Here is a 144179-nt window from a genome sequence, read left to right as displayed (position 1 = left end):
TTCCATTTGTAGTATCTTGATTAATTGAGGTTTTACAGTTATGGGTGGAAGTGTTCCCATCTTAATCATGATGTCTTTAGGATGTCTATGTATTTCAGACCAGGTTCCTTGAATTGAACAGAGGTAAAATGGTTCTTGTAGATGCACCTGCAAGTGAGGGTCATTTTCTATGACTATCACATAAGCTATGTTTGCTTTCCCATCATACCCTCAAAAGAACTCTATGTGGTATAGACTTGCACACTCCATTTGCAGGAAAGTAATAAAAACTCAAATTAAATATCTTGCTTGAAGTTACTCATCTGGTAAATGGTTTTATTAATCAGGAAGCTTTAGAAGCAAATGGAAGGGAAATATCCTCAATCTGGACTGAGAAAATAAAAGAAATTTGTTAGTTTGTGAAACTGAAAAGCTCAGAAATAGACCCAAAAACCATGTTACTATATATCTTTCTATATTTCTTGGTTCTTCTGGATTAGCCTGACTCAGCACACACATTTTATCAGAAGCTCCAATATCCCTCCCAGCCTCTCTGCATGCCTGGAATAAAGAAAGACTATTTTACAATAGCCCCATGAAAAGTCTTAGGATTCAGTCTTGTTGGAGTGGAATTCCAATGCCTGAACCAATGTCAGAGAGATGGGATATGCCAATGTGGAAGTTGGGATTTTCCAAAAATAACTACAACAATAATCGTCTGGTATGCTCTTCCAGAACCTAGTCACTCTCAATTGAAAGGAAGGGTGTGTTCCTTTTCTCTTAGAAAAGGTGGGTTTTTGTGATTGCCTTAATGAAGAAAAGGTTATGGAAGGGATGCTGCAGGACTTCCAAGGCCAGGTCATAAAGAGTGAGAATGCTTTCACCTGTGTCTCTGTCTCAAGACACTCACCTTTGAAACCCCACCATATTGCAAGGAAGCCCAGGCCACGTGGAGAGCTACATATGGGTATTCTGGGCAACAAAGTTAAGATCTCAGCTGACAGCAAGCATCAACTACCAGACACATGAGCGAGAAAGACTTCCGATGATCAGGTCTCTGCCTTCAAGCTGCCCCAGCTGACACTGAGTGGAGCGGAGAAGAGCTATCCTTGTTGAACTCTCCCCAAATTGCATGTTTGTGGACAAACAGGGATGCTGCTGTCATCTTAAGCCACTAAATTTTCGGGGGATTTGTTATGCAACCATGGTAACAGAAACATTGATCATATCTGAGTTGTGTGACCGTTTGTGGAATTGGAGTTGGGAAAGTGTAAGGGGAGAATGGACCTGACCCATCTGCAGGGACAGAGAGTGAAGGAGAGGTTGTCAATAACATAAAATTTGGGGTGATGTAGCCAGAAGAAGGATGACGAAGATTAGCAGACACAACAGATGCCCTTTACAGTAGTAAAGAAAGGCTTTAAATGTTGTCCTCAAAATTCATGCTCTTTTTACTTAGGATTTTCTTTTCTTATCATGGGCTGCTCATAATCTAGTTGGGACAAAATGTAGGTATAAGTGACAATATAACACGAAAGGTGATTATCCTTTCCACTAGAGCAGATAATTGAAGATTGGATGCGTTAGATAGCATGCGTTCTGTTTTCCATATCACAGCCCAGGATGGTACAGTCCAGTAGGACTGGGGTGGCCTTTGAGATATATTTCCTTGCCCTAGTGTCTATATGGGGACTGATAGCACCAAGTCATGTTTTATACTTTCATTACTTACTTATGTAAGTTTTCATATTGAAAAAAGCGATCTGGGTGCAGAAGGCAAATGGGAAATGTTAATTACATTATTTTGAACTTATTTTCTAAATTGTTTTACATTTTCGTGTTGTATTTTTTTCCCCCGGTATTGGTCTCTAAGCATCAAGGGTAGAGAAAGCACATGTTGCTCACATGAATTTCGCTGGAGCTTGGGGAAGAAGTGGCTACCACAGCATGCTGACACATTAATAATTTGTTATGAGCCCCTAAATGGGAATATGCTTCAGAAATGCCTTCTGATGGCTGCACAATGGCAGAATAATTTATAAATATAATCAATCATTCAATACTCCATTTACTGATGGCAAGGCGAATTAACACATTTTAGGGAAATTAAAATTCTTCCCAAGTTCTAAGTGGTTATCAGTTGTCTTGCCAGTGTTCAAGTGAGAAAATATATCTGGGGAATATTTTTACATATTAAATGGAATAATTGGTTTCCTGCTTCAAACCATTCCATGCAAATTTGCTGGTTCGTCTTCCCCATTCCCAACCAAGTTATCTTTGTACAGAACCAACTGTATTATGTCACCTGCTTTATAAAACCAAAACAAACAAACAAAACTAAACAAAACAAAACATGGGTTCTCTGTTGCATAAATCTTCTCTGAGGACCTATACAACCTTTTTGTTTCTTAACCCCGTCCTACTTACTAACCTTGCCTCGTTTTATGATTGTTCAAACTCCCCAATGCTGCACGAACACAGGCTGTCTCAATTACCTGTCATCTAGCCCATGCGAATTCTTCTTTCAGAGCTACCTTCTTTTCATTATCCACAGACTATATGGCTATTCAGTCTCCTAGACATAATTTAATATACTTCTCTTACTTCCTCTGTATTACAACAACACAATGTATAATGTATCTATACAAATGCATTTTAATTATTTTGTTCATGTTTAAAGCACCAATTAAACTGAGAACTTTTTGACAATTAGATCACGTTTAATTACTCTTTGTATATCCAATACCCCATTCAGTGCATAAATTATAATATATGATGGATAGATGGATAGATGGGTGGATGGATAGATGAATGGATAGATGACACATTGACCAAGTGAATCACAACCAAGTGAAGGTTTCTCTATCCTTTTGCCAGGACAGCACTGTCCAGAATATTCTAACTTATAGTAAGCCTTGAAGTCAGGTAATATATGTTCCTTTGTTATTTTTCAAGATTCTTTGGATAGTCTAAGATTTTTGAATTTCCATATAAATTGTAGAATCACCTTCTCAATTTCCACACACACACAAAGCTTAATAGGAATTTGATTGGGATTGTTGTAATACTATTGAGTCATTTAACCCATGATAGTGGTGTATCTACCCATTATCGAGATCTTCTTTGATTTCTCTCAGTCATCTTTTGTGGTTTTTAATGTAGAAGGCTTACATTACATTAACCCCTGCCTCTTCCGTTTTAGCTCCTTTTGATGTTAGGATTCATTTAGCTGTCCTCTCCTTTCCTTTCTCTCTTTCTCCCTATACATCTCTTTCTCTCCACCTTCCACCCAGCAAATATATTTAAGGTGTGAAGCTCAGCATGCACATGATGTCAAAGAACCTAAACAGGGGCCCCCAAATAAATTTACATCTTTGTAATTTTTAAAAACTGTTACATTGAATTGACAGAGTTAAGAGGTCTGCTTAATACTAATGAATGAAGATGGGATTTTTGAGAAAACACTGGCAGCAAGCAGGGCTTGTAAAGTTATTCTTTGGTTAAAAAAACTATTTCAATATTGCTTCATCAGGATTTCTCACCTTGAGCTCCATTCATAATGATTTTAGGTTCGATTGTATTTCAAACTTCGGTCATTCTAAATGTTAGGTTTAAACAAATGAAATTACTGTTTGTGACAGTCAAAAGTTGTCAAATATTGGCAAGTTCATACGTTCAACTAACAGAAAACATTTTGCTATATGTACCTTTTAGTGACTGTACTACATATTTACTTATAGTAGACATATTTTATATAACAAAAAAGGAAGCTTTATCATTCAATCTTTCTGGGTGTTGCACATGACAGATGGAACCCTCTTCAGATGGGCAGCTAGCTAGGTGACTCCTTTTCTCAGGAAGGACTTGAGAATCTGGAATAATTTCTCCTCAAATGTCTTCTTTCTTCCTCACCAGAAAATATACATGCACTCTCGAAGAAGTCTCTTACCAGAATACATTTTCTCTTGTTCTTACACTAAGAGATAAAGGTTATATTTCTAACAAATTACATTTTGATTTTTAAAATTTCCACTGACTACACAGCAAATCCTGAGCAGGCATTTTCCCTATAACTTTTTACCTCTTGAGGATATAGAACTTTAGTGAACCAGATGTACGATTCAAAAACTTTGCAACTTTTAATAAATAATATCAGTCCCTTCATAGAAGGAAAGGCCTGGATTTCCGTTTTGAAGGAGGGACTTCTGCTTCTCAGACTATGAATGCAACCCAGGAGTGACTTCAGACTCTGGCTGGTCTCTTAATCTCCTACTCCATCAGAGGTCTGAGATCACAATGGGGCTGGGTGCTGGGTGAATAGCATATCCATCTTCTAGCAATGTCTGTTACGTATGAAGAATTACAGAGTGCAGGGCTGGTGTCATCTAAGTTCAATTTCCACACCTGCCTTTACAAAATCAGATTTAAAATGAGTAGAAATAATAAAATCACTTGAAAAGAGATTCTAAAACATTTTGGCACTAAAAGAAGGTGATCAGTTATTTAAACATAATATATGATTATCTGCTCACGCGGGGAAAAAAAATCTGAAAAAGCCAGTGTGTCTGGGGAGGTAGATTTCTGATAAGTTCATAGACATGAGCAGAGGATGGAAGCAGGAGAAGATAACCAAGCCCAAATACAAAGAAAAAGGTGTCACAGATCTATAGACGTATGTTCAGTAAGGCTAAAGGGCGTGATGCATTAAAGCTTGTGGAAATATTATCTAAAGGGAAAACTGCTTTATAGTGATATGTCAGGTAAGAAGATAAACTGGAAAGAAACAGCACCTTTGCTTGGGGCATAGTAAGCAGTTAAATGATGGCACAGCCATTCAATCCTCATTTTCTCTCCATCTTCTTATCAAGAAATCTGACCTTCAAACTGAAAGTGTCAAGCAAGCATCATTAAGGGGAGAATTAAAGACATACTACAACATTAAAATAAGTCAGGGGTTGGCCAACTTTTTCTGTAAAGGCCTAGAACATAAATATTTGGTCTTGGGAAACTTCTGGTCTCTGTGGCAACTACTCAACTCTGCCATTGTAGCCCCAAAGCAGCCACATATGAATATAAGTGAGTGTGTGGCTGTGTTCTCATAGAACTTAATCTGTGGGCACTGAAATTCGAATTTCATGTAATTTTCACATATCATGCAATGTTATTTTACTTTTGATTTTTTTTAACCATTTAAAAATATTGTTTTCAAAAGTTGGTTTTTGAGCCCTATAAAAATATGTGTCCGCCAGAGTTGGCCTCTGGGTCATAGTTTGCTGACCCTGACATAAGAGATCACTTAGTCACTTTAAATGTGAGATGGCTCTCTACTATTGAATAAAGTATACTAACATCCTGAACAACTTGGAGATATGACTAAGGAATCACTGTCATCCACCCATACAGATGTTATCAGCTGAGTGAAGGATCAGATTTGGAGTCAGACACATGTACTAATTTTCTGAAAGGTGGTAAACTGTCACTTCTGGGAACCATAGAGCAGAAGGGTTGAGCTCAATCACTGGGATATATTGGAACACGTTATTAAACAAGCAGGTACACTAAGAATTGATTACTCCCTAGTGTGAGTTAACAAAAATAAATATCAGACTTAAATTGGTAGATCAAATTATTAAAATAGATGAATGGCATGGACAGAGGATATATTGAGAGTGCAGAAAAATATTTGGCAACACTCCACATATACTACTAGACAAAAGGAAGAAATAGGCTAAATGATAGCAGAATTATATAGGGTTGTGATTTTTTTTTCACAAAGGCTAATGTGTATTAATTGATTAGTTCATATTGGGTTGACTGTATAAGACTATTATCTAAATGCTAAATTGGACACCTAAACACCAGCTCAGAATTCCAAATTGCCTTTTGCCTGAACGTCAACTTATTATTAAAGACATGCTGCTCACGTTTTCAAATGACCCAAGATTAGCAAAATCTTCCAATGGGATCGTACTGAAAAATACCTCAGTTCATGAAATGACAAATTGAAGCCAAAAACACAACATGGAACAGGCATAAAAGCAAAAGTTCAGTTAGGTTGAAATAAACCCCTTATTAACAGGTATAGATGGCAAAGTGCTTAGCATAACTGTTTATGTTCCCTTTTTGCGGTGTGTATGTGTGCCTGTGTGTTTTATTTTTCAAAAAAAAGAATGAAGAGGATTTGGTTAATCATAAACTCACAGTTAATCAACGGTTTAACATTTCTGCAGAAAGATGTGTGGTGTGTCTCTTTTTTCTTTCCAACTCCTTGGGATGCAATTTAGGAAATCATAAAGTCAAGGGAGCATTGGGTTCATTTGTGGTTTGGGAATTTTCCTCACCAAAATGATAACTTGGAAACATTCCTGGTAACTGTTTGGTCCAGTGAGATGGTATTTTGGACTGTTTGGTTGGGTAAGGTTTTTACAACTTACCGGTTGCTCATAATAGCCATCTGCTTTCTTCAGTGTTTGCTTGATTTCACTTTTGATCCAACTGTATATTAAATGTACCAGACCATCAATGTAGGAGGCAACATGACTTGGCAACAAATGATATACAGATGATGGTAAGAATATCAAGAAACTTAGAACCTTGTAGTGGAATTTCTAGTAATTCACTTCATAGCATTGTGCAACTTACTTAACCTCTCTGAAGATAAGGGCTTCAGTTTCTTTAACAGAAATATGTGTATAATTGGGAATGAGGTGGAGGTGTCACCTTCCCTATATTCATGACCATATTCTTTCCTCCTAAGCCTCTGTACCCCCAGTTCCTGACACAGGGCTCCTAAATCCCCCTTGTAATTTCCTGAGTGATGGGGATGAAAGGAGTGTCTTACACAAAACTAAAACACTTGGAATTTTCTGGGTGACAGGAGCATCTTTTGTTTTTAAATTTATTTATTTATTTATTTTTGGCTGTGTTGGGTCTTCGTTTCTGTGCGAGGGCTTTCTCTAGTTGTGGCAAGCGGGGGCCACTCTTCATCGCGGTGCGCGGGCCTCTCACTACCGCGGCCTCTCTTGTTGCAGAGCACAGGCTCCAGACGCGCAGGCTCAGTAGTTGTGGCTCACGGGCCTAGTTGCTCCGCGGCATGTGGGATCTTCCCAGACCAGGGCTCAAACCCGTGTCCCCTGCATTGGCAGGCAGATTCTCAACCACTGCGCCACCAGGGAAGCCCACATCTTTTGTTTTAATGAGGTGACTCCTGGATAGTTTTAGGATGGGGCTGCTCACCAGAAAGACTGAATATGGTTAGAAGCTTGGAGGTTTCAGCCCCACCCGAATCCTCTGGGGGTGATGAAGCCTCCATAAAAATTCCTAAAATGCAGGGTTCAGAGAGCTTCCAGGTTGGTGAACACATCCACATGGCAGGAGGGTAGTGCACCCCAACTCCACAGGGAGAGAAATTCCTGTGTTCAGGATCCTTCTGGACCTTGCCCTATGTACCTCTTCATATGGCTGTTCATCTGGATACTTTATAAATATTCTTTATTATATAATAAACTGGTAAACGTAAATAAGGGTTTCCTTAAGTTTTGTGAGCTGTTATAGCAAATTACTGAACCAGAGGAGGGGGTCACAGGAACTCCTGGTTTATAGCTGGTCTGTCAGATGTATTTAACATCTGAAGTGGGGGCAGTCTTTTGGGATTAAACCCTTAAATTGTGGGGTCTGATGCTAACTCCAGGTAGATAACATCAGAATTTAACTGAATTGTAGGACACCCAGCTGGTGTTGGAGAGCTGGTCAATGTGGGGAAAACCAGAAGTGATGTGAGTAGAAATAGAAATAGAAATGTGAAGAGAAAACAGCTGTTTTCCTCTTAGCCTCAGAAGCTTTCTCAACACAGGTAATGACTTGGAATCAGATAGATATGACATGGAATTTGAAAAATATTTGTCATGGCTGGATGAGATGGTTTGTAGAGTTTCTGCCCACTTGGGTCTGTAAATGATTTCCAAGTTTTGGGCCTTGAATATTTTATCATTGCTCTTTGTTTTTTGACATCTCGCCACATGTCACACGTCTTAAGAAATCAAATATTATATAGTAAATCCTTATAGTATGTTAACATTTTAACATTATTATTTTAAAAAAATACTTCTGAAATTGCTAGGATAAACTTTGGGAGTTTTGCAAAAATTAGTCCCCCTGAATCTTATTTTGTAACAACCATTCTAAAATGGTTGAAGCCTCCATAAAAACAGCCTGAAGGCTGTTATCTAGAAAGTCGTTGTAATCGATGTTTTATGAAAATCTTAATTGCAGAATTCCTCATCCCCAAAGATGTTAAGGTCAATCAGTATATCTAGGGGATGAGGATAATTCTGTTATTTTATTTTATTTTTTGGCCACGCCATGCAGCATGCGGGGTCTTAGTTCCCCGACCAGGGATGGAACCCGTGCCCCCTGCATTGGAACCGTGGAGTCTTAACCACTGGACTGCCAGGGAAGTCCCAATTCTGTTATTTTAGAATGATAAATTGGAACATTAATTTCTCACTCTAAATTCATGCTAACCTTCTGTGCAACAGTCAGTATCTCTGCAATTCAATATGGCAGCCACTCATTAATCTCAACTCAGTAGAATGTGGGTTTCTAATTTGGAGACCTGTGAATAACACTTAATAATAAACCTACTGATAATCTTGCCATTTTCCATCCGTATCCTTTCCCAGCTCTTCCCTCTCCGTGTGTTTCCTTGTCACCTTGTTCCTTTATGTTCCTCTTTTTCCTGCCCCAACACTTCTTGTGTTCCTTTTGCTTCACATTCACCTAAGCTGCTTAGAAGCATGTATCACTGAGGTGCGCTCACAGAATTAAAGACTTATTCTGTGGCTGTCTGCCCAGAGGTATGCAGATGTCTGTGAGTAAAATATACAAGAGATATTTAGCAATATTCTGAAATTATACAGTAGCTTTGGTTTTGGTTCTTGGTCCTATTCCAAAGAGGATTTCCCTTTTCCGTGTATCGGGTTATGAGAGGCCCCTCTTTCCCCTCCAGCAGACCTCTTGCTCTTGCAGCACACTGTGGTGTAGGATGCATGCCTTGTCTCCATGTTATGCCTATGAAATGGTGCTGGAGGGCAGGCCCAGTGCCATTTTTAATTTTAATCTATTCAAGGCTTTACCAAATAAAATGCCATTAATATCATTTACAGATAACGAAACCAACACTCTAGGTCCAAGGAGGTGCCCAAATGAAGTGGAGAGGTGGGGTAATCATACACGAAGTCCAGTCTGTGGGAAGTATCACAAGTGTGTCCTATGCTTAAAGAAGATGAAGTGTTCAGTTAGGATACTCACGTGAATCAAGTTATTTTGCTGAATTATCTACCCATCCACTTTGGTAGGGATTCCAGCACCTCCCTGGTCACTCCCCTAAAATCCAGTTAGGTCTCAACTTGGGGGAATAAACTGTACCACACACAAATGCCCCTCAGATAATCAGACTACCCATGTATTATATTTACTGAGTGCTTAGAATTTCTTCCTTGGGAAGAAGTTATTCACTGGAAGAAGTCTGCTTGACTCCCAAAGTCATCTTTTACAATTTAGGCGAGCAGTGGAAAGATTTACAATGTATTTTCTTTTTTAACTCCTTCCAGCTGCCTGGAGCAAACATTCATCTTCTGCTTCCTTTAATAGGATCTGACTTGTGACATCATGTTCTGAAAGGCTGCAGTTTAATTGGTGTGTTTTCTCTCTAACATACATACATTATGCAGAGACTCTAGGGTTTCATCTTCATTTTATTTTTTAAGGCTATAGAAGCCAACTGCTTTGGGGGTCTCCTTCTGCTAGAGACTCTAGCAATGCCAAGGTAGCATTCTGACAGGGCTGAAGTGCATCGTAGATAAACATCCTCTCATAATAAATACTTAGGACCCAACTTGTACTGGAATGGCTTGTTCTGCCAGCTGAGTGCAACGTTGAGAAGCCAGTGACATTTATCTCCACTAAGTTTCCAAAGAAACAGAGTAGAAATGTGCGTACAATATTGCCCATTCATTTTTAAGGGAGGTAACCTTGATTCTGAGGTTTCTGGAATGGTGGCGTCAATTGAAGCCCCTTGCCCAAAATGTTACCTTGGATGAGAGAATAACATGATGAGTTCTAGAACTCTTCAAGGAGAATGAAGAAACACTGACCATTTGAGGGGGGACAAAAATGATCCTCAGAATGTCTTAATATCATGAAGCATGGATGTCTTAAATGCTTGGTGAGTGGGATGCTTGCTACTTACTAGAAAGATGGGGATCTTGACCTCACATGGCTTCAAATAAATCAAGATGATTTTTACAATGAACTTTTAACAGCACTTCTAATGCCTGAACTTGTTCTATGACATGTTATCAATTCTTTTCCTCCTGTTTCTAAGGAAGGATATGTCAGTCCAACAGCTGAGGAAGTTTCAACATCTCCATTAAGTAGGGCACCTATTAGATTGATCAGGGTATTTCCAACTTCAAGAGAAAGAAACCAACCCAAATTTACTTTAGAAGAACATAGCTGAAGAGTCTGAAGGTCATGCTGGTTTCAGGCATGTGGCTAGATTTGGGATTTACATGATGTCAATCAAACTTTCTTTCTTTCCAACTCTTGTTGCTTCGTTCAGTGGGATTGATGCTATGTTAGGGTCCATGTGGTGTACATGCCTCCCACCACTCCATTCCAGGGTCTCTCCGAATGATGGTAAATCGGCTGCAGCACAACCTCTTGGATTCAAGTCTAGCCAGAAGCAGAAAGCCCCATTCCACTAATTCTTACAGAATTCCTGAGATCCATTCTGATTTGGTTAGTTCCTGAACCTCCTACTAGGCTTGCAGAATGTGGTGTGCTGCACCTGGTATTGGACCTCTCCTCAATCCAGGTAGACCCAGAGTGGGAGAAAGCAGACTCCAAACAAAATCAGTTCATCTGCTGAAGAACAAAAGAGGCCAACAATACATGGTTAGTGCCTATATTGTAACTATCTGATATGGGCTGAATTGTGTCCCTCCAAAATTCATATGTTGAAGTTCTAACCCCCAGTACCTCAGAATGTGACTGTATCTGAGATAGGGATTAAGTTAAAATAGGATTATTAGGGTAAACCTTAATCCAGTGTGACTGGTGTCCTTAGAAGAAGAGGAAATTTAGACAAAGAGAGAAATAACCAAGTGTTTAAGCCAGTGCTATTTTCCAGGAACTTAAATAAATATCCCAAACAGTGCAGCGATCATCTCCTCTTTAAGCATCTTGCCTTTTATCTTAAGATTTTGTCATCCTTTTTAATTTCTTCCTCAAAGACATTCTTAGCTTGAATTCTTCAAGCTAATAACACAGAAAAGGGCTGAATCTCAAAGTCATGAAAACAAATGGTTGAAAGGCAGTTTTTCACATTCTTTGTATTTGGTTTCTGTTCACTTGAACTTAGATCATGCAAATATTGTACAAAGTGCAATCTTTGGGTGAGAATTTGAAAGCTAGACACTCTAATCAGAATTTTCTGTGCCTTATATCTTTGATTCAATGAAGGATCATTTTTGTTGTGGTGCTTGTTGTTTTATCAGCAGTATGAAGAAAATGTTTTTAGCTGACACAATAAAAAATATACCATTAAAAAATAAATAATGCATAGTGTTTTCAATACTTCCTTCAAGGCACATAAAAATATCCTGTTTCAATTATTTTAGCAGCTCTTTTAGCTGCTGAATACTTGCTTCTACGACTTGTCTCTTCTCCCTCCTCTCAGACAATTGTCTGGTTCATGAAATTCATTCCTGGTGTATGTTTACACTGCTATTGTGTTCTATTAAATGTAGGATATCAATATAGCATGATTCAGTCATAAGAAAAAAAATAAAGTCCAAGGCTCTATGTATGTGTACGCCAGCTCAATAAACTTTAGACAACAGATGTAGCTGCCAATTCCTCCTTCTGCCATTTTCCCCAGTTCAATAGGAGGTACAGATGGTTCCATTTGCCCTGGTGTCTTGCATCTTGGTATGAAGGTGCTGACTTTGCTGATCTTTCTCTGGAAGCTTCCTTTGACCCAAAGGACCATGGCAAGCTAAGTGTCAAATGAGACTGCCTTGCACGTGTCTGGCCATTTGGAATCCTGGAGCCCTTAACAGTTGAAAAGCATCTCAAAGTACCTCTCAGCATTCTGTGTAGAGAGGCTGTCGAATTACATTTTCTCCTCTGCTTTTGATTGTTTACATGCTCAGTCTGAAGAAGCCCAGGGCTAGGAGAAAGGTTGTCTGGGTCTTAGCTTTGCCTTAGGAAGAGCCAGAGCTAATCTACTAGAAAGAGAAGAGAATCCAGCCATAACTTACAGTTTCCCAGCTCATCCAAGAGAAACCGGGGCAACCAACTTTGGTGTTAACAAAAAAGTTTAAGGTATTAAAAAAATAAAATTAAAGGTCCTAAATTATATGTCCTATGGGATAAATGCAGCTTTGTTTCTTCTCTATGGAAAATGCTTGCTCCTTCAGGATTGGCATTAGTGGTTTGCACTACTCACAGGTGTCACAGAGAGGAGCCCGTGACACGTAGAGGGTCTGTCATACCCACGTGGTCCTTATCCATAAAACAGCTGGCAGATCTCCCAGGTCATAGTCAGCCAGACTTTGAGCCACAGGGGCCATGACACCCAGCCATCTCAATTTGTATTGGAGGTTACTGTCTGATCCAAAAGTAAGTGTCTGTAAGATGGGCATAGGTAGCAGGCCCAAATAACTTATGGTCAAAACTAGGGCAGTACAGAGAGGGAAAGGGCTCTATTAATACTCAGCTGGGGCATCAGTATAAACTGGTATGAGCTTGGGCACCATGGGCCCAGGCATAGAACAGTGGGGTTCACCACCTGGTCACCCTTCTGAATACCTCCCCATGTATCATTCCATTTAATAAACTATACTCTGGTAACCCTTCTTTTGCATATAGGGAAACTGAGGCACTTAGAGGTTAATTAAGTTCCTAAGTTCACATAAATCTGGAAATGGCCAAGTCTGGAGAGAGGCCAGTAGCCTTAGGGAGGGCCTGGCTAGAGACCTCCAGCCGAGAAGGCTGTTGTGTGTTGGGGACTTAATGACCAGGTTGTTTCTCTCAGAAGGTTTGGCATGACAGGGACATAGGATAAATTGCAGTAGAATAAAAGTTGAGGCACATGGCAAGAAGGCACAGGAAATGAGATTGGGAGAAGAGTAGAGAGTGTTGGCAATTGATTGTTGTTGGAAGATGACCCAGTTACCCAGGAGGACTGAGTAAGATGGCAGAGAGCTCTGTGGCAACCCAAACATCTCAGGGATCCTGCATCACAATGCTCCTGGTGTTCATGAACTCTGCTCACCTGCTAAGAGAGTGGCTGCCTTCCTTCCTTCCCTCAGGGCATCTGCTCCCGGTTTGGAAGCTCAGGAGTTTCCCGGGTGAAATGTGAAGCTGGCCTCTTTACACTGAAGGCGAGGAGAGACCAAGAAAGAGGCAGTCCCTCCAGATGGGTAGGTGGCACTTTTAACAAGTGAGGGAACTAACATATGAGGCTTGTCTTGGGCTCTGCAAGATGAGTAGATCTCCGCACCCACCTGCCAGAATCTTAAACGTTTATACAGAGGGCCTTAATGGGGTTCAGTCATGTGTCCCATCCAGATGGTCTCAAAACCACCTTGCTCTCTCAATGCTGCATCTTTCCCACTGCGAGTATAGTGGGCAGAATGTTTGGTGCAAGGACAGGGGAGGGAGTGAGGAGCCTCTGACTGCCCAGGTCCAGCTCGTGGGGCAACCCACGTCCTCTCCATGACCTCCTCCAACATCTGAGCTTACTGCTCTCTCCTGAGACTTGAAAGAGTCTAATGGTTGCAGCAAGCTATGCCAAAGACCTTGGTGGGCAGCTGCTGGCTGCTTTGAAGTTTGAGGATCATGAGCCTGGGGTGCAGAAGGCAGTGAGCAAACCCAGCTGCCTGGTGAGCATCTGAGTGTTGACCGGGGCTTGCTGGTCTCCATTTATCAGCCCACATAAAGCAGCCCAAGCACTCCACAGCTTTTTCTTTCTGAAAAATGTCCAACCAGCGTTTCAATTGAGGGCTCACTCCTATGCTCCCATTGTTTTTGTCTCATGGGGGAGTGCTATATGCTAATTGATATTCTTGAAAATGCGATTCATGAAGGTCTCCGAAATTACACCTCCCAGATATCAGAGATTCCTGCTATGAGTTGTGACATTTTTCTGTGGACCCCTAGAGTTCTTTAGAGTTGCTTAAGGGGCACTGTGAAAACTTGCTATATTTCATTTTAAAACTTACATATCAGATAGTTTGAGCACACCAATGAAAGCAAGCATACCTTAGTGTGTTTTAGACAAAATTGTCCCCATTGGAGAATACTAGGAGCGTAGCTTCTCCTGCCAAATTAACTTTAATTGAGAACAGGCTTGGCAGCCAGAGGGTCCGGTTCAAATGCTGCCTTTGGCACTTCCCAGCTGTGTAATGTGGCAAGTTGCTTGTGTTCTTTGTGATGCATGTCTTCATCTATGAAATGGGTACAATAATAACACCTAACTCGTTTAGCTATGTAAGCAGCGAATGAACATAAATAGGTAAAGCACTTAGACCAATATGTATGGCACATAGAAATCACAAAATAAGCGTCAGTTCTTATTTGTTCATGTTGCTGCTGCTGTGCAGAGCTCAAAATTAACCTTCTGTCATCTCATTAATCTATATGAACTTTTCATGAATGCATCATTAATTTGGAAGCTTCGAAGCTATGCCCTATTCATATATGTATGATCATATATATATATGTGTACAAATATATGCATATATATTATTAGCTAATTATGTTATATATATATATTATTAGCTAACTATGCAAAGACAGGCAGTAACACAGAAATGTATAACATCATATAGGGGTTCTATCATATCATTTTGGGGTGTTTCCTATTGTTTCTTATCCGATTACAATGTGTATATGTAATATACTCTGCAATTTTCTCTCATTTTGAATTGTGTATATATATATATATATATATATATATATATATATATATATTTATAGAATAGCCATTATATATTTTATATATTTTTATATGGAAAATATATTTCATAAGTAATGCTACCTAGTTTATATATACATATATCTTGTATATATTTATAAATGAACATCTATAATACATTAATGGTTTTATAATATAAGCATTTATAAATATCTTTAGAGATACATATATTTTACATATGTGTATATTATATAAAACATTTTTATATCACTTGAGATATAAAGTATCTCAAAAATAGAGATAGGTGAAGATAATAGCATAATCAACACCTATGTATCTATTAACCACATGTAATGGATATCAACTTTTAAAATTTTATTTAACATTTTAAAGAAGTAAATAAAACACTACAGCTATGACTACTCCTTCTCCATTCCATTTCTTTCCTGCCTGCCTCCTCTCCCCACCTCCACTCAGTGCTATTCTGAAGCTGCTATGTATCTCAGACATCCATAATTTTTTTAAAAATTTATTTATTATTTATTTTTGGCTGTGTTGGGTCTTCGTTTCTGTGCGAGGGCTTTCTCCAGTTGTGGCGAGCGGGGGCCACTCTTCATCGCGGTGCGCGGGCCTCTCACTGTCGCGGCCTCTCTTGTTGCGGAGCACAGGCTCCAGACGCGCAGGCTCAGTAGTTGTGGCTCACGGGCCTAGTTGCTCCATGGCATGTGGGATCTTCCCAGACCAGGGCTCAAACCCATGTCCCCTGCATTGGCAGGCAGACTCTCAACCACTGCGCCACCAGGGAAGCCCCATAATTTTAATATTTTAACACAAATGCACGATCCACAGGCTAATATTTAAAATACAATATAGTATTTTTGTTAGTAAAAATCAATGTAAATAATATTTTACTGTATGCAATTTTCTGCACCTTCCTCTATTCATTCAACTTCTTTTTTTGAAATTCATGCTGATAAATCATCCCTATTTCATTTATTTTGATTGCTGTGCAGTAATACTAATGTAAGAATATATCACAGTGAATTTATCCATCTCTCAGCTGATGTATGTAAAAGCTGTTTACAATCTTTCATTCTTATAAAGAATGGTGTAGTGTTTATGGTTGTGCAAACCATATCCTTATGCAAATCTGTGAGAGCTTCTCCAGGGCATATAGGTAAGAATGGAATTTCCCAGCTATAATTTCTTGTCTCACTTTTATTTATTTTAAAACATCAAGCATTCTTTAGATATTCTTAATTTTCAACTTTGAAACAAATATACAGTTGACCCTTGAACAACAGGGCTTGAAGTGCGCAAAGTCCACTTATACATGGATTTTTTTCAATAAGTACGTACAACAGTACTACATGATCCATGGTTGGTTGAATCCTTGGATGTGGAACCCCAGATAAGGACGGCTGACTATAAAGTTATATGCTGATTTCTGATGGTGCAGGGAGGTCGGTGCCCTCAACCTCCGTGTTGTTCAAAGGTCAACTGTGGGGCTTCCCTGGTGGCGCAGTGGTTGAGAGTCTGCCTGCCAATGCAGGGGACACGGGTTCGAGCCCCGGTCTGGGAAGATCCCACATGCCGCAGAGCGGCTGGGCCCGTGAGCCAAAATTACTGAGCCTGCGTGTCTGGAGCCTGTGCTCCGCAACAAGAGAGGCCGCGATAGTGAGAGGCCTGCGCACCGCGATGAAGAGTGGCCCCCGCTTGCCACAACTGGAGAGAGCCCTCGCGCAGAAACAGAGACCCAACACAGCCATAAATAAATAAATAAATTAAAAAAAAAAAAAAAAAAAAAAAAAAAAGGTCAACTGTACTTACTACCTCACTCTCACTTTTCAAATGAGTTGATTGAAAACTAGTGTTTGCAGGGAAAGGTGAAAAACACTTAGCATTTGGATCTGCTACGTGTATGCCCCAGGGTTAACCTGATATTCTATGGCACACAAAGCAAAAAACAGAAATAAACTGGATGATGAGGATCGTAGGAGACTGAGCTACGGTTTCTAATCATCAATGTGAATGTGGTGTGCTCTTCAAAGCCACTGCACTGCATACAAAATACTTACTCTTTTTACTTTAAATGTGTCTATATTAGCTTTTTATTTTAATAATACATAATTATATTTGAAAAGTGTATAAAAGAAGAGACTCTTGAATCTCCCCCACTCATTTTTAATCTCATATAACATTTTTGTATACATAATCTTCCAGATTATTCTTAAGTATTTACAAATGTGTGTGTGAGTGTGAATGTGTACTTTTAACAAATATTTTAGTACAGATTCAATTCTGTAATTTAATAATTTGAACTTGTTTCACTTTGCATTTATATGTAAAATAATATAACTAATTAGAGTGTAGTAATTATATTTATACTATTAAATACTATGTCATCATTTTGCATACTAAGGCATTGATCAAATTGCTAAGAGCATGGAAACTAAGCTCTTATCCAGTATCAAGCTGGGTAGTTAATTCAAGGATACAGGTGATCACCAGGTGAAGGTGAAGCAGAGAGAAGCTGAAGACTGCCAATACAGCTCCCCAGGCCTGCCCTTTCTTGCTCTATTTGAGCATGCTCTAGTGAAATTTAACATGCAAGGTGCCTAAGAAATGTATGCAGTACACGACTTATACAAACATCTCCATTTCATACTCTGGTATTTTCACAGAGTATGTAGCATTTTCCAGGGACCCATATCCCACAGATCCACTGAGTCCAGACTTGTTTACCTCTGACAACCCCAGGCAGACGAGGTACATCCTACCAAAAGCATTTTGTAGATAAGGATTCTCCTTCTAGTGAATGCCCTCCGTGAGTTTGCCAGTTAGTCTGTCGTTAGCATGTTTTCAAGGAGATTTGACTGGGTCACTTTCTTTTCTGAGATATCCACAATAAAGGGGGGGAAAGATTGCAGGCATGATGTGCTGCAAACACTTTTCTTCCCATGCACCACGGAAGGATTCACTGTGACCACAAATAGCAATGAAATAACGAGTCCATGGCTAAAGCCGTTTAAAAAACCTTGGCTTATACATTCAGTAGCAGCAACAATAAAACTAATGGTGATCTTCTTTGGTACACATTTTCATTTTCTTCATGTTTGAGAGAAAATTTCTATTTCTCTTTAACATTTCCAGGCAGAATTTAGTCCTGATTCCAGCTCCAGTTCTTCACGGAGCTTCTCACCAACTCTAAATTCTGACTTCCACTGAATTTTCTAAGTAGCACCTTGGACTCACTCTGTTTAATCATATGAGACACCAAACCTACTAATATGCTTGAAGGAAATATCTCAGCAAGGGTTACAGGATTGTCTATTCTGGTTCCTGGATGTAACTCTTCCATTTGTTTATGTTTCTGCATAAGCACAAAGTGCTTTTGAATGGAAGTAGAATTTAGCTGTTTCCTCTTTGTGTCCCAATGGAAACGGAAGTGAGGGATGAGATAAGTTAAGACTTGTGTCATTTGTTTTTCGGAAATGGAATGATTCCACTGGAGCTTACCCTTCTTGGTCCATTTGTTCCCCTGTATAATTTCCCACCTTTCAGAAGGCACCTATGATTAAGCAGTTGTGGGCAGATGAATGCTGAATGATGGGGACTAAAAGGAGATGGTGTGAATATGTATGCAGCTTATAAGCAGTGGAGCTTTCACACTGAGAATGCATATTTGACTGTGTCAAACCCAAGAGATGAATTTTGTCTTGAAACAATATGGGAAGAAAAAGCAAAGAGTTAATTCAAAAGAGATAAAGCAAATGCACTTTAGAATAGATCTCTTAAATGATTATCACTGGTTTGGTTTATACAATGTCCACTCGTATACCAAACATTGCATATTAATTAGGGAATATGCTGAAGATGAAAGCAGCAGAATGTCATCATATATCTGTCACATGACCTCATACCTTGTTTTCAGAATAACAATTGAAACTACACAACTATTAACCACAGGACACGAGTGAGTCACACAGGGAAATGCAGGCGAGCTATTTTGTAACGTAAAACTTGAACATGGTCAACAACATCTGGAGGTTACAACCAAGTGTCAGTGTTGGTCTTTTATACAGATAAGGGGCTTTAGGCTTCCTGCTTTCAGGTCTCGAACCTTACACCTCATAATGTCAGTATGTTTACTAATCAGACAACATTTGCTTAGGAGATGAACTGTGGCCCATCAGCTCACTTAATGGCATGAGTCATTCTCAAAAGGAGATACAAGAAGAAAGCCTGTTTAGTTCCACATCAGTCCTCTAGGATTTATTAATCTTTAGAGACCCAAATTGCTAGGAATCTAGGATTTGAGGGGGTAGGAAGTAGGATCTGTAGGAAAAAGGAATTGAAAAAAAAAGAGCCTTTGGTCTTAAATGTTTAGATTGAGAAAAACCATGATTATAACTATTGAATAAATCATAGACAATGTAGATAAGTGGATACAATTGGATTAACAGCAGGAGGGGGATACTTTTTATGACCTTGGTCTAACAAGCTACAATGGAAAGTGGTAGGGACTTCCTAAGAGGGCAGACGGTGATGGTGGCTCACATTTATGAATGCTTACTCTGTGAATGGGGCCTCTCCGGGAATTTCTGAAGTATCATCTCATTTAATCTTTACAACACATTTATGAAAGAGGTGCTATCACTGTGTTTATTTTACAGCCGTGAGGCTGAGGCTCAGAGTAGTGGAGCAACTTGCCGAGGTTCATGCAGTCACTAAGGGGTGACATCACTGGCATCTCATCTGTCTGACTCCAGAGAACTACATTCTTAACCACAAAACAATCATGGTTACCTACATTTTATTAACACATTTTCTGGTATGGAAGTAATACTCTGGCAAGGGTCTAAACCCCTTAATGACAAAAAGAGCAACACAAGGCTCCTAAGAGAAGTTTACATTTTTACCTACGGAAACCGCATCTCTCTCAAGATGTCCCTTGGTGACCTGTGAGTAACACCTTAGGAACCAGACACATATAGTCTCATAGCGTTTTGGGCCATAGGACTCTTGCAGCTAACTGGATCCCTGATTTCAGATTTCTGACTTAGTGGATCTTGGCCCTATGAATTTTATGACTCTTCAATGGTCTGCTAGACCCAGTGTCATCTAGTCCTAATCTGGGACTCTGCCCCAGTGGACCAGATCAGGCAAAACATAAGCATTTGTCTATTTTATGAAATAGGAATCAATAGGATGTCTGGCCAATTTAGGTACCAAAGTAAATTACAGGGTGTCTGATTTTTTTTAATATGTTATCTTTGTTGACTGAATTGGTAATACAGGAATGTTAGTATTTTATGTGGGATGAGTAGACTCAGCTGAGATATTAGCTTTGTTGATATATTTGTAATAATAATTTTGATTCTTGTTTTCAGTAATTTTTGGTTCCAAATGACAGAAACCTAGTGCAACTTGACTAAATTTTAGAAAAGTACGTGTGTGTAACTATGTTGGGAGGCTCAGGGTGTAATAAGAACTCAGGGGCAGGAAGCATACACAGGTTTGAGGGGCTGGAAACTCTAAAGTTAAAAAAAGCAAAGTTATTGTCTTTATTTCTCAAGGGTCAAATGGGATTTCATTTCTGCCAGTCTCCATAGATGTAATTTGCTCTTCTCCATCTCTTTAGCTAGGCCACTTCAACCTACCAGTACATCCCTTTTCAAGTTCAGAGCCCAAGGGAGTCTCAAACCCAATTCCAAAACCTCTGGGGTAGAGAATCTGATGGGCCTAACTCTGATCCTGGGTGAACCTGGGGCAGTGAGACCAGATGGACTTCTGCCCACTCGTCAGGGCCCTTTGGAAGTGAACCCATGAGAGGGTGGGAAAGGTCCTCTACATGGAGGAAGCAAGGAAGGGGGGCCAGTGATTAGGGCAGGAGATTATGGCAGCCTCTGGTCCTCCTGTCTAGACATTATCTTGCGTGAACTTGGTTTTTAGGTCACCTAATGTACTACCAGTGTCCACCTTCCACATGATTCCTTATTGTTTGATGAATAATGCTGTTTATAAATTAAATTGGGGAATTTAATATGTGGAATGTAAGTATGATAATTAAAAGTGTGGATTTTGCATTAAAAAGGCTTATGTTTGCATCCCAACACCAAAGCTTACTAGATGTGAGACCGTAACCTTTCTGTCCTATTCCATAAAACAAGAATAATATTAGTAACTACCCATGGGAGTTTTGTAAGAAGTAATTGTTTGAATACGGGGGTGCTCTTAAGACAGTTCCTGCCGTGTAGGGTTCTGAATAGAGTTGTTATTTGGCAAGAGATTTTGTAAATTATGAGGTTTTGTAATTATAAGATTAAATATACTTAGGCATTTTTACATATTAACTGATTGAAATAAAAATCAGGGTATTAAAGAGAAGATGTATGACAAACACTGAGAGAAAAACTAGCAAAATGAAAAAGAGGAGACTGAAGAATAATTACAGTCTTGTGATGACAAGAGAGTGGCTCAACCAAGTGGAACAAAAAGTCCAGCTGAGCTTAGACTGTGCAGCCCTTTCCCCACTTGCCTCCGTTAGGGGATGCCTTTCCCCGATCCTCTCAAGAGAAAAGTCACACGCAAATTAAGTAAATTGTAATTAGGTAGAGCAATGGGTATTCTGGCTAACACTGCCTTGGAAGAGGGTTGGGAGAAGTTTAAGAGTTTGGGTGGAGGACGCAGGATGAGATCAAAAGGGAAGAGGTTTAGTTGCAAATACAAGGGTTTGTTCCGATGTGCTGCTTCCTCTGTTGCAGCTGGGTTGGGGATAATCCTGGCGTGCAACATGATGCGAGTCTGTATCTTAGTGGCTTTTTAAGTTGGCCTGAGCCTTTTGCACTGTGGCCACTTCTATCTTAACTAATTCTCCTCATTGCTCCTGGCTGCTCCTAAGGAGGGTCAAGACTTGCTAAGGAATATAGAAAATCCAACTATAGTAACAGTAAAAACAATGGATTGTTTTAAATAAAATTGAAGGCTAAATTTGTTGGGCATTTTACATATAAAGAGGTGGCCACCATTTTTGATCTGTCAGGCAGTGTCCTTGACAAGGTGAGATAACATCTGTTGAGTCTGCTACAGGGCAGGTGTCCCTGAACTGCTGGTCCTCCCATCCTCCCTCTCAAGAACACTCAGCCCAGTTCTATCACATGCAGCATTGGGAGCAAAGTGAAGTGTATAAAACATGAGCATCTCTGTTCTGAATCTGAGCAGACCATACCATGTTTCTCCCTATTTTGACTTCAATTTGTTAAAAGAATTACTGAGGCAGAACTGATTTCATATCCTAACTAGAATCAAGTGATGTATTTAATCATATGCTTTGTGTCATCAGTTATTTTTATTCTTTTAACATTGTGGGTTGGCCCCATGATATTGAAACCCTCAGTCAGTTCAAATGACTCACTGAAAAATAACTATGTAGGTTTTGTTTTTAAATTAGTACTTGAACTTTTAACTAATGGCAGAAACAAATTTCGCATTATTTCTGTGAAATCAAATAATGGGCAAAATTACCTACAGATGTCCCCTTTTTTAGTAGAATTTAATCCAAATGTCAAGTTTTATTTTTCTTTAAATCTAATAAAAACAAATGAACACCTTAAAAATGTTTTTGTTCAACTGGCTTTAATGAATTTGAGAAGATAAGCTTTGGTAATAGAACATGTTTAGTTTTGGGGTTGGTAAAGCTTTGCTGAAAATGTAGCTAAGCAGTTGTTTACTTTTTGAATTAATCAATGTTATTATACTGTTGTTATACGGCTAAAATTATAGTGGTGTTTACTAAAAGTCTTCCTGAAAGAGAGGAAACTGTGGGCAGAGCATATAACATCACCCATTATACCAGAAGTTTGTAAAGATTACAACATTAAGGATAATCTTTAAGAAAACAGGCATTGTGTCCTCTTCATGTTTGCATCCCTAATAGTTAGCATATTGCCCTGCACATAGTAAGTGCTCAACAAATATGTATGGTGTTGAACTGAATGGAACCGGAGCTTAGATCTTCCAGTACACTGAAAGTGAAACATTAAATTTAGACATGCAAATACAATGACAAATTAGAAGATCTATATTTTAATCAGAAAAGACTGTATTATTTGAAATGTTTCTTTTTCTGTAGAGTTGGAGACTTACTCTATAGGGTTATTGATGAAAAGCTTAGAACACTTTCTTAGTGTTTTCACTGGGTGTGATTGGCAAGAGAGAATGATCTCACTCTGGGCACGTAGAAGAGAAATGATGTTGGCCCATGTTAAGAGGGACCCAAAAATCTGATCAAGCATTTCCTCCTTTTGCTATTTTAATGAAGCTAAAATTTTATGATAGCATTAGAAAATACTCAATTGATGCCGTAATACTTCAGATTAATCAGAATTGAAGGAAAAGGTTAATAATGATAATGGTAAATATAACGGTAATAAGAACAGTAGCAAATACACATTGGATCTTTCTATATACTGGCTGCTAAGCTTATAAACTTTACCTGGATTCCCTCATTTTGTCCTTATTATTGTACAAGGCACTGCTAGTGTCTCCTTTACAGATGAGACAGACATCTGAGACCCCCTGAGCTTAAGCACTTTGCCTAAGATCCCACTTGTGGTGTGTGTCAGAATTGGAATTTCAATCCAGACAAGTTGGGTCTTAGAAAAGACCTTTCTTTAGCCTTCTTCACTGCTATTTTTTTTCATTTCCATCATATATTGGCCTCTACTAAAGGTCCAGTTAAAATTTATTAACTAAGATCTGACAGATTCTAGAGTAGTGGCTTTTGAAGACCACAGAAACATAAGACTAGTTGGAAATAGGAGCCAGATCCCTAATGGATTTTCGAGCACAAGATTATGTTCTTCTTTCATTTGTAATTCCTTTTTTAGTCTCCCCAAACCTCACCAAAGAAGTACGTGTTTCCTGACTTACATGTCCATGTTTTTTGGTTAAGCTATGAACTAGTTTCTCTATGGGCAGCCTCTCCCTCAGGTCCTGAGGGAAAAGAAATATTTAGTGGTGGGGTGGGGAGTGGATATATAGGAGATACATGTGTATATATATATATATGCCTTTGGATGGATTTGGGAATGTGGGCTTTGAATTATTGATCTTGCTTTGGTTTTGTGATATTAAAATGTACTTTCAGACAGTTAGGATCCGTGTTTTTTCTTCAGGAAATTTGGTTGGATGTGAATCCCAAGTTCATTCTACATTTAGGTAAAAATGACACAAAATACAAAATAAAATACCAACAGTGACTTTTTAAAGTATGGTGGTGAGCTAGGGAAAAAGTTACTAATGTAGGGACTTCCCTGGTGGCACAGTGGTTAAGAATCCACCTGCCAGTGCGGGGGACAGGGGTTCGATCCCTGGTCCGGGAAGATCCCACATACCGCAGAGCAACTAAGCCCATGCGCCACAGCTACTGAGCATGCACTCTAGAGCCTGCAAGCCACAACTACTGAAGCCCGTGTGCTCTTGGGCCTGGGTGCTGCAACTACTGAAGCCCGCGTGCCTAGAGCCCGTGCTCCACAACAAGAGAAGTCACCGCAATGAGAAGCTCACGCACCTCAACGAAGAGTAGCCCCTGCTCGCCACAACTAGAGAAAAGCCCATGCGCAGCAACAAAGACCCAACACAGCCAAAAAAATAAATGAATGAATGAATGAATGAAAACAAAAAGTACCCACCAAAAGAAATTATTTAAAAAAAAAAAGAAAAAGAAAAAGTTACTAATGTAGAATTAGAAACTAATAAGGGATTATCACACATGTATATTGTATATAAAACACTAGTTACATGAAATAACATTTACCTTACTATATACAGTACATTCTGATACTTTCAGTTATATTTTATTTCACAAGATGATATTGTAACAACTTACAGTTGAACATTAATAGGTTAGCAGAAAGTTGAAATTACAGTGTATATAAATATCCATGATTTATACATATATAACCAGTATCTCATTACCATTAAAAACAAATGCTAAAGAGTTACTGGAATCTATAGGTTGAAAATATGAAAACATCTAAAATATTTGTTAGTTCTAAGGGCAAGTTATTTCATTCCTCTAGACATTCGCATTTATTTTACTAATTCTTTGAAGAAATTTGTTGAATACCTACTCTATGTCAGTACCATTACTTTGTCATAACACAAACACAGCCCCTGATCTTATAGCTTAGAGACTAGTGGGAAAACAAGTATTTAAAGAAATGCAAACTATATAATTAAAGATTATAAGAAATGTTGTAAAGAATATATAAAGTGTTAAATTAATTTTAAATGAAAGGTCTTGATTCTTTTAGTAATACCAAAGAAAATTTCTAAACAAATTAAATGTAAGCAGAGATTGTGGGAGGAGTTGGAATTACCTGGGTGAAAAGTGATTAAAGACATTAAAGACAAATGAAGCAAAGTAAACAGGTCTAAGTCTGGAAGGGACTTGGTGTGTTAGAAAATGAGAAAAGCCAGAGAGTAAGGAAGGAAGGAAAGTCTAGACAGATGAAGAGAACAGGAGATGAAGAGAACATGAATCAGAACATGTGTGATCAGGCCAGGTTAAGGATTTTTTATTTTATTCTAAGTAGATTGGGAAAAAGTTGGTGGTGTTTCAATAGGAGAAGTTCATGATTTTATTTTATTTTATTTATGTTATTATATTATTTTATTTTGTAAGATATCTCTGCTGGTGAATGAGAATTGAGTGTAGGGAGCAAAAGTAGAATGAAGCCATTGAGCTAGATGGTTCCTGAGGTCATTGAGGCTTCCATAGTCTATGGCTCGGTAACCATCCCATGACCAAACATCTATGTAATCGCCTCAGAGAGCTGATTTCTTCTTTTTGTCTTGCTGATAATTTGGCTTTCAAATGTTGGCTTGGTTGACCAGAGGAAATCAATTACAGACCCTTTTCTAAGACCTCAGGTGACTGGCTGGTGCTTTATCTTCTTCCAATTTTCTTTTCACCAAACTAGATATGACACTAGCCACTCTGGCTTTCAGGAAGCTGAGGCATGGAAGGAAGCACTTTCCTCAGAGGACAAATCAGGCTAAATGGAAAATAGCCAGACAGAAGATAGGCTTTCAAGACCTATTAACAAAATTACCTCTGTCCCTATCAATCAGAAAAGTCATTTATCAATTATATATATGTGTATAATCATTTTTATAGATTCCCTTTGATTTTTATAAGGAATGGAAAATGACTAGAAATAAATGGATGTCAGCTATTTATTTCAAAATCCCTTACTTCCAGGGTGGCTTCAGAGCCAAAAATTATTAGAGCCAATCTCCTCCTCCTACTCCTCCATCTATAACATTGAGAATTGATATTTTGCATAAGACCACAACATGGCAAGGAAAGCTTATGATGCCTATATTCATTAAAGCAGGAAAGTAGAACTCTTCATTTTAGAAATATTTTTTAAAAGGATAAAAGCTAAACTTATTCTTGGAGAAGAATTAGAACTCTTCTGCTTGCAACTGAACCAAATCCTTCCTTAACCCTGACCAAGAAGAAGAAAAGAAAAACAAAAGGAAAATTCATTCTCTCTTACAATGTAAGAGATGTAGGGGTACACAGAACTTCAGCTGAATCTATGGACTCAAATAGCATCACAGGAATTTTTCTACTTCTCTTTGCCGCGTGTGTGTGTGTGTGTGTGTGTGTGTGCGTGTGTGTGTGTGTGTGTGTGGAATGTGTGTGTGTGTGGTGTGTGTTGGATTCCTCTTTCTTTCTCAGGCAGTCTTTTTCCATGTGGTGGCAAGATGGCTACTAGTTGCTCCAGGATTACTTTCTATCTTCCGGTCAAGCAGCCACTCTTCCAAAATTCCATGGACAGTCCTACAAATTGATTCTCATTTGCCTCACTTGAGTCATATGTTTGTCTTGGAACCCATCAGTATGACTAATGGAATGGACAATGCTGATTGGCCAGGGCTGGGTCATGTGTTTCCACCTTCATTATCTCCTTGGCAACCACGGTTGGAACAGGTCTACCCAAACCACATGGACTCAGAGAGGCAGAACAGTGTTTCCTCAAAGGATAATCAGTTTTCAGTAACCAGAAGAAGCAGTAAAGAGGACTGGATATACACAAGAAGAGATGCACTCTGCAACGTAATCTCCGAGTGAGCAGAAAATCTCTCGCTCTGGTTTATTGTTATATAGCACCTGGCACATATCTCAGTCCTCTTTTAAAAATGAATTTAATACATGAGGTTCATTTTACATAAAATACAACTTCCTGCTTTCCCAGTGAATTTTATTTAATTCAAACTTGATTAGAGCAGACAGTGGATGGAGAGTGGTGTTGAGTCTTTGAGTCTTCAGCCTAACATAAGAGATTTTGTCTAATGAACCACAATATTAAACAAATAGGAGTGATTAGTGAAAGAGCAAAAAGCAGTGAGCCAAATGCAATCTCTATTCCAGTGTGATCAGAGCCTTTGACTCACTTCCATTGACCTTCTCAGGCTTTAGTCAGTCAATCCAGTTGGAAATTCTGATAAAAATCAGTATGCCACCACCAAGAAGACACTGAGGTTGAAATGACCTTTTTTGACTAAATAAATTAGAAAAGACAACAAAATTCAGCAGCATCCTTGACACAGCCAACACAGAAATCCACATGGAGGGTTATATGACCTTCAGCCTCCTGGCCTTTACTTCCTTGTCCTCCAGCCACCAGATAATTTCCAGCTTCTGTTTCTCTGCTTGTGAGGACTCCAAGCTTCGATCACATTTGAGGGTGAGAGCTTCTGAGTTTAGCTGCTGCTGAGCTTAGTGAATGTTTCTGGCTTGTGATAGTTTAGTGTTATGGTGTCCATGGATCTGGCAGTGGGAGAAGAGGTGGGAGAGTAAAGTGACTAAGACATCACTTGGATGTTGGGTCAGGCATTCCAGGGTTCAAGTCATGCTTCTGCCACTTTCCCACAATGTCTTTGGGCAAAGGGACTTAACATTTTCAAGTCTGTTTCCTCATTTGTAAAGTGAAGATATCTACAGTTCCCACCTTACCGTATTGTTGTAAGTGTTATGTAACAGTTCATTTTACCAATGCTTAGCAAAGTGACTGGCACATAGTAAATACTCAGACAATAATCAGAAAATGAAAGTTGCTAAAATGAGAGCACTATGCACTCTTCTAATTAAGGGTATCATCAACTCATCTTCAATTAGACTCAGGAGATGGACAAGCCAACTACTGATTAACCTGTGAGGCATAAACTCGTATTATCACAGTAGGATGCATTCTCTTTTGCTTTTATTTCCCCTGGGAAAGAGGTGATGGAGACTAGAAGTCAAGAATGGTATGACGTCCCTAATTAGATGACAAAGAAAGACAAGAATGGCAAATCAGGTTTATCAACATCACAGACAGAGACACTGCCTCTGGATATACAAAAACTTTCTTAACTATCTTTTCTACATGAGTACTTAGGGTGGGAGGGGCAGATGTGAGAATTAAGTGCTTTATTCATCCATTTTCATATAGACTCAAGTATAAAATGAAGATAAAATGTAGTTTTCATTTATCCATGCCAATAAACAGCAGCCCAGAGGCTTATATCATCTACTATAATCGATACTTGGTCTTGGAATGCATTATTTAGTTTGACTGTTTTGTTTCAGCAGACTCACCTAATTATGGTTTGTTGAGGCTCATGCTGAAGCAACTGTGAATTTCCCAAGTATATTCCAATCAGCAGTGGGGAAAATTGGCCTAGAAAACTCTGTTTGGCAGAAGGATAATGGCAGACTGGGATAACGAACACAACAAAAATTATTTGCATATGGATAATTGAGTCTTTACTAAGCAGCAGTCATTTATATTCTTTTGCCGGAATACTCAGATACTTAGTCATTTTACCAAACAAAAAAGAGATCAGTAAAATCTCTTGGGGAGCACCCTCCCCCCAAAAAGGACACACCTATTGCTTGATGGTGTACAGGTGGCAACTGGTTATTTGGATTGTTCTCTTTTCACCTGAAAAGTCTTAGAACATTACTTAAGATTTTTTATAAAAACTATATGGCCTATTTCAAAATCTTATGAAATTAAAATAAATTTATATATATCTGCATATATAACCATGCATATTGATTAGCACTTAAATTTGAATCTTTGTAAGATTGGAACTCAGTTGACATTTTGCCTTCATTTTAGCACTAACCAAGATCATTTTTATTGTTTTTCTTATGTTTCTGACACTATATTAGGGTTCTGATGTACCTTTATCATCTCAGAAATATGTACTTTTAGTCATACCTGGCCTAAAGAGCCATAATTTGGTCCCAAACTTTTACCCAACTTCATTTTTATGATTGCAATACTATATTGCATGCCTAGTATATACCAATCTCTTTCTGTGTTTTTTTCCCCCTCTCTCTCTCTCTTAAGATAAATAGACAGCTGTACATTTAGATGTCTCTTTGTCTTTCTATCTCTCTATATGTCTCTTTTTATATACATTTATCTATATATCTATATATGAGACATAGAATGATAGACATAGACATAAAAGTACATTTAGCTGTCTCTGTCATTCTCTCTTTATATATGTATATATGTTTGTCCCTGTATACATAAATATTTATATATTCATATATATGATATATATGTTATATATACATATATATGTAATATATACATACATATGATAGATTTTTTATACTGTTGACCCTTGCGAGGGTAGGGGCACTGACTCTCCACGCAGTTGAAAATCTGAATATAACTTATAGTCACCCCTTTGTTTACATGGTTCCTCCATATATGCAGTTCCTCTGTATTCAAAGTTCCTTTGTATCCATGGTTCCACATCCAGGGATACACCCTGGATTGTACAGTACTGTAGTATTTACTATTGAAAAAAATACATGTATAAGTGGGCCCCTGTGGTTCAAATCTGTTGTTCAAGTGTCAACTGTATACACACACACACACACACACACACACACACATGCACACGTATACACATGTATACACACACACACATATATATCTTACATCTATCTATCTATCTATCTATCTATCTATCTATCTATCTATCTGTAAGAGAGAGAAATCTTTTCAGGAAAGTTTAACACACAGAGTTGTTAGTTATTTGGGGACTTCCCCAGTGGTCCAGTGGTAAAGAATCCGCCTTCCAATGCAGGGGACACGGGTTCAATCCCTGGTCAGGGAACTAGGATCCCACGTGCCGCAGGGCAAGTAAGCCCGCGCGCCACAACTACTGAGCTCACGCACCTCAACTAGAGAGCCCACATGCTGCAAGTTCCAGAGCCCACGGGCTCTGGAGCCCATACCACAACTAGGGAAGAGAAAACCCTCACGCCACAACTAGAGAGAAGCTCATGCGCCACAATGAAAGATCCCACGTGTCTCAATGAAGATCCCGCCTGCCACAACTAATACCCAACGCACCCAAAAATAAAAAACAACTAAAATAAAAAAGAATTGTTAGTTATTTTATTGTAGAGCTGTAATTTAAATCCAAGCCTTCCTACCTCTGTAGGTTGATATTCCCAGTGTACCTCTTACGTCTTTGGTAAATATGAGCTGCATTTTTGTGGAACTCAGACATAACATTGAACAGCATTCAATGATGAGACATTGGTTTTCTTTTCTCTGGTTCCTTTTCCTACACTGTGTCAAGGAGAAATTCTTGGTTTGGTTCCAGTAGGTATCAATGCCTCCTTCCCTCTCATTAATCTCCATTTTTAACATTGATAGGAGACTTCAAGCAACCAAAAAGGTCTGAGGAGAATTTAACCACATTGCTTTCTTTTCAGTTAAATTTTATGTCTACTTTCTATCTGTGTCAAATGATACTGATTTTTTTGCTTGTTTGTGAGTTTTTAAAGTAAAATGTAAACAGCTGTTAAGAAAAAAATGAATCAATTTTAACAAAAATTATCAAGTCAATGAAAGTGAGTTGATATGTAAACTTTATAACAGCAGTCCAGGTATGACTGGATAATGAGAAAGACAACATAGCACATGATTGCACTTTCTGACTTTTGATGAATGCTGCTTTCCAGATGTATGCTTACCTTTCTCCACAGGGACAACACAGTTTCCAATTACAATTCCTTAGCTTACTGTTTCCTCTCTGTTGCCCCTATGTCATCATAGCTAAATCCTAAACAGTCATAAGAGTCAAACTCACACACTGTGTTCATGAAGTCTTCCTTTATCTCATAGCTGAAAATGTTCCCATACTGTTTTCCCCAGATAAATTTCTATCGTTGAAGTCATCACCTACTTTTTACAATTCCTTGTAAACATATGTTTATTTTCCCCTTCTATTATATTTTGCACATCCTGAGGGCAGAATCTGTGTCTAGTACACTTGTCTGTATAGATCAGCAGCTGGAATAGTGCTTTGGGTATAGGAGATACAAGATAGACATTTGTGAAATCAATAAATTCATGTGTGATTGAATAAAGGCAATTGAATGGCTGCTTGATTCATCAGAAACGTCATCATTTTGCAATGACTCAGTCTCATCTTAGGATCATTTAAATTTTGCTTTTTGAAGCATCAAATAAGCCAGATGTTCCAAGTTAATCCCCAAGGTAGTGGAAATAATCTAGGACCTGAGACGTGAATTAGAAACAAACAGAAACTCCAACAAATCATTTTTTGGTTATCATTTGGTAGAGTGATACATATATAGTTTATAAAAAAGGAAGAGAAATTAACTCACTGTCTTGAGTTTTCTGGTACCAACTTTTCTCTACCATTCACTTGAAGCATTTTCTTAAAATGAATATGCATCAAACCTTCCTGGGTAGACCACAGCATGGTCTCACTGTGCACAAGGGGATGGAGCTGACGGAAGAGAACAAAGGAGGATACGGCTCAACTTTGTGGCATTGTAACTGCTTCCTTAGTTGATTAGTATTGCAGATGTTAACGACTCTACAGCAGAAATTAAGTGAATCCTGTTCTTCAGTAAGCCCTGAATGGATGTGGCTGCTGATTTGGGATGGAATTCTATTCCTTACCAGTCAACTGCTCTTTCTTATAGCCTCTCCTTTGCTTCACCACTGCTAATATTTCTTCTCTGCTACTTTATCTCTTTCTGTCAAGATGATTCCCAAAGTACCTTAGGGTGTAGTCGCACTTCTGGATGTTCATTATCTTTGGATGCCCTCAGCTGCAGATATTTATTTTCTGCAGACCTCAGTCTGCAAACAAAACAATGAATTCTGCTGCTTGTTATGGCAGCAGAGCAATCTAAACTGTTTTTCTCCTTCTGAGGCAGTTCAGAGACCTTAGCGTCTATATTTTCTTCTCTCTAAGTTTTCTGTTTCTCAAAAGTGAAATCATATGCCAGTGACCATTTTTCATGCTGCCTCTCCCCCCAAATAATCTGGACCATCAGATTTTTCGATCTTCTTTCCTTGATCATTCCTGCAAAACCACTTACAAACGAAGATTGCACTTCTGGAAGTGGCTGGTTTTGAGCCAAAGATGCTTGGAAAGTAATGAGTGTGTTTTCAGAAAACTGAGAATATACTTGAATTTAAGTACCAGTTCAAGTTCTTTGAATTCAGATCATAACATATCTGAAATTTAGACTGCACAATTTGCATTTATTCCGTAGATATTTCAGAATACTAATTTCTACCACCTCCATGTTTATTTCTAGGGTCACCATTGTTTCAAATAACTGACCAATAGTAAAAGTGCCAAAATTCAAAATGCAACTTTTATTTCTCTAGCAGCCATTTGATAAAATGTAATGAGTAGGAAAATAAGAAGAAGAAGGAAGAGTGCTAGAAACAGTTGGAAAAGCAATTTCTGAGTAATCTTTTTTTTGCATGTTATGGCTTAAAATATGTACTTCATACTTTATTCAATAAAGTTTTGTCAGTGATAATATTTACTACAAGTACTTAATAGTTATAGTGAGATGTTCACCAAATATGAGAAAATAACATCAATAACTTCCCTTTGAAAGTCTGCTTATTATATGATTGTTTTCAGGTGCATGAGATACAAATCCTACTATAGTGCATTAACCAAATGAGCATTTATTTTTCTCACATAGCAAGTGGGATGAAAAAGAAATCCATGGAAAAGTAGTTCTGTGATTCTGGTGTGGATCCAGGTTGCATCTACAGTTCTGCTTTGCTTTTCCTCAGTCATGTGGCTTCCACCCATGGTCTCAGAATGGATGCAGAAGCTATTGCCATAATATGTACATTCCAAGCAGGAGGAAGGGGAAAGGCAAAGGGTACAATTCAGGTGCCAGCCAGGTTTATCACCTTTTTCAGGGAAATAATAACTTTCCATGTGGTAGATTCCCATCTACATTTCATAGATGAGATCTCAGCCACAGGTCCACCTATTGCTGTAAGGAAGTTTGGGGAGGTGAACCTTTTAACTGAGTATATTGCTACTTAGAACAAATTCAGTGAAAAGACACCTGTACGCAACTAACAGTGTTTGCTTAACATATAAAACTAACATATTGTTGGTCAGGGCAGGAAAAAATGCCAACTCATTTCAGATTAGGTCCCTAATTTATTTTATTTAATAAAGAACATGTCAACAAGCAAAGGAAGCATAGTAAAAGCACGTTCATGAGAAATGTTGGCAGTTCCCATCCCAAGTACTGTCCAGATAGGAAATCTGAGTTAAAGGGCTTTGTGCTTTTTTGAAAATGATACTCTGTGTGTGTATGTGCTGGGTGAAAGAGAACCAAGATAGTATTCGGTTCTATTCTTAAGGCAGCATAGATAGTGATTTCCTGGCTCGACTATCTACCTGCTGTATGATGTCTGTAACTAGATTGTTACTTAACCACGCTTTACCTTGGTTTCCTCACCTGTAAAATGGGGATTACAGTAATCCTACTGACAAAGATTATCTTCTTGACCAAACTTTAGTCAGGCTCCTCTGAGTCCTATGCTCAACGAGGTCCAAACTAGAGCTTCAGTTTCTATCCTTGTGGGGTCCAGTTTAGGAAAGATTTCTGCTAAGTCAGTTTAGCCAGAATCTCCCACCCGCAGTACATGATCTCCCTCGATATCTGACCAAATGCCTCAGCCCTCAAGTAATACTTAATATCTAATCTCCCTGGTCTGCCTTCACCTGTTAGGTTACTCAGCAAGAATTACCCTAACCCCTCAGTAATTTTGCATCCACTAGTTCCCCACCCACTTCTGTCCTTGGCTATAAATGCCCACTTTCCTTTGTTGTATTCAAAATCAAGCCCAATTTCTCTCCCTTACTGCAAAATCCCACTGTAGTAGTCTCCCTGGATAAAGTCTGTCTTACTGTTTTAACAAATATTGTGAATAATTTTTTTTTAACATTACCTTATGGGATGGTTGTGATAAACAAGTTAATATTTGCAAAGCAGTTAGTACACTGTCTTTTATATAAGTGATTATTAAATAAGTAAAAACATCTGTATTGTGGAAGGAACTCATTGTTACGTTTTTGTCAGACACCAGGTTATATCTGTATCAGATTAGTATGTCCTGTTCACCACTGTAGCCCCAGGCTCTGGCATACTGTTGGAGTTCAAGCAATGAATATTGAATTAAGAAATGAATCTTAGCTGACGTTAATGCATTTTGGGTTCAGCTTGCTCTACCTATTTGTTGCATCAATAATATTATGATTTCTAAGTAAACTGTTGAAAGACTCAACAAATGGCTTTCCAGTGTATATGAGAGTAGTTTTGCATGGCATATTTTTCAAATGTCTTCTGATTATGACTTGATTTTGCCTGAAGCTTGACATTTACATGACAACAAAGGGAACATATTCTTGTCTTCCCAACCCAAGTATTCACCATTCATTTGACAGCTGGATTTTTCTCTGAAGTTAATAAATTGTCATTCTGCTATCTACCTTGGTCTTTTGGAAATTTTAACAGTGTTAAGTCTGTCTCAAGTTCTGATCATCTTGGGACACCGGAAAAGCAGATCTCTGGGGAATTCTAGTGGGGATATCTAGACAGTCCTCCTAAGTGATTCCACTAAACTCATTTTAATTTTCTGTCTTTAATTCTTCCCAACTGATTTACAAATTAAGTAAATAATTCACTCAGATCATTCTTTTTAGAATATAATCCCAGCTCCACAATTTATTAGCTATATAGTTTGGGAAATTTATTTAAGCTCTCTATCTCAGTTTCCATGCCTATAAAATAGGGTTTATAATAGTGCATGCTCTATAATAGGGTTAAATAAAATTTATTAAATAAATTAACAAATTAAATTGAATACAATTAAATTAACTGTAGGTTCAATAATCATCTTTAATATTAGAATCATTTCTGGCATATAATAATTGCTTAGGAAAAAAATAAATGGTATCCACATTTTCCAGTCAATTTATCATTGGAGACAACTGTTTCTATTGTGCAGTTTACCACGAGGGTAAACAAATGGTCAGTTCAGTGAGAAAAATGATCACTCACTCTAAGTATTTTTTGTTTGTTTGTTTGAAATCAAAGATGGAGTTTTGACTGAATTTTTTGATGCAGTATTGTGAAACTATAAACAGAAAGGACTGTATTTTAGGTTAGGTCAAAGGGACTTTTACTGAGATTTGTTCAAGATATCATTTTAGCTGCACTGTTATATTCTATAGCTATATATGATACATACTGCACTATGTATGCTACCGCTACACTATCTACACTATATACTATGTGTGGTATACTAGAGCTATACTCTGGTTTATTCAGTGTTTATCAGTCACTTACTGTTAGGCAGATCACAGACACTGATTTCCACATTAATTTGGAATTCATTCTTTTGAAAATTACATTCTCTCAGGCCTTCTGTGGTAAAATATATTTCTGCACAATTTTAAAAAAAGGGTTTGGAAAAGAAATTAGTAATGAAATGAGGTAAATAAGTAACTAAAAGCAAATTTTAATCAACTTTACAATGCAATAGTTTTTTATTCCTGGAATGTACTAAAGCTTTTACAAGTTTCATGTAAAATGTTTAGCTTTTTTCTTTACCTCATTTCCTTAGTAGTATTAGTAGAGACAGTTGAAAGTTTAAAATAAAAATCTTTCTAAGTTCTAAAGAACATATAAATTTAAATTAATTCATATTTGTCTCTACGTCCCCCCTAATATAAATAGTTCAGTGAGATTTTAGTATATATCCATTTAAAATGCTATTTGCCTTTTTCCCTGTATATTTTCTAAATAAAATTTATCATTGGCTTTCTGCTAGGCTGTGGACATTAGGAAATCAGAAACTTTTTATTGTATCCCAAGCACACTGTTCATTCAGTCATGCGTTCATTGAGCAACAAGTAACATAGAATCGGTGTTTACACAATGTTTATGGAGTAAACATGAAAATGTGTATAGAAAACTGAAAAAAAAGTATATAAAGGGTAAAATGAGAAATCATTGTTAATAACACCCTGCTAACAATTTAGTTTACTTTCTGCCATTTTTTTTTTTACTGTGAATATACTTTTAGATTTAGATGAGATTAATTCTTTATATATAAAAGTATAAGTAACTTTCTTTACTTCTAAGCAGTTTTTTAAAAATAAGTTTTGAAGACTTTACTTAAAAAAAGATCATTTGATAATGAGATTTTTTTTTTGCACTGAATTCATGTTACTGCAGAGACTTCAAATCTCAGATTCTGAGTTTGTATAGTAGTAACCTCCCTAGAGAGCTTGTGGTTTTCAGGCAGTCAATTCCAACAGTCAGAAGGGATCAGATAATGTGTCCTGGGCTTCCAGATGAACTCCATGCAACTAAATTGGCACTAGCTCTGACTTGAAAAACAAACCCACAAATCCCTTATTTGTAATTCTCAAGCACAAAATGTTCTGAATTTCAATCTTTTTGTTTTTGGTAAAATTGTAGTCAAAACTAATACGATAGTAAAACATAACCTAAACAGAGCTGAAGCAAGCAGTAACCGTCATTCATACACTTGGCTGCAGAAATAGTAAGATGATTGATTACTGCGTCAACTATATTATCTTTATAGCATAGAAAAGTTCTCAATGCAGAATCAAATTCTGCGCCTTGGGTTTCAGATAAAGGATTGCAGACTTGTATTCACTTGGAAAACACTTAAATTTTTAATAAAGAGACAATAAGGCATGGTTGTTAAAAGTTGGGCTCCAAAGACAAAAGCTGACATAACCATTTACTAGATGTGACTCCTTTAGAAAGCTTCGGATTCTCTTCACGCTTCAAAATCCTCTTCACCTAATTCTTATTCACACGGGGCTACTGTGTGAATATATACATACATGATACTTTAGTAAGCCCTCCACAAATACCAGCAAGGTGGACACCACCAGGCACATAGGGTTTTACAGATTTGTTGAATACATGAATGAGAAGGGGGCAATCTAGACTAATATGGCTTAATATGGAATTTGCTCATCAAATACTCAATAATGTTGGGCAGATAAAAGGCTTCCTCTCGAAATATGGATGTTTAAAAGACATACCCTAAGACATATCACTTTGCCTCTCTGAACAAATATTTAATCTCCAGGTCAGCAAATATCCAAGGATTATCCCATAATAACTACTCTGATAATTGTGACTTTATAAACTGGTGATCAGTTTAACTGAGTATAATAACTAATTAATAACTATTAGAAGAGGAAAAAGCAAGGCAATGTAGGATTTCACCTTGTAGCATATCCAAATATGCTTATTCCTTATTAAACATGCAACACCAAATGTTCTTTGTTAAAATATTTCATTTAACATCTAAGTGTGTAAATTAGTGATGGAAACATTTTAACAGTTTCCTAGTGGAATTCTAGTCTGATTTTCATTTTTAGGGCACAAGGTTCTTCTTCTAGATAAAACTATCTCTAGGTAGTCAATTTCTCCTCTAACCACTGGCTTTTTGTGTTTCTTACCTATAACTAACATTGGCTTAGTTCTACATTCCCCAAGACCATGAAAAGATGGCCTGCAATATTGCTTCTTCATTGATGATTCAAGATGATTCTTCTGAGGAAAAACAATTTTAAAGGCTAATTTTCTAAATGTGTTTTTTAAACACGACTTCCCTTTTATTTCAATGTTCGAATTCTTAAATATACATTCTCTTCTGAAAATAAGTATATGAAACATCAGTTTGTTACTCCTTCAAAAAACTAAATAGCATTGTCTCTCTAGAGACTTATAAATTGGACTTGAAATATAATGTTTTTTTATTGGTCAGGTATTCATTAGTGATAGGTGTTTTTCCATTTTAGGGTAAATTTTCAAATAATCTAGAGCAGCAATAACTAAAAACCTTGGATGAATTAATTTAAAAATCTTGATGGGAGAAATGTGTTTGTTTTTTCACTTTGTACAAAGCTTTTTCAAAAGATGACCTAAGGAATACTAAAAAGATTCCTGGTGTGATAAAGTTCAGGGTTTAAGAAGAAAGTCTCTGTGGACTTCACCTGTCTTCACGACATCGGCTTAGTGGTCTCCCAGACAGTCATCATTAATGCTACTCCTTATGATCAGCTTAAGAAGATTAACATTTTAACTGGGTTAAACCTCGTGTTAACTGGTAGGACAATGACATTAAATCAGACTTAGGGATTTGTGCATATAAATAGTAATGCCAACGTTTTGTAATGAGGCATAGAATGGATACTTTGATATGGATGTTCTTTATGGCTGCTTTTGTAACTACATGTCGTGTTCACTCCCTTCATCTCTGTGACCCTAAGCCCAGTATGTGACAAATACATATTTTTATTCAAATTCATCTTTTCCAAATAGTTTATTTCTCAATTATATATTTTTTATATTAAAAATACCTGTGAATTTTATAAAAATTCAAGATGTTTGCCTTTCAAAAGACAAAAATCAAGAAAGTAAAATAAAACAACCCACAGACTGGAAGAAAATATTTGCAAAGCAAATATGTAAGGGGCTTGTATCCAGAATATATAAAGAACACTTACAACTCAATAATAGTAAGACAGGAAACTTACTTTAAAAATGGGCACAAGATTTGAATAGATAAATCTCCAAAGAAGATACCTGAATGACCAGTAGGCACATGAAAATATGCTCAACGTCACGGATCATAAGGAAAATGCAAATTAAAATCACAGGATGATGGCACTTCACATGTACTAGAATAACTAAATCAAAAAGACAGGCAATATAAAGATTTGGTGAGGATTTGGAGAAGCTACCAAACTGTTTTCCAAAGTGACATTACTAGTTTACAATTCCACCAGCAGTGTTTAGCCCCAAATTTAAATGCTATTCTGTCATGACCTCTGTAATGATAGGTTAGTTTTGCCTGCTATTGAACTTCATATAAATAGATTCACACAGTATACGTCTTATGTATGGCTTCATTTACTCAGTATCATGTTTGTGAGATTCATCAATGTTTTGTGTTATAATAGTATTTCATTTGTCTTCATTGCTGACTAGCATTTCATTGATAAATTTACCATAATTTATTAACCCATTCTACTATGGAAGGACATTTGTTGGTCCCTGTTCTCCAGTTTTGGCTATTATGAATATAGCTGTTATAAACGTTCTTGAGCATTTCCTTTGGTGGGCATAAATACCCAAGAAAGGAATTCCTGGGTTGAAGTGTATGCGTATGTTTACCATAGTAGTTGCTCCAAACAGTTTTCCTAAGTGCACAATTTATTGTTGATTCAACCAATTTCTGCTGCACTTTTTGGTTGTTTACATTTGTAACATAAATATCTATGAAAAAGAAAAATCCACATTGAGCTATATAAAGGGAAATTTGTTTGGACAAAGGGTAATTATATTTACAAAGTCTGTGATAGATTTTTGCGCTGTATTTTGATTAGTGTTAGCATCCTCTTACTTTTAACATGAATCTTTATATTTAAAATGGGTTTCTTCTGGATACCACCTAGTTGGATATTTTTTTTAATTCACTCTGAAATCTGTCTTTTAATTAGGTATTCCATTCAAGTGGATTACTGATATAGTTGGATTAATATCTACCATGTTTGTAACTGTTTTGTTGCATTTGTTCTTTGTTTCATTTTTTCCCCTTTTCCTGTCTTCTTTGGTTTTTTAATTTTTATTTATTTTTTAAATTAATTTATTTATGGCTGTGTTGGGTCTTCGTTTCTGTGCGAGGGCTTTCTCTAGTTGTGGCAAGCGGGGGCCACTCTTCATCGCGGTGCGCGGGCCTCTCACTATCGCGGCCTCTCTTGTTGCGGAGCACAGGCTCCGGACGCGCAGGCTCAGTAGTTGTGGCTCACGGGCCTAGTTGCTCCGCGGCATGTGGGATCTTCCCAGACCAGGGCTCGAACCCGTGTCCCCTGCATTGGCAGGCAGACTCTCAACCACTGTGCCACCAGGGAATCCCTCTTCGTTGGTTTTATTGCGCATTTTATATGATTCCATTTTATTTCCTCAGTTAGCATATCAATTATTTTTATTTGAATTTTTAGTGGTTGCCCTCAAGTTTAAAATAAACATTTTAATCTAATCTGAGTGTACCTTCAAATAACACTACACCACTTCATGTGTACTGCAGGTACCTTATAATAAAATATTCCCTAAGTTATTTTAAAATTCTGAATAAGAAAATAAAATACTGTATTTTACCTTCATTTATTTCTTTCCTGATGCTCTCCATTTCTTTGTGTAGATCTGAGTTTCTGATCTATATAATTTTATTTTTTTCCTGAAGAACTTCTTTTAACATTTCTTTCAGGGCAGTTCTGCTGCTGATAAAATCCCTTTAGTTTTTGTTTATCTAAGAACATCATTATTACTTCTTCACTTTTGTAGAAGAATTTCATTAGCTCTAGAATTCTAGGTTGGTGGAGTTTTTTTCTTTCAACACTTTAAATATTTCACTGTCTTCTCTTCTTACTTGTATGGCTTCTGATAAATGTGCTGTAATTCATCTCTTTTATTCTTCTATAATGTAGGTGTTTATTTTTTCCTTCAGCTTGTTTCAAGAATTTATCTCTGGTTTTCTACAATTTGAATGTGATATGACTAGACGTAGATTTTTTTTTTTTTTTTGGTATTTATCCTGTTGGTGTTTTCTGAATTTCTTCAATCTGTGGTTTAGTGTAATTAATTCTGGAATGTTCTCAGCCATTATTACTTTAAATATTTCTTCTTCATTCTCACTTTCTTCTCCTTGTGATAATCCAGTTATACATAGAACACACATTATGAAATTGTCCCAGGATTCTTGGACATTCTGTTCTGCTTTTTTTTTTTTCTATTCACATTTTAATTTGGGAGGATTTTTATCAACCTATTTTTAAGTTCATTGATTCTTTCATTGTCTGTATCCAGTCTACTAATGATTCCATCAAAAGCATTCTTCATTTCTGTTACAGTGTTTTTTTAATTTCTAGTACTTCTTTTCCTTCTTTTCTTAGATTTTCCGTTTCTCTGTTTACATCACCCATCTGTTCTTGCATGTTGAATACTTTTTTCATTAGAGCACTTAGCATATTAATCATAGTTATTTAAAATTCTCTGTCTGATAATTCCAACATCTGTACCATATCTGAGTCTGGTACAAATGTTTGTTTTGTCTACTCAGATAGTGTTTTTTCTTGCCTTCAGGCCTTACTTCTAATTTTTTTGTGGAAAGCCAAATATGTTGTATTTGGTAATAGGAACTGTGGTAAATATGTCCTTAGCATGAAGTTTTATGTTATCCTTCCTGCTGTTGAGCTATTCAATGTTTGCTGTAGCTGTTAAGGAGATGAAAAGACAAGTGGGAGGGAATATTTGCAAGCCATATATTCCACAAAGGACTAGTATTAAAAATATATAAAAGCACTCAAAACTCAACAGTAAAAAAGAAACTATCCAATTAAAACATGGGCAAAAGACATGAAGAGACATTTCAGTGAAGAAGATATAAAATGGCAGATACACATATGAAAAGATGTTCAACATTAGCCCCTTACAGGGAAAGACAAGTTAAAACTACAGTGAGATACTACAATGCACCCTTTAGAATGGCTAAAGTAAAAAGAGTGATGGCAATACCAAATGCTGGCAAGGATGGGGGGAATCTAGATCACCCACACATTGCTGAGAGGGATATAAAATGGCACAGCCCCTCTGGAAACCAGTTCGGCAGTGTCTTAAAAAACTAAACATGCAACTAATATATGACACAGCCATGTATTCCTGGGCATTTAGCTCAGATACATGAAGGCCTATGTTTAATTAAAAACCTGTACGTTTATGTTTACAGCAGCTTTATTCCTAAATTAGAAATGACCAAATGCTTTTCAACGGTTAACCAAACTGGTACATCCATACCATGGAATATTACTCAGCAACAGAAAGGTACAAGCTTTTTTTTTTTTTTTTTTTTTAAAGTCAGCACTCAGTTTTTTGTTTTTGTTTTTGTTTTAAATTTTTATTTATTTATTTATATATTTTTGGCTGTGTTGGGTCTTCGTTTCTGTGCGTGGGCTTTCTCTAGTTGTGGTGAGCGGGGGCCACTCTTCATCGCGGTGCGCGGGCCTCTCACCGTCGCGGCCTCTCTTGTTGCGGAGCACAGGCTCCAGACGCGCAGGCTCAGTAATTGTGGCTCACGAGCTTAGTTGCTCCGCGGCATGTGGGATCTTCCCAGACCAGGGCTCGAACCCATGTCCCCTGCATTGGCAGGCAGACTCTCAACCACTGCGCCACCAGGGAAGCCCCCGGTACAAGCTTTTAATATCGACCACAACCCAGAGGAATCTCCAGAGAATTATGCTGAGTGGAAAAAGCCAAAAAAAAAAAAGCAGACAAACTGTATGACTCCATTTATATAAGATTCTTGAAATGAGTACATTACAGATATGGAGAACAGATTAGTGGTGGATGGGAGTTAGAGAGGCACTGTGAGTAGGAAAGGGTGTAGCTATAAAAGGTCAATGAACGAGCCTTGTGGTAATGGAAAAGTTCTGCACCTTGACAGTGTCCATGTCAATGTCCCAGTTGTTATACTGTATGATGATTTTGCAAGATATTACCATTGGGGGAAACTGGGTAAGGTGCACAAGAACATCTCTGTATTATTTCTTACAACTGCATCTGAGTCTACAATTAACTCAAGATAAAAAGTTTAATTAAAAAAGCTGCAAAAATAGAACAAAGAATTTCCATATACCCTTCACCTAGATTCTCCACATGTTAACATTTTATCTCCCTTCTTGCTTTATAATCCAGCCCCACCCCTGGTGTGTGTGTGTGTGTGTGTGTGTGTTTACACATAGATATACTTATTTATATTTATACTTTTATCTTCTCAAATGTTTGAAGAGTAAGCTACAGAGATGATGCCACTACATTTATGAATATTTCAGTGTATTTTCTAAAAATAAAAAAGGATACTCTCTTACATAATCAGAGCTCAAGTTAGAAAACCAGGAAATTAACAATAGCAATACTGTTACCTAATCAACAGATCTTTCAGATTCTTCCAATTGTCCCCCTAATGTCCTTTCTTAGTCCAGGATTCAATCTAGAATTCTGCATTGCATTTATCTGTCATGTCTCCTTACTCTCCTTTGGTCTGGAAGAGGTCTTCAGTGTTCGTCCTTCATGACCTGCAGTTTTTGAAGAGCACTGGCTGTACATAGAATAGCCGTCAGTTTGGGTTTGGGGGTGTTTCCCCATGATTAGCTTCAGGCTATACAGTGGTGGCAGGAATGCCACAGAAGCAATGCTGTGTCCTTTTTAGTGCTTACTATCAGGATGATTTGCCCACTTGGTTAAGGAGTCGTTTGCCAGTTTCTGTAGTGTAGAGTTACTATTTTTCCTTTTTTAATAAGTATGTGTTTTTGTGGCGAGATACTTCCAGTCGGTGTAAATATCCAAGAAGTACCATTTGAAAGATGAGAAGTGAGTGGTTAGTTAGGAGAATTCTGTTGGGAGGTGTTTCAAAAGGAAGGAAACCACATGTGGGAAGTTTCTGAAGCTAAGAATCTTGAGTTCTCTGAGAAGGAGAGAAAAGTCCCAGTTCCAAATGCAACTGGGACAGAGAGAGAGGACAAGACGAAGTGGAGTGGTGCGCAGGTTCTGTACCTTGCAGGACCTCCAGGCTGTGCTCAGTACTTTTAACATTTTAAACTTTAATAGCAATGCACTGGGAAAGCCTTAAAAGTTTTAAAATAGAAGAGTGATAAGATCAAAAGTGTGCTGTAGAAGGATCACTCTGGCTGTATCAGGAAAAGATTGGAGGTAAGACCAGAGACACATATTTTATATACAATCCTTGTATCTATTTACAATTTATTTTTGGTTATGGTATGATGTAGATATCCAACTTTTTTGCTTTACAGATGATTTTCTCAGCATCACTTAATTTAAAAAAATAGTCTATCTTGTTTTGAACTATTTTACAAAAGAATACCCTTTTATTCCCTCAAAAATATATATTAAGAGCCTACTATATTTCAGGGACCTCTGTAGAGACTAGGATACAGACAGTGAATGAAATGGACAAAAATTTCTGCTCTGTGGGGTTACAACCTATAATATTTATTTTAGAATAATCAGATAATATAGAAAAGTATTCTGAAGTTTCTTCCAGGGTTTACTCTATGTATGTAATTGTATGTATTTATGTATATATTTTTATATGTTTTAAGAAACCCTATAATCCCACAATGCAGAAAATAATACTATTAAAAATTGTGATGTACATCATTACAAACAGAAATACAACTTAAATGTTTCCTTTGAAATGGTGTAACATATTTTATCCTTTTTGTAACCTGAATATATTTATTCACTCAATATATTTAAAATGTCTTGCCAGATTCACAACTTTGTGTGCAATATAATTTTGATTTGCTCTAAGTATTATATAGTATTACCGTACCGTAAATTACTTAACCAGTCCCAGAGTCTAATCTAAAATGGAGTGACTGAGTTAAAGGAAGTCAATTGTTCTACATAATGAAGGAACTGAATATGGTTTTTCTTGACGGCCCCAGAGTAGAAAGTATGGGCTAGTTCACTGAAAGTCAATTCATCCAATGGTCTATTTACCAAAAGAGGGGAGGGAAGTCTATAGTGGTGAATATGAGAAGCAATGAGAGGAGTGACTTGGTATGGAAGACACTCATTCTAGAAATATGATGGCATGGTGACCCAAAGAGAGAGATGGCCAGTAGGGGTCTGGAATGTGGAACACCAATAGATTTCAATAGCTATGGCAGCTGATGTTTAATTTTAAGCTCTTTTGTTGCTTCAAATTCTCCAAACTATTGAGTGGGAAATGACATTTTTGCAGAGAAATGTGAACCAAAGGCTCAAGTTATATAATTTTAGCAAAACAAGAAGGGGAAAAAGCAAAAATGCTAAACAAATAAAACTTAACACTTTGACTAAGTTTTGAAGCACAGCACACAATTATTTCTTTCAGTATAATGAGCAGAAATGGTACTGCACGATAAAAACAACAACAACAAGAACAACTTAAAAAACATAATATTGTCTGTTAAGAGAACATTTACCATAGTAGTCAAGAGCTTGAGTCTGGAATCAGAAATGGCTGTTAGAATTTTGGTTCTGCCACTTGCTTGCTGGGGAATTTGGCACATGGCTCTCTCCAAGAATGCTTCCTTGTACAGAAGCCTGGAGTTAGTATGATTATCTAGCGCATAATGCTGTGAAGAGGAATAAATGGAAGCATGCATGGCAAGTATCGGGTTGGCCAAAAGGCTCACTCGGGTTTTCCTGTAACATCTTACGGAAAAACCCGAACGAGCTTTTTGGCCAACCCAATACTTGACACAGTGCCTGGAATATCAGCTAAAAGGTATCGAGCTTATAATGATGATGATTATGGGAATGAAGGATGAAGGTTTCGCTCAAAGCTTTTGGTACATATTGCCAGATTGTCCTCTGTGAAGTTCATATCAAATTGTATTTTCACCATGGCATACGAAAGGTCATTTCCGCCCCCCCCCATTCACTTTGGAAATTATAGTCTATAAATCATCATCAATTTGGATTAAAAATCAGGAGTCTATTCAATGACTATTTATTAAACACCTACTTTGGCCAGTCGTCTGGTTTGGCACAGAGGATATACCGTAAATTAGACAGACTCAGGACCTGTTCTCATGGAGCTTAACATTCTGGGGATGTTCCTTTTTGCTCCCTGACTTATAAGGATGCCAAGCCCTTCCCTGAAAACACATAACCCTATCTTGGGGTAAACCTTTTATTTTTCTTATGGAGTTTAAGCTATACAGAATTCTTAGATTTCATGTAGCTTTCAGGCTGTTGCAATACTTAGCCCCTAGAAGAAGTCTTGCAGTTTTGCCTTTCCACTCACTGAGGCTGCCTTCTTTGGAGGAAAGCTGACATCTACATGAGTGTGTTTTCTCACCAAGTGATTCAATGATGGCGTCTCAGCCGATAAAATTTGCACTCACAGGGAGAGAAGAAATACAGTTGTGCTCTTCGTGTTAAGCTCAGTGCCATGCTAAACATTGGGGATCCCATCATGATTATATTTTCTATTAGTCCAAGAACACCCAAAAGCTTCCTAAACCACCTGGCCCCAGAGAGCATTGTATTAAAACCTGTTACAGAATTTGGTATCCTTTTAACTAACCTCCTCTTCAGAGACATCATTAATTGCTTCCTTCTCCTCTGTGCTGCAATAATATACTACATTTGGTTTTACAGTATTACATGTGTCACAAGTGTACAGCTTTGAGTTCTTCAAGGACAGGATTTATGTGAAAACTCACCTTTGTATCACGAGCATTTAATATAGCTCTTGTGTGAGAATCAGAATATATTTACTGAAATAAATCATTACATTGCTTTTGTATTATTTTGGTTTTGTCTCTCCCACTAGACTGGGAACAACTTCATGACAGAGGTTGATATTTTATCAGTTTTGGTATCTCTACCCTCTTTCAGAGTATCTGCTACACAAGTAGATGTTAATAGATGTTTTTGGTATAAAATCATTAATGAAGGGCTATGCCTATCGAGACCCTTAACTAGAAACATTTCTTTTGAGATCATAATCCAAGTAGACCCTTTAAAAAGGCGACCATGTAAGGAGAATTATTTGTTTATCCTGGTAATTTTCCTCTGTCACATAATAGCTGCTCAGTGAACCTATTTCAGGCCCCTCAGACTCTACTGTTCTCAACTTGTTCTTTTGTGTTAGGGCATATTCTTCATTTTTAAACAGATGGAGATATATATATATATATATATATATATATAAAATTAAGTGCAGTAAGTGCATTAATTATAGCCAACTTTTTTCAAATGCATGTGAATCAGTTTACAAGTGCCTTTTAATGTTTAAGTTGTTTGGGACAGGATGGGGAGAAGCAGGGAAGCAATTCCAATGTGCTCCTTTTGGATGTAAATTTAGGATGGGGGACCATGGGCAGCAAAATGGCAGTGGGTACCAAGCAGAGCAGACGTGATACTCAAGAGGGAATAATTGATAAATTTTTAAAACTTTAAAAGTTGACATCCATGGTTGATAGGTATTCATGTCAATGTATATAGAACATTTATTATAACTATGACAACTCTGAGGTGAATGAGATTTTAAGACCGACATTTTATTCATTTATGTTAAGAGCATGCCAGACATTGTTCTGTGGCTTCTCGTAAATTACCCCAGTATAGCCTTACAATGCCCCTAGGAGGGCTATGTTGTTATTATAGGTGGGGAGACCGGAACACAGGGAGCTGAGGGGGCTTGCGGGTTTCATACAGCTGGTGGGTAAGTGAAGCAGGTTTTGAACCTAGCCAGTCTGGCTGCATAGACTGAGCACTTAGTTCAGGCTCTCTGTGGTCGTATATAACAGATGGATGAAGCAGAACTTAGGGTAGGGAGACTACGACAGGAAATGCTTCCAGCCATGCCTACCAGATGTGTAATGGGGCCTCCCCTTGTATGTTTTAATCAAAATGAACACGGTAATTATCCCTATTTATTTAACAACTATCAGGAACTGTATCTTTTACTTTTCCTTTGGTGGTGCGTCAAAATATCTATTCTTCTTTGTCCTGGGCAGAAGAAAATAGTACTGGCTCACATAACTGAATAGAACATGGCAGATCGGGCTAGAAGCAGAGACTGAAACTGTCAAAAAAAGTTACTTGCTTCTGTTTCTCCATCACTCAATTCTGTATCTTCTCTGTTGATTCCATTCCCACACAACCTTTCCTTTTGTATTGCAACATGGCTGCCAGGACAATCTGAGGCTAAATGCTTCCAAGGTCAAATCCAGTGGAGAAGAGTGAGGCTATTTTCCCCAGTATTTCTAGCAAAAGCCCCACTGTTCATTTTGATTGGTCCAGCTTAGGTAATATGCCCATCCCTGAACATGCTCAGGGCAAGTTGTTCGGCTGATTGGTTCAGTCCTAGGATTGAGAACAGAGCTATTCTCTGATCATGTATGTTGAGAATGGAAAATGGGAAGATGCCCTTAAACATCCATGGATGGCTGGGAAAAGGGGAAATGGATGGTGAGGAGGCAAGCTGCAAATATTCCTTGCGAATTCTGAATTTAATTTCTGTGGGAAAAGAATCCAGCTCCCTTATAAACTATTCCATTCTGTATGATCAGTGGGATTTAATACCTGAATACCTCCCCTTAATGAGCGACATCTAGGTTCGCAAAATTAATAAACCACTGGATTGGTTTGAGGGTGAGTTGCATAGAAAATTTAATGAAGTTCTTTAATGTTAACACCTGTAGATTGTTTTTCTCATCCTCCTACAGCAGAAAATACTTTATAGAACTGAGGTTGTGATTATATGTCCAACCAGAGACAGGCAGTGCTACAACCAATTAAGATTGCCAGTGGATTATGGAGGACAGACACAGTGTGCTTTCCCAGAGCAGGTGAATCAATTTTACACCTCGGTGGGCCAGAGCAGTAGAAAGAAATATTTCTGATATATATGAAACTCATGACTAATATATATTTATCTGGACCAGACTCTATTCCCATTCATAATCACTGTATTTTAGTCTTTCTGACTTCAGTGGTTTGCATTTTTTTTCAAAGCTCACTTGGGAGCAATCTGTTTATTCAAATGCAAATATAGGATGGGGGTGAAATCCACAGCATTCCCCTTCCTACTCTGTATTAGTGAATTAGAGTGGGTGGCTATGGGTGGAAAAAGGAGGGAGTCTGATAAGGAAGTCACTCATTTGTCATGAGGAAAGTGACCATTTCTCCACTGGAATACCCCATGACGCCAGTAACTTATATTTTGATATTTTGTAACTTCTCTCTTGAAAAGCCTATCAGATGAGATAAGCAGTGACTAGAACTGAGAAGAAGCCCAAATCTCTCCCCTTAAAAAGAAAAGGAGTTTTAAAAAAGCTAAGGGAACTTAAGCGTTACTTATAGCAAAGCGTAATCTCTAAAGAGAAGCTGAGACACATCTTACTTGTATCATAACCTGATAATACAGGTCCCCAAATGCTGGCAGAGAGGCCCATTCTGGAAGTGTTGTTTTTTTATTTATTTGCTGAACGGCATGCAGGATCTAGTTCCGTGACCAGGGATCAAACCCGTGCCCCCTGCGGTGGAAGCCTGGTGTCTTAACCACTGGACCGTCAAGGAAGTCCCAGGCCCATTCAGAAAGGAAGGAAAGAAGGAAGGAGGGAGGGAGGGAGGGCAGGGAAGTCAAATTTTTGCCAAAGAGCAGTAGTTAACAGTGGGCAGTGGGAACAAGAGGGGAGCATGGTGGGGTCAACTCCGGTATTGGACTGCTTCCTTTTGAATCACTTATAATCCATGGAACCTTGGGCAAGATGCTTGCTTTCTCTAGGGATCAGTGTTCCCATCTGTAAGATGGGTATAATACAACTACAAGTTTGTAATAAAAGTTCAATGAACAAATGTAAATAAGGTTTTGGTTCAGTATCTAACACAAAATTAATGTTTATTAAATGTTTTCTATCACTATTATCTACTTACTGACTACATATTCTGTGCCAAGTACTGTGTTAAGAACTTTACTGGCATTATTTTATTAAAGCATCCCTATGTGGTAGGTCTTATTAATCTCCCCATTTTCAGATAACGGACATGAAGCTAGGAGGAAATGATTTTCTCAAGTCATACACTTTGTGAGTTATAGAGCAGCCAGAATTAAACCCAAGTTTCTCTGACTGCAGATCTTCTGAAATTCTTACATTTAAATTAAAATTCTTACATTAAAGAAAAAAAAAAAAACACCTTGGAAATCCTGACCACTGCTGAATTCTTTCCTTGAGCACTGGTTTTTACCATGAGCTGGTAGAGATGGTAAGAAATAAAGCATAGGTACTTTCTTAGGCTGTATATACGAGTGGGTTGGGAAAATGAATATAGAAAAACTCAGGAATTACTGGTATTTTAAAGAAAATTATGCTTTTTATAAAGTGTAATTAGTGAACACTACAAAGCACTAAATATTCTTAATCACTTTGTGTTTAACACTTTATAGAGGGGGAAAAAAACACCCAATAATGCCAGCTTAATTGAACAGAACAGGCAAGCTATGATTCAGTTCTGTCAAATCCTTCTCGCAAACTCTATAGCTGAAAAAATTATGTTATCTCAAGGTCTGAACTAGGGTGAGGCAAGCAAGGTGCCTAGAATGCAAAATTTACGGAGGTGCTTACTTTAAGGTTATTCAAGTGCCAAAATCTCTCATTTCTATTGTTGCGCAGAAAACAACAAAAGTAATGGGTTAAAATAACACATATTCATTTTCCCGAAGTTTCTGTGGGTCAGGAGTCCCAGCTGGGTCCTCTGTAAGACTGCATTTAAGATGTCAGCCAGGGCCAAGGACTCACTTGGAAGCTCAACTATGGAAGAATCTACTTCCAAACTCACACAGTTGGCAGAATTCCTCTTCTTGCTTATGTAGTACCAAGGGCTTCAGTTTCTTGGGCTGACTGTTGGAGGTCACCCAGAGCTCCTAGAGGCCTCTCAAAGTTCCTTGCCTTTTGGGGTTCCCCAACACGGTTGCTTCCTTCCTCAAAGCCATTACAGGAATAAGGGGTCCAGCAGGATGGATGCTGCACCCATCCTATATTATTACATGCAGTGTAATAACATCATTACATACATAACATATATGTAATATAATCACACACTCATGTGTTAGCTTGGTTTGTTGTGTTCATTTTTATAGGGAAAAAAAATTGATTTTAGTGAATAACAGGCCATTGTGGACTTGAGGACAGGATGAGTCAAAAGTGAGAAGAGGACAGAGAATGTAAATCAGTGGGTATTTCATTTACTAGGACCCTCACAAATATACAGTAAAATATTGGGGTATCTTTAAAAGTCTCTGACTCCAAGTCGCACCAGACCCAAGTCACAATGATTTAATAAATAAAGGGATTTATTTTTCAAATATTAAATCCCAAGTTGAGGCATCTTCTGCTTGGCCAATTCAGAGGTTCAGTGATGCTATTAAGAACCCAATTCCTGGGACTTCCCTGGTGGCGCAGTGGTTAAGAATCTGCCTGCCAATGCAGGGAACACGGGTTCAAGCCCTAGTCTGGGAAAATCCCACATGCCGCGGAGCAACTAAGCCCATGTGCCACAACTATGGAGCCTGTGCTCTAGAGCCCGCAAGCCACAACTACTGAGCCTGCGTGCCATGACTACTGAAGCCCACATGCCTAGAGCCTGTGCTCCGCAGCAAGAGAAGCCACTGTGATGAGAAGCCCACACACTGCAACGAAGAGTAGCCCCTGCTCGCCGCAACTAGAGAAAGCCCTGTGCACAGCAACGAAGACCCAACACAGCCAAAAATAAATAAATAAATAAATAAGTAAGTAAATTTAAAAAAGAACCCAATTCCTTTCTGACTTTCTGCTTTGTCATCCTTGGCATGCCATCTCACTTCCCTCATGATCACAAAATAGCTGCAGTGGCTCCTAAACACACATCATTGTTCAGGAGCAGAAAAGAAAAAAGGTCCAGTCTCTTCCTTGAATCTCTTCTTTCTCTAAGAGCTAAGAAACATTTCCATGAAGCCCTGGAAATGGATTCTCACTGTATCTCATTTGATAGAATTGGGTCATAGACCACTTCCCAAGCCAATCAAGGAAGGGGGATGAAACTGCCTTAATTAACTCAGATGGATCAAGACTCACCCCTGGGGCTGTGTCTGGGTCTCCTTATAAGAATACAAAGTCCGGGCTTCCCTGGTGACGCAGTGGTTGAGAATCTGCCTGCCAATGCAGATTCCCAATGGTCTGGAAAGATCCCACATGTCGCGGAGCAACTGGGCCCATGAGCCACAATTACTGAGCCTGCGCGTCTGGAGCCTGTGCTCCGCAACAAGAGAGGCCACGATAGTGAGAGGCCCACGCACCGCGATGAAGAGTGGCCCCCGCTTGCCACAACTAGAGAAAGCCCTCGCACAGAAACTAAGACCCAACACAGCCATAAATAAACAAATAAAATTTAAAAAAAAAAAAAAAAAAGAAAGAAGAATAAAAAGTCCTAGCGATGTGGATAAACAAAATTGGAGCTCTTGCAGCAGGGAAGTGTGTGCATGTGTGGGCATGTGTGAGATCTGTATGTGGGTGTGTGTAAAAGGTAGTAGTTTGAGTTAGGAGACAACAGTCTTGCACTATACATACATTTAATGTATGACTGGCTCTTCTCCCCTCAAAAGGGATTTTAAAGTCAGAGACAGGTTAAATTGTGACTCAAGCAGACTAGCTAACTGACTTAAATGCTTTAACCTGCCTGAAACTTGTAAAATGGAGATATTAATATTACCCACTCCTGCAGATTTTTGTGAGACTTGAATGTAAAGTGTTTAGCCCAGTTTCTGCCACATATTAAGTGGGCAAGGGCTCCATGTGACAACGGGGCAATGACGGTTATCATCACTATGCTGTATCTTGAGGTTTCTCATAGCGATGACCTCCATAGGGTAGTTTGGACTTCACCTCCATGGAGTGAATAAAATAATGAGCTAAGAGTCTTAGCAACTTTCTCAGGGTCACCAGTGTAGAACTCTCCTTTAATGCAAAACAAGCACATCTGCAGAGATAACTTTGTGGACATGGTAGCCTTTCTTCTTCATTTAAAGCTTTTGTAGAGCTTTTCCAAATCTCCACTATAAGTTTAACACAAACACCCTTGCACCGGCATCAAGGTCGTTTTTTACTTTTATATCTACTAATTCTCCTTTGACAGTCTCATCTCCCAAGTCGAGTGCCATGGGCGATTGTTTGTTTACGGCACCTCTACATCTTCCTTTCTCCTGCACTTCTTGCCCTGGAAAGATCATAAAATATTTGACCGTGGTGGCTGGTTAAAGTTCTCTCTGAAGAAGTAGTTCATGAAGTTCAACTAAAGGTTTTGGGAAACTTTAGTCTGGTTGAGATTTGTCCAGAATAATGGAGAGATTATATATAAATTACTACTGAGCATTAAAAAAAAATTTTTTTTAAAAAGCAAAAAGCTCCATCAGTCAGAAAGCAAGCATTCAGAGACTGAAAACAGTGTCCCATTAGTGAACCAACCCTTTCAACAAGTCAAAATGGGATAAGGGTGGCTAAAGGAGGGAGGATATGACCGAATCAAAGCAGGGATTGGGTGAGACCAGCAGGAATTCTACGGGAATGAACCGTACTATTTTGTCAGAACTTCTTCACTGTAAATGACAAAAACCCAACGTAAAGAGGACTGAGCAAAGAAAATGCATTGGTTCCTGTCTAAACGATTGGATCAAGGGTCCCTGTCTCTCCCTCTCTCATTCTCAGCTCCTCTTTGCTCAACCTGGCTTCCTTATTAGGCAGGGTCTCCTGGAGGTGGTAACAATGAGCTATCAAACTCTTTATGCCTTTGTTGGATCCTCTTAGCAGCCCCAGGGGATGGGGGACATTGTCTTATTGTTTGGGCTACTAAAATGGAACACCATTGACTGGGTGGCTTAAACAACAATCATTTATTTCTCACCCTTCTGCAGGCTGGGAAGTCCAGGATCAAGGTTCCAGCACATTTGGTGTCTGGTGAGAAACCACTTCCTAATTTGAAGACAGTGGCCCCTTTGCTGTGTGCTTACAGGATGGAGAGAGAAAGGGCTCTGGTCTCTTCCTCTTCTCATGAAGGCACTAATCTTATCATGAAGCTCCACCCTCATGACCTCATTGAAACCTAACTATCTCCCAAAGACCCCACTTCCAAATACTATCACATTGGGGGGTTAGAGCTTCAGCATATGAATTCGGAAGGGACACAAACATGCAGTCCATGACATTCTCTCACTCAAATAGCTGCACAAAAATCTGAGGATTGGGTCTCTGGCACTGATGCCCTGGTGCTATGGCCAGGGTGAGGAAAAGGAGAGAAGTAGAACTGAGGCCTGAGCCTTGTTGAGAGAGCCGAAAGTTAAGGTCACCAGGCTTGTTTTCCCCAGGAGTCTGACTGCTTCTTGGCACGGAGAGTATTGGTGGGGCCCTGATGGCAGAGGGATTCAGAGCTGTGGTGAGAAGGTTCTCCCTGATTCTGTGAGGAGCCCAGTGAGCCTGTGCCCCAGGGAGCCCCGCAGGAAGCCGGCCTGGCTTGCAACCTTGAGGGCTCTGCAGCTCCAGGAGGTGACACAGCCAGCACACAATGTTCTCAGGAGGAGGATGCTTTCCGAGGAGGTGGTGGTCACTATGCCTCGGGGGCTCTATTCATTTTCTGTGCTGCGTAACATATTACCCCAACCTTGGCCCCTTAACCCAACACCCATTCATTACATCACAGTTCTGTCGGTCAGAAGTCCAGGTGGCCTTGGCTAGGTTCTCCGCGTGGGATCTCATGAGGTTGAAATCAAGGTGTTGGCCTGGCTGGCTTTCATCTGGAGGCTCTTAAGTGGGGGAGAATCCACTTCCAGGATCACTGAGATTGCCATCAGAATTCAGGTCTTTGCAGTTGTAGGACTGAGCTCTCAATTCTTTTGTCTGCTGGGGGTCGGTCTCAACTTCTAGAAGCAGCATTCAGCTCCTATCCTGGTGTCCCCTTCCATCTTCCAGCCTTCTCTACTGCCACCACCTGGAGATATTCCCTGCTCTTAAAGGCTTGCCTGATTAGGTCAGGCCCACCTGCGTCATCTCCACATCCTGAAGTAAACTGTACTGTATCTCATATACATGATGTAACCTCATCACAGAGTAAAATCCATATTCCGTCAAGGGGTGATGCAGGGCTTGTATACCAGGGGGTTGAGAGATCTCAGGGGATGTTTTAGAATTCTGCCTACTTCAGGGCTGTCAACAAGAAAACTTATACAGAACCCTGGAGGACAGGCTCTAAGCCTATATGAAACACCCCTTGGGGTTCACTAAAATACGTGAACTCTTGAGAAAGGCTAGAGGTGGATTCCCCTGAGGACCACATACCATTCTAATTTGGCTACTGATGTTTGTGACAAGTAGCATAGCTTTGTGGTTAAAACCAGAGATTCTGGGGCCAGATGCTTAGGGTCAAATTCTGGTTTTGTCTGTAACTGGCCTGCAAGTTACTAACTTCTGTGCCTCATGTAAAGATTCTCCCAGTTTGGATATTTTAAAGGACTCACCTGATTCCACAGGACATACTCCCATAAAGCTTTTACTTGAAGGCACATGGCACGATGCAGCAAGAGGAAGAGAGCGGAGCTAGGCATTGGGGGTCCAGGAAACAACCAGGTGTGAGGTCCTCAGGGTCCTCGTCCACTCGGGGACAACTGCTCTCTCTCTCCCAGTGAAACCACCAAGATTTGTGTGAGATATCTTGGCTTTGGGAAAGCTCAAGGCAGAAGTTCCCAGTTTTTAGCCAAACTTTACTGTTTGACTTTACTGTTTAGGCCAGTCATAGCATCAATGGAGGAAGTGGCCCAAGAGGTGGCCAGTGAATTTTATGACCTTATATAGCACGTCACAAAGCCCACTACCTTTATTTTAGCCAATAGTTACGGCTGGACATCCAGGCTCCCCAGAGGAAAAGGACAGAACTTTCTTAGTCCAGCTGTAAAATAGTTCTATCCTTCATAGCTCAGTTTTCTCATTAGTCAAACGGAGATAACAGTATCTATCCCATAGGATCAAACCTTTGTAAAGTACCTAGATGAGTGTTAGCGCATAGAAAGTACTATAAACCATTTTTTTAAAGAATATACTTGTGATCTTAATTATTTCTAAATGTCAGTGAAGAACCAGGCTATATGGACAACTAGACTCTTCTCTTGCAAGCCATTTTCTGGGAGCAGCAAACAAATTCCTGCCGGTCCACTCCATAATTTGGAGGAAAAGGGGATCAAATGTGCCTGTTACAGAGTGGACTTGGTGAGATGGTATCTATTGTAAAGGGTTTCTAGGAAGCACAAAATTTGCTACGTCAACAGCAGCTGTTTCATCTGACGAGTCCTGATCTGTTCATTTTCTTTGACAGGAGGCATGTTTTTAAATAGGCTTGTCCTTCATGTGTTATCAAGCCCATGGTAAGTATTTATATCTGAGGAACATATTCTATGCTCAGTTATTTCCAGAACCTTAGCTCTGTAAGCAAAGCATCCCCAGCCACTCTCGCTCCCTCCCCATCTCCATTATTTGCTAATTAGTCACTTCATCCTGCACTGTTCATTAATTAATTCTAGGTGGCATATTTTGCCAATACTTGTACAAAAGAGAGTACTTGAAGCTTAGTTACATTGTCATCAAGAAAATGTTTGGGTTTAAACTAATTGATTTCAACTTAGTTTTTATCACTTCATGGCCCTTCCACCAGGCACTGAAATGATGAATCAATTAAAGAAATATAGAATATATTAGTATATATATATATTAAAAAAGAGATGGGTGTTTGTCAGCATTTCTCAAGGTGTGTTTTTCACACACACACATGCACTATACACATGTACAAATTGGAAGGGCTTCAATCCATCCTTTTATATGAAATGTGGTAGAAAGGAGACTTGCTAATTATTGCCAGTTTTTTTTAAAGGTCCCTTGAGAATCTGTCTGTAGAATATACTTAGAGATTTATTATTCTTCAGTAAAGGAGATCTAGACCATGTGCTGCATCTGCAGAACTGGGGCTATGGTAATATAAATGGTATCTCTGTCACTCATTTTTTTCCTAAATTAATTTTTCTACATTAATTTTTTTCTCTTGAAACATTTTTCCTTTTGCTTTTAAGACGTTGTATCTAGGCATCTGAACTGAGATTATGAAGTGGTTAATGAAAGAATGAGTTCAAACATTTTGTCATGCCAAGCAAGATGCGGGGGCAGATGTCAGACACAGAGCTGATAAGACAAAGAGGGAGAACTGTGGACTGAAACAACATGTTTTTTTAAAATTTTGGATGTTGTGAGACCCTCAATGGGACAGCATGATTTGGAAAATGAGAAAAGTAGGGGAAGACTAGCTTATAATTAAACCATATTTCATCAACTTTAAGATGCCACTTATTAAAATATAGCAACTTGTTTTATGTGCCACTGAGAAAAAAATGTCAAATGAATTTTAGCTTTTCGGGTGCTGCGTAATTTTGTATTTCTACATATAGTCTTGAGCTCTGTTCTGGGATTAAGTTAAATTACTTGTAAATACTTTGATGATCCTTTTAAGTCTTCTTTTTAAGATTTGTAAGGTTAGATCAGGGTAGATTTTCCCTAGGGCTAATTATTTACAACTCCTGGATCAAGACCCTTCTGAGTACTCTACCAAAGGCCCCATGAATAAGAGGGTTTTTATTATGAGGATGGGCACTATTTCTGACCCTAAGTCCTGTTTACTGCTCCCTCTAATTGCTTCAGAAGGTTCTGACCACAGCCTTCAGTAGTTTCCTTACAAACATGATGCATCAGTACTCAGATGGATGCTCAAGCGGGACCCTCCGCAGATGTCTGGAATTCTCTCCGCGTGCACCCCTCTCCTCTCTGGTATTGTCTTGTGGACTCTGGCCTCCTCTGTCTCCTTGACTCTCATCTCTGTTTCCTCAACTCAGGGAGTCCACTGGACTCTGCCAAATTGATTGCTTCAAGAATAAACATATGATCCAGGCTGGTCCAATGAGACCCAATGCCCAGAAATTTTGCTATAATTATTGAGAATTCTTCTGGGAGTGAGTGCTGTTTGCAAACATATGGAGCTCCTATAGGTCTTCATGTGGAGAGTGTCTGCCTAAGACAGACACCATACCAGGAAGTAGGACAAAGAAATAGAATAAAAATGGTAGGAGGAGAGAAAGCAAAACACCACATTACTCGTTAAAGTGCCTCAATCTGCTTACACGTTGAAAAATTATATAAGCCAATAAATTATTTTTTTATCTTAAGCCAATTTGAGTTGGGTTTTATCACTTATAACTTCTATGGCATAGTGATGATGATGATAATGATTGCTGTTATTTCTGTTATAATAATTGTTATTACGTAATTACTGGAAATGCTGGCAGCACATTTAGGGGACTAGATTGCTTTCCTGCCCCCTGCTTCTCTCCCCTCTGCACAACAAGCAGGCAGCTTCTTCTGACAGCATGCCTCCAGGAATGTGATTTCAGACCTCCATGTGTACAGTCGGCAAAAGAAATTGTGCATGCTTCCATTTATAAGGTGCTTCTTTGCTTCACATTAAATCCACCTCTTGCCAATACATCCTTATGATGTTTAGGCTTAACTAATTATTACTAAAGTCAAAGCTCTTTGGATAAGATGCTAGAGTCCCAGCTGCCTTAAAGAAGAATTGTTAATGAAGCCTTGGGATGAATAAAATATTACATCTTCCATCACCTCTTTATAGGATGTCAGGGATTACTTGTACTTTGAAAGTGGTCATCATTCTTTAATGACAACATGTTAACATTTAGATTATCATTCTGTGTTCTAACAAGTAACCATGCTGGCGAGCTACAAAGTGAACGTTGGTATTAAAGACGAGGAGCAGTCCTCCCGCCTGGAATGAATAACCTGTTTTCATTTGGTTTATATCAAACACCAAAGCAAAAAATCTCCACCTGCTCCTCAGAAGTCCAAGATGCTCCATTCCTACAAAGAGAGTTTAGTCCTCAAACTGGTGGGGTGTGTTGTTTCTAGGTGTACAGAGCACTGAAACTGGGTCCAAAATGTATACCTGAACATAAACGTTAAAACAGTAATACAGGGCTTCCCTGGTGGCGCAGTGGTTGGGAGTCTGCCTGCCAATGCAGGGGGCACGGATTCGAGCCCTGGTCTGGGAAGATCCCGCGTACTGCGGGGCAGCTGGGCTCGTGAGCCACAACTACTGAGCCTGCGCGTCTGGAGCCTGTGCTCCGCAACAAGAGAGGCCGCGATAGTGAGAGGCCCGCGCACCGCGATGAAGAGTGGCCCCCGCTTGCCGCAGCTGGAGAGAGCCCTCGCACAGAAACGAAGACCCAACACAGCCAAAAAAAAGTAAATAAATAAAATAAATTTATAAAAAAACAAAAAAACCAAAAAAAACAAAACAGTAATACACAGCCTCGCTACTCAAAGTGGGACACACAGACCAGAAGCATCAGCATCAGCTGATTAGAAATACAGAATCTCAGGCCTGAGCCCGGTTTTACTGAACCTGAATCTGCCTTTAATAAGATGGCCAGGTAATTTGCAGGCACTTTAAGGGTCAATAAAGAGTATTTATTCCCAAATTTAGTCACCTGAGGGGCTTGTTTAAAAAATACATATTCCCGGGCTTCCCTGGTGGCGCAGTGGTTGAGAATCTGCCTGCCGATGCAGGGGACACGGGTTCGAGCCCTGGTCTGGGAAGATCCCACATGCCGCGGAGCAACTAGGCCCGTGAGCCACAACTACTGAGCCTGCGTGTCTGGAGCCTGTGCTCCGCAACAAGAGAGGCCGCGATAGTGAGAGGCCCGCGCACCGCGATGAAGAGTGGCCCCCGCTTGCCGCAACTAGAGAAAGCCCTCGCACAGAAACGAAGACCCAACACAGCCATAAATAAATAAAAAAAAAATTAAAATAGCTTTAAAAAAAAAATACATATTCCCAAAGCTTGTTAAAACTTGTAGTTACCTGGGCCCTAGCCCTGACAATGGTTTTCCAGTAGGTCAGGGAGGGTTTCAGGTGTTTGAATTATTAACAAGCCCCTCCAGTAATTTAGATGCATGTGGTTGAGAACCACTGTAGAACAAGGGACCTGGTTACCATGGAATGTGCAGAAATGTTCAGCAAAAGAAACAAAAAGAGAAACTGAAATGATTCTATTTCTGAGTTAAGACCACTAATGTGTGAGTGTGTGTCCACATATATGCATGTGTGTACTTACATATATGTGTAATTGTCTTATACGCACATGCAAATACATGTTTAATTCATGCACATACGTCTGCCAAATTGAAGTGACAAATTGAAAGAACCTAAGTTAGGCTTATAACAGCCTAATGTTCTAAGGAATGTGAGGGAACTGGGTGGGTACCACTTCTAAATAGTTCCTCTTCTTCCTTCCCTGGTTTGATCAGCAGCATCACTCTTAACCCTATTGTGGAGAACCAGCACACTCCCATTTACTCACAGGCTGGGTAGTGGCTAAGGGTCTAGGCTCTGTTCGTGGCTTGAGTCCTGGCACTTTCACTTTCCAGCTGAGTGGCCTTGGGCAATTTACTTACCTCTGCAGCCTCAGCTGACTAATTTGTAAAATGAGAATAATTCCTAATTGTCATTAACTTAAATAAGTTAATTCAGGGCTCAAAATCACGCTTGGCACACAGTATAGTCTCAATAAGTATTAGCTATTATTGCTGTTGCGTTGTTATTTGTAAGGACTAATGGCTAAACAGAAATATAACGCATGGTCAAATGTTCGTACATATAATATATGTATATACTATGTAGATGCATATGTTTGTGTATATCTATCTAATATAGGATAGAGATATAATTGCATTAGACTCAAGTAAAAATTTTAAAGTGATTTTCCTCTATGTTAGCATTAGTGGTCCAATTCTAACTTTTATTTCTGATACTAAAGAAGTGTTTTAGTTACCCCTGTAAATCTGATGAGAGTTATGGACCTTTAGCTTGAAATGCACATGAAAAATGTGCATTTGTTCACACACACACACACACACACACACACAAATGCAAAATGCAATGTATGTGATGACAGGGCAGGTTGCTGGCTGTAGGAGGGGCAATCCATGGGTCTCAGGTTAAGAACCCCCTCAGGTTAAGATCCCCTCCTCTGGGATCCTTAAAGGTAGGAACTGTCCTTACAGATATTTGTATCTCTGATCCCTAATACAGCACAGTGGAGATGCCCCATAAGTGGCTGTTATTTCAATCATACAAATTTTTGATTATTAGCAATTGATTCTTGATTTCCACTTCTGCTGGAAGACAGAAAAATGTCAATAAATTCTTAGAATTATTATTGTGGAACTTGGATGTATGCTGTAAAACATGTCCTAGGACAGTGCTTCTCAAACGTCAATGTGCACAAGGATCACCTGGGATTCTTATTAAATGCAGACTCTGATTCAGCAGGCCTGGGGGTGGATGGTCTGAGATTCTTCATTTCTAATGAGCTCCTAGGGAACGCTGATGATGCTGGTGCAGGGACCACTATACCTTGAGGTGCAAAACTACAGAAGACACAGCATGGCATGATGGAAAGAGGAGAGGAACCTTGGTTTACACCCAGCTCCTCCATTACTAACCTGACAACCTCAGGCCAATTCATTCATTCAGTGCATATTTACTGAGCACTTGCTATATGCAGTACAGTATTCCAGGCACTAGGGGTAGAATACTGGACAAGATTGACACTGTCTTACTCCTATTAAGTCTAGTTATCTAATGATCTGCACCTTAATTACAATACTAGAATCTTTTCCCAAAGGTTTGCTGAGGAAGAAACAAGCTTATGTAAACCCCACACTATGTCTAGCATACCGTAGGTGTTAAATATATTGTTCTTTTTGATGATATGACTCAGACACCTTCTTACTTTTTCTGTAGGCAGGCTCTTTAGTAGTAGCCTTGATGTTGACAATATGATAACCAGCTGGAAATCGATGATGGAGAGTAAATCAAGGTTCTCTTGAATAACACATTAGATTAATATTGTATGATAAAATGGGGAGCTGACTATATATAATTTAAAGAGACTGAGTACTTTTTGGAGTAAATTCTTGGTCATGAATCAAAAGCCGTGATCTCTAACCTTCAGTTTCTAACCGAAGCTTTTTGAAATTCTAGACAAATCCCTATAACTTACTTTCTGCTTTCTCTAAAATAAGGTAATGCGGAATCAACTCATGTAAAAATTGACTGTTAAAACATTTAATAATTCAACAGCTATTTCCTGAGCATCTATAAGGCGCTATTCCCTGTTGGAGACATAAGAAAGTTTAAGTCATAAGTCTGTATTTAAAGAACTTTGAAATATCAGGAAAGCAAGAGTTGCATTTTGTTCCTTTGTTTTATTCACTCATTTGACACATACATATCAAGGGCATTTTAGAGGGAATGAAGGAGATAAATATGATATAGTCCTTGACTTCCTTGAGGAGGGGATAAACATAGATGAGCATTACACAAAACTGATATGGGGTGAAATGGAAAACCATAGGGGAAATGGCAAAATGAGCACTGAAGATTACAAGAATTCCAGAATTTTAAGCTTATATTAAAATGAAATTATGCAGAAAATTAAAATATGCATATATTTGAATATTTATGAAAATATATTAATATCAGGAGTGTAAACTGAAGGGTAATTATTAGGATTTGGTCAGGTTGTAAGATGATGAAAAAAGTTCTCAAACAGGAAAATAATGTAACATTTCCTGTGTTATTAATTATTTGCTATGCACCAAAGACAGTGCAGGGCAAGCACAATTTTTGTTAACAAAGAATTTCCTATCCAATAGCAAAGGCAGGTAAACAAATTAAAATTGAGTATGCTTGTCTCTGGCTGCGTGGCATTCAGCCTGCCCTCAGCTCCCACCCCCTCCATGAGTGGCTATCTCCACCCTCATCTATCTCATCACTATTTTGGTGGTAATGATGAAAAGATTAGGGGTGTATTTGGTCTGTGGAATTAGAGCTACTGTTGCCACCTTGAGCCGGAATAAGATATATTTATCTTTTTTCACCCTGTAGCAATTACAATAATGAAGGTTAATAATTTCTGCTGTTTTTGACATCTTCAAAGGAGGGTTATTTTGTAATTCCAATATTCAATACATTCTGATATGAATGCTAATATCTTCCAACATTACTTTAGATAGTTTAGGAAATCCTCAAAGCTATCTAGCTGGGCTTCTCCAATGCCCAAATGATTGAGGTTCTCATTCTGGTTGTTAGAATTCTCTCTATCACATGGCAATGAGTGGGGTTGTCTTCTCTATGAAGCTGATGTTACTCTGCACAACGAACACCCTCTCTGTTCCTCCAGTACTTATTTTACAAATAAGTTGTTTCTCTTAAAAAAAGAAAAACTGAGTATGCTTAAAAACAAGGTGGAACTATGTACAAGTGAAAATAAAGCATAGCGATGGAGGAATTAAATCTTTGTCATAATAAGAGATTTTTTTCTTTTGGGGGTGGGGACTTGATGATTTAGAGGAGTCAAGACAGGTTTCTTGAGAAGGTTGTGTTTGATGGTTGAAATAGGAGTTTTCCAGGCGGATACGAGAGGGAGGGACACTTCAGACAGAGTAATCAACCAGGGAAGCACGGACATGTGAAACAGTCTGAGTCTTCAAGGATGAGAGTTTGGTGCTGCTGGAATCTAACGGTAAGGCAGGGATTGGTGAGGGAAGAAACCAGAGTGATGGATACAAGTCAGGTTAATTAAGGCCTCATATCCCAAGCTAAAGAGGTCAGCATGTGGGAAGGAAATGTGGCATGTGGAAATAGGCCTAATGAAGAAAGAGAGTTTGCATGGGACAGTAGTGTGCCTTTCTCTTAGGTCAAGTTCCCCAGAAGCACATTCTGAGATGAGGATCCATGAGAAAATAATTTAGAGGAGGTGCTCCCAGGAGGTAGTGCTAAGGAAGTGTGGGAAGCAGAACAGCAAAGAGGTTTGGCTGGGGGGTGGGGGGGTGGATCTAGATCCCACGGAGAGTATCGTCAGCCTGATCCTGCAGGGGACTCTAGAGTGTAGGTTATGTCTCAGAGTCGTCCCAGCCTCAGCCAAGGAAGCTGGGCTTTTAGACCCTTGCACCCGTCAGTCACTGGCTCTGTAAAGACATTTAACCTTCTGGCTCTCTGCTTCAGTGGGCAAAGTGGCTTCAGAAGAAAGACACAGGGGCAGATGTTTGCAAGCAAAAGCACACGGAAGCTGGACAGGTGTGGTGAATGAATCAGAGGGAATGTGAGTGGAATTAAAAGTGTAGTGGGTGCCAATGTCAGTCCATAAATGCAGAGCTAATTTCTTCCCTAATATGATCATTTTTATGAAATTTAATCTTAGGCAATTTGGAGACTCTTAACCTTCTTTCTTGAATTGTGTCTAAAACTTGGATTATAAAATGCCAAGGCCTTGGAGGAAGGGAGGGACATCTTGTTCTTAGTGTCTGCTGAGACACTCCTTGCCTGGGTTGTCTAGTTATGAGTCACCTGTCTACACAGGTAACCATGGAGATGCTCCAGTTCCTTCTAAGGCCAGTGAGCCTCTGCTATCTCAGTACCTCTTGGGCTGATGGAATCTCTCCATTGGTTCTACTTCATGCTGTTTGTATGAAATACTTATAGGACGTTGTTTAAATCCCCTGTCTAGATACATATGCTGCTGCTGCTATTGTTATTTTCCTCTGGAGACATTCTGCTTCCCTGGGACCTTACCTAAGAAATAAGGCCCAGGACACCCCTGCTCTTGGATACTTCAGATCTTTTGGGAGTTGTTCAGTCTTCAATCTGCAAGAATATTGTCCATAGCTCTTTTCTTTGGGACCCACAGAGAAGCTATACTCAAATTATTTAACCTCCAATTTTCACCCTTCTGTCTGCACTGAGAAAATTTTCTACTAGGGAGAGATGGACAAGTTATGCTCCCAATTCTTTTAAAAAAGAAACTAGTGGGGGCTGCTTTTGTTCTTGCTTTCTACCTTTACATTCCTTTCCAGAAGCAATTAGCAGAGAAAAGTATAGTAGTGCACAGAGATTAAGGACAAAGGAGAAAAGAAAAATACTAGGGAAAAGTAAATCATTAATGTTTCCAAAATATTATCCTAACACCCAGAGAGATAGCAACAAGAATATTTTCTCTTATTTTATCCATCATGTAAATTTTATCCTCCCTCCTTTTATTTCATTTAATATCTGTATGTGTCAACTTAGAATGTGCATTAGAATCACTTACGGGGGGGCTTCCCTGGTGGTGCCGTGGTTAAGAATCCACCTGCCAATGCAGAGGACACGGGTTCGAGACCTGGTCCGGGAAGATCCCACATGCCTTAGAGCAACTAAGCCCGTGTGCCACAACTACTGAGCCTGTGCTCTAGAGCCCGTGAGCCACAACTACTGAAGCCCGCGCGCCTAGAGCCCGTGCTCTGCAACAAGAGAAGCCACGGCAATGAGAAGCCCGCGCACCGCAACGAAGAGTACCCTCCCCTTACCGCCACTAGAGAAAGCCCACGTGCAGCAACAAAGACCCAACACAGCCAAAAATAAAATAAATAAATTTATATATATATAAAAAAAAGAATCACTTGGGGGAGCTTTAAACATATACTAGTGCCTGGATCCATCTCAGACCAATCAAATCAGAATGTCTCGTAGTGGGGTCCAGATATTAGTATTTTTTCAGCTCCCTATGTTATCCCAGTGTGGGCCAAATGGAGTGGCAACAATGGTGCTATGGATTTTTATTGCTTATAAATGCTGCAATGTCAGTGCTAGATACAGCAGTTAGCCAGAAAGGACTCACACCTCACCTGGTCGACTCCAAGAATGGTTATACCAGACGCTGAATTTCAGCATCTTTTGCATCAACTCCCAGTGTGTTTCCAAATGAAGTCCCATCTAAGGCCCAGTGTCCCCAAGGAACATTTTCATTTCAAGCTGTATTTCTTGACCTGAATATATCCTTTACCAGCTTTACAACCACTTAATGGTGCGTGATAATATATTAAAGTTTCAAAGATAAAACAGATTTACGTTGTTTCAGATTATATTACTAAATATAAGGTGTTTATGGGACAGGTAATTCAACATGTTCTTTACTTTGTGTTTGCTTATTACCACGGAAAACTGGCTTTTTGTTCTAGAAGATACTCTAATGATTCCAGACAATGATTAAAACTATGAGTTTTGAGAGAGACAAATTCAGGCCCAAGTCTGCCATCTGTGGCCAGAGACTGTAATGTTTCCATGCCTTGGTTGTTTGAACATCTACCAAACAGACACAGAAATTCTCACCTCCTAGGATTTTTGCAAAGATGAAATGTGACAGGTTGGTAGATCAACGCTCACAGTGCGTGCTCAAGGAATGGCTATGCTGTTCTTATTCAATTTTCCCACTGTAATATATGTAAACAGACACCATGGAAAGAGGTAGTTTTTTATGAGGGAGCGGGATCAGGGGCACAGAAGTTTTCTGTTGGAATGCCTGAGCTTTCCATTCGAAGCGCTGACGTGTATCTTTTAAGAAAAGGACATAGGTGTGTATGTTGTGTGTATGTACAAAAAACTGACACCCATGAGTTTCTTATGTCAAGCCTAATCTGCAAATGGCAGTCTACTTCTGGGACTCCAGACTGTGTTCAACACTGATGGATAATTATCACATTTCAGGGTTGGGCGCTCAGTGTCGAGCTGCTAAAATCTCACAGACGTGTTTCATCCGAGGCTCATTTGTCGTCTCTGATAAGCAAAAGGTGCTGAGCTTCTCCGCATAGTCAGCTCAGCACGCTATCCTGCAGGATCCTCTTGCCCTGATGCTCGCTCGGAGATTGATTTTCCATCGTGAGTGCTCTCTGAGGCGGCCACAGGCCTCAGTCTCTTCTCATTAACGTTTGGTGGCATGTATGATGACAGCCTCAGAGTGAATAAGTGGCAATGATTATTCTGGGTCAGGTGTGGACTTTATCAGTTGTGGCGTCAAAATAGGAAGGGCTGTGATTTGGGAAGAAATAGGCTTATTGGATAAAAATGAGATAATACGGTAATAACTTCAGTGTTAATTTTGAGAATCATAAACATATCCAGTATAATCTGAGATCAAGTGAAAAGAAGCTAAAACTCTATCCCAGGTATGGCACATTAACATTTTTTAAAATATAATTTAATTTATTTATTTATTTTTGGCTGCATTGGGTCTTCGTTGCTGTGCACGGGCTTTCCCTAGTTGCGGTGAGCAGAGGCTACTCTTCGTTGCGGTGCACGGGCGTCTCATTGCGGTGGCTTCTCTCGTTGCAGAGCACGGGCTCTAGGTGGGCAGGGTTCAGTAGCTGTGGCGTGCGGGCTCAGTAGTTGTGGCTCGCGGACTCTAGAGCGCAGGCTCAGAAGTTGTGGCGCACGGGCTTAGTCGCTCCGCGGCATGTGGGATCTTCCTGGACCAGGGCTTGAACCCGTGTCCCCTGCATTGGCAGGCAGATTCTTAACCACTGTGCCACCAGGGAAGTCCCTGGCACATTAACACTAACGTTAAAAAATGTTAAATAAGAGGGCCTGGGTGTTTCGTTTTTATCCAATACTGGTTCCAAAAAAAAGTAAAAGGGTCAAAATGGAGGGGAAAGAGATTCCCTGGCTAGAATTGTATTTTATTTATTTGTCAGGTATTAATGAAATGCTTACTTTAATGCTGGGCTTGGTGTGCTGATACAATTGTGGAAATGAATAATAACAGCACTAAAAATATTACTACCACTACTATTAGTAACAGCTAATAATTATTGAGTGCTTAATATGTGCTAGACTCTGTCTAAATATGCTTTATCTCATGCAATTATCAAGGGTCCCTGCTCACTAGATGGAAATCTTCATGTTTAGTAGATCAGGTCTCCCCGGTGTACCCTCTCCGGCAGCATACTTGCTGTCACTGTGCCTATTGTAATCATACTTAATAATAGTATTAAGTGTGGGAATTTTGTGAGAGGAAAGTAGAGCATTGTGGGCATCCAGCAAGGTCAGCATCTAAGCTGAAAAGTTACCTTAAATGTAACCCTGTGCATTGACTAAATTTGCAAACTTGAGCTATGCAGCGATCTACATACATTTTCGGAACTCAGTTCCTCTTTGTTCTGTTTCTAGTGTTTGTTTTTTAAAAAGCAACGTCTAAAATTATATGAATTTAAGACAAATAAGGCAACACCAAACTCCCTGAAAGATTCTGTCTTACCGTGCAACCTCCCTTATGCTCAGAGTCAGGGGAGAACAGTGAAGTGAGAATGTTTCATCAAGGTTCATAAGGGGATATGCAAGGTTATCTGCCTTCTAGCCCACATCAAAATTGATGATTTCCTTCTACCTTGACTTATTTTTTTCACTCAATATTTATATAGTTAGGGGTCAAATCTATCCAGGCACTGTGCTAGAGGACATTAGATCAGCGTTTTGTTTTGTCTTCATTATCATCTACCCAAGGAAAATTTTTAGACATTTTCTAATTGTCTTCCTGCACCCCATGAAATTTTAATACCACAAAATACATGGAATATGTGTTTTTGTTCTGTATGTAGATCTATGCTTTACATATAAAGGGAGTGAGATTGTTTTCATCTCCACAAAGAACCCACTTTTGCCCCTTTGGGGGTGATACAGCTCCCGCTGAGAATGCATGTGCTGGACACTGTGCTGCCCTGAGCTTGGTACAAAGACAGACCTGCCTCTACCCTCAAAGGACTAAAACCCAGAGGAGATGGGAAACTATAAACTTATGAACAAATAACTCCAATTATGATGGCAACAGGCACGGTGAAGGGAAGTGTGCTGCGGAGAGTGTACACCAGGGAGACCTCTTGGAGAAAGAAATATTTAAACTGAGATAGAAGAACAAGTGGGGTTTGTAAGCAGAGGGTGAAGGGAAGGGTGGTGGGTGTTTTAAGCAGAGACATACCATGAGCACAGGCCCCGGGGGTGGGAAGGAGCTACTGCACTTGAGGAACAGAGGAGGCTGGTTTCCTGACTCGAGTTGCTGCAAATAAGTGCGCATGGGAATTGCAGGAGACTCTGTTGAGCTGTGTAGCCATATTAACAAGTTTAGAGTTTAAGACCCGTGGGGAGCCACTGAGGGGTTTAAAACAAAGGTACACTAACACCAGGCATGCTGTGTCCTCCTGACCTCATGTGGGCAATTTGGACGGATCTCAACCGTAGAGTTGCAGCACACATGCTGATGACTGTCCTTTACTTTGGCCACGCTGTTCCTCAACCTCTTTGCCAGGGGGCTCCATGCCATCCTGGCCTCTCACTGGAATGACCACTCCTTCAATCACAGCATCAGATTGAATCTGCTCCACGTAGGGATTCCTAAGCTGAAAGTACCCCACTGACAACAGTCATCCACTCTCAGGGCTGCCTCTCCCACTTGTGAGTTGGCTACTTATTCTTATGTAGCCATATCCTTCCATTTTACTCTCTTTCCAGCCCTTCCTGTGTTCTGGCTTTCTTGTTGCATAGAGATGGTAGTTAGGCATTTCAGCATTGTGTTTGCTCCTGGCAGAGACTGGGCTAGAACAGATAATTCTGGAGGTGGTGGAATCAATCCAACTTGCAGAAGTATATTGCCAGTTTCAATGATGCTAGTCCAAAGTGTCTGGGATGGGACTGATCCCTGAAATAGAACTACCTTTCTCTTCTTTCCTTCCCTTCTCCCTTCTTTTCTTTACTAAACATTACTGAACAGTGGTTGATCAGGCTCTGCAAGATGCATATACGCAAAGATGAATTAAATATTGCTCCTGTCTCAAGGAGCTGGAAATATTTCATGAAGAAAGAGAGATACAGAAGAGATATCTGCAAAGCTACCTGTGGTACAGTATGGAAAGTGTTATACAAACTGCCTTCATTCTGAGGATGTAATGTAATGTACAGTATGGTGACAGAGTTAACAATACTCTATTGTACATTAAAAAGTTGCTAAGAGATTAGATATTAAAAGTTCTCATCACAAGAAAAACATATGTAACTATGTGAAGTGACAGATGTTAACTAGGCTTATTGTGGTGATCGTTTTGCAATATATACATATATCAAATCATGTGTTGTAAACCTTGGACTAATACAATGTTACATGTCGATTACATCGCAACAAGACTAGAATATATAGGGTGCATTGATAGTAACCTTTTTGAATTCTTACCTGTGTAATATCATCTTTCCTTTGCCCTCATTCCTGATTGATACTTTGTTTATAAAATTCTATTATCAATGTGAATGATTATAGAATTCTGAGTTCAACTTCTTTTCCATATGAAGTTTTTCAGAACTTCAAAGTTCTAAACTCTATTGCCATTGAACTCTGTTGTCTTCCAGCATCTATGTTTCTTAGGGAATTTTGATACTTTGATATTTTTTGTTCCTTGTAGGTAGAATGTCTTTTTTGCGTGTGTTTTCTTTTGCTTTCCTTTTCCTGTAAATATTTTGAAATCTTTTTCATCACTGTCATTCTGAATGTATTATATTTCTTTCTACTCAGTATGTTAAAATGTCCTTTCAGTCTAAGGACTTATGCTTTTCTCCAGCCAGGGACATTCCAGTCTATCATTTTTCGACTATTTCCTCTTCCTATTTCTGTCCTCTACTTTTTCTAACTCCTATTAGCTGAATTCCAGGCCCCTTGGATCTTTTTATTCATGTCTTAAACTTTTCTCTTTAATTTCCATCTTCTTTTTTCCCCTTCTTTCTCTCATGTAGAAAACTTGTTCAACTTTAGCTTTTTCAAGCACATTAATGTGACTCTGAGCTCTGCCCTTTTTATTTCTTAGTCCCTCCATAGAATTTTTTATTTCTACATCATATTTTCCATTTCCAAACTCTCCTTTTAAAAATGTTCTCGTTGCTCCCTTTTAATATAGCCTGTTCTTTTTTAAAGGATGCAGTATTTCTCCTGAGATAAACGAATGACTTTAACTTATAGGCAGAACTTCCTTCTTATGTTTTTTTTCCCTCCACACCCAGCACCAGAGCCTATATAGCACCCTTCTCCCAGGCTCCAACACTCCCACAAAGACCCTTCCCCAGGAAGATCACCACTTTTCTTGAAAAACTGTTCTACTAAGGCTTCTGCTATAACCCTTTTGTCTATGGGTGGGAGCCCTATCAGTCCTAGATGTTCTGAATGCTGTTCTCCAATGAATTACCTGGGGATTAATTATTCCAGTTGCCAAGGCTAAATAATAGAAGCCTTTAATTTAACTTGGGAGTTGTAAGTCAAGTAAGGCTTTTTGGAGGAATTACATTTAAACTGAGGCTGGAAGGATGTGAAAGATTCAGAAAACAATTTTCAAGATCTACATCTTCTCACTCTAGCCTTTCATGTCTACACTCACATTCTACTCCTCTGTGTGGCAAACACTGCTAGTCACCCACCTAATGCCCATGACCACTGCTTTTTAGAAGAATCCTGACTTTTGTTCAGAAAGACAAATGTGCCAGCCAGTAATCTGCTTTGCTTTCTATCCAACCACCTTTAGAGCTGGAGAGAGAAATTCCTATGACATGCTTGGCTATTGAGATGTCGGTATAAATCCCTGGATAAGACAGTCATTCTAAACAAGAATTTTAAAAAGCCTCTCTAGGAGGCTTTGCCTTTTTAATGCCCTGAACAGGGGCACAATGCCTGAAGGTACAGCAGCCATGGTGAAACCACGAGGATTAAAGCCACATACCATACAGATCAGAAATGTCAAATGAGCCTGGATTTTTAATGACATTCTTGAGCAACTGCATGATCCACAGAGATATTCCTTTAGAATTTGTAAGGGAGGAAAATAAACTCCCTCTATTTAGCCACAGTTAGATTTTCTGTCATTTCTAGTTCAGTATGATCCTAATGAACCACACTAGGCCAGGTACCCTTAGCTCTCACTGAACTACTGGACCAGTGCTTCCCCAGGTATGGTGCTCAGTCCGGCAGTATCAGCACCACATTCGAACATACAGAAATGTAAGACCTACTGAATCTGACACTCTGGGAATGGGTCCCAGCAACCTATATTTTGACAAACCTTGCAGGTGATGCTAATGCACACACTAGAGTTTGAGAACCACTGGAATAGAATAATGATTCAATTGACTGCCTTGAATTTAGGCTTTCTTTCCTTGACCTGCTGTTAGTATAATATCAAATATCCCTCAAGTGAAGTTATATATATATATATATATATATAATTCCTTTTCTGTTAAAACAACCATCATAACTCCCCATCGCCTAATGAATTGAGTAAAAGCATCTGAGTCAGTTATTTGAAGTTGTTGAAAATACTGTCTTAGTCATATTCTTCATTTAAATTTTTCTTTTATTTTCTATTTTTTTTCAAATCATGTGATTCCAGTAAAAGTGCTAACTTACTGCAGACAGGATACATTCCCCCTGACCCTGCGCCCTTCCCTGCCCAGGGATCTATATGTCACATCATTGGCTGTCCTCATCCCTTACTATATTCTTGGAAACCCTGGTCATTATTCATCATGCATAGTAATTGCGATCATCTTCACGAAGCCTTCAAAAGGCTTTCTTTCTTTGGATCATATATACCTTCATCTGTACCTCTTTAACAGTACTTTGAATTGTTGTTTTATTCATGTAGTAATTTATGGAACTGAAGAATATACCTTGATAATTATGTTTAAAAGAATGTAACATGTAATTAAAATTAAACAAAACCTAATTTTATGCATAAGTGCATCTTTGGAAAATATATGCAAAAGTTGAATCTAATCATTATAATTTTTTATACACATAATGAGTACTGAATTGTTATTGATTATTCATTTTTTTATCATGCCATCTGGGACTCTGACACTGGAAGAATGTAATGATGACTTTTACTGTCATCAAGTTATTTTAAATTTAAAGATGATAAGAGATTCCTTTTAAAAAAGCCAATTTCACAATTACAGCACAGTAATTAACTTTTAAATTAGGAAAAAGAGACAGTTTTTTTTTTCTTAAAGGAATACAGTAGGATATAAAAATGGATATATCTGTCACACTTTGCCTTTTAAAAATGAGTCTCTAAAGGCAATCGTGGGACAATCATTTTACTTCAATAACTCCTGGTTAAAAGACTCACCCTTTACTTATAAAATTTATTCCACAATTTTAAAATTTCTTGAAAAATTAACATGCAGTGAGATTTTTTTGAGGTGGGAAGGAGGATATCTTTAATTATATGACAAGGCTGTATTTTTCTTATGAGAATAATTTGAAGACTTTATAGAGAAACAGTAGACAGAATATTAGAAAAAAACATGAAATACCCTCAAGGGATTACAAAAAATCGGTATATTTAACACATTTTTACCAACTTTGTAATGCAAATACATAAAAATGCATGTGCATAAAAGCACTGATGAAAAAACTCATATGTTCTTAAGACCCACCAATTCCCACATCTTTTTCTCACTGCATTTATACACAGTTATATACATCATATCACATTATGCATGCTTAAACTAAGTGGTTTATTTTGTTATTTATTTCTAATTAAAAGTATTTGTTACACTATGGTCAGGAAATTTCTGCCTTTAGTTTCTGCCTTTAGGATTTAATTGTGTGCGTATGTGTGTGTGTTTTCTTAAATTAAAATGTATTATGTTTAGGAAATAATTTTCTTATCAACTTGGACTGTCAAAAACAAATGGGTGTTCATTCATTCATGTATTCTTTCATTTACTTATGGGAAAATCATGCATGGTTGGTCCCTGCTCTTTCTAGGAAGATTCCTTATGCAAAAACTCATGACATTTACATGTATGACCTTTTATCAATTTAAAATTATGGGTAGGTAATAACCTACAATTGAAAAGAATCTGAAAAAGAAAATATATACATATATATATATCTGAATCACTTTGCAGTGTACCCGAAACTAGTACAACATTGTGGTTCACTATACTTCAAATAAAAAAAAAAGAATAAAGAAAAAAAATTCTGTAGATACTGTTAAGTACCTGGTTGAATTACCTTGTATTCTATGTATTTTAATAAGTATTGTTAATTCACTCGATTTTTTTTTATAACTATTTGTCCTCCTTATCTTTTCTGTCCTTTTTAAAGAAAGTTTTTTGTTTTATGCGAATGTGTGTAGTTCCCTGTTCAAATATTTCAGCACCAAACAAATGGAGAAATGGTACTGTTTATATTAATATTGCATGTCTTTCTTTTGTTTGAATCTGCCAACTATGTTTTGCCTTTTTTTTTTTTTCTTGTTTGCCTCTAAGGCAGAAATTTCATGAATCTACCACTGAGTAAACTGTGTGGCTTTAAGAAAGTTATTTAACTTCTTTGTGATTCTATTTGCTCACTTGTAACACAGTAATAAAATAGTACTACCTTGTGTAGTAGTTATTAATATAAAATAAGATAAAAATCTGTACAATACTTAGAACAGTGAATGCCGGGTATTAAATGCTCCATAAATGATTGTTTTTCTTTTCTTTTTCTCCTCTACCATTTATTTTAGTTGTGTTTCCTGTAATCAACATCTGGTTAAACTTATTTTTTCTATTACAATCTAAGATCTTCTGTCTTGTAACAAGGCTGTTTGTTTTCATATTTATTATTCACAAGTTATTTGGGTTTACTTTAGCATTTTTGTCTGTGCTCTTGTTGTGTGTGCATGTTTGTGGGTTTCTCTGTTCCGATATTTCCTATTCTTTCCTGTATATATCATCCCACCCATACAAAACATGATCTGGACTCTTGACTTAAAACATACCCCACTCCACCCTCAAACAGCATGGCTTCGTTTACCCTGGTTCCCACCATTTGGCTTTCCTCAGTTGCATCTTTATATGGATTCTTCTCGTAGTCCTTCCACCTGGAGGACTCTTCTTTCATGTGTTGAGGCTACTCACAGTCCGTATCTCTCTTCTGTAATCACATATTAACTCTAATTTACAATGGTAGATTTTCTTGCAAACAGTTGGCTGATTCCTCTATGGCTTCTGTTCTGAAATAGATTACTTTCTATTTTTATAGGATTTTGGTCATTTGAATGAGAATTTGGGTAAAGAGTTTAGGTAAATAGGTAAGTTCACGTTGCCACTTTGAGCTGAAAACACACTGTGGCGTTTTTCTTTCAATAATACCGTTATTCCTCTTTCTCTTTATTTCCTAACGACATCAAAGCCTGCATGAGCATTGTGCTCTATGTTATTTACCTAATAAAATAAGCAGCCCCTGTGGTTCGCGTGATTATAAGCCAAACCCTTGTATTATCAAAGTTCAGTATCTACTTTGCATTTGGCATGTATCTCGTAAAGCTGTCTAGAAGTCAACACAGGCGTGACTTCAAAAAGGAAAAAGAAAACAACTTTGATTTCTTTTGATTAAATTTATTCTTTGAAAGTAGAATGTGGTTTATCTTGGTGGCGGGCTTTATGTTCAAAGAAAATGTAATTTAAAATAACCTTCTTCTGCTCTTCCCTTGTGGATGCTGCACTTCTGTATGTGTTCCTTCAGCAGGCCCTCTTTTTAATCTCTATACCAAGGGCCCTACTGTTCGTCTTCCCTGTGAAATAAAATATAGATATATGCTTTTGGAAAGTCTCCAACAGGAGATAACTTTAGGGAAGTTATAGCAGCAAACATAGGTGATTCTTTTACATTCTCATAGAGTGATATGCTCCCCCAAATAAGTGATCCTATGTCTCTGCTTCCTCTTTTCCTCTGTTTTCTTTCCAAAACAACACTCTAATCATTACAGGTGTCTCCAGCTAATTAGTTTCATAGATTGTGAATGCTGTCATATTACACCCCTAAGTCTTTTTTTTTTATTTTTTAATATTATATTTTTTGGCCTGCTTACAACACCTCCCATTATCTACAGGATGCAATTTATTGTCCACAGTTCTATCTATCTATCTATCTATCTATCTATCTATTTATTTATTTATTTATTTATGGCTGTGTTGGGTCTTTGTTTCTGTGCGAGGGCTTTCTCCAGTTGCGGCAAGCGGGGGCCACTCTTCATCGTGGTGCGCGGGCCTCTCACTATCGCGGCCTCTCTTGTTGCGGAGCACAGGCTCCAGACGCACAGGCTCAGTAGCCGTGGCTCACAGGCCCAGTTGCTCCGCGGCATGTGGGATCCTCCCAGACCAGGGCCCGAACCCACGTCCCCTGCATTAGCAGGCAGATTCTCAACCACTGCGCCACCAGGGAAGCCCCTATACCCCTAAATCTTTCAGGATCCCTCATCATAGATAAATCTGATACAGGTAGCTTAGCTTCTCACTACAGATTACATTAATACACTTATTTAGCAAGATTAAATTGGGAGGGAATAGAGCAGGGAAGCTAAGAGAATGAGTTTTGGACTAAGATTAGTGTGATCTGCACCCAGTGCTGCCATTTACAATCCTTTTATGACTCTGGCCAAGGTATTAAAACTTCCTGAGCTCAACTTTTCCTCCGCTGCAAAACTGGGATTATCATAACAGTATCTACCTTACATGTCTGTAGGGAGAACTAAATGAGATTATGCATATTATTTCAGCACAGAGTTGGGCAAATAGTAAGCCTCAAAGCTGGCAAACAGCAGCAACACAGATATTTCTGTATAGTGTTTTATGTGACAGTGGCAAATTACCTTTTCCCTCACCACCAAATTCATAGTCTGGTAATGATCATCATGGCTAAAAGCACTGGTGTGTTTTCACTCTGGCTTTTCCACGTCTCCCTTTCTAAATACACAAGGATAGCCATTAAGTGTTCTTCCTCTCAACTTTATTTAACCTTCAGGTCTAGTATGTGTTCATGACCATGCTCATTGTTGCCTCACCTTCTGAGAAAACTACACATTACCTGACAAACAGGCAGGTCTGAGGAAGAGAAGACAAACCTATATCCTGTCTCTCTCCACTGTTCTTATTAATGTGCCTGCCCATCTGCCCCAGTCCCCGATTGGAGAATAAGCCAGGGATGATATCCATAGCTACTGAAGCAAATTTTTGTCCCTAGAATAATTAGCCCTGGTGTTCCCCAGATCTGAGACTTTGCTTCCCTGAAGCAGTGGCCAGTGATTTGCCAATACTTATTTATGTATAAGGACTAGAAGCCAGTCGACGTGTATTCACAACACAAAAATTCTTAAGTTTGGGGAGTTGTTAATCAATCACTTGCATTGCCAACTCAAGTCCAAGCCCTCAAGATTTCATTCTCTGTCTATTGCACATACATCTCCCATGTTGCTCTCTGGACCATTCCCCACGTGGTGCTGGTTCTTTCTGTGAAGAATGCTTATTTTATTTACATATGCCTTTTCTAATCTCTGCGTTATTTGCATAAAGGGGAGTTCTGGTTGCTGAGGCCACCAGGAGTGGTGTGGGTGCCTTCAGTGTTAGTTATATTCTGCACTGGTTGCAACAGCATGAACTCTTACCCATTTCTTTGGCTGTTTTCCTAAGTATATGTTTGCCTGAATTCCCTGGCTTAATGCTTTCTTTTCTTATTAACTAAACCTGACGTGCTGCATCTAAAACTAATCGTTCTGATCTTTTTCCTACTGAGTGTTGTCATATCTCTGTCTTTTTCTTTTCTTTTTTTTTTTTTTTTGTAAATTTATTTATTTATTTTTGGCTGCGTTGGGTCTGGGCGTGGGCTTTCTTTAGTCACGGCGAGCGGGGGCTACTCTTCGTTGTGGTGCGGTGGCTTCTCTTGTTGAGCACGGGCTCTAGGTGTGCAGGCTTCAGTAGTTGTGGCTCATGGGAACTAGAGCACAGGCTCAGTAGTTGTGGTGCACGGGCTTAGTTGCTCTGTGGCATGTGGGATCTTCCCAGACCAGGGCTCGAACCCATGTCCCCTGCGTTGGCAGGCGGATTCTCAACCACTGCGCCACCAGGGAAGCCCTCTCTCCCTTTCTTAATTCTCTGGCTTTTATCTTCCTTTTTGGAATGCTTCTGCTTTCCTTTAGGCTTTCTTTCTCCATCAATTCCACCAAAGGTTTAATAATAGTGCATTAATAGATTGACTAGTTGACCTCCTAGAGACAGGCTGAGGGTGTGTGACTTACGCATATTGACAATTAGGTGACCTAGGGCAAGAAGCTCCCTTAGAGGCCTTCTTCTGAGCTTTTGCCCTAAAGATAATACAATTAGACTATACAAATAGCAGTATCTTTCTCCTTCCTCAACACCACCCCCACCCCCCCCCCGTTAGACCATTCTGAAAGGACAAATAAGATGCTGCTTAATTTCAGTATCCTCTCAGCCATCCATTATAGCAGATGAATGAGGAAAGATTATCTGCTGAACCAACTGAAGAAGAAGGAAGCACAACTTATTTCAGTGCTAATAAAAGTTTAGGGATTCACGCAAGACACAAATTTCCTCATTCACAGTAAATAAACACACTTTCATTTAATGGGGACTTAACATTATTCAGGAAGGTGCTGGAGAGGAATCTATGAACAAGGCAGCCGTAAGAGGTCCATGGGGAGCCCCTGTGTGCCCCAGCACCTCCACCACCACTGCCTTCATCAGAGACGGTGGCTAGGCTCTTCTGCGCCAGGGGGTGACGTATAATAAAGACAGAACACTACTATATGGGCTATTACCAGGCACCAGGCTTTCTTCCAAGAGTTTCATCCATGTGGCTTAATTCAATCTTTATATAGATACCCCATGAGGTTGGAGCTAACATGATTGCCCACGGGCACACAGCATGCAAACACCATGGCTGGGATGACAGCTCCGAGGCTGACTCCGTACTCCGTGGTCCACGTTCTTGTATTTTACTTGGGATGCGTGTTACAGAGAGAAAGGCTCCATCTCATTTGAGGTTAATGGGATATTCTTGTGCCATATACTTACAAGTGCTCTTACAAAAGGAGAGAGAGGGAGAGGGACAAGGAGGAAGAAGAGAGGGAAAGAGGAGGAGGAGAGAGAGAGAAATGTACTTGCTGTTAAAATAATAAAATTACTCGGTCTTATGAATGTGGGTAACCATATTGTGATAGTTACTGCCTAATCCTTTTGCCCGAAAGACAAACGAATATGTAAGCAAAATGCAGCCCAAACCAAAAGACTATGTTGGTATTTTTCCTTTCTTTCTTTTTGTTATAATATTTTGTTTTAAGGCAGTAATGAATTTCTTCTTTGATTTAATTAGAAAATCTGCTTCACTTCCAAACTAACACTCAGGTAAGTGTCAAGCTTCCAGTTATACGCATTAAAATATGTTTGGAACCTATGTTAAAAACTCTATTTGCATTAGGCTTTAATCATCATAAAGGAAAAATGTAAATGTTTCCAAGCGGTCCAACTACATAAATAATCATCCATTTCTTAAGTGCACGGTAGAGTTTTCCCCTGAGAAAATTCCATAACTTTGAGAGTAATGTAAGGGTAATTACTTACCAAAAAGAGGGAGATTAATACTGCATGCCAAGAATGATAACAAAATGCACAGAGGCCCTACAAACATAGTCTGCAGGCGGTACAGAGAAGGAAATGTTGTGAAGCGAGCCTATTTAATTCAAATTTCAGGCTTAGTTCACAAAAAGCTATTTCTCTTTTTTTGATCAATTATCTAGTTGAATCTCTATTCCACATCACCTGAACACTTGCAATAACCTCTTTATTGGCCTTCATATTCCTCATAGTGTATCTCACCTAAACTCGCATCTCAGGAAATCCATTTATGTCTTGTTGCTCTCAAATAATTTCACAATAACTCAATCGTCATAGTCCTCTGCTCAGAAACATTCAATGGCTCCCCACTGCTCTCAGAATACATTCCAGTCTTTTTTATTTATTTATTTATTTATTTATTTATTTATTTATTTATGGCTGTGTTGGGTCTTCGTTTCTGTGCAAGGGCTTTCTCTAGTTGCGGCAAGCGGGGGCCACTCTTCATCGCGGTGCGCGGGCCTCTCACTATCGCGGCCTCTCTTGTTGCGGAGCACAGGCTCCAGACGCGCAGGCTCAGTAACCGTGGCTCAGGGGCCCAGCTGCTCTGCGGCATGTGGGATCCTCCCAGACCAGGGCTCGAACTCGTGTCCCCTGCATTAGCAGGCAGATTCTCAACCACTGCGCCACCAGGGAAGCCCTACATGCCAGTCTTTAAAGAAAGATTCTGAGGTTCTTCATAAACATGGCTTTGACCAAATTTGCTCTTTTCCTCCTTCCCTTGCCTCCAAGGCCAATCCTTCACCAGCTCACTGTTCCCCAAACTTGACTGCTAAAAAAAAAAATCCATTGGGATGCATATGAGTTAAAAATTCAGATTCCTAGGCCTCCACCCAGAAATCAGATTCTCTAGGAAAAGGGACTTGGAATTTACATTGTAACAACTGACCCAAATCTTTCAGACAAGTTTGGAAACTGTCCTAAGCGAACCACATCATTTGCCATCCCCTAAGCATGACCCATACTTCCTTTCTCCCATGCCCTTTGCTTACCATAAACCATTGTGCTTACTGAAATCCTACCATAGTGGACAGTTCAATCAGCATGGTCTTAGTATGGGTTTCCTCAAATAGAGCCTAAGACAAGACTTTGAATGTAGGTGATTTTTTTGAGAGGTGATCATGGGAAACAAGTAAAGGAGTATGGGAGGTGAGCCAGGGAAGGGGAAAAAAGGGCCACGTAAGAATTTTTTAGCAAGGTTATTGCTATTGGCAAGGGCAGCTCAATTCTGCTGGCTCACTGGCAGCCTCTGAGAAGTGTGCAGAAACCCTTCTAAAACTGTCCCTCTGAAGGGTGGAAGTTTGGGCATCTATCCACCTGCTTGGGTCCTCCTCTGTGTGGGTGACTCCACGGTCATTAATTTCCTTGCTCTTCCAGCCAAGGGATCCTGTGGCATTGAAGCAGGCTCCTGGGCCAGGAAGAAGAAGCACTGTGTATTCTCCAGGTGGGATTCTGTCAGTTAGAAGTGAGCCTGAGCTCACGTGGAACTGTTCTCTGCAGCCACAGCTCATGTCCAAAGTGGGCCCAGTATGGAATGAGGCTAGAGGCATTCATTGCATGCATCCTTTCCAGGCTGTATTAGTTATCTACTGCTGTGTAACAAATTGCCCCAATAGTAAATGATGTAGCTATAACAACATACATTTATTATCTCATAGTTTCTGTGGGTCAGGAATCCAGGTGTGGCTTAGCAGGGCCTTCTCAGCTCAGGGGCCCCTACAGAGATTTTGACCTCATCTCAATCTTGACTGGAAAGGACATGCTTCCTGGCTCACTCATGTGGTCGTGGATAGTTCCTCAGGAGTGGCTGGACTGGGAGCCTCAGTTCCTTGCTGGCTGTTGGCCTCCCTGGGTTCCTTGCCATGTGGGCCTCTCCACAGAGCTTTTTACAACACAGGGGCTGGCTTCACCAGAGTGAACAAGCAAGACGGATTCAGTCTGTTGTAACCTGATCTCAGAAGTGACAGCTTTTCACTTCTTTTGTATTCTATCCATTAAAAGTGAGTCACTAGATCCAGCCCGCACTTGAGAGGACAGGATCCATCGTTTTCCAACCCTTTTAGTCATCTCTGTGACCCATTATCAGAATTTGATAAATCAGCCATGGATTCGTGTCATGATAAAATGATATATTAAATGTTATTCTGGTGTTTTTCCTGTCAATTTTAGGTGTGCTTTTCCTATGTTTGAAACTTCTGTAAATTTAAGGCACTACAGGATACATGGAGAGAACATCTGAATAAATCACTTGACACCTTTTTCAAAGACTGCCCATTTAAAATTAATTCATGTGAAATCCAGTCAAGAGATACTAAGTACTACAAACAGTTAAGGTACTGTTAGCTGATAATAAATATTTCATGATACACAGGCCAGAAAGAAAATGTGAACTGTTGTAGTTAGAAGATTTACCCAAAGCTTGTAGTGCTGTTGTGTTAAACTCTTTGTTTTTTAAACCATCTCTACCTTACTTGGTAGAGAGGACACTGAATTTACAGCCTGAAGCCCTAAGTCTTGTAAGTTCTCAAATCATCTTAGACTCAGTTTCGTCCCCTGCTCAGTGGGGGCCTAATGTGAACCTCAGCGTTTATCAAATGTTGACTGAGCACCTACTATGTGGTGCCCTCTGGAAACCACTAGTCATACTGCCTGCATGGTGCCTGCCACACAGTAGCATGCAATAAACACCAACTGAACCTGACTCTGGGTCTAAGGGGACAGAGATACATTATTAAGGGGAGCCTCTGAAGAAGGCTGGGGAAGGAGGGAGAGCTGGGTTTATAGGTTAGATGATATCTATATAAGGGACTTGAAAGAAATTCCATGAGTGAAAGATAAAGTTGCAAATGTTTATTCTTGCAGTCTGAAGAACTTATAGTAGGTGGAGTTCTGAGCTCACCCTGGGGGATCAATTATTCAACACATATTAATTTATTGAGTGCCTCCCTATGTATGACATGCTGTCCTATGGGCCGTGGGGATGGGTGGGTGAAAACAGGGACAACGCCTGGCAGTCAGGAGAGTCACATGGGAGGGGTGAGTGCTGCCACACTGGGCCAGACATGGGTGAGCAATTGTGCTTGTGTGGGCGAGATGCTAGCACAGTGGCTGAGAGCTTGTCCTCTGGAAATAGCCTGCCTGGCTATTTGCAGCTTCACCGCTGACTCGCTCTGTGATCCTGGCTATGTTACTTGATCTCTTTGAACTTCAATTTCTTCATCTGAAATGTGGGAATACGATAGGACATATTTCGTGGGGTTGTGGGGATTAAAAAATTAATATATTAAAGCATTTAGAACAATCTGGCAATAGTGTTTTGTACCCGCTTATATTACTATTATTCCTGTTGATGTTATTGCTGTTGCTATTGTTGTTGTTCTTACTATTATCATTGTTGTGATTGTCAACAGCAGTAGCAAGCCTCATGTCCCTTCTACCTTTTTACTTTCTTTGGTCTCCACCTTATTTCAGGGACTTTCAATGTATGATTCTTATTTAAGAACAACCTGGGAAGTGTGCTGAAATGCAATTTGGGGGCCTCAGTTTTGGTTCAGTGGGCTCAGTAGATTGGTCGCAGGGCCCAGGAATGGGCATCTTTAATAGGCACCTAGGCAGACTGCACTGTCAGAAACTCTTCCTTCCTTAAAGATTATAATCATGAAACCTAGGATTTACAGAGACACTACCATGATTCAGACGCTGTGCTAAGTGCTTTGTGTATATCATTTATAATCTTTACAAAAGCTCTGCTAGGCCAACATCATTATCCCCATTTAATGGTGGGCAAACTGAGGCTCAGAAAAATCCAGATATCTTATTCATGGTAACAAAGCTGGAAAGTTCCAGAGCCTGTCTGTTCTAGAGCCTATCCCTTTTCTACCATGCTGTGCTGTGCCACACTGTGTGAAGATCTGCTTGGTTACTTTTAGCCCATTAATCTCCAATGTGAGATCATTTAGCTGAGCCTGAGGATTTGGATGGGCTAAACTCTGGCCCAGGATCTGGGTCCAGTCCAACTTTAGGAGGGAGAAATATTGATACAAGGACCTCCATCTGGGAAACAAAGAATTTTATTTAAAATTTTTTTCCAGCTTTATTGAGATATAATTGACACATAACATTGTTGGGCAAACAAAAGTAAGAGATGTTCACTATGGTGAGCTTTTACAGAAGGGATAATATCAGCGTGGCATTTTGAAAGGCAAAAGGCATTTCAGACAGGCAGATATATTGCAAAAGGAACTGGCAAAGGGAATAGGCATAAAGCAAAAGATGTGGGAAAGATCATGGCCTATTTGGGGACCGTAAGGAGCTTCCTGTAACAGAGCAAAGGATGGCGCTTTGCGTGATTGGAGAGGTGGGAATGACCTGGATAATGAATAATACAGCAAGCCACGCTCAGGATTTGGTGGGGAGCCATGGGAGAATTTTAAGCACAAGTGGAACATGGTTTCTAATTATATGGATGCCTACAGTGTGGTAGGTAGGTAATGCTGATGCTAAGGTTTATAAGATCTAGGCAACCGAAATGACCTTACCGTAAAGTTTTATTTACTCTGTGTGCGTGTGTGTGTGTGTGTGTGTGTGTGTGCGCATGTGCACACATGTGTCACACAAAGACCCCCATATTCTTCCACTGAACTCTCTTTTATAATTGCCACACCTTTCATACATCTTTGGAAGTTTTACTATAAAGAGAGCTACAAATGAACATATCAAAATCAACGCAAAAGTTAACCGAGGATTTGAAAGCAAAATTAACTTCTTGCTAATGGTTGACTCTTTTCTATCATTTTATCCTGAGTAATTCCCCACATGCTTTTTCTTGACAAGGATATCATTTAAAGTTACAGTGGAGTAAATGCAACTAATATGCTTCTCATTCCCTCTCCTTGACAGATTTTTAATATAAGTGTCAGAGCCTGAATCTTCCAAATCCATTCTACTACCTCTCCAGTCAACCCTCTCCACCTGAGCACCTTCGAGGCTTTTGGAACATCAGCAGAAGAAAAAATCTGTAACTTTTGATGTCCAATTAAATCAATTCGGCAACTACTAATTCAATGTTTCCTGGGTACCAAAGTCCATACCAGAAAATAGGGGCTCTAAGATGAATTCAGCATGGACTGTGTCCATCCAGTAAGTGCACTGATGGATGCGTATTTGAGGTTCAGGTTTGGGGGAAAGAGCTCTGAACTGAGCCATGGAGCCATATGTTGGGTTGGGTACCTACAGTTGGTGTCACATGACTGCAGCATGAGTTGTAGAGAGTGAATGTAAGGAGATGCAGCATGCAAACATTACTAAAAGCTTTGTAATCCATGTTAAAAAGAAGGTGGGCTTTATTCACTTTATCCTAAGAGCAATGGTCTCAAAGCCTTTGAAAAGAAAGGTTTTCAGCAAGGGTCATCTTAGAAAATTAACTTTGATGGATAGTAGGGCTACTACTAGCACACACTGAGTGATTGATACATTTTGAAAGCACGCTCATTTCTCTAGGGAGACTGCAAAGCCTGGTGCCTAGATTCACTATTTGGGGGAGGAGGAGTAAAGTCGTAACTGGATAGCACCCCTGGTCCCCCTTGGTGGGCAAAACCTGCATGACGATCAGCCCTGTGGGGTGTAGTGGGGAATGCAGGTAGGAAGCTGCTGCCCTAGATCTAGACAAGGAGTAATCGAGGCCTGAACCCAGGCAGTGGCAGAGAGAGAGAAGAGAAGATGAATCTGATCTGGCACAGAGCTTGATGTAATCTAGAAGGGGGAGGGAAAGACACGAGGTCGATGCCTAAGTTTCTAACTTGACTATCTCAAGATGTCTCGTAATAAATATCTCTAGACGAGGTTGTAGTATATTCAAAACAGCATATAGTTTAAAATCTGGACCGAGATGTGTACATGTTATGTCATGATTATTAATTCTGATTACCTATAGGAATAATTTCAATACATTTCAAGTGACTGCTAAAATACTCCTCAAGCCAAGTGAGAATCAACTTTCTTTGATTTTTATCCCCTCCTTTTGATGGTAAAGGATATTCTGTCTGGAAGCCACAGGTGCGTATTTTCTGAGCCCTTCGGCCCAGTTTCCAGAATCCTCAGCTTTTCTTGCCTTAGCTGGACTGCGTGCAGCCAATGGGCGAGTCCAGAAAAGGCTGCATTCCCCCCTGCCAAATGCCACACTGATGATGCTGAGTGCAAAGAAAAACTCACCGGTGTGTGGGTCGGCTCTCTGCCTGAGGAAGGGCGGGTGGAGATGAAACTGGTTGCACAGCAAGGGCTCCTTCCTCCCCTGTGCGCTGCCGGCTCCTCTCGCCATCTGGCGGGGCACTGATCTGCTCCCGTCCCTACCAGCGAGTCATCACAAGCACTGAGTGAAAGGGGAAACATCTCCAGCTCCCAAACGTTTAAAAAAGCACTACTTTTAACCAATCCAACCATTTAATTTAATAAAATACCTCAATGTGTCACCAGCAAAGCCCATTTACAATTCCAGAGAAATAAAGATATGATTGGGGTAATAAAGTCTATCCTTTTTTTCCCTTTGTGCTTCGTCTGGTGTCACTGGCTCATTGGGGACGGTGTGCAGAGGCCTTGCACCTGGCCCTTCAGACCAGAGACCCTGGTGCAACACGGTCTCCACGGCACGTTGGCGAGCCGTGTGCAAAAGCCCCACTCACGACCCTCAACTCAAGATAACCAGCGCCGGCTGTGCGCAGAGACGCTTCCTGGAGCGTCTGCGCACATCCCGCGATAACTCGTCCCCACCCCGCCCCCACGAGAGACCCTGTGAAGCAGCCCCGCCCACAGCGTGTGTGGAGTCGGAGTGCGCTTGTGTCCGAGCTCTCCTCTTCGAGTTCCTTCATCACAGAACGAAGCTTTCCCTTGGGGCCAGCGACACCCGGCAGGAGGACCCTTGTGGGGCCGCGGCTTGAAAAGGTTGGTAACGAACGAATTGATTTTCACACAAAATTAGCATCCGCTTCTCAGTGCACCTCATCGCCTTTCTTGTCTAGGCCACATCTCAAAAGTTTGCTCCACTGTCTTGTTTTCCAGCTTTTTCTTTTAAACCATGATACCGATGTGGACAACTACAAAAGCCAAAGCAACATGAAAAAAGGGAAAAAGAAAAAAAGAGTTTATTTTTTTTTCTTGAACAGGTGTTTTTCTGAAGTGTTTCTTCAGAGTGGGCTTTTATTTCTTCAAGGACAGGAGGCCAAACTGACAGAATAGCAAAGAAGCACATTTTCCCTCTCCCTGTGTAATTCCTGACCTTGAGTGAGTGTTTGGTCCTTTCAGAAAATGGATTTGCTGTGGGGTTCTTCTTCTGTGGAGAAGGCTGTAAGGTGTCGCTTTTACCTCGAGAGCCACCTGGATTCTTTAGGGAGAAGCGCCGGTCAGAATTCTCCTTCCTTCTAGAAGCTCTAGAAGGAGGGCAGGAGCAGGAGAAACTGTTGGAAAGGGTATCAGAATGGAAATGGAAAACGCTAGACAGAAGGGCAGGTGTTTCAGGGTCATTATTGTGTCAAGTAGCTCCACCTGTTTTCATTTTATTTGTGCGATTGTTCGAGTGGGTAGCACAAGCTGTGCCCCTGACTAGTGGGAACACGAATCCATCGTTAGAAGCCGAGGAAAGGGTCACGTCTGCTCTGGTTTGCTATTATTAGAGTTGACCCTTGCAACTGACTAGTCATTTTGGTTTCGTGTGGACACAGCAAAAAATGTTCAGCGTGATTAAAGATCAGTCTAGCCGCCTGCGTCTACAGTTGCCTCGTTCTTTTAAAAATGGCCATTTCTGGATTTTATTTTATTTTTTTCTCTTTACCTCAATTATCTTTCTCCAATATGGTTCTCCATCATTCAGTGGTCCTTGGGTGACTCTCAGTTGACTACACCTGGAAGGCCTCTGCTGTAAGATTTTATTTTCTTTATTTTTATTTTTTAAATAAATTTATTTATTTATTTATTTTTGGCTGCTTTGGGTCTTCGTTGCTGCACACAGGCTTTCCCTAGTTGCGGCGAGCAGGGGCTACTCTTTGTTGCGGTGCGTGGGCTTCTCATTGCGGTGGCTTCTCTTGTTGTGGAACACGGGCTCTAGGTGCGCGGGCTTCAGTAGTTGTGGCTCCCGGGCTCATTAGTTGTGGCTCACGGGCTCTAGAGCACAGGCTCACTAGTTGTGGCGCATGGGCTTAGTTGCTCCGCGGCATGTGGGATCTTCCTGGACCAGGGCTTGAACCCGAGTCCCCTGCATTGGCAGGCGGATTCTTAACCGCTGCGCCACCGGGGAAGCCCTGCTGTAAGATTTTAGCTGTGCTTTTGCTGTGTGAGGACAGAAGTGAGTGTTGGAGGAGGTCATGGAGAGGACGTGACCGCCACTTCATCCTGGAGCTGGACCCAGGCAGTCAGAGCCTCCTCACCCCTCCCCATCCTTGGAATCTATACTCTGCCAGATGTTTCCACAGTAGAGGCTGTTATGAGGACGTGGCCCTGAGGTAGTAAAGTGTTGTTAGACCATCTGGACTAAGTGCCTGAACTCTGTTAAGGTCACCGTATAAACTCAAGATTCTGGTACGCATGTGCGGAGATCTACTCCTCTTCCAGGTATAAGTTCCCTTGCTTGTTAAAATCATCACCTACCCATCCAGAGCAGTCTGGCTCTTTCTTCCGTCCCTCCCTGACCTCCGTATTCAGGGGCCAGTTTACAAACCAGCAGGAAGATACGTTCAGGGCATTCTTGTTTTCTCAAATTACGGTCCATCTGTCTTATTTTCAACGTAAATATAATGTAATAGAACGATGGATTGAAAATGAAGAATGGAATGCAATCACTGACATAAGCCATGGTACGTGGTGTTGTGATGTGGATAAATATATCTTGAGTAGATTGTTGTGTCATTTTTTTAGTTACAGGCTGTTGGAACAAAGGACCTGGAGCAGGCTGTTTTAATTTCCTGCTCCTAGCCTCTTGCGTTAAAAATGATGAATCTAAGTGAAAAATCCTGATTAATTCAATGAGTGATAGCTGAAGTGTACCTGTCATAAGAGGGAGAGTGTGTTTTAGTCTGTTGATGTTTTCTAAGGCAATACTGTTTATTGAGTCTCCAGATTTATTTAACGATCAAACTTTTTTGTGTGCACTTACCATGTGCCAGGCATTGGCATATGAATATCGGACCAATGTTCTATTGTTAAGCTTAATCCTGTCAATATAACTGCGTTGGGACATCTTATTTTCTTATTTAGAACAGTAGTTCTTATCACAGTATCATAAAAATCATCAAATAATACTTGGGAATTGAGTTGAGAAATAAGTGAAATTTCTATATCTGTTTCCATATAAGTGGCTCGTGGAATTTTTTTTTTCTTTACCAATTTTGGAGAACACTTCTGGGATGGATAATTTTTAAAATATTCTGAGTAGTATAAAGACAAGTTGTTGTGGGTGTGTGTATCTTGGAAGGTTCCTCAATGACACTGTCATCCTTCAGACCAGCTGAAACCAAGATGGGAAAGGCCTACATGTCTTCTGGTTAGAAAAGGCAGGCCATGCTTATTAAGTGACTCCAGAGAAGAAAAAGAATCAATAACATTTATAGGAGACTCAGATAATAGTTACATGGGTATTGGCTCCCAGATTCAAAAACTGATTGATTAATGAGCTGCTTCCCTTATGGGCAACTCTGTAGAATTGCTCCAGGATAAATGGCAGCAGGAATGTATTTACTCATTTAATAATGCCTCTTAATTCTTCCGAGGAACAGCAATAGCCAGGAGGCTAGCCAGTATGGTGATGATAAAGTAGTAGGCCTTGCAGATGATTTACTGTTGTTATTATAAAGTAGTGCCAACTCAAGATTTTACTTATAGTTACTTCACTGTGACAATGTCCTAATATGCTCTCTTGAGTGCATAGGGATGAAATTTCACCAACTATCTTGGGAACTTGGAGCCTCCGGGTACGCTTAAGAAAGTACTTCCTATACACTTACGTGTGTTCTTTATGGGTTATGTGACAGAGGGCAGGCTGAGAGCTAGTTTTCTGGCTCCTTCATCCTGGAAGTATGGTCCTGGGAGTGTGGGAAGTATTGGTATCCCCATGGGATCTTGTTAGAAATGCAGAATCTTGGGCCCCTCTCCAGACCTACTGAATCAGAATCTGCATTTTAGCAGGATCTCCAGGAGGATCCAAATGTACATCACACGTTAAAGTTTAAGAAGCACTAGTTTAGAAGGCATTTGATGTTTGTTACATTTTGCCTTTTATTTGCCAATTTTCCAATGCAGTTTTTTGACAAAGTAGTGCCTCCCTTTTCCCCCCTCAAAACAGTTCAAAATGGTTTTTGAAGAAGAAATCATTTAGACCTTAAATGGGAAAGTAGGGGAGAAAGTGGTTGCATTTTGGAACTCAGTGTTGGATAACAGTAATTTTTGAAAATCGGATATTTATCCATTTTAGAAGTCTAAACCCAGTCATGGTCCCAGAGATCATAATTCAAACAGATTACTTTATCTCTTTACCTATATTCTTAAGAAAGAGATGTGTATTTTTAAATGCATGTGTACATAGCTTCCTTAATGAAAGTTTTACTGCAAAAGCACTCTGTTTCTAATGCATCCTTAAGTGAAGTTTTGCATTCTTAATTTTCCACTCAAGTAATTTAGAAACCATTAGTTAAAGTGGAACTCTGAGATAAAGTAGGATCCTTGTAAGTTTAGATGGTTTCCTCTGAAGATTGCTCTTATAATTGTCAGAGAAAGATAAATTCTTAATTGCATTTCATTACATCTGGGTAGCGGATACATATTTGCTTTCCAGATACCTGTCTGGCAAGAGTGGAGGAGGATGGGAGATTGAGTGATACGGTAACATCAAGCTAACATATTCCAAAGTTGTCCACCCGTCCAGCTGGCCCCTGTGAATCTCTCTCATTCGTTAGGACAAAAGCATTTCCCACTGTCTATCTACACCTCCTTTCTCAAGTCAAAATGTTGTTTCTCCTTTGTTCCTATTCCTCAAATAGTTTACTACATAGCTAGACAAGAGAACGGTTGCTGCTCTTGAAGGTTAGAGATTTTTGTTGTCACCTTCTGAAATTGGCAATCATGGATGGTGTCGGCAGTACAGACAGAAGTGGGTGCCCTTTAGTTATTTCTCTCCTCAAAAGTGTGGTTCTGCCTCTGGCTCTTTTTAAATCTCATTACAGAATCTTTTTCTCTTGTGCCTGACTGGTTTGATTTTTCTTTCAAGTTAGATGTCTTCTAGAGAAAGGCTTTAAAGTACAATCAGATCCAAATTTCAAAAGTAAAGAGATGTGTTTTACTGATCTCAAGGAAGGAATTGCGTTTGTAAATACTGATAGTTGCCCAGTGCCCTTTCCAAAACGAAGGATTTGCCCACATAGATCAGTCTAAATGTATGTTTTGCAGCTGTAATTTAATATTGAGAAAATATCTCCTAACTTATAGATCCTGTGTAAGCTTCTCATATTAACATTTGACTTCTCTTTTTCATCAAGTTCATAAAAGATGTTATAAATTTGAGTTAGAGATTTTACCATAGTTTCTAGTTCCATATTTTAAAAAATTGCTAGCCCATATTACATTTCTGAGTGTATTTAACATATTTTAATACTAGACAGTTATAGCAAATAAAATTCAGAGACTTTTGAAAATACAAATGAGGGAAGGGTTTGTACTATGACCAATATTTTTCTAATGAATTTGTGCTCTCTCAGGAAGAGAAACTGAGGTTAGAAGAACTTACTTAAAAATCTCCAGGCCAGGGACTTCCCTGGTGGCGCAGTGGTTAGGTATCCGCCTGCCAATGCAGGGGACAGTGGTTTGAGCCCTAGTCCGGGAAGATCCCACATGCCGCGGAGCAACTAAGCCCGTGCGCCACAACTACTGAGCCTGTGCTCTAGAGCCTGCGAGCCACAACTACTGAGCCCATGTGCCACAACTACTGAAGCCCACACACCTAGGGCCTGTGCTCCACAACAAGAGAAGCCACTGCAGTGAGAGGCCTGCGCACCGCAAAGAAGAGTAGATCCCGCTCGCTGCAACTAGAGAAAGCCCGCGCGAAGCAACGAAAACCCAACGCACCCAAAAATAAAATAAATAAATAAATTAAAAAAAAAAATCTCCAGGCCAGAGTATTCTTAACTTTTGGGGGATCTGGAACAGATTGAGTTCCTATATATAGATTTGAGTGTATTACTTTTTTTTTTCTGGGCAAAAGGCCTATACTTTCATTGTATTGCCAAGGAGTCTATGTTTAAAAACAAACAAAAAAAAGATTTACTGCTCGAATCATTCACAACTCATAAATCTCTACTCTCCATTTTCTTTAAAATATCTTACCTGGTTTCCATGATGGTTTTCCATTTCCTGATTTCATTGTCTGCTCCATCCAGGGCAATACCTGCTTGATGTAGAGGTATATAGATTTGTGCTTCCAGGAGAAGAGAGATAGTTCTCCTTCATGGGTTTTGTAAACCATGCTGGTTACTATGAACTTTGTATCACCTTTGTCAATGCGTATATGTATGTATAGGTTTATTTACACGTATACATATATATGCATATATGCATTAAGTACTACACATATGCATATCTGTAATATACACATAAATGCATATATGCATGTATATAGATACATGGGTTCACATAGATGCCTTTGTGTGTTTAAGTGTGTATGTGTACATTTATATGCATGTTTATATACATAAATGCATGCATGTATGTATACATGTTTATATGTATTGCATGCTCATCTATATATGCAAATATATGTATAGGTACATATTTATATAACTATATATCTATGTATGTGTGTATATAGATATTCAGGTGTATGTGTGCACATATATATAGTATATGTGTGTATCCATGCATGTGCATATGTGTATGTTTACGTGCACAATTACGTGTGTGTGTGTGTATATATATAGGTGTTTATACACGCAGTATGTATGTGTGTATTTCTGTATTCATGTATGTGTATGTGCTTATTGTTCTATTTCAAGGCCAAACCTTGTGGTTGTGAATTGAGCATCAGAATATGCTTCCGGAACTTAAGCAGGGGAGCTGTGGTATTCAGAGGAGAAAACAAGCTTCCTCTGCACAAGAGTGGGAGGAGAGGCAGGTGGAGGAAGTTTTGGCCAGTTCTGCCCTGTAGTTTGTGGCTTCCCTAAGACCAAAGTTTCTTAGGTGACTCTGCCATCAGTAACTTCCCAGTCAAGTGGGCTGAGGTTAAATGATATTTTTCTCAGAGCTTTAAATCATAAGTGTCCAGACTGTTCTCATTGTGTTAAATAGCAAGCAGAGGCTAGTGTTCAGTTACAGGTGTCCCCTCTTGCTTTGGCTGAGACCTGCCGCAGGTAGGAAAGAAGAGGATTGGCGATGGTTTCAGTTACGTGATTAATTTTTCTTGCTAGAGTATGATGTTCTATTTTCCTTGCCCAGACAATCTCATTACTCAGAAACTTTGAGAAAACATGTTATTAAGCGGCTGTGAAATGTGTTTCTTTTATGCAGGGCAGACAGGAAAGGCAGTCAAAGCCCTCTTTCCCGACCAATTGGCTCATGGATGCTGATGAAAGAGATTGGTCAGTTTTCTACACTGCTTTTTCTAATTCTTAATAATTTTTTTTCTAGTTCTTACTGTTTTTTTGAATTTGAAAATAAATGTTTTCTTTTTAACATCACACACTGAGTACTCAGTGAATGATTTCCCTGCTGCTTCATGGATAGGTCTCTACTCAGCCACTTAATTGTGAATGACTTTGTTTAATAGCTTGATAAGTTATTCATGACATTTTTAACAAACCCTCTGTAGTCTGGGTGGGAATACTTTTCTTTTTCTAGTGTGTTAGTTTTTGGCAGTTTAAAATTATTTTTTTCTGTATAGCTGATCACAGACAATGTTTTAAAGCTATCTAATCTCCTTTAAGCCAAAGTAAAACATATATTTGTATTTCCAAATAAAGTCCTTCAATCAGTTCTTTATTTTTCAGGCATTATAACTTGAGGGGTGGAGAACTGAGTCAGGAAGTGATATCTAAAATGTCTAGATAATAGTTTTACTGTTAATATTGAAAGAATCCTACCTTGCTATTTTGTTACCTCTATGGCTTAGTTCAAGAGGACCGTAATTTTTAATGGAAAAAGATTGTTGAAGGCTTTAAATACTTTTCAAACTTCAAGGATATAGTGGGTGGAAATACATTTGGGCTTTGAGGATAATCTAAAAGGTTTAAACAACATAGCTTCTTTTCTTTTAATTTATTAATTTGGCTGCATTGGGTCTTAGTTGCGGGTCATGGAGATCTTTGTTGCGGCATGTGGGATCTTTCATTGCGGCATGCGGGCTTCTCTCTAGTTGTGGTGCGTGGGCTCCAGAGCACGCAGCCTCAGTAGTTGTGGCGCGCGGGCTTAGTTGCCCAGTGGCGCGTGGGATCTTAGTTCCCTGACCAGGGATCGAACCCGCATCCCCTCCATTGGAAGGCAGATTCTTAACCACTGGACTACCAGGGAAGTCCTATAAACATAGCTTCTTATATATTGTGTTTTTAGACAGGATAAGCATTTGCTTTTATGATATTATTGGCTATGTTTAGGCTGATAAGAATTTTCATAGTGATTCTGAAAAAAAGTATAGAATTATTTATATCATTAAAGAAATAATGATAATGTTCAAAATTATAATAATCAATTACTCATTGCAAACTTCTCCTCTTGTCCCCTCAGTTGGGTTGATAGCACCACCAGTACCTATCCCCCTAGTCACCATGACATAATCTGCCCCTTCTTTATGCCCCAAGCCTACAGCTTCACCTTTGTATGTTGAATTCTTTGCCCATGATGCTAGTTTTGAATTCCATATCACTTTGCCAATTGTAGCATCCTCCTTCCTATCTATGCTCTATTCTTCTGGTGGTCCTTCTCTCTTTACCAACCACCCTGTAAACTACTTTGTTGAAAATCTTCCTAACGCTCAAACCATCATAAGGCCACTCCCATAGACAGCAATTGTAACTGATGTCATGCAGCCATCTCTAATTAATTTCATTCGACAAACGTTTGTTAGCTGAGTGTCTGTCATATGCCAGGTACTATGCTGGAATTTGGGGAATCCTTGGCTATGGAAAGCTTAGTCTAAAGAAGATGTTAAAAGCAGACCACAATATTGCAGTAGGGCATATTAAAGGCTATAAGAGAAGGAAGAAAAAAGAGACAACTCAATTGGCTGCAGTCAGGGAAGGTTTCACAGAATCAGTCACAGCAGGGATGATATTGAAGATGAGTAACTTAATACCCACACTCCTTTGCCTGCCATTCAAAGTTTTTCCTAGAACTGACCTCATCCTTTTTATTATCATTCTCTGTTAGTGATGGTAATAATTATAAAGACTATAGGACTATTTTTAGTAATTAAAAATTTTAATAATCATAAAGACTAGATGACTATAAAAGGTGATAGGACTGTTCTGAAACAGTTACAAATTATTGAGCAATTACTTGGCCAAGATCTTTACATGTATTACCTTATTTAATCCTAACAAATCCGCTTTCGAGATGAACAGCCAGAGGCACAGAACAGTAAAGTACCTCTCAAGGCCACCCCAGCTAGTCAGTGGTAGAGCTAAGCCTCAACCCAGATCTTTGAGGCTTGTGAACCCTGCTTTGACCAGCATCCTCTGCTGAGCTTCGCTCCTGCCCTGTGCTTCAGGCAAGTGACTGTGGCCCAGGCTCTGCTGACCTTCAGTGACCATGTGATCTTGTAGACAGAAAAGGAGCTTGGGAATCAGAAAACACAGGTTGGAATTGCTATGAACATCTTTAGGCAATTTACCTAAGTCTTCTGAAACTCAATTTCTGCATTTGTGAAATAATGAGAATAATTATGCTTGCCTCTCGGAGACATTGTAAAGATCAAATGAGATGACGTATAGGAAAACACCTTATAAAATATTCAACTTAGGTTCTTGTTGCTGTTATTATTACTAGTACTACTTACTACTATGACGGTAAAATGTGAGTTAGTAACAGTCACCAAAAAAGATTGCAACCATTATCCACAAATAATTAAGGATTTTTAGCTCCTAGAAATTATTTTATTGATTCATTCCAGACTAGCAGCTATTCAATGACAACTGTGCTTTGCTCATAAACATTTCGCTGCCAGATGTTGCCTATGTTATGCGTATAAGTATTCTTCCTTTTTTCAGACACAGATGGATTTGTGGGTGTTACTTGTACTCTTAGTTAAAAAATAAAAGCCTATGTAGGAATAAGTGGTATAGGCCATTTACATCTCATTACTATAACCCTGGGTGTGTATTCAAATGAAAGAATATATCAAGAGCTGATATTCTAATCAATCAAGCTATTGGCACCTCTAAAAAATTAACTGTGGGTGTCGGTGTAACTAGATTTAAAGGTACTGCAGAATGTTTTCTCCAGCCACAAAATGATAGGATCATGCCACAGTACAGGAGACAAATTGTTAATATCCGTATTGCAACCTAATCATTTCACATTACAGCATAGGAAGGGTGGTTCCTCTGACTTTTAAGAGGTTTTGTAGATGATGGATTTGATTTCTGGTTGTAATGAATCTTTTTTTTTTTTTAATATTAGCACCTTTTAATTATTATTAATTTATTTGGCTGTGTTGGGTCTTTGTTTCTGTGCAAGGGCTTCCTCTAGTTGCGGCAAGCGGGGGCCACTCTTCATTGCGGTGTGCGGGCCTTTCACTATCGTGGCCTCTCTTGTTGTGAAGCACAGGCTCCAGACGTGCAGGCTCAGTAGTTGTGGCTCACGGGCCTAGTTGCTCCGCGGCATGTGGGATCTTCCCAGACCAGGGCTCGAACCCGTGTCCCCTGCATTAGCAAGCAGATTCTCAACCACTGCACCACCAGGGAAGCCCGTAATGAATCTTTATACAATCTTATAGGGTGCCTAGGAAACTGATTTTTTCAACGATGCCAGATCTGAAATGATGAGAGATATCCAAACAAGTGTAATTTTTAAGCAAAACTGAGTTGGATGTGTAAATTATATGCTGAAGTACATGAGAGCAGATATGGATTCAGGACATAGAGGAAAAACAAAGCGTTGGTTTAATTTCTTCCAGTGCTCCTTAGAGTCCTTGATAAGTGAAGTGTGATAACTACTCAAAATCATTTTATCAACTCTTCAGAGCAGTTGATTTATGATAAGATAGAAAAAAGACCTTCCTTTTAATTTCTCTTGACTTAATCAATTAAATATGTTAGGTACTCTACTTAAATTTTTCTTGTGGTGGTGTTGGTTTGCTAAGGTGGATCTCTGGGGCAATTGATGAAAAGTAGCTTCCTGCTAAGCCAGGATAATGAATATTGACATTCTTGGCTTTTACAGCCAATAGAAATCACACTTCCAAGTCTCCATTTCCAAGGGGCTTACTCAATAAATGACTTCCCCAATCATCTGCGCTGTGGAGACAAACTCTCACAAAGATTGGAGTGAATAAAATTTAAAAACTGAATTAACATCAGCGTCTGTAAGAACAAATATTGAGGTTAGAAGTTTGAATCTCCAAGACAGAATGACAGGGTGAGGATGAGCCTGGGAGTCAGGAAATGAAAGCAGGACAGACTCCGGTCATTAACCCAAAATCTCTTCCCCCTGCTGTGTCTACTGCATTAGAGTCAAGGAACATTACCGCATTCAATGTGGCCAGAGCTCCAGATAAAGATACTAATTGAAAGAGGAACTTTTCCAGCACCTTTTCACTTTCCTCTATACCCCCGCCCCCCCACCAACCTTTATCTTAGTTTAACAGAGAAAACAAACCAAAAAACCCTTAAGCCCTGATAGCAGGAAGAGGAAGCTGTTTATCTTTTTTCCTATGCCTCTTATGTAAATGTTGTCCTTTGCTGATACACATCTTTAAAAGATGAGAAGGAAAAAACCCCTTTAAAACACTTAAAAAATAAAATGACACTTTCTCAAGGAATATTAAAAGTTTCAGTCTCCAGGCTTTGAAGATTGGAGATCTTATGGGGCATTTTTCTACAAAGGTCTTTAAATAACTCCTCTCTAAAAAGCTGTCTCTCCTTGACAGTTGTAGTTTACCAATCCATGATTACTTGTCATACCTTGTTTTCAGTGTTCACGTGTAAAATGATTTTTTCCTTCTTACAGCTTTCATCTGAAAAGATTTCCTCTTTATGATGAGGTTCTGCCCACACTTCCAATCTTCTAGGAGCTTGTAGAACTGTGGAACTGAAGAGCCGCTGTGGATCTTGGATATCACCTTTCCCAAGGCTCATGTATCCCAGGTAAGGAAACTGAAGTTCAAGCTTCAAGTGAGTTCCCTCAACTTACTTTTACCTTTTGAGTGATTGTCAAAAGTTTAGAACTCAGGTTCACTGCCATGCTCTTGGCTACCACAGAGCTGACCGGCTCTTTTTCTAAATTCAGAAAATTAAAAAAGCAATCCCTTGACAGCTTGCTGAAGTTGTAGTTCACAGATGTCTACTTTTCCTCAATTGTTTTGAAAACCCCACTGTGACCAGATGAAAAGAGTTTCCCTTTATGAAACACTGTGACATATTAGGATGTTGGCATTTTCTTTTTACATCTTGCCGTCCTGCCGCATTCACTGTGAAGTGCACTTCTGTTCAGTAGGAAGTGTAGCCATTTTATCCATTTTTTCCCTTTCTACCTGGGATGAGGACTTGGTATTTGAAATAATGTTCTGCGTCAGCGCCAGCCTTGTAGGAGAACCCCGCAACCTCAGCCATCCTTAGGGAGTAGGAGATGGTGAGCTTATTACAGACCCGCTAAGCCACTTGTGGTCATCTGAATGGACTCGCCTGAGATTACTGCCATATCAACACAGGATTTTAGAATTTCAATGGAGATAATTTTGTCAACTCTTTCCTTTGGCAGACAAAGAATCAATGGTTGTCTTTGTCAGGGCTTCTGATTTGTTGCAGTTGTTAGAAGTCTAGATCTAATCTGAGTCTATATCCAAATCAAACTGGCTAAAACTTGAAAAAGAGAATTTAAGAAATGTTTTGGCTCATGTAAGTCTAGATGATAGATTGATAGATTCAGGGGCTCAAATGATGTCATTGGTCTCCTTTTCTCTCTGTCCTCTTCCCTTTCCTCACCTCCCCTTTCCTCCCTTTCCTTTTCTTTCTTTCCCTCTCTGCATATTACCAACCATCTTATGTTCAGCTTTACTCTCTGTTGGCCTTGTTTAAATTGGAAAATGGCTCATATTGACCCCACCTGGCCTTGTGCCCTTAGGTACAGAGCATGAACATTTGGTGCACTTGGGTTCCCTACCCTACCTCCTTGAAGCTGCGGGGAGAGTTAGGGTAGCTCAAGGACTGCAGGACGGTGAGGGAGAGGAATTATTACTGAACTAGGGGGATGGATGCTTGGAAGAAACTAATAATAATAATAATTTAAAATATAATAACATCAATATCTAACAGTTACAGAAGTCTCATTTCAATATGCCAGGAACTTTTGTAAGTGTTTAATAGCTAATAACTTATTTAATTCTCAAAACAGTGTGAGGTAGGTATAAATATGACTTTCATTTACAGATGAAGAAGCTTAATCACAAGAGAGATTAGTTGTCTACCATTATGATTTAGAAGCCAAGTGCATCTTTTTTTCCCTGCAAGTGTATCTTAAAGCCCAATAACCTTTCAAATAGCATTCATTAAACCATTATTTGTTCACTACTAACTTTTCCAGATATGGGGAAGTGAGGAAATACTAACCTTATCTTCATGGCATGTGCAATCTAAGGGTGGAGTCAGAGACACCTTATATCTAAACACATATCCTATATCTAAATAATGACCATATAATTTGTAGAAATAAGTGCTATAATGCAATTATGCAAGGTGAAGGATTGTGATATGGAGATAGCTAATGTATTCTCTCTTGGTTGTTCAAATATAAAAAGAGATGTTAGTGAGCTGTCTTAAAATGGCTTTATCACAAGGAAAATTAGTTTGAATGATAATAATTGTTCAGCAAAGAAGACTCAGTTGTCCCAAACTTTAGAACTCTTTTCTCCCAGGTGAATTGTATCTTGCCAAAGCTGGACAGGGGAGCTGAGTGAGAGGTGGAAATTCTTAAAGAATGTGTGTCTGGAATAAATGGATAACAAATAATTCTGATGTTTATGGAAAAAAACCCATTTGGACTAGTTCTTATTTTGATTTTTTTCTGATTTAAAACAAACACACTTAAAACACCAATAAAGAAAACAGTAAGATTTGCTCATCATAAACTATGAATGATGTTTTTTCGTTTCAGATTGGTAAATGTATATGAGAATATTTTCTTTAATTTTAAGCTAGAATATTCCTAGCACCAAATTTGAGATTTAACTCCTGCTTCTTCAAGGGCTTCATTTGAAACCTTAATATTAGCCTTTTTTTCAATTAAAACACTTGAAGTCTTTGGTTCTAATGAGATCCATAACCTTAGATGCTTCTTTTTTTTTTTCACCCATTGGCCACTTCACCTTTTCCACTATTCAAAGAAAAAGTTAATTTGTATTAACAGCCAATTTCACAAGAGGTTGATTATTCAAAAATGGGTTTTGATTCTAACCAGAAAATGTATAGGGTGCTACTTAAAAGATACCTAGAGATTAACAAAGTATTAGAAAGCAAGAATACCAATTGAATATCTGAAAATCAAAATACAATGCATATTGAAAAATCTTTCAGAGGATGGAAAACCCAGCTTATCCATTTTTTAAGTCTTTATCAACGTGTCTGAATAATGCCTCCAATGCACAGCTTACCCCAGCTACACAGACATAGTTTTCTTGATGCAGAGAGGGCCATTGAATATGTCAGAGACTAGAGGAGATTACTTCACATTTCTTGGAAAAACTGACTTGGAAGGTCATTGAAGGCTAATGCATATGGGCAATTATATTGGGAGGTTTACAAATCACTCAGCAGTTATGTTATAACCAGAAACAAAAAGTGAATAAATTAAAGGATTTTTGGGTCTGCTGGATCTGTAGTCATGACTACCCGAACTTTTCTTTTTTCATAAGTGATCACTCTGTGTGTGTGTGTATGTGTGTGTGTGTGTCCCATTTTATTGTTCCTGATAAATGGCTGGAGCTATAGAATAACCTGAAATAATTCCAGGAGGGTAGCAGTCACTATTCATTTGGCTCCATCTGCCACATTAATTCTGATCATATATGAACCCACTGACTAGACAGTAGGTGTCAGATAGACGTGAATGTTTTGTGTTTGTTTTGCTTTTCTCTTCCCCATCATATTTCCAGGGTTACGATTTTGAAGGTAATACCCAATGGAATTACGGAAATGTGTTCCTATAGGTGAAATTTAGAGCATATTTCTAAGAAATTCAGATTCACTCATTTCTAAAGCCTAAAGATGTAACTTTTGTATTCTGAAACACTGTTAAGTGGGGAACAGGAGGTCTGAAAGTTCAGGAATTTTTCCTTGTTTATTTTTCTCTTGATGCACAAGAAAGAATAATATATATCCTCTGGTCCTTCTTCTTCTTCGTTTGAACTTTGTCTCTATTGTGCAACAAGAATATAATAAAAACCAGAAATTAATTGGACATCCAAAGAACCCTAAATTATAAGAGTGTAGTTCTGGAACTGCAGTGAATATACATACAGGTGGACACTGCTCTCTGAGAGGTGGTTTCGTTTTTGAAATTGAGTATAGTTATGTGCTTATCCAGGGCAGGAACTGGCTCATTCTTCTCGCAGGTGCCTAGAATAGGGCCTAGTGTGTCTTAAACAAGACAACAGGAGCTAAGATTATATAGCAGTTATTCCATGCCAGGCGTTGCTTAAAACACTTACATGTATGAATGCATTCACTCTTTTAGAAGTTGCTTCTTTGTAGCAGATGTTCTGCCCCGCCGCTGCCCACCTGCACTCACTAGCAGCTGCAGAAGGCACCTTCCCATCTCAGCCCTGGGCACCTGCAACTCCTCCTGTCTCTTTGGTTTCTCCACCCTGGGAGCTTGCTGGACCAGAAGGATGCACAACCCTCAACCAATGGCAGATGGGAGATATTGGATAAATGGCACAGCCTCCGCAGCCCCTAGTGGGATAATTCTAAGGCATGTTTTACATGATTTCATAAAGGGCCTCCAGGGATTACTGCCTGCGTGCCGGTGCCTAGAACTTGCTCATTGCCTCATGCTTTATTGCTTTTTCCCCTTCCCTGATTTGCTTTCTTCACTTTCCTCACTCTCTCACTGTGCTCCTTGGGATCAGCTCCCAAATAATCTACCTGCACTCAAGTCCTTGTCATCTTTCGGTGTACTTGTGGAGGTACCAAAATTAGACATTCTTGCTCTTATAATCTTTGTGACATGAATGAATGAACAAATGAATGAATTTGAGAGATACCTAACATTTCCAGGCCAACCAGAAAGTGTTCAATTTTTCATAGATTCTTCCATTAAGTTAATGTACTCAGGCAGCAATATAGCTGCAGTTGTTAATGAAACAGTAGGGAGTTATGCTTAAGTAGAGACACAGGAAGGAATAAATTAACTGAATACAAAACAATCATGGAAGGATCTGGGTTAGTTTAACATAGTTTGAGTACTACTGAGCTCCTGCTGAACATTGGCGAGAGATACCTTCCAGCTACGCTTTTCTATACATTCCTGTTATCAAGGATTGTTTAAGACAAAGTAAGATTTCACTGAGAAATGACAGATAATTGAGAGAAGACAAAACACAATAATTGGGAAGATTATTTTTGATTCCTTTGAATTATATTGAAAAATGACTACTGAATTTCATATATTAATGATAACACTTATTTCTTGCTTTTGTACTTGGGACTAAGGCCAAGGGAGTGTATTGATTATTGATGGTATATTACTGAGTATTGATTTTATATGTTTGTTGTTGCGAGAGTAACTATAACCGTACTTATTTTATTTTTTTTGTTTTTTGTTTTTGTTTCTTTTTTCGTTTCTTTTAATTTAACATCTTTATTGGAGTATAGTTGCTTTACAATGCTGTGTTAGTTTCTGTGTATAACTAAGTGAATCAGCCATATGCATACATATATCCCCATATCCCCTCCCTCTTGAGCCTCCCTCCCACCCTCCCTATCCCACCCCTCTAGGTCATTGCAAAGCACCGAGCTGATCTCCCTGTGCAATGCAGCTGCTTCCCACTAGCTATCTATTTTACATTTGGTAGTGTATATATGTCAATGACTCTCTCTCACTTTGTCCCAGCTTCCCCTTCCCCCCGTCCCCGTATCCTCAAGTCCATTCTCTACGTCTGCATCATTATTCCTGTCCTGCCCCTAGGTTCTTCAGAACCACTTTTTTTTTTTAGATTCCATATATATGTGTTAGCAAATGGTATTTGTTTTTCTCTTTCTGACTTACTTCACTCGGTATGACAGACTCTAGGTCCATCCACCTCACTACAAATAACTCAATTTCGTTTCTTTTTATGGCTGAGTAATATCCCATTGTATATATGTACCACATCTTCTATATCCATTTGTCTGTCGATGGGCATTTAGGTTGCTTCCATGTCTTGGCTATTGTAAATAGAGCTGCACTGAACTTTGTGGTACATGACTCTATTTGAATTATGGTTTTCTCAGGGTATATGCCCAGTAGTGGGATTGCTAGGTCGTATGGTAATTCTATTTTTAGTTTTTTAAGGAACCTCCATACTGTTCTCCATAGTGGCTGTATCAATTTACATTCCTACCAACAGTGCAAGAGGGTTGCCTTTTCTCCACACCCTCTCCAGCATTTATTGTTTGTAGATTTTTTGATGATGGCCATTCTGACCTGTGTGAGGTGACACCTCATTGTAGTTTTGATTTGCATTTCTCTAATGGTTAGTGATGTTGAGCAACCTTTCATGTGTTTGTTGGCAATCTGTATATCTTCTTTGGAGAAATGTCCATTTAGGTCTTCCGCCCATTTTTGGATGGGGTTGTTTGTTTTTTTGATATTGAGCTGCATGAGCTGCTTGTATATTTTGGAGATAAATCCTTTGTCACTTGCTTTGTTTGCAAATATTTTCTCCCATTCTGAGAATTGTCTTTTCATCTCGTTTATGGTTTCCTTTTCTGTGCAGAAGCTTTTAAGTGTCATTAGGTCCATTTGTTTATTTTTGTTTTTATTTCCATTTCTCTAGGAGGTGGGTCAGAAAGGATCTTGCTGTGATTTATGTCATAGAGTGTTCTGCCTGTGTTTTCCTCTACGAGTTTTATAGTGTCTGGCCTTACATTCAGGTCTTTAGTCCATTTTTTTGGACTAAACTATGGACTTTAGTCCATAGTTTTTTTGTGTGTATGGTGTTATGGAGTGTTCTAATTTCATTCTCTTACATGTAGCTGTCCAGTTTTCACAGTACCACTTATTGAAGAGGCTGTCTTTTCTTCATTGTATAGTCTTGCCTCCTTTATGAAAGATAAGGTGACCATATGTGCATGGGTTTATCTCTGGGCTTTCTATCCTGTTCCATTGATCTGTATTTCTGTTTTTGTGCCAGTACCATACTGTCTTGATTACTGTAGCTTTGTAGTATAGTCTGAAGTCAGGGAGCCTGATTCCTCCAGCTCCCTATCCTTTCTCAAGATTGCTTTGGCTATTCAGGGTCTTTTGTGTTTCCATACAAATTGTAAAATTTTTTGTTCTAGTTCTGTGAAAATTGCCATTGGTAGACTGATAGGGATTACACTGAATCTGTAGATTGCTTTGGGTAGTATAGTCATTTTCACAATGTTGATTCTTCCAATCCAAGAACATGGTATATCGCTCCATCTGTTTGTATCATCTTTAATTTCTTTCATCAGTGTCTTATAGTCTTCTGCATACAGGCCTTTTGTCTCCTTAAGTAAGTTTATTCCTAGGTATTTTATTCTTTTTGTTGCATTGGTAAATGGGTGTGTTTCCTTAATTTCTCTTTCATATTTTTCATCATTAGTGTATAGGAATGCAAGAGATTTCTGTGCATTAATTTTGTATTCTGCTACTTTACCAAATTCATTGATTAGCTCTAACAGTTTTCTGGTAGCATCTTTAGGATTCTGTATGTATAGTATCATGTCATCTGCAAACAGTGACAGCTTTACTTCTTCTTTTGTGATTTGGATTCCTTTTATTTCTTTCTCTTCTCTGATTGCTGTGGCTAAAACTTCCAAAAGTATGTTAAATAATAGCAGTGAGAGTGGGCAGCCTTGTCTTGTTCCTGATCTTAGTGGAAATGGTTTCAGTTTTTCACCATTGAGAACGATGTTGGCTGTGGGTTTGTCATATATGGCCTTTATTATGTTGAGATAAGTTCCCTCTATGCCTACTTTCTGGAGGGTTTTTATCAAATGGGTGTTGAATTTTGTCAAAAGCTTTTTCTGCATCTATTGAGATGATCATATGTTTTTTCAATTTGTTAATATGGTTTATCACATGGATTGATTTGCGTATATTGAAGAATCCTTGCATTCCTGGGATAAACCCCACTTGATCATGGTGTATGATCCTTTTAATGTGCCATTGGATTCTGTTCACTAGTATTTTGTTGAGGATTTTTGCACCTATGTTCATCAGTGATATTGGCCTGTAGTTTTCTTTCTTTGTGACATCTTTGTCTGGTTTTGGTATCAGGGTGATGGTGGCCTCGTAGAATGAGTTTGGGAGTGTTCCTCCCTCTGCTATATTTTGGAAGAGTTGGAGAAGGATGGGTGTTAGCACTTCTCTAAATGTTTGATAGAATTTGCCTGTGAAGACATCTGGTCCTGGGCTTTTGTTTGTTGGAAGATTTTTAATCACAGTTTTAATTTCAGTGCTTGTGACTGGTCTGTTTATACTTTCTATTTCTTCCTGGTTTAGTCTCAGAAGGTTGTGCTTTTCTAAGAATTTGTCCATTTCTTCCAGGTTGTCCATTTTCTTGGCATATAGTTGCTTGTAGTAATCTCTCATGATCCTTTTTATTTCTGCAGTGAAGTTGTTACTTCTCCTTTTTCATTTCTAATTCTGTTGAATTGAGTCTTCTCCCTTTTTTTCTTGATGAGTCTGACTAATGGTTTATCAATTTTGTTTATCTTCTCAAAGAACCAGCTTTTAGTTTTATGGATCTTTCCTATCATTTCCTTCATTTCTTTTTCATTTATTTCTCAACTGACCTTTATGATTTCTTTCCTTCTGCTAACTGTGGGTTTTTTCGTTCTTCTTTCTCTAATTGCTTTAGGTGTAAGGTTAGGTTGTTTATTTGAGGTTTTTCTTGTATTTTCAGATAGGATTGTATTGCTATAAACTTCCCTCTTAGAATGGCTTTTGCTGCATCGCATCGCTTTTGGGTCGTCATGTTTTCATTGCCATTTGTTTCTCGGTATGTTTTGATTTCCTCTTTGATTTCTTCAGTGATCTCTTGGTTATTTAGTAGTGTATTGTTTAGCCTCCATGTGTTTGTATTTTTCACAGTTTTTTCCCTGTAATTGATATCTAGTCTTATAGCGTTGTGATCGGAAAAGATACTTGATACGATTTCAATTTTTTAAAATTTACCAAGGCTTGATTTGTGACCCAAGATATGATCTATCCTGGAGAATGTTCCATGAGCACTGAGAAGAAAGTGTATTCTGTTGTTTTTGGATGGAATGTCCTATAAATATCAATTAAGTCCATCTTGTTTAATGTGTCATTTAAAACTTGTGTTTCCTTGTTTGTTTTCATTTTGGATGATCTGTCCATTGGTGAAAGTGGGGTGTTAAAGTCCCCTACTATTATTGTGTTACTGTTGATTTGACCCTCTATGGCTGTTAGCATTTGCCGTATGTATTGAGGTGCTCCTATGTTGGGTGCATAAATATTTACAATTGTTATATCTTCTTCTTGGATTGATCCTTTGATCATTATGTAGTGTCCTTCTTTATCTCTTGTAATAGTCTTTATTTTAAAGTCTATTTTGTCTGATACGAGAATTGCTACTCCAACTTTCTTTCAATTTCCATTTGCATGGAATATCTTTCTCCATCCCCTCACTTTCAGTCTGTATGTGTCCCCAGGTCTGAAGTGGGTCTCTTGTAGATAGCATATATATGGGTCTTGTTTTTCTCTCCATTCAGCCAGTCTATGTCTTTTGGTTGGAGCATTTAATGCATTTACATTTAAGGTAATTATCAATATGTATGTCCCTATTACCATTTTCTTAATTGTTTTGGGTTTGTTTTTGTAGGTCTTTTCCTCCTTTTGTGTTTCCTGCCTAGAGAAGTTCCTTTAGCATTTGTTGTAAAGTTGATTTGATGGTGCTGAATTCTCTTAACTTTTACTTGTCTGTACAGCTTTTAATTTCTCCATCAAAACTGAATGAGATCCTTGCTGGGTAGAGTAATCTTGGTTGTAGGTTTTTGCCTTTCATCACTTTAAATATGTTCTGCCACACCCTTCTGGCTTGCAGAGTTTCTGCTGAAAGATTAGCTGTTAACGTTATGGGGATTCCCTTGTATGTTATTTGTTGCTTTTCCCTTGCTGCTTTCAATATGTTTTCTTTGTGTTTAATTTTTGATAGTTTGATTAATATGTGTCTTGATGTGTTTCTCCTTGGATTTATCCTTTATGGGACTCTCTGCACTTCTTGGACTTGATTGACTATTTCCTTTCCCATATTAGGGAAGTCTTCAACTATAATCTTTTCAAATATTTTCTCAGTCCCTTTCTTTTTCTCTTCTTCTTCTGGGACCCCTATAATTCAAATGTTGGTGTGTTTAATATTGTCCTAGAGGTGTCTGAGACTGTCCTCAATTCTTTTCATTCTTTTTTCTTTATTCTGCTCTGCGGTAGTTATTTCTACTATTTTATCTTCCTGGTCCCTTATCTGTTCTTCTGCCACAGTCATTCTGCTATTGATTCCTTCTAGAGAATTTTAAATTTCATTTATTGTGTTGTTCATCATTATTTCTTTGCTCTTTAGTTCTTCTAGGCCCTTGTTAAATGTTTTTTGTATTTTCTCCATTCTAGTTCCAACATTTTGGATCATCTTTACTATCATTACTCTGAATTCTTTTTCAGGTAGACTGCCTATTTCCTCTTAAGTTTTTTGGTCTGGTGGGTTTTACCTTGTTCCTCATCTGCTGCATATTTCTCTGTCTTCTCATTTTGCTTAACTTACTGTGTTTGGGGTCTCCTTTTCGCAGGCTGCAGGTTCGTAGTTGCTGTTATTTTTGGTGTCTACCTGCAGCGGGTAAGGTTGGTTCAGTGGCTTGTGTAGGCTTCTTGGTGGAGGGGACTGGTGCCTGTGTTCTGGTGGGTGGGTCTGGATCTTGTCTTCCTGGTGGGCAGGACCACGTCCAGTGGTGTGTTTTGGGGTGTCTGTGACCTTATTATGATTTTAGGCAGCCTCTCTGCTAATGGGTGGGGTTGTGTTCCTGTCTTGCTAGTTGTTTGGCATGGGTCGTCCAGCACGGAGCTTGCTGGCTGTTGGGTGGAGCTGGGTCTTAGCATTGAGAAGGAGATCTCTGGGAAAGCTCTCGCTGATTGGTATTACATGGGTCTGGGAGGTCTCTCGTGGTCCAGTGTCCTGAACTCGGCTCTCCCACCTCAGAAGCTCAGGTCTGACACCAGGCCGGAGCACCAAGACCCTGTCAGCCACATGGCTCAGAAGAAAAGGGAGAAAAAAAATAAATAAATAAAAAAAATTAAAACTATTAAACTAAAAAAATAATTAAAATGAAAAAGTAATAATAATTAAAAAAAGAAGAGAGCAACCAAATAATTAAACAAATCCACCAATGATAACAAGCGCTAAAAAGTATACTAAGATAAACATAAAAATCAGAAACAAGTCAGTCGCAGACAGCAAACCCCAAGTCTACAGTTGCTCCTGAAGTCCACCTCCTCAATTTGGGATGATTCGTTGTCTATTCAGGTATTCCACAGATGCAGGGTACATCAAGTTGATTGTGGAGATTTAATCCGCTGCTCCTGAGGCTGCTGGGAGAGATTCCCTTTCTCTTCTTTGTTCGCACAGCTCCTGGGGTTCAGCTTTGGATTTGGCCTTGCCTCTGCATGTAGGTCGCCCTCTGGCGTCTGTTCTTCACCCAGACAGGAGGGGGTTATAGCAGTGGCTGATTAGGGGGCTCTGGCTCACTCAGGCCGGGGGAGGAAGGGGTACGGAATGCGGGGTGAGCCTGTGGCGGCAGAGGCCACCATGACGTTGCAACAGCCTGAGGCGCGCCGTGTGTTCTCCCCGGGAAGTTGTCCCTGGATCACGGGACCCTGGCAGTGGCAGGCTGCACAGGCTCCTGGGAGGGGAGGTGTGGATAGTGACCTGTGCTTGCACACAGGCTTCTTGGTGGTGGCAGCAGCAGCCTTAGCGTCTCATGCTTGTCTCTGATGTCCGCGCTGATAGCCACGGCTTGCGCCCGTTTGTGGAGCTTGTTTAGGCGGTGCTCTGAGTCCCCTCTCCTCGCGCACCCCGAAACAATGGTCTCTTGCCTCTTCGGCAGCTCCAGACCTTTTCCCGGACTCCCTCCCGGCTAGCTGTGGTGCACTAGCCTCTTCAGCCTGTGTTCACGCAGCCAACCCCAGTCCTCTCCCTGGGGTCTGACCTCCGAAGCCCGAGCCTCAGCTCCCAGCCCCCACCCATCCCGGTAGGTGAGCAGAGAAGCCTCTCGGGCTGGTGAGTGCTGGTCGGCACCGATCCTCTTTGTGGGAGTCTCTCCTCTTTGCCCCTGCACCCCTGTTGCTACGCTCTTCTCTGTGGCTCCAAAGCTTCCCCCCAGCCAGCCCCCGTCTCTGCCAGTGAAGGGGTTCCTAGTGTGTGGAAACTTTTCTTCCTTCACAGCTCCCTCCCAGAGGTGGAGGTCCCATCCCTATTCTTTTGTCTCCGTTTTTCCTTTTTTATTTTGCCCTACCCAGGTACTTGGGGATTTTCTTGCCTTTTGGGAGGTCTGAGGTCTTTTGCCAGCATTCAGTAGGTGTTCTGTAGGAGTTGTTCCACATGTAGATGTATTTCTGATGTATTTGTGGGGAGGAAGGTGATCTCCACGTGTTACTCCTCTGCCATCTTGAAGGTCCCTTCACCGTACTTATTTTATTCTACTCCCAGAACTAAATTGGTGATTCTGATAGTTGTTTTGGTTCTATTAGCATATGAAAACAACAATAACAGCCATCAGAAATGATGTAGGCCGACTGATAATTGTCATTTATTGAGGATCTCTATATGTCAGATATTGTTCTACACATATGTTGTCTCATTTAATTACCATGATAACACAATGAGGAAAGTTCTATCCTCATTTTATCAATGAGGAAACTGAAGCTCAGAAAAAGGTAGGGTAATGTTTTCAAAAATGCCTAGCTTGTGCTCCTTCAGCTAAGTGTTAAGGCTTCAAATATTGTGGGAAGGAAGACATTAGAAATTGTCAGATTTTACCAAGCATTCACTAGCACTAAGAACAGATTAGAATTCAGAGGCTGGGTGTGGAGTTGATACACGGTGTTGGATCCAGAAGCAAGTAGCAAGATGGTGGTACTAATCTGATTAAAATCCGAATATCCTTTTTTTAACCCGTAATATCCTTTCATTTTTTCATAACAAAACCCAGGTTTCTTAAGTCGGTTCATGAGTCCTGCTGACATCTGACATCTATTGACTTCTTCAACACTTTATTCCATACAGTAGTCTCTCCTTATCCATGGTTTCACTTTCTGTGGTTTCAGTTACCTGAGATAAACTGTGATCAGAAAATATTAAATGGAAAATTCCAGAAACTACCAATTTTTAACTTTTATTTTTTTATTTTTATTTTTTTTCAATTTATAAATTTTAAATTGCACACCATTCTGAGTAGCATGGTGAAATCTCATGCTGTCCCACTCCATCCAACCCAGGACATGAATCATCCCTTTGTTCAGTTTATCCACACTGTATGTGCTACCCACCCATTATTGCAGGAAAAAAACATAGAATGTGTATATCTAGGGTTTGGTACTATCCCTGGTTCCAGACATCCACTGGGGCTCTTGGAACATTTCCGCTGTGGATCGGGGAGAACTACTGTACTATCTTCATGGCAGCCAAAGTGAATTTCTTTTAGTTCCCCAAAAAACACAGTGCACATTTCACCTCTGGACTTGGACCGTGCTGTTCTTATTATCTGAAATCTCTTCCCACTCCTATTCTTCTTGGCCTAGCTAACTCTTTTAAGTTTTATTTTTTTTCCATTCAAGCCCCAATGAAATTTCATTTTCTTTGGGTAAGACCTCTATCTCAAATCCCCCAGTGTCCATGTCCCTCTGCCAGGTGTAAATTATTTACTTATGTGTTTCCATAGCTCACAGATTTATCTATGAGATGTTAAGGGAAAGCTACTTATTTATCTTTCACTAGGCAGTGAGTTTCATAAAAACAGACACTACTGTGTCCCCAGCAGGTAGCAGAGGGTTTAGCAGATAGTTAACCCTCAGTAATTATTTATTGAATAAATGTGTGAATGATCATAATGAGGAAACCTAGATAAATAGGTAAAACAGCAGGTCTTGTTGATAGCAGGCCATTGGTGGAAGTCCTGTCTGGCTGGTAAATGGTGCCTGGCCTACTAGCCAGTACTGGTCAAGGAAACTGTCTGTCCATGGGAAGAATGGTGACAGCCCAGCATTCCTTTCAAAATGACATAGTCCATGGTGTCTGTGCCGTATTTTAGACATGCAAGGAATAGACACATGACCCAAAACTAGCCAGTCCATTGAATAATCAATGATCAGTCAGATTCCCCTGTTTGAGAATTTGAACAGAGACACTGAGTTAGTAATCAAGGAAGTGAAAAGGAGTAGGATTGAAAAGATGCAGTTGCATGGGTGGTGGGGCTGTGTAGGACCACAAACAAGATGAAGAGACAGGGATGGGATAAATATATGGACAGGAGCAGAGGTGGGAGATACCTTGTGGGCCTTAGAAAGCTGAAGCCATTTACTGAGATTCACGTGTTTGTTCAGCAAGAATACATTGAACCTTGCTATGTTCAGCCCTTGTTCTGGGCTCTGGTTATATAGCTAAACAAATGCAGTCCTGATACTCATTGAGCTTTAACGCTAGATGGTGAAACAGATGCTAAAATACATAAAATATGTAACATACTAGATGGTAGTAAGAGCAGTGACGACAAAGCAGGGAAGGAATATATGAAAATGGAGGTGATGGCAATTTTTTTAAAAAAAAGGTTTAAAGTAAAGGCTTCACTGTGAAGATGACATTTGAGCAAAGACCCAGAATGGCTGAGAGAGGGATGGGGAAGACAAAACGCTTAGTCCAGTGTTATTGAAATTCTTTCTTGGGAACAGAGTGGGTTCTGAGCTAGAATCTGGCCTGGTGGAATTTACAAGATCCTCTGTGGGGCAGTGACTTGTCTTTTCAGAAAATTCATATTTATCTTGTGAAGAGGAGACATGGAAACATTTCTGAGGTTTACCCCGATCTACAGAATAAGGCAAATTTGCTGGCATTTTCTGTTGAAGAGCAAAAGCTTCAGTCAGGATTTGAACCAGTGGCTCCAGGGACTGGCAATATCATTAAATCAGATTTAAATCTCCCTAAGCCCGATGCTTAATCCAGTAAATCCAGTCTTTAGTTTGCTAAGCTACCTTTCTGCGCCTGCTTAGGGAAATGATGTATGCTTGCTCCCAAAGGTTTTCTTTAAGTCAAAGCCAAATGGATGTCAGATGCCAGTGCAACCTGCTATGAATAAGAGCATGAATTCTTTGGTTCTGCTGGAATATGATTGTGACAAAAGGCATGGCAGAAGTAGAGTTGCCTGGAATTTGATTTGGTTTATATTGTTATTTTCATACTATTATGTAGATCTATAGTATTCACTGGATACGGAGTAGAGGAAAAAGGAAAAATCAACGATACTTAACAGTTTTTGCTCTTTGGAAATCATTGTTCAACCAACATGCACCCCTCTCTCCCCTAAGACTCTAAGCTTTCTTTTTTAATATGTGGTACATATGTGTTTGAATGGTAGTATAGAGAGAGATCACAAACACATTCAGGGGAGCCTGCAGTTAACATAAGTAAATGAAACAGTCAGAAGAAAATATACACTAAATTACCAACTGATGTCATCTTTTAAGTATAGTGGGAGTTTAACAAAATACCCTCCACAGTGTATGCTTGCTGGCCAATTTCAGGATAAGAACAGTGGGGTTCTGGGTTCAGTTCCTAAAACTGACCCTAATTAACTATGTGACCTTGAGATTTCTTAAGCCTTAGTTTCTCCCTCTGTGAAGAGAGTGTAGTTGTATAGATCCAATGAGGAGATACTTTGTCAGATGTTTAGCACAGGCCCTGACCAGTATAAGCACTTCATAAATGATGAATTTTTTTATTTTCATTAAAACTGATGTTGCTCATTTACAAAGTCCTGTAGGAGAAATTTGTTCCTTATTGAAAATTGTACATTATCTAGAGCACACCCTTTGTGTTATCTGATTATGATTTTATGGGATCTAGTCCACAGCTCTCTTAAGATGTAAATAACCGAAACAATACAAAATAATTCCTTTTTTTTGAAGTGTAAATGATTTTTGCTCCACTCCCAATAAAAGCTAGTTTTGGTGCCCATTTGATAATTCATTTCAATGTTTTACTCCTTATATATTGTGCTTCTTTGACTTTTCCATTGAACTGGTTGTATCTGCCTGGTTTCCTCATTTAATCAGTGAATATTAAATAAAAACTTTAATGCAGGCTGATTTTTTATCTGTATGAGATTCATTATTTTACCTGTTCTATAAAATTTTCTTTTAATGGTATAGAACACCATTCAAAGGATCGTGAGTAAGGAAAGGAAACCTTGAAACCTGGGAGATCTGATTGAGATATAGCTACGCCGGGCACAGAAAACAAATTCAGTAATAGATATGGGTAGAATTAAGTTCCCAAATGAAGGAAATAAAATATGAGTTTAAGGAAGCACTCTACCCTGGTGTTGATATATACTGAGTGTGAAATATCCTGAGGAGGCCATTCAATAGATCAGAGTTATTGGAATTTCTTTCTTACCTCTTTACCTACTTCAGATTACTAAGCCACTGAGTATCAGAAAAAAATTCAATATTCCTAGTAAAATCCTTCCTGACATAAATCTATAATATGAGCAGCACTTAACACTTCAGAAGCAAGTATTTGTTTGTCTGTGTTCTCATCAAGGGACCATATCTTACTAGTCTTGTCATTCTTTGCCACATAAGACCTAAAATATATTATGGGTGTGGTATACTGAATAAATGATGAAACACATTAAATTCTCTGGTAAAAGCAAAATGCTTTACTAATTAGGATTCGGTTGCCAATGATATGAACACAGCTTAAAGTGTGTTTATAAGTTAAGAGGGGAATTCGTGAGCACACTGTCAAAGAAAAAATAATATTCGTGACACTTGTTAGAGATGATCTGGAAGACATTATTCAAGTGGTATGGTTGGGATGGATGTAGGTACCAAAGCAATGGGGGTCTTGTGGTGGGGAGAGAATGGACTGAACTCCAAATACAGTATGGATAAGTGGGAATTTATAGCCTAGGAGCAGGGTGGGGACAGTGGGTGGAAAATTACTAAGAGGAGGCATTAGGGGTAAGGGAGGGAATCTGCCTAAACTGACCTAACAGGATTTTTGCTGCAAACAGGCCAGGATGATCAGACATCACCTGGGGCATGTTGGAGGATGAAGGACTGATGAGATCCATGTGATGCAGGGCAATTAGATTGGGAGGATGGGGAATTCTGGCTGAAATGACTTAGCAGGATTCTTACTACAATTGGAAAATGCAGGGAGGAACACGAAAGCCCAAAAGTCAGGCCTAATTTAAAAAAAGCTCAGAAGAGCCTGATGACAGTTTGGCCTTGGAGAGAATCTGTCAACACAACTTCAAAAGTCCAGGCTCAGTTCTATTCCAGGGCTCACATAATTTCATCTTGGTGGAATCTCTTCCCTCTCTCTGTAATTTCCTGTCCACTTTGCCACTCTTCTTTGCTCTTGGGCAATTTCATTATCAAGTAGTTTTGCTCCTGTGGTAGCAAGTTTTGCCCTGTTGCCAAACCCTGTGCGCTTAATGGCTACTTGTTCTGTGTTCCTTTGTGTGATGGTCACTCAGATGTGGCCACAAGAGGAGACACAGGAAAGACTCAGAAAAACAAAGTTCATGATGCTCCTAGTTTCCAGGGAAGGTGTCACCACGTGCCACCCAGCGTCACAGGGGAAATGCCAGGTTTTGGTCAGATTTCAGAAGACAGGAGTAGAAAGCCAAGGCTAGGGCCTTTACTGGGGTTTCTGCAGGAAAGGTAAAGCAGGGCAAAGTAAACAGTGTTAAGACTGGCTAGTGTGAATCAATTCAGTGGGCTTTGGGATGCAGGCGTGGTCCCTGGCTGCTTGGCACCTGGCCCTGGGATGAATAAGGTAGAGGGATATTGTTACCTCCTGGGGTGTGTAGGCCAGGTAGAGGAAGTGTGGCTCTGGGTTGGTTTACATATCAAAGGAGGGCTCCAGGCTGACCCTTTGCTCTAAGTATTGACTAGCCCTGGGAGGGGAGGTCTCCCCGCAGCCAGAAAGGTTTTGTCAGGCGTTGAAAATTGGAAAAAAAAAGTAAAAAAAAAAAGTCAAAATATAATATATAGAAAATTTGAAAGTATATAAACAATACACTGCTTTATACTGTTTCATATTCGGATCTCAATATATTTTTGTGGAAGAAAGAAAGGGAGAATAAGAAGGGAGGAAGGTGGGAAGGGAAGGAGAATGCACTCCTATCGATAAATTCTCTAATAGTTGCAGAATGCACAGGATATGTCCTTCCATGTAAAACTGCTCCAAAATGAAGGTTATGAACTTCAAATGACTGCAAAAATGCCTTTTAAAAAAATTCTGAAAGACTTGGGCTACAGGTAGAACTTTTTCAAAAGGCCATTCATTGGTGCCCTGGTTAGAAAAATGTTATAACTATGATCTAAAAAATGTTGACCTTTTGTTTAAAGATTAGTTGTCACAAGGATATTGTAGGATTTGCCTTGAATCTCTGTCGGCTCTAGTGTGCAGTCCTAATCTCTCTGTTTAGATTGGACCGATGCAAATGAGATAATGGCTGAGAGCACATCTTCCAGAGGAGAGAAAGTTCTCACCCTGGGCTTCAAAGACCATATTGGCTTATTTTCAAATGGTGTCAACCTTTAGCAGTTCCGATTCATTTTCTACCCTACTGCAAATACTTGCCCAAAATACCCTTTGGTGAATGGTAATGCAATTCAAATGACATCTAATCAGAGTATTCTTCTTGTAATTGATCTGATATTTGCAGGGACGTTTCTTAATCTTTGAGGATGCTTTGTAGCGAGGACTCTGCCTATCTGTTTGAATTAAATATGAGAAATGGAAATACTAGCTCTTAGATAACAACAGATTAAAAATCAGAAATTAGATATAATGCAAATGATAGTTCCTTTTTAATTTGTTTCTTTGAAAGAAAGATTTTTATCATGGTGCAAACAAATAAAACTTGCATATGTAATTAAACCCATTATGTAAAACTAGCCTATGTTTCCAAATTGTTTCCTCTTAATGAATTGCAAACGAGTGTATTTGCTTAGGGTATTTGGCCTGAAAAGTTTAAGAATTGCACAAATTTTTTTTCCTGGTTCTTTAAAGTTCAAGTGAAGATTCTCACGGCACACACAGGAAAGATGTAGAAGCTTGGTTGAAATTTGTACTTTGTTGTATTAATTATTTCTTTTATCTAGAAAGTGGTGGACATTTAAACCTTCATTTATTTTCCAAGTTATCTTCGTGCCAGTGTTTTTCTTTCAAATTGTTCTTTTTTCCCCTTTGTGATATTGGAAATGAGAAGATGGAGCTCAAGATGGCTTGAGGCAGTAGGCTCAATAGGGTGTATGGGAAGAAAAATAGTTTTCCCTCTACCCTTCTAGGTTCTTGGCTGAGAGCCCCCCCTGTAATAAAAGACAGATTAACAGGAAAAAGAAAAGAGAAGTTTAATAACATGTATACCTCCTGTATACGTGGGAGACACTCAGGAAAACTGAGTAACTCCCCCAAATGGCCCAAGCTACCACACTGAATACTACCTCCAGCTAGACGAAAGATGTTGGCGGGTGGGGGGGTGGGGGGGGTGGGGGGGCAGTTATGGGAGGTGACCAGGAAAGCCCAGTAAACAAGGGTAAGGTTGTTATGCAGATTTTAGTCCTTGTCTTCTCCATTGATAAGAGTTTCTGGAGATTTAGAGAATTGTCCTCTTGAGAGAGAGGGAAAGAGCCTTTCAAATGGAGATTTCCCTTATAAATGTAAACGTCTCTTACAAAAGGGTAACTTCTACTTGGTTTTCAGAGTTTCTCCTGTGTCTGCTGTTCCTTAAAAATAATTAGCCTAAAATAATCCTTATGCCAAAGAGGTATATTTTGGGGTGACAAAGTCTGCTCCCCTTTAAGGGACATGTCCTCAATTATAGGTAGATGGTAGACTCACTCTGGGTACCCTGACCTCATCTCCTGTTGTTCACTCCCGTGTTTAATAATGCTGGGGAAAAAGGTGGTTCTGGCTTACTTAGAGAAGAGAGGAAGCTGGCAGACAGACACACACGCACAGACACAGTGACACACAGTTAGGTAATCTGCATGACAGACCCCAGGAACTTCCCCCAAAGGAAGCTGACCTTGTCTGAAATAATCCTTTCTTTTGTTTGTGACTTCGTTGTCCCACCCCCTTTCTGCCTTTAAAAACCTCCCATTTTGGTATGAAAATCTTTTTAAAAGCTAAATAAGCCTCCTGCCAATTTTGTAACTCAGGAGTATTTTCCTTAAGGACCTGGGAACCATCTCTTTGAAATGTAATCATCAAGGAAGAGAGGGCCCCCTGTCCCCTAGTTTCCTGGGAAGGTGGGACCCTAACTTCAGCTGGTGCTGGCTCCAAGTTGCAAACTAGTTCAGGTCATAGAGATATGATAAAATTATTATTTTTAAAAAGGCATTAGCAACACAGGTGGCTGCTCCAATTACCAAGTAAATTTAGAGTAAACAAACGAAAACTCGAAACCAAACCGAACCAAAAAATAAACCTTTCATTTTGTACAACTCCTTGGAGCCCCTTTCTACTTGCTTGATGGGATGCTGCCCGATTTATGAATTGTTGAATAAAGCCAATTAGAACTTCAAATTTACTCAGTTGAATTTTGTTTTTTAACAAGAGAGAGACTAGTAGACACAAAGAGAAAAGTGGGCGCAGTCCCCCTTCAGAAGAGAATAAGCACCGCTGTACATTAAAAAACAAAGACAAACAAGACAAAAACCTCTATCCTCTGACCTGTCTGAGCTTCATAAACTGTGACGTACACACGATGGGTGTGGATTTTTCTTTTAGGGACCAGTATCAGCAGAAGTAAGTAGAAGGCTGCCCGTGGGCTCAGCAGCTGACTGTCCTCACACCTTGCAAGCCCTCTTACACTCCTTCTTCATCTCCTTACTGGGAGGGCCGATCTTCCTTCCCTCATCTTGCATCTCTCCTCTAGCTCCCAAAGTGGAAACTTTGCTGGCTTAGCTTTGGCATGTGACCTCATCTTCTCTTTGAGAGTCACTTCTTTCATCTGCTAATAGGAATTACGTGGGCACCTCACATCCCGGATGCAGTTAATGAAATACTGAATGTGCCTCGCTCATGGCTTTACCCCTAGAAAAATGATTACTCAATGTTGGTTTCTTTCTCCATCTCTCCTACCTCTCCTCCTATTGCATATATTACTCTCTCCTGTGTCTGTTTATAATATTTAGCACAGCTGTGGAATTTTAATGATTTAAAGCTGCAGGGGGCTAATTTTACAAAAGCTTAATCTTAACAGTGTCTTATATTCAAAAAGATTTGGAGTGATGGGCAGACAACTTTTGAGTCTGCTTCTTTGCCTATTATCTAACCATCTCCCCTCTGTAGCATCTGATGGCTGTACATCTAGTAATGACTTCCCTGTTTTATCTTTTGTTATTTCTCTAGACTCAACTAATTGATTTTGATATCTCCCCCTTGTCCTCAAATTCCTCTTATAAGAATTCAGTCCTAATGCTAGACAAAGCTTGGAAAATTTAAAATCTCAAGGTGCGCTCTGAACTTACTCATAAAATGAGAAAGGAACAAGGTCTCAGAAAGATAACTGTGGCCCTTCCTCTTATTATCATAGAAAGAAGCCGAACTTTGGAAGCTATTGAAATATTGGGGCTTAGACAATTCTTGCAAATTGCTCTGTAAACTCAGATTTGAACCAGGCACCAGGCACTGTAAAATCTCATGATTTGGTTGATGCCAAACTATTGATATAATCTTCCAGGGTTCTTGCATAGTCTGTTATTTCAGGACCCCGTGAGCTATAGCAAACAGGGTGCTAACTCTGGTGCTGATAACCTGATTATATGCACTTTTATTTACTGATGATTTTATGTGTCTTATCTCTCACACCCAACCTATCAACTCTTTGTGAGTTAATGCTATTTGTTTTTATTGCTCCTGAATTTTCCACAGAACCTAGCAGCTTTCTAAGAGACTGTCAGGGATTCAATAAATACCTGTTGATTGACAGCTGATAACATCTCTGCTTTGAGGTCTAGAAGCTACGCATGCAAATGAGTTTCGATGAGATCCCTGCAGCTCCCCTAAAAATCATACATAATGTTCAGGTCTCTTATGATTGAAGGTATTTTAAAATAGTGTAATTTTCACCTTGCCTTTCACAGCCTTCATGACAGATCTATTATCTGAGCAGGCATGTATGTTCAGGATATATAACAAGAGAGTGGAGAACGGGAGTTAGATTTTTGTTTCAACCTTGTGTTTGTTATCTGTTTGATGAATCAAGGGTGTAAATATCTATGACTAAAGGTTGGTTCCAAAATTCAGCACTTTTAGAGAGAAATTAATGTCTGGTCTTATTCATTCTGGTAATTTCCCAAGGATATTAAACTTGAAACATTCTCTCTGAAGTTACAGGTATCTAAGGTCTGAAAGGAATTGATATGCGTGTGTTAGAGAGGTCAAGGCCTCTATTGTGAAGCCTGACTCTGTGTAATGAAAATCAAATTTGAATATTAAAAAAATTAATTCAGCCGTGGCCGAAAACGGAACTCGCTACTCAGCTGTGCTGTACTGCTAATGTATAGTGATAAGATTTGGTGATGAGAAATATTCTGTAGCCTAACCAGGTGATTTTTTCGTTGCTAAATAGAGGCTTTTGAGAAGCAGTACTTCTCTAACTGTACCCAATGCATCTGCTCCGATCCTGTCTAAATGAACAGTTTGGGTGCATGACTGGTGTTGTCCCAATCAGCTTTGTTTATGTAGCTGAGCCGTCTTATGCCAGGCATTGACTCAGAAATGGAATTTTACAGCCTGCATCTTATACTTTGCCACATGGCAGTGACAGAGATCAGGGACTTTTTTTCCCATAAGGAGAATACCTCAGATGGGTTAAGCCATTATAATAAGTATAGCAATTTGAGATGAATGAGAAAATCAGAGTTAATGAGGCTTGGAATCGTGGAGAAAATGCAATTGCTGGTGTGATAGGAAAAACACACAAATATGCATATACACACAAACTCTTATAACCCTGCCTTCCTCTACTTTCTTGATTCACCATCCAAAGATAAAGTTATACACCCAGTTATATTTGGTTCACATGGGTTTGTTGTTTAAAATCTTAATTCGCTTTTTTTTTTTTCCTGTGGCTGCGTTGGGTCTTCGTCGCTGCGCGCGGGCTTTCTCTAGTTGCGGTGCGCGGGGGCTACTCTTCATTGCGGTGCGCGGGCTTCTCATTGCGGTGGCTTCTCTTGTTGTAGAGCACGGGCACAGGCTTCAGTAGTTGTGGTGCACGGGCTTAGTTGTTCTGCGGCACATGGGATCTTCCCGGACCAGGACTTGAACCCGTGTCCCCTGCATTGGCAGGCGGATTCTTAACCACTGGACCACCAGGCAAGTCCTTGGTTTGTTTGAAAAAATAGAGAGCTAATGTTGTAATTCCTTTGCCAACACAATCAGCTGTGTTTTTTTTTCTTTTTTTAACAATATCTATACAGTTGATTTAATATGATCTTTTAATCAAGAGAATAAATACATTATTTTGGTATCATCATGAAATGTTCACCTTCGGACATATCCCGTTTAAAAATGTCCACATAAACGTCCACTTGCTATACAAGCTGGAATTCTGAGACATAGTGGCTGGTTGAACAATGCAAAAAAATAATTAATGGGTTTATTTGGTTGATTTTGCTTACAGGACTACCAAGATACTGATTTGATTTAAATTTTCAGTAAATTGGCTTATTGACATCATGACATCATTTAATACTGGTATGTGCTAACTGAATCCTATTCCAGAACTATTTCTGGATCTCTTCTCTTGTACACAGATTCTGGGGTTATTTCAGCATTGTTGGAGGGTTACCCCAGTTATTATATTACAATTACTCAGGTGTTTTACCAGCATCTATGAAGGATTGGTTGCTTTGATTACATTTAAAATATGCCTATAAAGGGAATGACTTGATCTGCCATTTTGAAATAGATTAAACCATCTGCCTATTTTTCAAAAGCATGGATTTGTAATTTTTAATAGATGTTGTCTTAGCTCTCACACTATATTGATGTGGTATTTGGGTGATCAGAGCTCAGTTTTCTCAAGTCATTATGGCAGAGAATCTAACCTTTTCTGTTTAGGTCCCCAGGGGATATATATTACAGTTTCAGCAGTTTAATTAGGATACCAATAAGCCTATGGATCAATGGGAGAAGGGGAGGATGGAGAGAGTGGGAGAGAGAAATTAACCATGCATTGTAAAACCTTTTGAGCAAGCTGACCATGCTGGAAGATTAGACCTTTAAGATTAGACAACTCTTTAATATCCTGTATAAACAGGGTTAGTTAGGATGAGTAAATCAAAACCAAACTCCAACAACTCTAAATCAAGGCAACCTGACAATTTTGAGCATCCATTTCCCCATCTTTACCTCCAAGAAGGAAGACCAGAGTTTTGTGCCTACATTTCCACTGAGGGGAAAAATGGTTCTTAAGGGAGATTTAGGGAAGAGGAATTTTTAGGGGGATGGGTAGAAAAATGCTGGAATCAAGGTGTCTTAGAAAAATTCCACGTGACTAGGATCAATGAAGGGTAGGAAGGAGTTAGCTGTTCTTTTGTGTCGACAGGTCCCGTATCCAGTGGGGTGCTAGTAAATGTTTAACCATTGGCTCCTTGAAGAACCATGCATACAAATATAGGACTAGATGAGATGATATTAAATTTTACTGATATAAAGGATGTGTAGAACACAAAATACTAATGTTAAGAAAATATACAATATACTTTATTGTAAATTCCATGTAACCAATTGAATCTCACAGAATATCTTCATTAGTTTTTGCTAAACTCTTATATCTGTAGCCAAATTATGATTGTAATTGACCAAGAAGTGTAGTTCCAATATGAATGTTGATTGATTTTTTTCAAAAGATGGAAGTGAAAAATTGAAGACATAATGTAACCTCACTCATTCATCGGTGATGTGAGAAACTTCTTTGCTGAATTGAATAATAGGGTAATTCCTGGAAGGGTATTTGGAAACTGGAAGGGTAATGCCTCAATTTTTACCATTTGTGTGTGTATGTGTGTGTGTGTTGTGTATTTTTCACAATGTAATGGCTATAGGCATGGCACGCTTAAGTTTAATCTGCATTATCAGCATGTTCCCTCTCTATCCCTTTCTTAAGTCTAGAAATCCACAAGTTTTATGGATTTCTGATTTGTTCCATTTGTAAATCCTCCCACTATCCTTGGCTTCAAGCCTCCGATGTGAGGACACTGAATGAGGAATTGGGAAAAGAAGTGAAGTAGCCCACTGTCATATAGTATTTGCATTGTACAGATAAAGTAGACATAAGTAAACTCAGCATAGATAATAAAGTATAGTAAAATATTAGGGAATGATAATCTTTGTATATTTACTACCTTTGTTTTTAACATAATTTAATGTTTACATTATTTACTTTTCAATAACGTTCAGGTTTAGCAACCACCTTGCAAAATTTCTGAAAAGCTAACCATCAATTCTTGTAAGCTTGTTCAAGCCAGCTCTGGCACACTCCTTCCCAGACCCCTGTCCTGCAGTGTCCCAAAGACTTACAAGGACCTCCGCGAGGAATGGCTGGGTGGTACTTTCTAATTTAGGTGAAGTCTCCTACACTGGTGCTTAGTTCTAATGTAGCAGAGAGCTGCCTGCTACAACAGACCACAGTGGCTTGGACAAATGAGCATTAAAAAGCAGTGTAGGGGTTCAGAACGAGCCTCCCCAAAATGTGCCACTTTTGTAGGAGGATTATTTTGAGCTTAAGGCAGTTGAGACCCTATAGGTTCAAGAGAAACTACTGTCCCTCCCATAACTACCTAGAATAATTTAAATTGGAGATTTTTCCTAGAAAATAGTTATTATCAGAGATAAATTTTATCTAAGTGGCCTCATCTATATGGCAGGGCAAACTTCTGATTACCAAACATTTGCTCTTCTTCTTATCGTCCTGTAAATGACCCTCCTGTCCTTGGAAGCCCTAGGCCTCATCCCATTCATGAGCTCAGAATGGCATATATACCTCATTTTAGCTTTGTCTCTGAACCTCCCATGTATGTGGCATTCCTGTACGTACAAAATTAAATTTGATATTCTCCTGTTAATTTATCTCATGTCAATTTATTTCTTAGGCCAGCCAGAAGCTAGAAGGGTAGAGGAACATTTTCTTCCTTCCTGACAGCAGTAACTGGGGTCAAGGAAAACCAAAGATCTTTCCTAAGTTTGAATCTGGCCTGTATATAACTTGTCTCCTGCCCTGAAGAATCACGTCTTCTTTTTTGGTGAGGGAGCCCCAGTAACAACTGAGATGGAAAGTTCCAGCAATTCTAACGTTGGAATATGTACCTATCCAATCAGGGGATGCATGGAGTCAGACTAAATTCCATTTAGAAAAATAAAAATAATGTGACTTTTCTTATACCAAGTACAGCAGAGTAGAATTCATACCCACTAAACTCACCACAGTGTTTTAGGCTGTGGACAGCCATTGAATACAAAAGCATGCCCTGAAAAGGGGAGTAGAGCATCGTAAGACTTTAAATAAATCAACTGAGATTCCAGGTCCTACTACCCAATTCTGAACGATTTCAGCTAAGTTGACTATAAAAAGATTTCACTGGAGTTGTAATATTGTTTTTATGCCCTACGTCTACCTGCCAGCAGATAAAGAATAAAACCTGGAAGCTACGTTGAGATGCAATTGATTAGGAGAGTCACAGACGGAGGAAAGGGAGAAATGGATGTAAGGGAAGATGGCTATTATTTCTTTTAACAGAATGTAGCTCTCTTAAATCTAGGCAGGAAGATTGAATCACGCTGAAGTATTTATTTTTTCTCAAACATTTCAAATTTTCTAGTTAAAAATGTCACAATTTTAAGAGTCTCAAGTAGCACAATATATCAGTCCTTTATAACTATTTATAGACAATATTCAAATAACACTTCTACTGTCATAAAATTTTTCCATGACTCTTAGGACCCTGCTATTTCTACTTAAATTTCGCACTGCTGGACACAGGGCAGTTTTTCATTTGCTTTTAAATGTCTCGCCATTCTATTAACACACACTTTAAAATTCAGAGGCAATTTTCTAGTAAAATCAGAGGAGCATAAGGACTATGGAAAATCTTAATGCAATGTTAAAACAAGTTGAAAGTTCAATTGAAATGGTTATTTATTGCCCAAAGTCCCCGATTATTTTAAATTACCATAATTGGCTAATTGGATTTAACACTAAAGATCTGTAAAAAAAATCGTTTACTCAAACCAGGTTGTACTTGTTCATAGGTGAATTCAGGCATAAATAAGCCACCTTAATGTTAATTATCTAGTTTTGCCCAATTTAGATGTAGGATGTTTAATAGTTTATCCTGCTGTTGACATACTCTCAAAACCTGATCTAGACACTGTAATACTATCCAGACCTAGAGGGCTTTTTATCATATTTTAAAACATTTATTGTTTTTAAGAAGCTTTTGTTTGGGAATAATTCTAAATTTGCAGAAAAATTGCAAAGTAAGTATAGAGAGTTCCTGCATACCCTTTACCAGCTTCCCCTGATGTTAACATCTCGTGTAGCTATTGTAGTGTTGTCAAAACTGAGAGATGAATTTTGGTATGTTACTATTAACCAAATTCTAGACTTTATACTGATTCACCAACTTTTCCACTCATATACTTGTTCTGTTACAGGATCCAATCCAGGATCCCACGTTACACTTAATCATCATGTCTCTGTAGACTTTTCTGGTCTGTGCAGTTTTCCATTTTTCTTGTTTTTCGTGACCTTGGCAGTTTTGAGCAGTGTTGGTCAGTTATTTTGAAGACTGTTTCTCAATTTGGATTACTCTGATATTTCTAGTATGTTAAACTGGGATTATGATGTTTTGGGATGAAGTCCATAGAGGCAGTGTATCCTCATGACATCATATCAGGGTACATGATAGCAACATGACTTATCAATGGTGATGTTGACCTTGACCACTTGGATAGGATGGTACCTGCTAGGTTTCTCAGGTTTAAATTTCCTATTTTTCCCTTTCCATACTGTTTTTAGGAAGTGAGTTACTAAGTCCAGTCTGCCCTAAAGGTGGTGATGGGAAGGTGGGGAGTAGAATTAAGCTTCATCTCCTGGATGGGGGAGTATCTACATTTAATATTTGGATTTCTTCTTTAGGAAAGCTGCGTCTTTTTTCCCTTGGGAGGAGGTTTAAAAGTAAGATTTCATAAAGTCACCTGTGAAATGGTTAAATGTGACTGAGTTCACACTTAGTATTTAAACTTTTCACAAATTAAACATGCTCATTCATTTTAGAAGTAACAGAGACTATAAGAAAAATTCAGCTGGTAGGATATGTTTCCTGATGCTCCATGTGAAGGGCCTCTGCAATCTTCAGTCTCCAGACTATTTTGATTGCATATCCCATGTAAAATAAGTATGCACTTCAGTAAATGTTTATTCATTTATAAATCATATGTATGCACTACTGAACTAATGTATCATGTACATTGGGAAACGTGTAAAAGTAAATTTAAAGGATGTGCTAAAAGTCTAAATCTAAACAGAATATTAATTGCTAATATTTGAATGCTTATTCAAGTGTGTTCCAAGCATTGTCCTAAATGCTCTTGCATTTTTAATAAGTTTGATCCTAACCAAAAATCCTATGAAGTCAGAACTATTATTACTCACTTGTCACAGATGAGGAAATTGAGACAAGAAACATTAAGTGTTTTGCCCAAAGTCACAGAGTTAACAATTGATAGAGGTGGGATCATTCCCAGGCAGCCTGTAAAGGAGCTTGTCTTATCAACACTGAACTTTGCAACAAGTTCTTGCATTTCTCTTCCCACCTTACTCTGACGTGTGTGCAGTTTCTGCTCCGGATTGTGTGCAAACCCCTGTTGAGACCATTGTTTTAAAGGATGTGCCCAAGGAATAATTCAGGACCGGTGCTGATTTACTTCTGTGTGTCCAGTGCTAGTTTTGTCCTATGCTTGTCTGTGCTGCGTTGCCCATTTTCCCACCAAGCCCTTCTGGAAATGAGGTTTACTCTTTTCTATGCCCTTGATAGGGAAACAGTCATGGAAGACTTTGCTTCTCTTTCTTAGCTTCAGGAACAGCTGTTTCTTGCTGCTGCCCTGTTGCTCTACCATGAATCCTTGGGATGGATGTCTTTGTTCATTCAGTAGTGCCTTCTATGTGGCCCTGACCACTGGTTGATTTTACACTGTGTGCTGGGAGGAGGGAAAGAATTGCCTCACTCCAGTGCTGGGAAAAATCTATTTCTGTTTGGGATACCAACATGAAAATGATTTCATTGAAACTCAGCATTATGGAAGTTCTTTCTATATCTTGCCTTTAAATATCTCCCAGGCAACAGTTATTTGGATTATTATTGTTGAATCACCTCATAGATAATATTCTGTGGGTTGCATAGACTCATATTATTTTTTTCCACTTTAAAAAAGTGTGTTGCTTTTGTCTCTAAAAGACAAACATAACTCTTGGAGACAATTTAGAACATATGGAAAATATAAAAAAGAGATTTAAAAAGTTCATGTAACTCCTTTCACCTGAAGATAATTCTTATTAATAATTGAATGCATTCCTTTCATTCTGATTTCTGTATGAGGGAAATACTTATACATACATATATGTGCAAATATATGTATATATTTATATATGCTTAAATTTGTAGTAAGGTAGACTGTATTTTCTTTTCTTTTAAAAATGATTTGTCAGGACTTTTTTATGTTAGTAAATTTTTTAATCTGCTTTTGAATTGGTTTATTAAATCCACTGTTTTTTTCAGTTTTCAACTGATGTTATGTTTATGTGTTTTTCCTACTTTTCTTGGTTTGTTGAATTGTCATCTTTCTAATTCTCAAGTTGGGCTATCAGTTCAATGTCTATTCATTATAGTTATTAATTATAACATTTAGAGCCATGGCTTTTATCTGATTCCATTTTTGGTCAAATGCTATAAAATTTAATGTGCTTTATTTTTACTGAAGTTATAGTAAATGGCCCACAATTACAGTTTTGATTTCCTCTTTAATACAAAAGTATTTATTACAGGAAAAATCGTTGGTTTTTTAGATTTAATCTTTTAAACTTAAAAAGTTTATATTTTAGCATAGTTTTAGATTTACAGAAAAGTTGTGAAGATTCTCCAGAGTTCCTACATACCCCATACCCAGTTTCTCTGTTATTAATGTCTTTGAATTAATATATTTGTCACAATTAATGAACCAATATTGATACAGTATTATTAATTAAAGTCTCTATTCAGATTTCCTTTGTTTTTACTTAACGTCCCTTCTCTGTTCCAGCCCATTCCTGGCCCGTCTAGGATCTCACATTAGATTAAGTCATGCTTCCTTAGGCTTCTATTTTAATAGTTTCCCATGTTTTCCTTGTTTTTAGTGACTTTGAAAATTTTGAAGAGTATTGATCAGGTATTTTGAAGAATATCTCTCAATGGAAATTTGTCTGATTTTTTTCCACACAATTAGGCTGGGTTGATGAGTTTTTGAAAGATTGTCAGGGTTTTTCTGTTGCTGTTGTTTTTGCCATTCTAATAGGTGTGTGGTGGTATCTTGTTGTTTCAGTTTTCATTTTCCTAGTGATATCTGTTCATATCTTATTTTCTATCTATAGATCTATATATTTAGCTATCTCACCATCTATCCAGCTATCATCTATATATTTATCATCTTTTTTGAGGTGTCTGTTCAGGTCTTTTGCACATTTTTATTAATTGGGTTTTTTTTTTTTTTAAATAATTGAGTGTTAAGAGTTCTTTGTATATTTTGGTACCTATCTTTTATTAGATATCTATTTGCAAAAGTTTTCTCCTAGCCTGTGGCTTGTCTGTTCCTTCTCTTATTAATATCATTCATAGAACAAAATTTTTAAATTTTAATAAAGTCCAGTTTATGACATTTTTTGGATGGATCATGCTTTTGGTGTTCTATCTGAAATCATCAAATCCAAGGTCACATAGATTTTCTCCTGTTTTCTTCTAGCTGTTGCATAGTTTTATACTTTACATTTTGGTCTATAATCCATTTTGAGTTAATTTTTTCATATGGTTTAAGGTCAATATCTAGGTTTTTCTGTGTATAGACACAATACCATTTATTGAAAGATTATCCTTTCTCCACTGAGTTTCAATTTAACCTTCTTTTAAAACACATAATTTTATTGTATTTTGGTCAGATATCAATGATCGTTGGTATGCTTTTTTGTTTTTCAATATTTTGAAATTTTCTTTGTGACCCTATAAATTTTTTTAAACATTCTCAATTGTATTCTTTGTAGGCTGCAATTGCAACTCTTGAAGCAACATTATCAATTATATTATTTAAATTATCAAGGTCTTATTAATGTTTTACCTGCTTTCATATTTGTCAAAACTCACAGCTTCTAGCTATTAAATTATTTCAGACCATTTCTCCTGTATTCTAAAATTCTTCTTTATCTATTTTGATGTTTTATGATTTCATATCAAAATTTCATGAACATATTTTATTATTGTCTCCCACCTGTGTTCATCATTGTTAGCGGCCTACATTAATACCTACTTTCTTCTTTTTTCTTCCTAATAGAATCCCAGTTATCTTTTGGAAGGAAGTGGGTTCATTCTGAACCAAAAAACCCACCATATTTTCCAGAATCTCATGAACTTTGGGATGGCTTTGTGATAAGTATCAGGCCAAAAAACATAAGCCTGATGTCAGCTGGGAATTTTAGACAACTCTTCTTTCCTGGTATATGTAGTCTCTTGGCCCTTGTCACTTCTTCATTTTTTCTGAAATGCACTTGGGAAACAGGAGATGGAGCAGCCCTCCACTACAAACAAATTTCTTTCATTTCTAGTAGGTTGTCTTCTATTTTTCCTCTTTTAAAATTTCTGTTTTAAAATTTCATCTTCTCCATATTCTTTCTTACAGCCTCCTGCCATTGCGTGTGTGTGCATGTGTGTGTACGCGCGTGTGTGTGTGTGTGTGTGTGTGTGTGTAGAGAGACAGAGACAGAAAGAGAAGGGAGGAGGGGGAGGGAAGAGGAGGGAGCGGAGAAGTAGGGGAGGAGAGGGCAGAAAATTTGTTGGATCTGCCCCCATGCTTTTGGACCTTTCTCTTTATGTTTTAACCCATTTTAAATTTCCCTTGAGCTCTGCAAAAATTTAAACAAGCTTGCCTTCTTCTTCACAGATTTGTTTGTTTGTCATCTCTAATCTACTCTCCAGTAGATAGGAAATCAGCATCTAAAGCAATTTATATTTTAGTGTTGATCTGGCAGTAAAGCATAAAACTTAAGAATGCAACCTCAGGGATCAGAAAATTGAGTTCTAATCCCAGCTCAGCCACTAGTTATTTTATCTTGAGCAAAAATACCTAACCTTTACTGCTTGTTTTCCCATTTGTGAAATGCGTGTAAAAATCGTAATTCTTAATAAGGTTTGGGGAGCATTAAATGAGAAAGTGCATATAAAGTCCCTAAGATATGCCTGACATGTATTAAGTCCTAAATATACATTTTGGTTCCATGTTATTAGTCTATAATTATTGGTTTGTTGTTTTGTTTAGTAGTAATTGGAAAGTGAAGAGAATCATAAAGCTTAATACTTCCCAAGTAAATAGTTAATTCCTTCCGATAAGATCAAATGCTAAATATTCCTGCTGATTAAAAACATAGTGGTGCAATACTTGTACACCAGTGTCCGTACCAGCACTGTGCACAGTAGCCAAAACTCAAATGTTCATCAACAGATGAATGGATAAACAAAAAATGTGATATGTACACACAGTGAGATATTATTCAGTCTTAAAAAGGAATAGAATTCTGATACATGCTACAGCATGGATGAATCTTGAAAAACATTGTGCTAAATGAAGTAAACCAGACACAAGAGGACAAATACTGTATGATTCCACTTATATGAGGTACCTAGAATGGGCAGATTCATAGAGACAGAAAGTTGAATGCTGGTTGTCACGGACTGGGGGGAGAGGAGTGTAAGAAGTTACTGTTTAACGGGTACAGGATTTTTGTTTAGGATGATGAAAAAGTTCTGGAGGAACTGGGTAGTGGTGATGGTTGCACAACTTTGTGAATATACTGAATGGCACTGAATTTGTCATCTTAAAAATGGTTAAAATGGTACAATTTACATTATGCATATTTTACTATAATTAAAAAACAAACAAAAGACCTCCAAAACACAGAGTTCCAAGTATCATTTGAATGTTTCATTTTTTATATCTGACATTGAATGACCTGTAGTTAACGAAGTCTGTGTGAATTAATCTATGCTCAGGAAACTGAGAATATGTCAAATGTACTTTACATTTAATGTCCTCACTATTTCTTACATCTGTGGAGAGTTATTTGCCATACTTAGAAGTAGCTAATATAAGAGTAGGGATGGAGTGGGTAGTGGGTGGCTCTGAACTGGGAAGAGACTCTCCTGCCCTCAGAACTTCCAAGGGACTCACAGACTCTTACTTGCAGGAGCTCACCACAAAGCTCATCTTCATTAGGCATCGCACTTACCTTTCTTACTGATTTCCACGAGCGGGAATTATTGTGCACTGTGCATTAAAATGCACTAGTGTGGACCAAGGTAGGAAATTTTATCCTTAATTAGTATGAAATTAACTTAACTTGAAACATCGTAAAGCTGACATGCTATACGTTCCGGGATTTAATCACATTTTCCCGTGTCTGCAGATTCGGAAAGCAGAAATATTACATTAATAGGATTGTGAAGCTCAGATCTACTGAGGTGACAGGGAGATACCCTGCCAGTAATGGACAAAAGGCAATGTTGGTAAAACTCTTTCTTTACTATTAGGAGGCATGCTGGTGAGGGAAAGATAGTTACTCTGGGAAAGTGTGTGGTCATGATTGGAAAAATTAAAAGGGAAAACTCAATCTCATTTTCTTTTGAAATATGTAAAGTAAGGCATTCTACTGGGAAAAGATTTAGCCAAATTTACATTTTAACCATTAGAAATACTTTCCTATAAATGGTATTAAAGGAATGGAAAGCATCCTATAAACTGAATGGGTCAAATATTTTACCAGAAAAGACTCTTTAACTCAGTTGAACATTTCAACAATTCAAGGTGAGGTGGGGAGAGTCAAATTTTTACTTATCTCACTGAGTTGATTCACCTGGCCAATTTCTTGGGAATTATGCAGACAAACAATATCCAAGTTAAATTTATAGCTTTATTAAAGACTTTGAGTGATGGCAAAAAATATCTTGGTGGCACCACTTGCATATCTAATAAAAAGTTAGTGATCTTACACTGATTCATGATCGATCAGTCAGTATTTCACATGGTACTTTATGGTTCTTTCATTTCAGGGGTAAATACTGATTTGATTTGGGTTCCTTAAACCACTAGATTCAATTTATCTTATTATTCAAGAAGGCTAAAAATAAGATGCATAGAGATCTTTTCCCATTAGTAAATAGGCTAGAATAAGAAAAGATGAAAGGCAAAGTATACTTTTCTATACAATACGCTTTGGGTATTTTTGCTAAAGTAAAACCCTTTCTAGGTTCTTGTCAGGTGGAACATGCCTGCTGATCTGAAAATTTTCACTTCTAAATACTGTACATAAATTATGTGACTGGGAAGTTTACTGGCATTCATTTGATCCAGTCTTTGCATGTAAAATAGTTGCTTTTCAAACTACTGACTATTAAACATGCATTTCCAGGCCTCATAGGGAATCATGGCTAGAACACTTGAACTGATGAAATGCTAGCTATGTTTTTTTAAAAAGAGGGCTTAGAAAAATTATGGGCAACGTGGTGCCATTCAAGTGTACCAAGAACCACAAGATGAACTCATGAGTGACTGATTCTTCTGTGGTCTTATTCATTGTGTAACTTTAAATAACAAGATGATTAGATGGGATCTTGAGATCCGAAAGTTACTTGTCTGACCCAAAAAGGAGGGGAAGATTTTTCTCCATTGGAAAGAATGTTATATTGATCAGCTGACTTCTGTGGGCATCTTTCATCAATCAACTCAAATTTAATAAACAAATAGAAGCAGCGTGTTGTAAAGAAAAAATAGAAAAGAAGAACACTGCTGTTGAAATCCTAAATATAGATTTTAGAGGCCGTATTGAGTTGCTGTTAAGGGCTTAAAATCTAAAGCCAAACTTCCTTGGTTTGAAACTCAACTCTGTTTCTCCCTGGCTGTGTCATCCTGGTCAAGCTGTTTAAAATATCTGAGCTTCTATTTCTGTTACATGGAAATGATGATAAGCCTACTACTTTACTCTAGAAAAGTAAGTATCTCAGAAGGTTTTATGAGGAATAAGTGAGTTAATCTATTGAAATCCCTTAGGATAATGCTTTTACAGAGTCAGTACTCACTAAGCATTAGGTATTATTAACATGACACTCGTGTGAATCATTCACGACACTATAGATTTTTATTTTTCTGGCTCTCAGTTTTCCCATCTAAAAAAGTGAGAAGGATGAAATGGATCCTTGGGTTCTAAACACATTTCTAGGCCTGGACACTTTTCTTGAGAGGCTCTTATTCACTCATCCAACATATAAAGCAGATGGCACACACACTACTCTGGTTGTGGCGACCATGAAGGGTAAGGGCTCTGACAGCTCCACACACTCCTTATCAGCAGGTCACTGAGGGGTTTCTGGAGAACTCTAGTGGCTCCATCAGGTGTAAAATCGTTTTCAAAATCCTGGTTTCAAAGACAGACATGAGCTTAAATTTCTTGACTGTTATCTTTTAGTTAGATGTGTGATCTTGGGTAGATTACATTCCTTTTCTGGACCTCAGATTCTGCATCTATAAAATCAAAGCAGGGATGAAGAATGACTTGGGGAATGAGTAAGGTAGAAAATGTAGAGTGCTTATTAGCTCCATGCCTGACACTGAGGAATCTGAGTTCAATAACTGGAAGCCAAAAACATCTGATCACCACAGCTAACAAAGCAAATAGTGAATCTGATGATCATGCTGCTCTCAGAAGAGGGTGAGTTAATTTCAAGTGTGTTTCAGTTTCGGTCTTGACTCAGATCCACCTGAGAGAAAAGACCACAAAGTTTTGTGAAATGTTTTCTTTGATAGAGAGAACATTCCATTTTTCTTTAGGGTCCATGAGTCTATTTGAGCTCAGGAAATTAAAACTGAGGTTTTGTTTTCCTATCTCTACTTTAACTTCTGGGTTCAAGTATCTTCTTACATAGACACTTGGGGGTGAGTGATGGGACAAAGTTGGACTAAATCATTAATTTCTAAAATTCTAGTTTTCAGTTTAGGCATTGAACCGCTAAATTCAACAAGCCCCTAAGTTCTCGCCTCACTCCCAAAGATTTTAGTTTTTTGTGATGGTATTTGAAGGAAGCTGGGACTGAGAAATTATTGCATAATACTCTTTTGGGGGTAACAACTTTGTTGGGAATCATGAAGGTTGAAGATAAGGCCAAGTCATTGTATTGACCATTTTTCATGTAAGTTTTTCTCTTTATGAGGATTATTAATATCTCAAATCACCGACTATTCTTTATCTTCTTTTAAATGATTCCAGAACTCAGTGGGCATAATTACAGAAATGCAGAGTGCATTCTTGTAGAAGTAATAGGATGGGTGGATGGATGAATGGAGAAGTGGGTGAATAGATGAATAGACTGCTGTGGAAAGACTACAATAAAGCCAAATGCAAAATACTGGAATGCTAAAATTCACCTGTGTTGTATATAGCATGTTGCTACTGTTCATAGTTAGTTTGATTACTATTGTGTAGCAATATCAAATGAAACCTAACTTCCTCATGTGAACCTTCATTGTTTTTCTGTTTAGATTTTAAGCACCTAGAGGATGGCTATAACATCTTATTTTTCTTTTCTATACAAAGTCAACAAATTTTTATTAAGCATCTCCTAAAATGCATAGGACTGCATATAGTACTGAATGCTTGTTAAATACGTAAATAAAATAAAAACAACAACAAAAGAAAACAAAACGATATTTGAAAATCTTGCCTACATTTTACCTTTTCAATTTTTGATTTTGCAATTTAAATGTAAAGTGTGTGTTTTCAGGCCATTGCTGCAAAGATCAGTGTAAACTCGCAACGTAATTAAGATTCAAATGATTGTTATACATGAAAACATAAAATTAAAAACCTTTCATTTTACCTTTTACGCCATACTTCAATTCCATGAAAGCCATCCCTCCCAATTTTGAATGCAAAAAGTTAAATTTCACATTGCTTCTGCCTTCCCAGTGGTGGCTTTTCTCACTCTTAAATGGTTCTTCACATTGGTGTTCATAATCATTGTCTTGGGTATTAAAGATGAAAAGCGTGTTTGTGATGAAAAAAAAACATCCTTTAAGCCACCTGGAAGGAGTGTCCTCTATGCCTAAACACAAAGTGAGGGTTGATTTCTCTCAGCAGCAGTGAAGTGTTTACCTTGGTGATTTGGAGATGCAAAGTCTCATAAGTAATCACTTAGATACTGAGAGCAGATCTGTCAGCATCAATACAACTCAGTGTGGAAACTCAGATGGATTCAGTCATGCTAATGAAGTGGTGGCAATTTTTTTTCTTTTTTTTCCCCTATTTTTTTACTTTTTTCTTCTTTATTTGGCACAATTAACTTTTGTTGGTGACAATATGAAATGTTGGATTGCTCATGTATAATAATATTTCATATAAATTATGCCATTTAATCCTCACAACAGCCTTAAAAGTGAAATAATATTATTCCCATTTTATAAATGAGCAAACTAAAACTCAGAGAAGCTATTTTCCTAAGCACACATGGTATGAGCACAGATCTGTCTGTTTTTAGGGTTTAATACTTAGCTACTATAACAGATTTCAAAAAAAAACCTTATAAAGTGCCATCTTGTTTCAAGACACTGAAGTAGAGTTTAAAACAGAGACTGCAATTTGTTAGTACCCCCTAACTGCAGGGAAAATCCAATTACTTTTCTTTAGCATTGAATAATTAATTCAGCTTATATGTAACAAGTACCATTGAATTCCCGTTATTCAATATGATGTTAGGTTCTAGGATACAATGGCAGAAAAAAAAGACATCGTTTCTGCATTCACGAGATTGTATAGTCTAGACCAGGAGTTGGCAGACTATGGCCCACAAGTCAAATCTGAGCCACAACGTGTTTTTGTAAATAAAGTTTTATTGAACACAGCCACACCCGTTTGTTTACACATTGTCTGTAGCTGCTACTGCCCAACAGTGGCAGGGTTCAGTAATTGCAACAGCGACTGTATGGCCAGCAAAGCCAGACATGTCTGCTGACCTCTGGCATAGTTTGTTGACCTCTCTTCTAGACCAGTAGCCAGACATTTACAGATAGATAGAGCATTCTGGAGGAAATGCCATCTGAGCCATCATATTGATAGGAATTCTCCAGGGGTAGTAGGGTGGGATGGAGGGGGCAGCAGAGAGATAAGAATGTTTTAGGCTTTGGAAACTCCTTGTGACAAGTCCTTGGGTGAAACAGGATGCTGCTTTTGAGGACTTGAAATATTCAGTGTGAATAAGGGTTAGTAACCAAGGTCCCAGCACAGCATCTTGTGATTTTTATCACCTTCTAAGGATAGAGATGGGATTCCCTATCACCACTGACCCATAGATGTACAAGGCAAGCCCCATTTTGGAACTTTAGGAATCCTGGGGGACTGGCAGGAAAGTATCCACAAGGTGGTCAGACTGGTATTGATTGAAGACTGGGAGAATCTGGTGCTGCTCATGTGTCTTCATCCTAAGCCAATAGCAGCATGAACTGGGCCAAACCTGAGTGCAGGTGAAGGAGGGTTCTGGCTCCAGTGATGCTCCTGGGCTTTTCAGCACAGTCTTTAGATTTCACTTACCGCCAGTTGGGTTGTGTATGCTGCCTCTGCCCACTGCCCCCCACCCTGGGGAAAACACCCTGGGGTTCAGTCCTGATCCTTTCACTTGCGTCTCATCCACCCAGATCTTTTGATACTTTTCCTCCCAAATTTGTATTGCCACACTCCCAAACCTTAGTCCTTTTCCTTTCTTAAGAGACTCCCAATTGTCCATTGAAGCTTTAGCTGGAATTATTGAGAGACAGTATAGTATAGTATATTGATTACAAGTGTGAGTTCTGAAATTCAAATCTAAAAGCTGTGTGGTTAAGCAAGTCACTTAACCTCTGTGTTTCTCAAGGTTTAACCATTCATTGAGGACCTACCTTGATGATTTGTTTTGAGGTAAAACTGTTAATAGACTTAGAAACTGGCTCATGGCAACTGTTGTATATGTGTGAATTATGTTTATCATATCATTGACTAAAAACCCCGTTCCCTTTTCCTAGAGGGCAGTGGCTTCTAAGTCTTCAAACACTCCTGGAGAGTGAGGAAGATGATTGGCATTCTATCTGGGGCTGGATAGAGGGGGCAATGTGAGGAGTGGGCAGGGCAGGGTCTAGAGTGCCTCACTTTCCTTGGGACCGCCGAAGGATACACCAAAAATCCAGTAATCAAGATAAATAATATTTTAATGCAATATTTTTAAAAATAAAAATTAATGCAAAAATTCTATGATGAATGAAATATCCAAATTTAAAATCAAGACGTGCTATGTCAAGCCATCGTGGAGCCTAAGGTGAAGGGAGGTTACTATGTGGGTGGTGGGGCTGTGCTGCCTCTCCGCTAATGTAGCATAAAAGGAAAAACAAAACAAAACAAAACACGAGCTTAAGTGTCCAGAGTAGAACACATTGAATATCCATGACTTGACTCTGCCTGGAATGAAGATTGCAAAGTGGTGAATACAGAGAGATGAAGCCAGGAAGAGAACAGCTGTTTGATCAGGCTTGCTGAAGATTATAAGCTTTATCCCCCAAACAAAAGGAATCCTTGAGGGGTTTCAAGCTGGAAAATGACTTGATCTGATCCTCGTGGAGTATAAATTAGAGTTCAACTCTGTAGATGCGAAACCATACTGGGTAAAAAAAAAAAATTTAGTTCTTTGAAATCCAAAAATAGTAAGCGGCTTTAAATAAAAGAAGTAAATCTATATTTATTTTCTAATGAAGGGATTTTGAGATCAGACATATATAAATGTAATTCTGTTCAACATTCACTGGAAACAAATGAAAGTTGATTCAAACAAGCTTTATTTTTTGACACTCCTCTACTTTGATAACTGCCAATTTTATGAGCACTCTTGCTTGAATACTTGTGAATAAAATTGAAAAAAGGCTATTAAAAGTACTTCTGGATGATGCTAAGTCAATCTACATTTTAGGATGATATTTTTGACAAGAAGGGATCTGTGATATGTGGTTGCTTTTTGTTGTAGTTTGAAATTACCTCATGGTAATTCTTTAAGTTCTTCATTTAAAATGAAAGGTTAATAGTTATCCTGCACAGTTCTTGCAAAGTGAAAATGAGCTTGGAAAGTTAAAATATAATTAATTTACTTTCCTATTATCCCTTCTGCTGGAGGAATATTCATGCATTCTGAACAGATAAGTTTTAAAAGAGGCACTAAATTGCAAGTGTTCACACTTGGATTCAGTTTAAAAGTTAAAAGCTTTCAGTCCAAATAAATTAGACAAGCATGCAAGATGAATCTCCATCTCAATATTAATGAGTAAGGGTTCCACCTTTCACATCGTTTTGTTTGTAGTTTCAGTATTAGACTCAAAGATCTTCTTAAACGCTGCTATAGGATTATATTGCTATTTACTTTGCAAATACAACATTACAATTTGTAGTCGTCCAAATTTCAACTATAGCCTTTCAAAATGAAGAGTGGTCTGCATTTGGGAGAGTTGACTCAGAAGATGATTCTGCAACTTGCTTGCCATCTCTTCAGCTTGCTCTCAATGATATATCACTTAAGGTTCTCTGGTTGCAAGCAACAGAAATGTTATGCAAGAATATGGATATGTCCCTGGGATCCAAAGGAAAGACAAAAATAAATAGTGACGTTATTTAGAAGGAGCCAGCCAGTTAAGTGATCACAGTGGTACCTGAAGACAGCCTCTGTGGGATCCATGAGGTAAAAAGGTGAGCTGCATTTACTTTGTTAAGTCATTTACAAATTATATAGATGGCATTTATAGATGAAATAATAGTAAGATTTCTACTTGAAGACTTCATTCATAAATTCCTGATAATTTCCCTACTATTTTTCATATTACCAAATTTTTTAGAGTATGAAAATAGACATGTTGCACTCAAAACACTGAAGGAGTTTTTTAAATGATTGGTTTATTTACTGATTTATTTATTCATTCAGCAAATAATAATTGATGGCTTACTGTATGCCAAGTACTCTGCCTGAGAATATCACATAAATCAGACAGATGTGGACAAATGGGAGAACGCAGATGATAAGCAATAAACAGGTTTTAAGAAAAAGATATTGATACATTCAGAAGGTTATGTGCACTATGAACAAAATAAAATAAAACAGGGTGTAATGGCTCAGAAAGTGATGGGTGCTAGAGAGGTGACACTAGTTTAGGAAGGTCCAAGGAGGCTGTTTTGAGGGATTGCTATTTGAGTCCTGAATGATATGAAGGAACTAGTCATGTAAAGATGTGGGGAAAGAACATTCCAGGCAAAGAAAACCACAAATGTAAAGGCTGTGAGGTGTGAATAAACCTGGAGTGTTTGAGCAAAGAGCTCATCAAGGCTGGAGTGTAGTGGAAAGGGAATACAGTGGTAGGAGATGAAGACTGAACAGCAGGTGGTGGTCAGGTGTGTGATGCCCTCCAAAGAAGCTACAAGAACAACCAGCCTACTTAGAGTCTCACTCACCCTCTCACCTGGTCCTCTGACCTACTGAAAATTCTCATGCCTTCCCGAATCAAGACTGACCAGTGACTCACAAAGGAATTGAGGATAATTTAGGGAATCCTTCCAAGGATATGTTCAACTTTCAACACACAAATAGCTATGTTTTTTCATTAAATTCAAAACCATGAGAGCTTTAATTTGAAGTCTGGTGATTATTTCATCTAGTCTTATTTGGCAAGGTAGTAATATCTTGAATGTCTTATTTTTTCTATAGATTTGTTTTCTCACATATCCTTGAATTTCTGTGATTATAATTATAAATTGTAACTAGTGTCAGTGGAAGATTAAGTTAGGAGACAGTTTTTCAAATTCTAATTAAATTTGTGTACCTTTAATAATTCACCATGAGGCCACAGCTGTTGTTTTAAACTAACTAACTTTTACATCTTGTAGCATTGCCTGTACATATATATCTATTTAATATAGTTAATATTTAATATATTTGATGTGGATAGGGATTATGACATATTTTCTTTATCCTTTCTAAACACCATCTGATACACAAAAATCTGTGATTAGAATAGGATTAAGTTAACATCTTTTGCATATTTGTACCACTTAGGATGAGTTTTGGCTATGAGTAACAGAGATCCAAGATAACAGTAGATTAATCAAAGTGAAAGTTTTCTTCTCTCATGTAAAAGTCAAGAGGTAATCAATTAAAGGCTGGTGTCATATTCCTGATTCTTGAATTCTCAGGGACCTAGGTCCAGGCCTTCAACATTTTGGGGGGAGGCCCTAGTCTTCAGGGTACAAAACTGTGGCTAGAGCTCCCACCATTGCGTCTATATTCCACACAGCAGAAAAAGGAAAGAACAGAGGGAAAAAGGGACAAAGGATGAGTATCAGCTATCATTTAGGAAAATTCCCAAAATATTCTATATGATACTTGTCGTGACATCCCATTTATTAATAACTTGCTCACATGGTCAAAACTAGTGACAAGGGAAGCATAAAAATAGATTTAAAAAATTGGGCTGCCATATGCCCAGCTAAAATTTTAGGGGTTCCTCTAATATGGAAGGAGAGGAATGAATATTGGTGGGGGAGCAACTAGCACTCTGCAACAAAAGTAACACATTAAAAGTTTCTGATTCCCTTGGAAATGTGCCAATTCAAACCATAATTTAAAGACTCTCTGGGTAAAGCATTAAGTATTAATTTCATTATCTCTGTATCTCTTAAATAGGTACGTGTTATTTTTCAATAAGTAGTAAAGAACATTCAATGGAAAACTCGATTTTTTTTTTCCTGAAGAATAAAATAAGGAGAGAAAGAGACAGACTAAAATAATATTGAGAAGAAATGGAAAGAGCTTTTGCAATCATAAATTGTGTCATTTTCAGGGATGGCTCTAACTTTATTTTGCTGTATTCAATATTCAGTCAGTTCTGAATATTCTGCTCAATTTGATTTGAAGTCCTGTTGTATCCACTAAATAGCTGTGATCTCACACAAATTGCTTAAATTGGGATTAGTAGTGATAGCAATTGTAGCAGCAGTAAAATGATTACTAGTTGTACTAATAATATTAATGTTTAATAAAAATATTTACTTCACTGGTTACTTTGAAAAATAAATGAATTAATGTATGTCAGGGCATTGATTTTGCAATTTTTAAAAAATTAATTAAGTTTTTTGGCTGCATTGTGTCTTCGTTGCTGCATGCGGGCTTTCTCTAGTTGCGACGAGCGGGGGCTACTCTTCATTGCAGTGCACAGGCTTCTAATTGTGGTGGCTTCTCTTGTTGTGGAGCATGGGCTCTAGGCGCACGGACTTCAGTAGTTGTGGCATGCGGGCTCAGAGGTTGTGGTTTGCGGGCTTTAGAGTGCAGGCTCAGTAGTTGTGGTGCATGGGCTTAGTTGCTCCCCGGCATGTGGGATCTTCCCAGACCAGGGCTCGAACCCGTGTCCCCTGCATTAGCAGGCAGATTCTTAACCACTGCGCCACCAGGGAAGTCCTGATTTTGCAATTTGAATTCAAAAATTAACACATGGGTAAATGTTCCAAAGATCCAAGAAGTATCAACCTCATAAGTCATAAGACCTCTCATGAATACACATTGTCCATGGACGGCTCAGCAGAATGTTTCAGATGTTCACTGCAGACCTGCTAGTAGTGTCTCTTCCACTTTTCCATCTTTATCTTTTTCTTCTGTGCGTAGCTCTGTTTCCCTCATTGCAAACAATTATTTTTGAACAATTATTATATTTTGAACAATTGAACAAATGTTTCTTGAGCTATTAGCAAGGTATTCTCGTGTGCTCTGTGGCTGATAAAGGAATGAATAAGACAAAATTCTCTACTCTCAAGGGGTTTAAAGTCTAGGATGGGAAAGCAAATATACAATAATCATTACGATGCTCAACTTGGCAGTTCTAGTCAGAAAGATGATGGTGGCAATGACATACAATTTCTAAAATCCAGATCAACTTCGGTGATTAAATACTTTGTCTTTCAGACAAACTACCAATATATTGAATAATTTTAAAACTAGTTTTTTGAGTGTGTTTGTGTGCTTTTTCTGATCTCCAAGTATCTCTATTTCTATTTTTCTCTTCCGACTGCTCCTATCTCCTAAAGGGAAAATATGTGAAGAGGAGCTAAGAGGGGAAATAGACTGATTTATAGAGCAATTAAAATGTGAATCAGTGAATCGCCTATAAAAGACAAAAATATCATTTAGAAAAATCTAGCCATGTAGTTTTTTTTCTCTGAGTTGTACCATCACTATAGATTCTTTTATTTCTGTTTTATAATGCATAATACAGTATAGTGGCTTTAAATTATTGCTATATTAATTATCCATGGATGGTGGTATTTTGCATATAAATAAAAATGGTTTTTACTGTTAATGCATGACATAAAATCTTAGTTTCTGGTGTCAGTGCAAAAAGGAAACACTAAAATAAGACTGAATTAAAATTAAAATATCCAAGGAGTTTGGAAAATGTGGGGATTTGGAGCTTACTAAATTGTTACACAAGTGGACACTTATGATTGGAACTTTAAGGAGAGAGAAGTATGAATAGCATATTATCATTAGGAATAATGGAATAATTCGCAGTTTGGCAAATTATGGACTGAGGGCCAAATAGGGCCTGCTGCCTGTTTTTCTAAATAAAGTTTTATTGGAACACAGCCCAGACCTATCATATACGTATTGCCTATGGCTGCTTTAGAACTACAGTGGTAGAGTTTAGTTGTTGCAACAAAGATTGTATTGCATGCAAAGCCAAAAATACTTCTTCTCTGACCCTTTATCGAGAATGCTTGCTGATCTTTGGAATTGAGTCACAAGTTTGCTCCAGCTCAAGGATCTTAATTCCTTTTATTCTTTGTGCCTATAATAGCCTAAATCTTCACTCAGTTTACTGGCTCTTATTGTCATTCAGGTCCTAGCTTAATAGTCACCTCCTCAGGGCTCTTCAGGGAGGCTTTTCTGTCCTGGAAAACCCAATCTCAATTAGCTTCTGAGCCTGCTGCCTGCCTACCCTTCCACTTCCCACCGTATGTCCTGTTGTATTTACTCGGGGCACTTCTCATATCTGAGATTACACTGTTTATTGGTTCACCTTTTCCCCTCACTAGAATAGTTTCTAGAAGAATTAGAGATCCTGTCTGTCTCTTTCTCCTCCTTACCCTTACACTGAGGTCTGAAGAGCATTACTCGCAGTCCTCATTGGTTATTGACTGAAGGAACTGGAGTGGAGCTCAGACACTGTTGCAGCCATCTTGGACGTGTTTCCAAGGGTAATAATGTTTGTGCTCTGACCACAGTCCGAATTGCCTTGGGGTACATGGAAGCAACCTAAGTGTCCATCAACAGATGAGTGGATAGAGAAGATGTGGTACATATATACAATGGAATATTACTCAGCCATAAAAAGAAACGAAATTATTTGTAGTGAGGTGAATGGACCTAGAGTCTGTCATACAGAGTGAAGTAAGTCAGAAAGAGAAAAACAAATACTGTATGCTAACACATATATATGGAATCTAAAAAAAAAAAAAAAATGGTTCTGAGGAACCTAGGGGCAGGACAGGAATAAAGACGCAGACATAGATAATGGACTTGAGGACATAGGGTGGGGGGAAGGGTAAGCTGGGACGAAGTGAGAGAGTGGCATGGACATATATACACTACCAAATGTAAAATAGATAGTTAGTGGGAAGCAGCCACATAGCACAGGGAGATCAGCTCGGTGCTTTGTGACCACCTAGTGGGGTGGGATAGGGAGGGTGGGAGGGAGATGCAAGAGGGAGGAGATATGGGGACATATGTATACGTATAGCTGATTCACTTTGTTATAAAGCAGAAACTAACACACCATTGTAAAGCAATTATACTCCAATAAAGATTTAAAAAAAATAATAAAAAGAATTGCCTTGGGGTTACAGGGAGTATATGTGTATGTGCTGCTGGTGGGGATGGTGCTAGATTGAACTGCTTCTTAGGAAGTGAATTTCTCAATTACCTTCCTGAGATATTTGCTTTGAAGATTGCTGGATAGTAAGTGGTTTGTAGAGCATCCCATCAGAATTATACATGAATCTTTCCTCTGTCACTTTAGGAGTTACCTTATCTCAGGGTTTCATACACACCTTTGCAGAGGTATGTTTGTAAGGGAATCTGAGCTTGTGACATAAGCCAAATGCCAGATGTAACTTTGTCCTATCGTCCCACAGTAAGAAATTTGGAGAGCCCGACTTTGTGCTACTCAGTTCATCTTGCTGGTTAACTGACCTGAAATTGTATCCATTTGTTTAATTTTATTGCCTTCCAAGGTATTTTTGCCAGATAATAGGCACTGTTAAATATTTAATTCATCAACTAGAGTTCTGTTTATGGAATATTTATTAGATGCTTTTATTGAAGGTTTTTTATCTTCAGTTTTTCAATTGATAAATCTTATGACAGAGAGCTTCAAATCAGCTGTACTTTATGTCATCCTTCTTTTGTGAGAGGAAGCAAAACGTGATAGAGTGTTCATAAACTCAACTGTGTAATTAGATGTGACCTAAGACATACTCTACTGTGTCCTTCTTCTAACCTTTCATACTAACAATCTGACCTTCCTGAATGTCTTTGAAAAAAAGTTGCTGTTTTTCTTATTAGATTTTTAAGGGAAAATAATGTG

Source organism: Balaenoptera ricei, chromosome 15 (genome assembly GCF_028023285.1).
Source record: "Balaenoptera ricei isolate mBalRic1 chromosome 15, mBalRic1.hap2, whole genome shotgun sequence".
Taxonomy (NCBI): domain Eukaryota; kingdom Metazoa; phylum Chordata; class Mammalia; order Artiodactyla; family Balaenopteridae; genus Balaenoptera; species Balaenoptera ricei.
The sequence above is the reverse complement of the archived record's forward strand: the minus strand, read 5'-3'. Positions refer to the sequence as shown.